This window comes from Rhipicephalus sanguineus, chromosome 8 (genome assembly GCF_013339695.2).
Source record: "Rhipicephalus sanguineus isolate Rsan-2018 chromosome 8, BIME_Rsan_1.4, whole genome shotgun sequence".
In the NCBI taxonomy this organism is placed as follows: domain Eukaryota; kingdom Metazoa; phylum Arthropoda; class Arachnida; order Ixodida; family Ixodidae; genus Rhipicephalus; species Rhipicephalus sanguineus.
In genome coordinates, this window is record NC_051183.1 from 29938420 (window position 1) to 30065740 (window position 127321).

The 127321-nt window shown below is 45.9% G+C and overlaps 2 protein-coding genes across 2 annotated transcripts; both read left to right on the forward strand.

The window, feature by feature from the left end:
• Nucleotides 1-26872: 26872 nt before the first annotated feature.
• On the forward strand, nt 26873-72003 carry LOC119403115 (chymotrypsin-2-like). The gene is made up of 6 exons (XM_049418180.1): nt 26873-26923; nt 30786-30886; nt 64869-65010; nt 67374-67488; nt 68882-69021; nt 71890-72003. Exons 1-6 carry the CDS (start codon nt 26873-26875, stop codon nt 72001-72003), a joined length of 663 nt encoding a protein of 220 aa, XP_049274137.1.
• Nucleotides 72004-80481: 8478 nt separating this feature from the next.
• Nucleotides 80482-112025, forward strand: LOC119403116 (venom protease-like). The gene is made up of 9 exons (XM_049418181.1): nt 80482-80552; nt 80629-80732; nt 82705-82846; nt 87483-87597; nt 91626-91765; nt 95768-96003; nt 110029-110170; nt 111793-111886; nt 111970-112025. The coding sequence occupies exons 1-9, from the start codon at nt 80550-80552 to the stop codon at nt 112023-112025; spliced, it is 1032 nt and encodes a 343-aa protein (XP_049274138.1). The 5' UTR covers nt 80482-80549.
• The last annotated feature ends 15296 nt before the right edge of the window (nt 112026-127321 follow it).

Below are 127321 nucleotides of genomic sequence, written 5' to 3' on the forward strand. Positions count from 1 at the left end.
TCTCGACGGACTCTTTGTTTTGTGCTTTTGGTGTTCCCATCGAAGACTCGTCCAAGAAACACAACTTTTCGTGGAAAGAATGCACTTTTCTTAAAATTAACCTTAAAATGTGCCAAGCTCAAGGCATTTAACACCTGAGACAGATGGTCCTGATGCTCAGCCTCTGTTTTGGAGACTACTATAATGTCATCTATGTATACACATTACAAAACGCACCAAGGAATGGCTTTAGGACGTCGTTCATGACCTTCTGGAACCACGCTGGCGAGTTTTTCCAACCGAAAGGAAGCCGGTTGTACTCGTAGAGATCGAATGGCGTGATAAAAGCGGTGTGCATTTTTGTTTCTTCGGTTAGTGGGATCTGCCAGAAACCTTTGCACAAATCAATGCGGGAAAAATGTCGGCAACCACTGGTCTCATCTATAATTGTGTCAATCTTCGGCATGGGAAACGGTATGAGTTCTGTCTGACGATTGAGAACCCTGTAGTCGGTGCACAATCTGAAGGTTCTGTCTTCTTTCGCTGCGATCGTTATGGGAGAAGCGAAGGGTGACACTGAAGATCATATGATATCAGCGTCTAGCATCTCCTGTAACTCTTTCTTGAGCCACATCTTTCGCTCCCTTGACATATTGTAAGGTGCTTTTCGGATGACGGTCTTGTCAGCGAGTTCGAAAGGAACCTTGTGTGACTTCATCGCCTGAGAATAGCTTCCTACACATACAAGTTCAGGGTAGGTCGTTGCGATATCCTCCGCGCACTTCACAACTCGTAGGTTATCTTGTCTACCTTGATTTGTCTCGTTCCTTGCTACTCCTTCGACTAGAACCACATCGTCCCAGTGCACGTTGATCTTTAGTTTCTTTATATCTGGTCTTGATAGCAAAAAGTCATACGTCACTCCCTCTATCACCAACACTTCGCTCTCTATTTTCTGACCCTGGAACTCGATGTTTACAAAGGCCCACTGATCATGCAGCGTTACTTTTCCATCATAGCCTTGTACGCGTAGGATTCTTCCACTATGCAAGCGACTTGCATCCACCAGCTTGGCATTTATTATAGAACAGAAGCACCGCTGTCTACCAGAGCCATCATATCTTTGTCTCCTACTTTGACGGGAATGTGAAGTAGGCTAGAGCAACTTAAATAAACAGTCTCATTTGTAGTCATCGGGTGGGACTGATCACCCTCGCTTATTAGTTTTTTGCTGTAGAATACTCCTGAGCCTCCGTGTCGATATTGTTCACTCGGCATCTTGGAACGCGCCAGGTCAAGTTATCCTTGCTGCTTGCGAGGTGGTTCGGTTCTCGCTGATCGCGGCTTGACCAGTCGCCTTTACTCCGACTGAAACAGCTGCTTGACTCGGCGGTTATGCTTGTTTCCGAAGCTGATGGTATGTTCTGAAGACACGCGAGGAGGTCATCTAGAGGTCTGGGTGACAGTATTTGCACTTGCTTCAACACTTCAGTGTGCAGTTCATGCAATATTAAGGCTACTACAGCCGTAGATGGCAGCAAAGTCTCAAACAGCTTTAAGAGACGGCGTTTCTCAACGAAGTACTCGACAAGGGAGCTTTGCTCAGACTTGAAATTAAGCGCCGTGTTCCATCTTTGTACTGGATTGCTTCGGAATGCAGTCAAAAATTTTTTCCTCCACTGGCTCCAAGAGTCGTCACTGTCTTCCAGAATGCATATGTCATACCACTTGCGCGCAAAACCTCTCAAGTAAACGCGCATGTTGGTGATATTAGCCTCATCAGAGATCCGCTTCTTTTTTCGAGCGGCCTATTCGTAGAAATTAAGCCACCTTTCTGGACTTGAAGACACGCTGTCGAAGGCATTAGGTTCTACGAATTTAGTCACCGCTTTCTCAGCATTTAGAGAGCTTATCAGAGATGTCACTATTTGGTTCTGTTGAACAATCTGTTCCCGTTGCAGCTGAAGAGCTTTCAAAACGAGGCTCACCTCTTCCGTCGAGGACCGTGATCCTGAGTCTTTTCGACGCATTGGTTCAAGAACTAGGTCGTTGAAGGTCGCCATACACAAGTTGACTCTCACAGCACCTTTCCGTCGTAGTTCAGTAGTGTCCACGGCTGCCTTTTCCACAACCATGTTCACGAGTTCTTCCGAGCTGAGCTCACGAGGTAGGTCTACCGCTGCTTCATCTTGAACTTGGTATTTCGAAAAGATGATCTTTTCCGCGGAGATCTCGTCAATGAAGAACGTCACCCACATGATGGCTTCGATGGCCGGCTGCGCCAAAATAATGTAATGTTCATACTTAAAAGAACGGAACAGCATTAAAGCTTCAGTATGGAATTGGCGTCCATCTTAATCTGCTTTATTTTTAACTTCCTCCCTCTCTTCTTTCGCGCCCCGGCTCTCGTGCTTCTTCATCTTCTGTCCAAAGGCTCATACCGCTTCAATAATTAACCGATATAACTGATAAATTCTAGAAAATTCTTGGTCGTGCTTGCTAGCCATCTTTAGAATAGATAGCAAAGGGTAGGGAAGAGAAGAGATGATGAGGAGGAGGAGAAGGAGGATGTGAGAGCGTAAAGCATAGCATGGTCTTCTATAGTATAACAAGGGGTAGGAAAAGAAAAGAAGTGAGGAAGGGGAAATGGAGGAGGGCGACGCCACCAGCTCCACTGCTTCCTCAGTCTTCATACTATGAATGCGTGGCTGCCCCAAATTATAAGTGCGGATCACTTTAGGGGCTTAGGCTGACGTATGCCTTTGTCTCCTAATATTTATTAATTGATGGGGTTTAACGTCCCAAAACCATGATATGATTTTGAGAGACGCCGTAGTGGAGGGCTCCGGAAATTTTGACCACCTGGAGTACTCGCGCCTCTAAATCTAAGCACACGGGGCTCAAGCATTTTCGCCTTCATTGAAAATGCGGCCGCCGCGGCCGGGATCCAATCCCGCGACCTGCGGGTCAGACCTGCAGGTCAACGCGGCTGATGTTCTACCACTGAGCTATGGCGGCGGTCATCCTCGCGTCAGCATTATGGGGTATATATGTGCATTTAAACCTAGGAGTGCTAGTCAGCGCCGATCGTAGCCATGGCGGCGATCGGCGTGCTACGTGACGCCACCAGACAGAGAATGGGTGTTCCACATTCGCCGTCATGGCTACGATAGGCGCTGACTAACACTCCTAGATTTAAATGCACATATATATCCCATAAAGGGGACGGGCGGATGACCATCACCGTAGCTCAGTGGTAGAATATCGGACGCGTTATTCAACAGTCGCAGGTTCGAACTCTGCTGGCGGCAAGTTGTCTTTTTGTCCACTTTACTTTCTTCACATTTATATCCTTATTACTACAAGTAACATCCCCTGTACATTCTTTGGCATCATAGTCTGTTAGTTGTCATCAATATTGTGTCTAAAAAAGAAAAACGAGCCCTTAAATGTCATCTCATTTTTTTCATATACAGTGCTAACATTCTGCCTTGTTGAACGTCAGCGCTTTGTGTTTTTTAACACGAACGTGTTTTATGCCGGGGTCCACCACGGCTTCACTGACGTATTTTCGTCCCGGATATGACGTTGTAAAACATACACGAACAGATGGCAAATAAAAAAACTTCCCGGGAGTCAAACCTATGACTCCTCGCTCTGCAGCGTGTGGCGCGAAGCCACTGGGCCACAGGGCGTACGTTTTTCAGCTTACTAACGGCGAGCTATTTATAACCACCATTTACGGTTGGCGGTAATCAGAGCTCGGTGGCTTCAGCGTGTCGTTGTTGTCACCAGAGAGATGGTGCGGAGTGCGTGCTTTATTAAAGGTCGTCGCCCCGCGCGTTGCGATGCGAGCGTGCATCTACATTGGGTGTCTCTAATGCGTGAGCGCTGATTTCGTGATGGGGGCGGTTTGTTCGTCTTGTGCTTTCACTGCAAGTTTCCGTTGAGGTTACAGAGAACACGAAGGTCACTTCCCTCGCTGCAGCGGCCCCGTTTCCGAAAGGAGCGCGCTGCTCCCACACAGAGAAGTAATAATTGTAACAGTTGTTAGTTCGCCTTTGTCCTGTGTGTGTGTTTTTTTTTTTCATGCGTCCTTTCTGCTTTGGAGCGCGCTGCATGTTTCGAGCTGCTTGCCGTTCTTCGCGTGACAGTACAATTTGTTGCTATAGCGTTCGTTCCGTCACCCTTGTGGCGAAAGAACGCACAATACACACTCAACTACCCCTGTGAAGGCACGTTTCACTTTCGTGTTATACCAATTTCAATGAAAGGGGGATCAGCCATGTGTTTCTCTAATAATTCCCGTTTTTCGCACTGATCTTACGTTTATTCTCGCAAAAGATAAATTTTGCACCTAAATGTAAGTGCATATTTATCGCGAACTTACTACAACAGCTTGTTTTTTTTTTAACTTCGGTGCAGTAAGAACGTGTACGTGCTGAAGGTCGTTGTCGTATACGGCAGCGTGGACCGTCACCGCGGAAAGAAGGTCGAGGCTTCGCAGATGCTCATTCACAAGGATTACAATGAGACCTTGAACGACATCGCCCTTCTTGAGGTACAGTAAACTCATCCTCATTGTTGTCTCCCGATTTTCTATTACGGATCGACTAATGGCACGTAAGCTTGTGTTTCAGGTGCACTGGACCATTTAGCACAAAAAGAAGCTATAGGGACATCTAAGCAGTCACTATGATTAGTGACTGCGAGAGCGCTAACTTCCAGTGAGTGCAGTGTAAGAAGCATGGTGCATCCCGTCAGGAAAAGGCGCCGGCGATTACAATACTTCCTAATGCGAATTCCAAGCGCAGCTGCTTAGTTGTTTTGATATTGCGATCAGTTGATGCAAATGCTTCTGTTGCGGCGGCGCGCACGTCCGCATTCTGGCATCGGTGGCGTTGAGACTCTGCTCTGGCACCTTGCTTAAGAGGAGCGGCAGACAACACACTTCCACCAGTTGCGTCGCTCATTGTCCAGAAAGAACTGGCTGAGTCTATTTTGTATACAGGTACATGGTTTGCACTGAGAAGGGAGCGCCGTGAGTAATGTGACTAGCGCGTACAATTTCGTGCAGCCCATTTCACAGAAACTGGCCCGGACGGAGCGTAGAGCGACTGCCTCACTGACCGAGAGACAGCGGAAGGTAGCCCGTGGGCATGTTCCACAGCAGCCGCCGCGGACAGGTCGCCGTTCATGCAACGCTTTATTTCCATGCATGATATCGGTGGACGCCTTCGCCGCATTCCTTCGTGATGACGCCATCAGCGACCGCCCGATGGCGCGCACTACCGTGGCGTCTACCCGTCGTCTACCCGTCGCACTACCCGCCGTCTCAACACTGTCGTTCCCTCCTCCTTGCGCTCTCCTCGCTGTTACCATCTTTCGCCCTCCACTGCACTCCGCGTTCACTCTGCCGGTTACGACGACGCCGGCACCGCTCAACGACGGACGGACGCCTAAGAGCTGCTCTGTAACACACGCCAGGCCTGCCCGGAATACACAGCACAGTCACAGAGAAGGCAGGAAGAGTGGCCTGTCTAGAGCATTTTCTAAACTCTCTTGGGGCAACTAATAGAAGTGCGCTTGCGAGGCACCCACTGCTCTATAAACAATTATAATATTAGTGAAATAGGGAAGCATCCACTATGCTAGCGTCCGTCATTATGCGGTGAAGCGTCGTAGCCGCTACAGACCCGTAAGGCAATATGTGCATTTTGGCGATGCTGTGGGTCATGACAATAAAGAGTTATGACTGAGCCTTTTGTAGTTGGTTGGAAGCATTCAGTGGCCGACTAGTTACACAGTTCGCATTGTGTGACGTCCAGTCGTTATTAGGGCGAAGCACTTTAGGGTCTCGGCTTGTCGGTGGGTCATGTCTCGTCACGGTCCATCATAAACGGGTATGCGTCACAAAAATGGGGTAATTCCCACGAATCGCCACCGGTCCATAATGCGCGCATATTATGTCTTAAAGATTCGTAGTTCCTGCCTGAAGCATTATGTTGGGCTTAGCAGTGGTGTCATATTCCCTGACGAAATTTGCCAAGGCGCTAAAGTTTCTCCTCTAAAATCAGAGATACAAACGTGGATTGCTGCGGTAAAGTAATATATTTGAAACACCACTCCTTGAAACATATCTGCAGAGTGATGGTGCTTTACTCGCCACCGGTCCTCTGAAATCGAAGAAGGCAACAGTTAGCCCAACTAATTGCCGACGACGATAGTGGAGCTGAAACAGCCTCCCTACATGCCGTGGGGATCTGCTGGCGCAGTTCGACGCATTGTTTACCAGGCGTTCCACATCGCGTGTGGGTAGAGAAATGGGCCACTTTTTAGTGCGCCTCTCAAGGTCAGTTTTCAACAGAAACACAATGTAGAATCTTTGCTTGAAAGCGAGCCCTGCGGGCAATCTCGCGGGTGATACCGCACACGCGGAAGTACCTCCGAGATCTGCATACCGCCAACGTTAAATTATGTATATAAATAGCTCGCCGTAAGCCTGCTACACATCCGGTGGTGCTGACCGAGTTGTTTGAAGCGGTGCGCTGAGGAGCGCGGGGTCGCAGGTTGGAATCCCGGTGGCGCGCTTCAAAAATTGCTTCTTCTGATTTATATTTTTGTTGGTTTTATTTATATATACGTACCTATACATATCTGGGACATGACGGTGACGGCAACGGCGACAGCAAAAACCAGCCGAGAGTGTCCATATCATTGATATTGCAATAAAAACTCAGCTGCATTCCGACGCAGTTGTCCGACGACGTTAGTAAAGCTGAAACACCACCTCTACATGCCCGGTTTCAGGCTTGTCACCACTAGTGCCTCATCAAAGAAATCTCCCTCAAGACAATGTGGCGAATTACCTCGGTCAGGCCCTTCTTCATCTGTCTGTCATTGCCCATTTTATGTTTCAGCTTCATGCTGAGCCTTTGGCTTCATTAGGACGCACTGTGTTATATTTTGGCTGTTGTAGAACTATGGAGACCATCAAAACCTATAATTTCGCAATGAGTCGACATGGGAGCATGAATGTAGCGACCGCACCTGCGTTTCCTATTTGCTTGATTTTTGTTTTGGCTCAACAAGCGTCTCCCCAATGCAAGTGTGGACATCCAACAAGCCCAGCTTTCCACACTTTTGTAACTGAATCTGCGTTCACCAGGTGGTGGCGCTTGCTTGCCAGGTCCGGTGTTTATTCAAACTTCACAGGCATGGAACTGGCTTTAGGACTGGCTGTCGTACGCTCTCATATGCTGTCGGATGCTGTAATAGTATGCTGTCCTCGTTGTCTCATGCCGCTTGGCGTCACGCAGGAAGAACCATCCATAGCAAAGCCACGTATAATGCAGCCAGGTAAATCAAGGGGCCGGGAAAAGGCACTGAGGGTGAACAGGAGTGATGTGAATGTGAGGAGGAGAGAAAGGAGGAAAGGAGGAGGGAGTAAGATGTCATTCTATGTTTAGATTTCAGGCTGGTCATATCGCTTGGCGTCACGCAGGCAAACCAAGTGTAGCATAGTGATGCATGACATGCGGGAGGGAACGGAAAGTTAGGAGTATGGGAAGTTATGTGAGGGTGAGGAGGGAGGAAAGGAGGAGGGCAAAGAGTTAAGCATAGCATAGCCATGTATGGCGTCCCGCAGGCAAAACAAACTACATCATAGCCATGTATAGTATGGTGTTGTCAGGGCGCGGAAAGACAGGTGATGGATAGAAGAAGGGAAATATATAGGCAAGAGAATAAAGCATAACATAGTCATTTATGGTGTCACACAGACAGAACAGCCATATACAGTTTCGTATAGTGAGGGTGCGGGAAAGGCGAGTGACGGCGAGGAGGTTGAAAAGGAGAAAGAGAGAGGGTAAGATAGCATAGCCATATGCGGCGTCACGCAGGCAAAACCATGCATAGCATAGCATAGCATAGCCATGTATATTATGCTAAGTAAGGGTGCCGGAAAGGGAAGTGAGGATGGCGAGTGATGTGAGGGGGAAGTAGCTGCCAATGAGGAGAGCAGGTAAAGCATTGCATAGCCAGCATATTATATCGTAGTAATGTGTTGTATAATATAGGAACAGGTGGGAAAGCGAAGTGATGGTGATGAGGAGTGATGTAAGGAAGCGGAGGAGGGAAAGGAAGACGGGGAAGGCAGAATATGGCATAGCTAAGTATGGCACAGCATAGCAATGGGTTGAGAAAGGGGTGTTTGAGGAGAGATGTGATTGTGAGGAGGAAAAAAAAGAGGAGGGAAGGGTAAGACATATAACAGCTGTCTACAGTATAGTATAGCAAGAGGGTGGAAATAGAAAGTGAGGGTGCGGACAGAAGGGAGAGTAGGGAAGGAGAGGAGGGAGGGTACGGCTAGCATAGCCATGCGTGCTGCATTACAACTAGGGGTGGAAAAATAAAATATGATCGAAGGGCAGTAATGGAAGAGGGAGGAGGGAAAGGAGGAGAGAGAGGGTAAAGCATAGCGTAGCCATGTGTAGCACAGTATAGCACGGCGAAAGGGAAGTGAGCGAGGAGGTGTGAAAGGAGGAGGGGCAGGACACCGAGAAGCATACCCGTGTGTAGTACCGTAGAACAAAGGGGTGGGAAAGATAAGTGAGAGAGAGGAGGACGGAAAAGAGGAGGGGGCGGTAAAGCATAGCGTAGCCACGTGTAGTATAGCATAGCAAGGGAGTGCAAGAAGTGAGCATGAGGAGGAGGGAAACGAGCTAGCGTTGTCGAAGGGAAGGCAAATCACTGCTCCGCACTTCCTACAGCGTTCAGGATTAGTACAACTTTATGCATTGTTTTCTCTCGTTCTCTGGCGCCCCGTTAAAAATTTCTTGTTCATCGCGTGCTCTATTGTATTCGAGTGTTTGTAGTGCATAAGATTTTCTCAGCGGAACAAAAATTCGCTTTTCTTCGCTGCCTGACTGCGTAGTGGCAAAAAAGAAAACAGTGCAGTGAGGTTAGCAAGATGTAACTACGGCTGATTGCCCACTGCAGAAAAAATGCGATAGGCAGTTCAAAGAAGGCAAAACAACTTCACACTTCACCAACGATTACAATATTGCCTAATGCAAACTCTGAGCGCGGCGTCGTGTTGGGCAAGGGCAACTCTAATTGAAGTTTTGGCTTTCGGCATGGTATCAACTACGCCATCATAATTTTTGTGTAGTCGGACAGCAACCACTACGCCATTATTCGTTTTCCTGCGGATAAGCGAGGTGCCCGCTACACGTCTGTAAGGTGTTGTGTGCACTTTGTTATTGCGGCGCGGGGCTGATGATGACGAAGAGTTATGGCTGAACACTTCGCAGTGGGTGTGAAGCTGTTAACCACACACTCGTTGCGAAATTAGCAATGTGTGATGACTCGTTATTATTTTACTCTTCTGGCACGCTATACTACATAGGTTGATGCAATTCCTTGCCCGACATGACGCCAGTATAGCGTTTTTTGCAAAGGAGTTTCAAAAACCAGCGCAGCTCTGTTGAGGAATACGCGATTGCCACGCAGAGAGCCAGGGTGCAAATCCCATTCGATCCTTGGTAATTTTTCTCATTTTATTTTTTGATGTCCATCGTTTACTTTTTCATGTCTATCGGTTACGCCACCGACGGCCGCTCAACGCAGGAATGGGCACCTAAGAGCTGCGCTCTAAAATGCAAAAGGAGAGAAAGAGAGAAGTTTTAAAAAATCAACAGATTCCACGCTTTGTGGGAATCGGTTTCATGCGAAGCAGTATGCGAGTACTTCTATGCTGTATTTTGATGCCTTTGAGCCAAGCGTTGCGAGGTGGATCGACGTGTTTTTGTAGGTGCAGTAGCTGTGTGCACATCGTGGGCTTACCAGGCACGTCGACAACACGGCGTTTAACGGGTAACTTATGGTGCGACGTAACATCAGGCCTCACGTTAGAGTACATAACGTCAGTGTCATCGAAACTAAGTGCACCTTTTGATGCAATCCTGTGAATATCATACGTAACTTTCGTTAATGTATTCCTCCGGGGTCGAGCAATGCTTTAATATAGCTTGCGCAATCAGAGAATAAAAATTACACCATCTCCCGCAAAGGGCACCATGAGGCGATGTGAAGCCGGAGCGCTTGCACAATCGCGTTCTGTTGGCGTTCGCTGGGCATGCTACCGACCTCGCGTCGTGGAACGCGAAGAGGAACGCTACGAGCGTCGTGTCTTCCCTCTAGTCTGGCCGTTAATTCTCACAGGGCGAGCGGGGAACGCGGTCGACAGGCGCGCGCGAGAGGGGGGCAGCGTAGGAGAGGAGAGAGAGGGGAGGGAACGCGTATGCGCTGACGCTCATCGCGGCGTTGCACAGGAGAGAACTTTGGCATGTCGAGCCCGCGTTTCAGAGGAGGAGTGGAGAAGGGGAGTGGAGAGGGGTAAATGGAAGAGGGGAAGAGAGGAGGGGGAGTGGAGAGGAAGTGTGTGGAGAGGGTTTGCGCATGCGCAGTAAGGGTGTGACGCCGTAAACCACCACCACCACCACCGGTTTGAACTCCGCTATAAGATGCTTCGCATCTAAATTGACATGTTTATTATACTGCTATAAAAGCGGAGCCAACACTAGAACTACATATGTTAATCTGACATGACGCCTGTATTGTAGGAGTACATATGTAGTGTTTATTGCTTTCTTGTAAATTTAGATAGCCAACACCACAACCACAATCGACGTTGCACCGACATTACGCGTGCATAGGTTGTTTTTCCAAACCATTTTATAGACCTGTTGTCGCTATGCGGTGGAATACCTGATTGCCACGCCGAATGTTTGGGTTCGATTCCTGCTGTGATAGTAACTTTTATTCTTTGCATTCGTGGGGCCAACGCTGCCGATGCCGGTTTTTCTTATCTCTCTCGCATTGAAATTATAAATGTCTGCTCTCGCCGTTTCTGCGTAGATATAAAGAACTGTCAATCACCTGTGGCGCATACCCATACACCGCGGCCCGTGGTAAACGGGTATGTGTTACACGTGTCTGGAGGAAAGGGTTTGAGGACGTACGCGACAGGATTTTCACGTTATTCATGTCAGGACACGACAGTCATATTACTCAAATACTCTTACTTCCCATGGCAATTTTGGTCTACACCAAGTTCAGGAGGCGATCATGAGAGCACCCAGCCGCAGCGAATAGGTGGGAAAGGAAAGAACAAGGGAAACTGGATGCGATTATTCGAAAGTGCATTAAGAAGGTTTTGGGTCTTCCAAACAACACTAATGAGGAAAGGCTCAAGGCTCTTGGTATGCATAATACATTTAATGAGATTGCAGAAGCGCAACAAACAGCACAAGCTGCACGACTGTCCTCTTCCAAAGCTGGGAGGCACATCCTGGAGTTTCTGGGCTGCGAACCAACTATGGTAGCAGACAAAAAGATACAACTTCCACCCAAATTGAGGGAACATATTACGGTCTCACCAATTCCTAGAAACGTTCACCCACTCTATAATGTCGGCCGCCGGGCCGCTAGGGCTAGGTCGCTCCTCAGTTCCGCCTCTGCCACCCCTGAACTTGTGGCGTTCGTTGACGCAGCACAGTATCCCGGCACAGCCAATTTCGTGGCTGTGGTCACTTACCTTCACGGTAAACTCCTCACAGCAGCATCTCTTCGAGATACCACGCCGGCCAGGGCAGAGCAAGCTGCTATAGCACTGGCCGTGGCGATTCCCATGCGCACGCGCATTTTCACTGATTCTCGGGCTGCTGCACGAGCGTTCATGACCGGGTCAATCTGTGAGCAGGCGGCCCATATTCTTACCAAAAGACCAAACTGCACAGAAATCGACGGCAACATCACCTGGTTTCCTGCCCACATGGGCAAGGATGTCCACCCTGTTATCCCCAATGCCAATGAGCTTGCCCATACCCGCGCACGCGAACTGTCCCACCGTGACGGGCAATCGGCATCTAATTTTGTGGATGGCATCCGGCAGCTTGATTCTCTCCTCACCTTTAATGAGATCTGCAAACATTATCAATTGGCCAGGCGTAGCTTTCCACTCCCGCACCCGCAACTCTCGAGGACCCAGTCAGTCACATTAAGAATGCTGAAAACGGGTACTTACCCGTCGCCTTTAGTGTACAGCAAATTTATTGACAGCATAAAGCCGCACTGCCCTCATTGCGATGAGAGACGATGCACGTTAGCCCACATGCTCTGGCAATGCACGGCGCTGCGCGATTGCGAGAATCTCAGCACAGAGGACGCCTGGAGGACGGCAATCACCAGCTCGGACCGGGAGGTCCAAATCCGGGCTGTCCAGAGGGCCCGCAATTTGGCGGAGGGGCTCGCTCTTCCTGTCCCCACGTGGGCGCGGCCCGCAGCCGACCCTCCCTCTTGAGGGGAATCGGCTCCTCAGGACAATTTATAAATAAAGTTCATTGACTGACTGACTGAGACATAGATAGATAGATAGATAGATAGATAGATAGATAGATAGATAGATAGATAGATAGATAGATAGATAGATAGATAGATAGATAGATAGATAGATAGATAGATAGATAGATAGATAGATAGATAGATAGATAGATAGATAGATAGATAGATAGATAGATAGATAGATAGATAGATAGATAGATAGATAGATAGAAACGCTCAAAGTGTCAAAGGTTCGCTAAGAAATGTTTCGCATTTGATAAGCAATTAATCGACGCTACGCGGCAAGTTCAACTGTCAGTACACCTCCCCGAAGCATGAGTATGCGCAAATCATTGCTGTACTGAATACGCACCACTATGTGTGCTGCAGGTGAAATACCCGTTCCCATTTGGCAAAGACGTCACGCCCATCTGCCTACCAACGGTTCCCGTGCCACTCGTCAACAAAGAAGCCATCGTAGCCGGATGGGGATCTCTTTACCTTGGTAAGATTTACTTGGCACCGAAAAGTGCTTAGAATAGGCTGTTAGACACAACCAAAGAATTCAACAGATATTTACGCCAAGGATAGCGTAAGGGACGTTTTTTGTTGTCTTTAAGTGTAATGTAATAATTATGACCCAAATTCAAAGTTATTAAAGAGATATCCTTGAGTTGGTGGGGTCCATTAGTGCATGCGTTTACTGAGTTCATAAGTACACGTAAGTATGAAAGCTTAGGTTACTGCTTGCAATTACTACATTATTATTTTTTGTTGCCTAGTATGAACTGTGACAGACCTCGTCGACTTCATATTATTCGATGTTGAGAAACTGAAGCGTTTCCTGCTACCTACAGCAGGTAAATTCATTCATTATTTCTTTTTTCGCAGGTGGACACGGTGTTGACTTCCTTCGTCAAACAACAGTGTCATTTTTGCCTGACCTGTTATGCAATGTAATATTTAGGGTATTCAGGTACTCGGACGCCCTTCAATGTTGTGCCCAAAGGCGAGGCAAGGGCGCGTGCAAAGTAAGCCATATTACTTATGAATTATCTCTCCTTCCGCCCCCACCCCCGCGGGTCATCTGCACAAAGCACCTTCGTCATCATCAGTTGTTCAGGCGTCAGAATGTAGCAGCCTCAGCCATATTCAACGTTAAGCCAACCAACATAAAAGGGTAGTAAGCGCTCATGCATTTCCTTAACCATTCAGTTTCATGATGGTGAAGCGCTAAAAGAAACGAAGACTTACGAAGAACACAGTACGCGTCCTGTGCGTCCGGAGGTTAAACGGCAGCGTGCATTCAATACATAAAAGAGCTGGCTAGTTTATAAGGGTTAACGTCCCATAATGACTGGCTATTTGAGACGTCGTAGTGAAGGTTCCGCCACCTGGGATTTTTAGCGTGTATTTAAATTACACAACACTGGTTTGAAGACATATACAGCCTTATTCTCGACGTTTACTAATAACTGCCACCCTGATACAAGTTATTGGTATCAAGGATGCTGCAGCCAACTATCAATGATTAGGATCTAGCCAGGTCTTTATCATATGCAGCGATGGCGTAGATGTAGAGCACCAGCCTCCTGTGCAAGAGGTCCATGGTTCGAATCCCGGTGACAGATAATTCCGTACCTGATTAAAAAAATCCGCGGGATGGTGGCATTGCATAAAAGGACGACTGGGGTACGACCTCACCGGTGACCATGGTCAGTAATGCATTCTCTCACTAGATAAGGACTGGCCACCCTGGTGCAGTACTTGGCCACTACCTCCCAAATGAATACACCAATTAACCCTCGGCCCTCAATCCCCAGCGGCTGCGAAGCAACTGACCACGGCGGTGGTCAGACCTGCGACGCAGCGGAGGGTGCTAAGAACCTCTGGGTCCGGACAAGCCGCCATTGGAATTTGAACTTGGCAACGTTTAACGTTAGAACGTTATCTAGTGAGGCGAGTCTAGCAGTACTATTCGAGGAACCAGATGGTGTTAAATGGGAAGTATAGGGCTCGGTCAAGTTAGGAGGACAGACGAGGCCTATACACTCCTAAAGAACGGGCAAGTCCAATGCTATCGTAGCTTACATGACAGAAGAGAACTGGGCGTGGGACTCCTTATTCATAAAAACATAGCTGGCAACATAGGTGAATACTATAGAATTAGTGAGAGGGTGGCAAGTACTGTAATTAAACTTCGTAAGAGGTACAAGATGAAGGTGGTAAAGGCCTACGCGCCTACGTTCAGCCATGATGACCATTTAGCTAAACGCCTATATGAAGACGTAGAATCAGCAATGAACAAGTTAAAGACACAGTATGCTGTACTGATGGGCGACTTTAAAGACAAGGTAGGCAAGAAGGAGTCTGGAGACCAGGCAGTGGAAGAATATGGCGTCAGTTCTAGAAATGAGAGAGGGGAGTATTGGTAGAGTTCGCTGAACACCATAAGTTACGAATCTTGAATACCTTCTACAAGAAACGGGTGAACCGTAAGTGGACGTGGAGGAGCCCTAATGGCGAAACTAAGAATGAAATAGACTTCACAGTGTGCGGACACCCTGCCGTCATGCAGGAGGTTCAAGTGATCGGGAAGATACGATGCAGTGACCATAGAATGGTAAGGTCTCGAATTTGCCTAGACTTGAGGAAGGAATGGCAGAAACTGGTACACAAGAAGCCAATTAATCAGCTTGCGCTGAAAGGGAAGTAACGGGATTTCAGGGTCTCGCTTCGGAACACATACTCGGCTCTAACCGACGAAACCGACCTTATCGTTGACTTAACGAATATTAATCTGACGAGAATTGTTACGGAGTGTGCAGTGGAAGTCTGAGGTACAGTCACAAGACAGGACACTGGCAATCTCTCCTAGGAGACGAAAAACCTCATTAAGTAACGTCGAAGCATGAAAACCTCAAAAACGACAGACAAAATAGAACTGGTAGAACTTTCGAAGTTAATCAACGGTGCAAAGTTGCCTACATAAGAAGATATAACATGGAGCGGAGAAAGAGGTCTTGAGGCAAAAGATTCCATAATTGATCCCTCCCTCGGTGGACGTTCATCTTTGCCATTGGTGATGCATCTGATATAGACACTGACCTAAAAGAAAAGACTTCCGCATCACTTTCCCCGTCACCTTGAGATACTCTATCATCAAGTTCGCCCCAACGCAGCATTGACCAATAGCTACATGTGCCGCCTTGCGTATTTTTCGCTTTATGTCATTTAATTTAATTTCATTTTATGATCGTGATGATTCTCCTGGCCACTGTACAGGTTTCTTTAAAACTCCTTAGGTATTTAACTATCGTGTACTTTCCGTTCCTTTTCTTTTGGAGCATACATCCGCTTTTTGCCTGTGCCCAGTTTTCTCAACATTGCTTTGAGGAGCAGGCCGTTCTTTAGAGCAAGTTGAATTTTCTTCCTACTATAAATTTTTCTGTCCGATACCTTAAGCCCTATTGATTAACTACGAAAGTTCTGCCAATTAATTTTGTCTGTTGTGTTGGAGGTTTTCATGCTTTGACGTTTCTCAATGAAGTTTATCGTCTCCTGGGAGAGCTTGCCATTGTCCTGTCGAATGATGTTTAGATACGTGAAACTATATTTTTTGAAGGCGCCTTGTCATCCTTGACCTGTTAGTTTTAAAACACGCACATCCGGAGAGGAAATGCAGTCGCACTGCCCTTTGTACATTCGCCTGAGACGGCACCAAGGCGGAAGCCATCTTCTACTTGTCCTACTTCTCAGTCGTTATATTGATCCTCTCAACCACCCTACCCCACCCCGAAAGCTTTCTGCTCTTAACGTGGTCTTGAATTGTCTCCAGATTCGGAGGCACCGCGTATTTCTGCACCTCATTTAGTTTTGCCTTCGATATCGGCCGACGCTTGACAAAGCGACTATGTTGTCGGATGACGTCATAGTGTGATGCCATGATATGTGTCGTAATAATGACGTCACAATTGCATGACAAATTTTGGCGGCATTTCATGTAAGATGTCATATGACGAAGTAATCACATGATGGTGATCTTTTGCATCACTGCCTGTTGACGCCACCGCCCTGCGTCACTTTTCGCGTTTGATGGGGGCTCGAAAGCTTTCGCCTTGATAAAGTTCGCTATCTTTCTCATCCAGGGCGACTCGGGAGGACCAGTGATGATTCGGAACAAAGCTGACCGCTTCCAGCAAGTTGGCGTTGTCTCGTACTTGATTGGCACTTGCGGGGGAGACTTCAACCCGCAGGTGTACACGCGAGTCAACGGTTACACCGACTGGCTGACTCGGGGAGTTTCTTCAAGCGCCGGCTACATGCCCCTCGGCAGGCCAAATGCGTACATGCTCAAAAGCAGTTCTTTTTTTATCCCGTGACTAAACTTCAAGGTAGTAACGCATCCCATATGCTGGGTGGAGTGGGTCTGGTCTAATAAACAATCATTTCGGTGACTCTGCATTCTCAAGTGGTCTTCACAGTGTGTGTGGACTTCACCGCAGATGTGTTCTCGAATGGAGGACGCCAACTCTGTTTTTATGCACACTGCATGTGCTCATTTGCGCAGACGGACGGTCAAACGTGGGCGTGCGCTTTAAACCTATGTTTGCTATTGGTAGATATTACGTTACGTGAGTCAGGAAAACACAGAGCAAATGAAATTTATTTACTGGCTAGTGTTATCGAATAATCGTAGTTGGGGCTCCCGGTAGAGAGCGCCTACAGCAACAGCTTTCACGTAGGCCCTGCCGGTAGGACAGAGCTGACATTCTGGCACCTGCTTTACAGACATACCACCCTGTTCACTGGTGCGGCATTGCCTCTGACTGGTGAGGCTTCTATTTGTTGAGAGTACCACGGGGTGTGACAAAGGGAGAGGTTGGCACCGTATTATAAGGCGCCAGACTGGATGTGTGTTATTATGAACTTGTCTCACGTTCACTGAACTCTGCTTCACTAAGGCGGTTAAAAATAAGGATATGTTCTAAAATATTCACGTAAGTGTTCCGGTATGTCCCCGCTAGACAATCACCGGTCTTCTTTTAGAGGTATGTGCGCCCAGTGACAGTCTTGTTTCTATTCCAAGTTCCTCTGGTCGAGCATTTACTTCCTGTTTTTCGAATATGGAGAAAAAAATTTACAGTTTAGCCACAAGGTCAAAACTGAATGCCATAGCAACAAATTGCGATGTTATACGAAAGATGGCTAGCATCTAACACTTATGGATCTGATCTCGGAACTACAATTTATGCCTGCCTTTAAGGGTCGTAACGCCTTAAGGCCAATGTACAGCGGAGCTGAGGGGAAGGGTCCCCTACACAGGTAGCCAAACTCACGAGTCGACTGACTTAGACTCACTCAGACTCAGTGACCGAGTGAGTAATACTTGGACGAGTTTGAGACCTAGTGAGTCCAGTTGAAAAAAAAAAGCTCAGTGAGTCTCAGTCCGAGTGAGTCCAGTTGAGGAAAGTGTGCATGAGTCTGAGCCCGAATAAGCCCTAAGTGCAAAGCATATTTCTTCAGTCAGCCTAAGTGAACTCGTATATTTTGCCGACCAATGCTTATACTCTGATTCATGAGTCCACTCACTCAGACTCACGCAGACTCAGATGGAGCGGCGAGTCTGAGTGATTCTTGCTAAGTAATATTTTGGTGAGTCTGGATCTGCGTGAACCAAACTGTAAAAAACCTTTGGTGATTGTGAGTTCGAGTGAGTCTGGTTGAAGAAACTTCTGGTGAGTCTGTGTCCGAATGAACCATAAGCGCAATATATGTTTCTTGGATGAGTCTTGGTGAGCTCCGTGTTTTTCGCCGACCTATGTACAGCGATGAAATGCAAAGTCATGCAAAGCTGCACGAGCATCCGCATGGCTTAGCACTGCATGTCTCAAACCTCCAACTCGCCTCCCTCCTCCACTCGCCTCCGCTAACCCATGCTATTCTCTCCTCCCTCCTCACCCCCGCTTCCCTGCCCCAGCCCTTGCTATACTCTACTGCTATACATGGCAATGTCATGTCTGGCATAGCGCGTGGATCGTTGACTGACTGTGAATGCTACATGAAGAAAAATGAACACATGCAACGCAGAAAAGACTTTTCGCGTCCTACACGCCACGCACATGTGCATTCTTGTAGATTACCTATCTCCATAGGGAGTAACACATGATCAACAGCGTCCTCCTTGAGTTTCTTAAATTTCTGGCATTTTACCTACGCCAATCTTGGACAATTTAATGTGTACCACTGGAAACACTACTGTTTTTTTAAGATCGCACTACAATAGCATGTATCAGTGCGACACAAATAATATAAACGATTTAAATGCACTGACACACATGTCCTTGCCTCTAAATACGCTAATGCATTGGGCGAAGAGAAAAAATATTCTCTTTGATCGCATATGATCATGCACCAATTTATTAGCATTTTGCGCAAGCCGCGGCCTATATAGATTTTGTGTCCTTTTCTCATGTCTGCACATGTCCTCTTATTTACACAGAAACAAGGAAAGAGCTCTGGACAAGTAAGAGTACAACTAAGAGATACCAAAGTGAAGCAATAAATCGGCTGAGATTCATAAATTGTACTCTGATAACATTAATGTTGTTAATTTCACCATCATAGGTTTATTGGTAGAGGAGGAAATCAAGGACACAGTTTCATTTTTAAGTTTCGCACCGAAAACTCGGCGAGTTAGGTCTCGGATTTCACAGTGTTTTTCGTAGGTTGGCGGAACCTGCTTAACAAAATTTCCTGAAGCTCAGTATGTTAAGTCATAGCATAGCCCCCTGAGAGGACAATCTACAGCGATGATGATGAAATACGTTGTTTAAAGGTGCAAGGGCCATTTCCTCGCCAAAGAGCGTTAAGATATGACGGGGGATGTGGCCAGTGATGATGTTAAGTTGCTGCTTAAGGGCCTCAAGTTCCGCGTAGCAAAGCGGAAAAATCATATGCGCACTAAAATCATGAGAGTGACGCAATGTGTGTGAGAATGAGAATGAAAGGCATTTGGTCGTGATAATAAAACAAGTGGGATAAGATGTGAGCACGAAGGCTTGGTCAACGGCCCTTGTGTCCAAGGGTCGCGAGGCAGGTGCTTTCTCAGTTGTATCTACCGCACCAGCAACCTTTGGTCAGAGGTCGTGCTAGGGACTTCCTGAATAAATGACTTCAGGACTAGGCACATCTTTTAAAAACGTAAACAGTGACTCATAGCTAAAATCCACTCCTTTATACCTATGAACGTCGATGGATGGAGAGGTACTGTTGTCGGTAGGGTAATGGAATATTTTTTTTCTAACAGTGTCTAATTCTTTACATTACATTAAATGCAAAGTACCGTAAGTGGTTGACCATATTTCTCGCGCCTGGTTGGATCACCATCGGTCAGAAGGTATGCATGTGTGTTGTGTGCATGTCCTATTCGTAGCCTAGTAAGTTTTACTTCTGTGCAACTTGACTTCGATACTGGCGACCAATTACCAAGATGTGGCTTGACAAGATGTATTTCATTTTGTGTGTTGCTATCCCATGAGCTCTTCCAATAATCCATGAACTTTCGTTTAAGAAAGGGTTTTATGTCTAATGCAGGGATGGATGTGCATTGTTTTCGTGGACGGATGCAGTTAGCTGGTACGCCAACACGTTGCCTTAGACATCCGGAGCACTGGCACCCAGCACACAATGACATGTTGTTTAGTGTGTAGATCGTGCATAAACATGAGTGTAGAGAGACAAGGACCAGATTTATGTGTTTTTTCAGAGTTTTTAAAGCTTTTATTACCCGTAGAAAATCGGTGTATATCGCTGCATTTTGTTGTTGATGTGTGTAACGGCCTAAAATTTCGCATAAGCCTCTGTTGTGAAGGTGCTTGCACTACGGTGCAGAACGCCGGCATCCGAAAAAGATGGACCGACCGCTGCGTATGAGACAGATGTGTTAGACATTGAGGCCTCTGTAAAGAATTCAGGGTATGAATACTTGTGCTGCAGTACGAGGGAATGCGTACAGATATGTGCAACTGGCGCATGCTTCGCAACTTCCACAAAAGATACATCGCAATCGGTAAGCTACCACTGACACGGCGGGGGATGTGCAGCGGCATACAGCGTTCATACAGTGACCGACTGAATTCCTCAACTAGCCCCTCACACGAAGTGCGTAGGGCTGTCTCATGGTAGGACGGCTGCCAAAGGGTGCAGAAGTGAACAAATCAATCATTCTAGTGTGAGGGGTATTCCTTCTCTGCGTTCACTTTGAGAAAATATACAAAAGACATGTAAGATCTCTGCAGATGGAGAGACTGCTCGTTCGGTTCCACGTAGAGGCTTTCTACGGGGCTGGTGCGAAAAGCGCTCGTAGATAGACGAATGCACTGTGGACAGGGTGAAGCATCTTCAAGGCGCTTGGTGCCGCAGACTGATAGATTATCGCCCCGTAATTTAGGCGCGTGCGTAGGAGGTTTTTATACAGATCCATCACACACTTCTTGTCACTGCCCCACGAAGTGCGTAACAACACTTTCAGGATATTGATTGGTTTAAGGCACTTGTTTTTTATATACTTCATGTGTGATGTAAAGGTTAGTTCTCGTGTCTTGCATTAAGCCTAAAAATTTATGGTCCGTTTTTAGAGAGATACAGTACCACGCAAATCAATACCCAGATCGCGATGAAGCCCTCTCTTTCTAGAGAATACCACGCAAGTGTTCTTGTGGATTCAGTGTGAACTCATTTTTGCCTGCCCATTTAGATACCTTCACATATTACAAGATTACGAGACTTAAATACGCTCACATATTACAAGATTACGAGACTTAAAGCCTATCTGCACGTCTTCCACATACGTGGAATAGAATATGTTACGTGGGACGCACAGACGCAAGGAATTCATTTTTATAATAAAAAAAATGCAGTGGCTTAGCTTGGCTATGCCAGGATATACGTAGCGTTAGCAAAGGTTCAGCTGATTATTCTGAGCTTTCCAGATTGTCTAGGATTGGCTTGATTGTCATGCTTACTGCTGCTCCAATGACACACACACGGTATACGTATTATGTGGCACATGCATATTTATTTTTGCTCAACGTCAGGTTGCTTCTTCATTCTTCGTACGATGAACCGCTAATTGCCAGGCAGCTACTTCGGGATCCGATGACATAAGCTTCTCGGCTCTTCTGCGCCGTTGAGCAGCATTTGCGTTCTCCTTCTCCATGACGTTACCCTCCTGCAAACGCCAGTCAGAGGCGCTATCAAGCAGCCCCAGCGCAGTGTCAGTCGGCGACTGCACAGCGAAGGCAAATAGCTGCGCGCGCGCTGGCGCCACTGTGTCTACGAAGTCACTCCTCTCGAATGCGGCGCAGACCAGCAGCGGCGAGCCTCGCGCGGCGGTGTCGGAGAGCGCGTGAGATGCCAGCTCCGGTGACCCAGCTGTGTGACATCACTAATCCTCGCGCATACGCAGCACGGCTTATGACGCTCCACGCGAAATCTGCTCCGGCTAGGCAAGTGTAGCTAACGCTACAAAAGGGTGCCACTCAGGACATTACCCTGTAGTACTCCAGTTTCCTGAACAAATTGTCGGGACAAAACCTTGCCCACTCGAGCACGAAATGTGCCTCTGAATAGACACCTTTTCAACTATGGTTTTCAAACAATAAGATTTATTTGGTTTCGGTAGCGACGTCCGCCACCCATCATAGAGCCCACAAGGGGACGCTACGAAACTCCTGGGAATCGCAGAGGCCAGCTGTACATAGCTACTACAACCTGATATAGCATACGCAAGGTTGCATACAATACATCAGGTTAGCCCTTGCCGCTAGGGAACAATGAACTAAATAGAAGACAGAAATAGACATGAAAGATTTAAAGTGTTAGAGAAAGATGAAGATGTAGGGAGAGAAAGGGAAAGGAAAAAGCGACTGCTGATTTCCTCTGGGTGGTTCAGCCCAGAGGACCGTCTGCATGAAGCCGGGGCGAAACAGGTGTCTTGCCTCTGCCGGGGTCCTTAAAGGTACTAGCACCCCGAAGATCACCTTTTCCACAGACATGGCAAAGCTACGCACGGCTAGACGTGGGAGGATGTCCAAATCTCACCTCCCCCTTCTCCCTTTGGCTTGGGACCATGGTGACGCCGCTCACCAAACGCCTGCTTATGCAGACGCACCTCAAGGGAACATTGTACGGTGTAATCTCGTTGATACGTTTCTCACGGGAAACGGAAAATAAAACGTATTATACAAAAAACGTATTAACCAAACAGGTTAAAAAAAGGAGTAAAATATGCATCCTCCGTCAGCAACTCACTTTAATTGACCAACATTGAAGTAGCTGGTCAATTTGCGCTGCGCGGTCTTCGTTTCAACGTCCTATGAGTACATTCTTCTGAAAAGTTAAAAAAACGAAACTGCAGTTTGCTCACTAAGCCCTGCATTCGTGAGGAAGCTACGAAGTGCGTTCAAATATTCGAGTGCGTCGCTTGCTTTTTGTTATTTTTGTTACGTCTGTGCAAGCCACGTCTGGCTTCCACAATTTATATCGCGCAAGGAAACGTGAACAAGTTAACAGGCGTAGTAGCTCAGGCGTTGGATTCACAACCTGCTACCGTTCGACGCAAGAGTCGCGCACGTTTGCTTGCTTGCTTGATCGTCTTCTACTGGTTCTGCCCAAGCGGCAGTGCATTCGCGCGCGCGCTTCGTTGCTGTCGTCTTCTAGAGCGTCAAGTCACGTTTGAACACCGGTCGCCATGGATATCTCCGGCTTCTAATGTGTCATCGTCGTCGCCGTGGCAGCCATTGTCCGCACCTGTCACCGCGCCGCAGTACTCGTCAGTGATATTCTGCATCAGCTGGCGCATCATCATCATTGTCTAGCGCGGCGGCCGCACCTGGGAGCAATCTTTTCACCGCGAAACCGACCCTGCTGCGGCCTCAGTGGCTCTGCAGCCGGGAGATTGTGGTTTGTTGGAACAAGGTTCGAGCTAGTACAAATAACTAAACAGCAAAGATCGGCCAAGATACACTTTCCGCGTCGTGTTAGCCAATTTTAAGCAAAAATTAGATTGAATGAACAAATGAAAATGCATTATTTAAAGGGACGTTGACCGGGACTAAAAAAAAATTGTATTATCATGAAAAAACGTATTATGCAGAATTGTATCAAAGAGGTTTCACTGCACTTCATTTTACCGATAGGAAACTACGTGTGACCTAGTATAGGCCGTTAAAATCTGTGACGTCATGGCGTTTAGTACGGAAATTTCACGGTGGCCTCACCGCCCACATTTCCATTTCGTGCGTCTTCTCGCTTACCAAGCGTCTTCTCGCTCTAACAATGGCGTTTTCGGTATTGTGGCACAGCAATTTACTAATACACGAAAAATCGCTTTTCTCTTTAGTGTCCCTTTAAACAAAAACTAGGCTCTCTGCCCTGCAAAAAATATTCCTTATGCAAGAAATAGTTGAGAGCCCTTCATGAATCATACGACACGAGTCATCTCTTTCAGGAGTGCATTGTCTTGGTTGACTACGTGTGACGTGTGCTACGGCAGCTTCAATTTATCTCTCAATATTTTTTTGTTCGCCTTGCAGTTTGGATGGACATAGCAACCCCCCAGAGATGCTGAGAAGACAGGCGTTCCATGCAGGACCTGTTTAACAATTCTTCCGGCTTGTTAAACCACCCAAGATCCGCCATACCAGAGCTTTGCTATATTTAAATCGGCATGCGCTGGAGACAGTATATCGCAATAGTTTTTCGCGAGTATCTGATTGACCTTCCTTCTTTGTCCCTTCTATTTTCTTCCTTCCTTCCTTCGCGTGCTTTTTTCAAACAAAAGAAGCAGCTGTCACACTGAAGATCCCGTCCCAACAGACTTTGCCTCACATTTCACCCTTGACAACATTCATAGACAATACAGGTCAGAAAGTGTCCTCCATTGTGGATATTCGCATGTCATCTTTTGTTCTATGTGGATATAAGGACTCAATAGGAAGCGAAAATCACCGAGGAAGGCTTTTTCGCTTGTTCTCCACCGTCCACTCTTCTTCTGTGCCAAAGAGAAAAGACTGAACTCGGCACTGACTTTTTTCCAAAACGTAAGTCATTCTTTTTATGTCCTAAGGACTTACGAGCCTCGAATACACTTTAGAGCGATGAATTGTTGACTACAGGTGATTGTAAATTCGTTCGCTTGCGCTGTCCCTTTGCCGTTACTCTGACAAACAGACATTTGTGCAAATGAATGCGGCCATTGCTTTTTGCAAGGATGAAATTAGCAACAAGAATTTGAGCCTTCAGTTTCAGTTTCGTCTTTTTTTCCAACAAACATGCGACAAACATCGCCTAGTACGAGCAGGGGATTTGTCTAAAGTACTCAATGCATTCACCGCGTAGAGTTCTCGGCGCTTTCGAAGAAAAAAACCATAGCGCAAAAGATAAAAGAACAACACAAGAGCGCACGTTCTACTCAACGCACACGAAAGCGTTGTTGCTGTTGTTAAGGGGTACGCAACTGAAGGAAACGACATGAATTACTAATATATATATATATATATATATATATATATATATATATATATATATACTGTATTAACTTGCAGGTAGCACACATTGAAAATGCAAAAATTGCCTTCATATTAAGAATTATCTGGTTTAACGTCCCAAAACCACGATATGAATATGAGATGCTTCGGAAATTTTGACCACCTGGGTTCTTTAACGCGCACCTAAATCTAAGTACACGGGCCTCAAACATTTTCGCCTCCATCGAAAATGCAGCCGCCGCGGTCGGGATTCGATCCTGCGACCTTCGGGTGAGCAGTCGAGCGCCGTAACCACTAGACCACCCTGGCGGAGGGCAAAAATTGCCTTCACTGATGTTTCGGCCGTGGCACGGTCTTTGTCACACTAAGTCACTTACTCTGTCGAAGGCAGTGTCGCCGCCGAACCGTTACTAAAAGCATTTTATCCTTGTGAATGTCTACTACCTGCAAGTTTATTCAATATAGAAAATACCTGGACTTAACAGATTTTCCCCTTAAGCCATGTATATATATATATATATATATATATATATATATATATATATATATATATATATATATATATATATATATATATATATATATATATGTGTGTGTGTGTGTGTGTGTGTGTGTGTGTGTGTGTGTGTGTGTGTGTGTGTGTGTGTGTGTGTGTGTGTGTTACTTTATGCTTTATGCAAGCAAACAACTTCCAATTGTTTATACTGTAGCCATCACCCGACATCTGGAGTTCGAAGCCACGCTACAAACCAGGCTAACATCTCCAGGGATACCACTAAGAATTGCTATCTATCTATCTATCTATCTATCTATATATCTATCTATCTATCTATCTATCTATCTATCTATCTATCTATCTATCTATCTATCTATCTATCTATCTATCTATCTATCTATCTATCTATCTATCTATCTATCTATCTATCTATCACCATGTATGTCTTGCGCTGCTTGGTACGGTTTCTGTGGCACGCATTACAATCTAGGCATATGAATGACGAGTGCGTGGGTTTCTTATTCTCAACGGCGTCGCAGCTTACTGCGTACCAAAGAAAACCTCCCTTAAACAGCCAGTACCACATTTCGATGGAGCCTAAGTCACCTAAGTGAAAGCACACCCATGAGCTTAGACTTGGGTGCACATTACAGAACCACAGGTGGTCGAAACTTCCGGAGCCCTTCATTAAGGCGTCTCTGATTAACATATCGTGGAACCCGAAGCAAGAGCCAGTGCTCATGATGGCAATAGCACGAACCGTACCTGGTGCACATGTTTCGAAAAGCGCATACTTCTCGAAGCGGCCTGTTGGTGCATCCATAAGTTCTCGGCGTAACAAAAGAGGGAAGCAGTTTGCTGCGTGCTAAGTCAGTACGCAGAAGAACGAAGACCTAGCGTGTATATGTGATTTATTCAGAGCGTTACTTCTGAACGATGGCCAGTACGCTGAGTGGCGGTAGGATATTATTTGAAGATAGAAATTTTTACTTCTTCAACGATTGCAAACGAAGCTCTAGTATTTCTTACGGGGCATCTCGGCGACTCGAGTTGATCGTCGCATCACACCACCATGTGAAATCTAATGTTCTCTTTCCGCGGCTGTCTCTAGCAGAGTAAGACGACGTCAAATGCTCGAAAGTAATTTTGGTTGTAGCACGGCAGTTAGGGCGTCCCACTGACGTATCTGTGCAAAAGGTCTGCCCAGAAAGCGGGCCTTTACGGTAATAAACTGTACGTAAAGCTTCGTGAAGTTAACCTACGTCGCATTTCAGGAAATATCAATAGGTGGCGCTTGTGGATCTTCTAAGATGCCAGGAATGTGCTTTGTTAAGATGTCAATCCTTCAGTATTCAGACATACCTCGCATTTTATTTCTCATCTTAAGGTAAATGCTTCTGTATTAGGAAGGTTTATCTCTATGCGCAGCTGCCAATATTTGGACAAAACAATGACTCCAATAATGGTGAAGCTCTTATTGGGGCTGAGCATGCTTCTGGCCACACTTAATAGGGTAAGTCACTCTTTTGTCAGTGATATCCTTGTAATTCGTGCTTAACGATACCATGTGCAGTTGAATTTCAAAGCAGAATTCGGCACTGACGCCAGGCCACCAACTACGCGCTATCTTTCTTAAATTTACTCTAATGTCTGGCATGAAGCACTGTCAAGTAGAGACTTTCAACTATGAACAACGAAAATAAATGAACCTCATAAGCATCGTCATCAGCCTGACTGCGCCCTCTGCAGGCCAAAGGCCTCTTCCATGTTGCACCAATCAACCAGGTCCAGTGCTTGCGCGTCTACGTGAAACCCGCAAACTTCTCAATCTCATCTGCCCGCCTAACTCTCTGTCTCTACCCTCGCGCATTTGCCTTTGTAATACAGTCTGTTACTCTGCCTAAATAAACATAAGCAAGTGCTAAAATTACCCTAAACAAAAAAGGTAAACTCGTAAGCCATGATACTAGATAAAAGGTCAAGTAACAAGTTAGCATCCGCTGCTATCCAACATTGAGCCGCTACTGTAAACGTAGTCGCCGAAATAAGATCACGCACGTCTTCGGCAGCCTATCAACTCGGAATTTTGAAGGGTACCCTAATCTTATTGCAAAAAAACGCCAGGCCTGCGCGAAAAGCGCAGCACAGTCACAGCGAAAGCTGGAAGAGCGGCATTTCTAGAGCTCGTTGTAAACTCTCTTAGGGCTACTAATTAAAGTACACTAGCAAGGTACCCACTACGCCACAAATCACAATATTTGTGAAGTTGGAAAGCACTTACAAGGCCATTATTCGTAATTGTGCGCAGAAGCGAGGTTCCAGCTAAGGCATTATGTGCACTTTGTTTACCTGACGACTGACGACGATGAAGAATTGCGGCTCAGCCATTTGTAATGGGTTCGAAGCTTTAAACGGCTCACCAGTTACGTAATTCGCTTTGTGTGACGCCCGGTCGCTATTTCACTCTCCCACCATGCAATATAACATACGTTGACGTGAGAAAGAGAGACAGAGAGAGGAGGGAAAAACTTTATGAAGAACCTGAGGAAATGGATGATGGGCTTATGGGCTTCCTTGGCAACCAATGAAAGTGCACTTGCGAGTAACCCACTACACTATAAATCATCATAATTTCTGTGAAATAGGGAAGTAGCCACTATGCCATTTTTCGTCATTCAACGGAGAGCCGTGGTACCCGCTAAAAACATGTAAGGCATTATGCGCACTTTGTTGGTGTTGCGCCTGATGACGATGAAGAATTATTTCAGAGCCCCTTGTAATGGGTTGGATGCATCCAACAGCCCACTCGTTGCGCAATTCGCATTGTGTGACGCCTGGTTACAGAATTCGCGTTGTGCGGTGCGTGGTTGTTATTTCACTCTTCTACCACACTAAATTACATATGTTAATGTGGTTCCTTCCGGACATGAAGCCTGTATAGCGTCTTTTTGCAAGGCAGTTGCAAGCACCGGCATGGCTCAGAGGTAGAACACTGGGCTCCCACGCAGAGGGCCCAGGTTCGAACCCCGTTCCATCCTGGAAATTTTTGCTTATCTCGTTTATTTTTTTCTTATTTCGAGTGATAGTTGTTACGGACACCGGCGGCGGCGGCTACAGCGGACTACTACGGCGCCAAAAACGGCCGTTGAAATGATCTCATAACAGCTTTCGCTGTAAAAAAGCAAATAATGCAGTTCGTGAAAACACGAGGGCCTTTGAACTCTCATTCCCTGAAGCGAAAATAAACATTGTCGACCAAGTGTAGTTAGAGCATCTTCATTATTCCTAGTTCACCGCGTTTCACCACTGAAACATTTGAAATAACAGGAATTTAGGTGAAACCTGTCTCTGAGTGTAACAGACACTTAGCCCGCAATTTTTTTTTACCGGAAATAACAAAGGCCGGAGTTCTAACGATGCAGGGAACATGTTTCTGTGAATGCCATTGTGACGGCATGCCCGGCATTTTGGGATCGATAAGCATATCCCTTTTCTCGAACGACACGAAACACTAATGCCTCTCGTCCCAGATTTATTAGTATCAGAACATGAACAAGTTTTCCTGGCGCGTGTTTTCAAATTCTAAGAGACTACAAGCCTTTTGAACAAACTGTGAAACAAAAGTTGATTTCATTTAGGTCGCCATTTGACATTTTTACTGAGCGTTAACTTGTGGTTGGCGCATTACGGCCACTGGTGCTTATGAATTATGAAATACAGCTAATGAGATCTCTATTCGCTCCTATGGATATCCACAAACATCTTTATCATTTTACAGCTGTCAGCGCAGAGGGAAACTCTAAATCCACAAGGTAAATTATTGCAGTATTTTATTTCTGTATTCGAAGACAAATTCAGCATTACTTGAAACGTAAATAAGCACTTTCCAAGACCAAAATATAGTTGTTTCATTTGCTGATACATAGTCAATCGAATACGCGTTGTGAAAATGCTATTGTCACAGGCCATACTTTTCCCATGTCATTTGTCAATCTAATTATTTATTTTCCATCTTAACATATTCTGTCTTGTTTTTCTTGTTTTTGGATGCATCTTCAATAATATCAAGACGACTGCACAGCCGGCACTAACGTAGCCTATACTCTCCCGTTTTTGATGAATAAGTAAAAAGTAGAAAATAATAACTTGCTATCTTGATAATGCAAGAGAAATATTATTTAGCTTACAATTGTGTTCATATCTTTACTAAGAAATCTGCAACTATCAAAGGTCAACACTCGAGACAAAACTTCATTGCTGGTCTGTAAAAAACAATGAAAAAAAGAAGGGACAGGAGGTGATAGTTTGAGACGGCACCACAGCAGTCATGAACATGTGCGAAGAATTGAGCATTGGATGACTTGTAGAATCTCAGGCATTGCTAGGGACAAGTTATTCATCCTCAAAACTTGAAAATGCTTGTTTCCCTGGCATTATCACTCAATACCGCCCCCCGGTAACTGATTTTTTTTACAGGCTGTGGCGTGTCGTACTACAAGACCATGATAGTGAATGGCACAGAAGTCGAAGAAGCTCAGTATCCATGGCTGGTACGGTAACCTTTTCAAAATGCTTTTAAGAAATGTGTGTGGTAGATTCGCGCGTACCTACAGTTGACTGCACAAGTGCTAACTTGCATGAAAAATAGCAGCACATCCATCGTGGGACTATAGAGGTTTAAATAGAACCCAGCGCCTTCACCGCTCCGTCTTTTGCGTGATATATAAGAGCAGCCCCGTTCGTGCTCCTATTGCTGGTGCATTCCCCCTTGCCCCCTTATTGCTTGTCCCGTTCCTATCCGTCAGTGGCAAACCGCCAGTGCTTCCTGCTGACCTGCGTGTCTTTCCTCTCATTCATCGCCTTAAACATTCTGCTTCTCCAAAAAAAAAGTCGCTGGAATATATTCCACAGTCAACTGTTATTTCTTCCTTCATTTGTAAATAAGGCGCAAGGACAAGTTATGGCTAAGTTGAAAAAAAAACCACACTGGGCGCACAGTGCGCTTGCTCAAAATGAACGTTTATTCTCTCTCTCCCAGGCGACTGCAGAGCTCCTACATTGCGAATACCTCTAGAACGTAAGGTGCTCATGTAAGACCTGAAAAAGCTCACGAATGCATATTTCGCACTTTACTTCTAGGCGGTGGACGAAAGTTGACGGCCTGTGAACTAATACGGAAGACAGTTCAAGTGAAAGCCCATGATATCACAAAACACACACAAAAAATCGTTTGAAATTCTCAATCAAAAACATGCCTCCTTACTTGAAAGAGTGTTGCAGGGCCTTTCTAATTATACCAGTCTTCGCGACCTCCACCGAGGAGTGGTTCGTGAGGCTGCGATTCAACGGCTATTTTGTGTTTTCTCTACTCGTAGGTGCATCTGACGTCGTATTATCCTGGACTTTTAGCAGGCGGTTGCGGTGGTACTATCATCACGAAGCGTCACGTCCTCACCGCAGCCCACTGCCTACTGCGGTAAGTGAACGTAATATACAATATGGCTTTGAATGAGCGGCACTGACACCGCGGTCCCTGCACGCTTTTTGTTTAGAATTGGTTTGTGACTTCCTGTGTATCACTGTATTGTTTTTTGGCACTCCATAACGTAGATGTAAGTTTTGTTGGGTACACCTATGGGGACCTCTGTATGAAGCGAAGATGACGATGAGCCTTTCAACTGGAGAGCTCTTGAAGGTTATCGTTCTGCGTACGGTGTTCGCAAAAATTGGCTGGCATGCGCCATTGAAACCGGATATGTGCCAAGCAGCTCCTAGCATAGCCATCGATGCCTAGCAATAGCCAGTTGGTATCCAATGAACAGCTCATCGATAATCGATCAATAATCAATATATTCTACAAATGACTAGCCTGACACAAATGCATGAGCGATACCTTATGATAAGCAATCTATACGCGAACAATACCAACTCGATAATCGATCAATAACCAATACATTATAGTAACGCCTTGGGCGAGCTTAGCCTGATCCAAAAATTCATGACTGAGAGGCTGTGATAGCCAACTGGCAGCCAATGATCAATTGATCAATAACTCATAAAATCAGGTCGCATTTAGTTACGTCCCTAAAATCACGCAACATCGCGTAGTAGCTAGTCACGTGACATGTCCTCGCCAAAAATCATGTACCAGCTCCGGTGATGGTTCCAGCCTTGCACCACTATTGCAAGCTGCGCACTTCTTTTCTACTATTTCTTGTTTCCTGCGCTGTTCGTACATTTATTTTCACCAAACGAATATAAATTTTGCACTTAAACGTATGATGAAAGCAAATAGCGCGAAAAAACGTAAGACAAGACAAAGAAGGCTACAGCACAAGGGCATACTAACAACTGAACTTTTATTAGAAAGACGAAAATATATAGGAAGCCCAAACCACATGTTCACCACGAACACAACCGAAAACCTTAGATGTGCGCATCCAGGTACGTTACCTCTGCCTTATTTAACGCAAGGAAGGCTTTACCACACAGTCATCTCCAGCTTTCAAAATGAAAAAAGCTTTCCCTTTCCCTGTGGCAAAGCCTTCCCTGTGGCAAAGCCTTCCCTTGCGTTAAATAAGGCAGAGATAACGTACCTGGATGCACACATCTAAGGTTTTCGGTTGTGTTCGTGGTGAACATGTGGTTTGGGCTTCCTATATATTTTCGTCTTTCTAATAAAAGTTCAGTTGTTAGTGTGCGCTTGTGATGTAGGCTTCTTCGTCTTGTCTTACGTTTTTTCGCGCTATTTGCTTTCATCCTGAGTTACCAACTCGCCCAACAATCAATCCTTCTAACTTAAATGTATGTGCACTTTCATCGCCAACTTTTTTTCAACAACTTCTTTTTTTTAATTTTCGTGCAGTGAGGGCGTGTACACGCACAAGGTCGTTGTCTCATACGGCAGTGTGGACCACCGCCGTGGAATGAAGGTCGAGGCTTCCCAGATGCTCATTCACAAGGATTACGAGGCTCCAACGTCCTTGAACGACATCGCCCTCCTTGAGGTACAGTACATCCTTCCGCATTGTAGTCCCCCGCTGTTTTATTACTAATCCATCCGGGGGACGTAAGGGTGTTTCAGGTGCACTTGACTGTTACGCACGAGAAGTAACTATGGCCTGCGCGGAACACGCAGCACAGTCACAGCAAAACCTGGAAAAATGGCCTTTCTAGAGCCCTCTTGGTGTAACTACTACAAGTAGACTTCCATGGCACCAACTATGCAATAAATCAACATACGTTTTGTTGAGCAGGGAAGCACCCACGATGTCATTATTCGTTAGTCTGTAAAGAAGCGTGGTACCCTCTACACACTTGTACGGCCTTATGTGGACATTGTTGATGCTGTGGCTGATGACGATGAAGAACTATGGCTGAGCTTTTTCTAATGGGTTGGAAGCATCCAACGGCCGACTCGTTACGCAACTGGCATTGCGTGACGCCTGGTTGTTATTTTACTCTTCTACCACGTTATATTACACGAGTTAACGCGATTCTTTCCCCGACATGAAGCCTGTATAAGGACTTCTTGTGAAGGAGTCTGAGGCTCTGTGGCAGAATATTCGGCTGCCACCCAGAGCGCACGGGTTCGAATCCCATTCTATCCGGGATTTTTTAGGAACTTGCTCGCCAAGCTTCTTATGCTCGCGCCTTGTCCTCACCTGCGTGACCGTCGGCGGCACACACCACGGTCGGCGCAGCTGCGCTCTTTCCAGTGATTTCAAAAATGCTCACTAGATTGCGCCGCCGCTCAAGGCGGCACACCACGGTCGGCGCAAGCGCTAGTTAGGTGACTGCTCGCTGGCCGCACCGCTCGTTTCGCTAGCGTCCTTTCTCTTCGCCAGGAGCTCACTAAGTGAACACTCTTCGCTGCCGCTCCGCAGCATGAACGGCAGCAGCGCGACGGGCTCGCAACGCAGCAGCAGCTCGGGAAGATCTCGCCTTGCCAATAACCAGCCAATACATGATGTCACGTTACGCTCTCCGATGCGTATCGTACGACTGCAAACTTCCCACCACCATCAGGGGCACCTGTATCGATGTTGCCTTGTCGAACTTTCCATTGCGTCCCATCATCGATGATCCCTTGGTAACATACTTTACTGATCATAAAGCAATCATCTTTAAAGGGAAACGAGTCCCCAAGCTCATCGAGGGACGCCCTTCTTGTACTTTGTAAAAGAACATCTCTTGTGTATATATAATGTTTATAGTTCATCCAAATGTATATATACTTCATCAAAATGTATATAGTGCATCCAACCGTAAATTAATAAACATTGTGGATGTAATGTATGTATAACAACGTTGTCACGTCTATATATGATGGTAGAAGAATGTGCACGGAGCATTTGCGGGTTACCCAATCATCTCCGAGCAAGCTTCTCTAACATCATTCACTTCGTGGATATGGCGGTGAATATTTCTGATAATTTCGTGTTTTGCTTCTTTAGCGCAGTAGCGGTAATGCAGACCTGCGGCGGCGTACAACTACGGCACCAAAAAATTCACCGACAATTACGATACTGCCTAATGCCAATCCTGAGAGCAGCTTCGTGTTGGGGCAAGGCCAACTGTGTCTGAAGTTTTGGCTTTTCGCAAGGTATCGACTGAGCCATAAAGCATAATGTTTCTGAGGTAGGACAGCACCCACTACGCCATTATCCGTCTTTCTGCTGATAAGCGAGGTACCCGCTACAAATCTGTAAGATATTATGTGCTATTCGTTGATGCTGCGTGGGGCTGATGACAATGAAGAAGTATGGCTGAGCATTTTGCAGTGACTGGGAAGCATTAAACCAGACACACGTTAAACCACACGCAAGATAGCGGTGCCTGTTGAAGCGAGAGCCGTCCACTTCCAATCTTTGTAGTCGTCGTCCTGTATTATGAAACTCATTCATTCCCAAATAATGTTCGCATTTGATTTAGATTTGAGTAACGATGCTTCACCAGCCGTATGCTCCCGGTAAGATAGCTTCGTTTTTAGGATACACTGCCGATTAGCAGTGCAGAAGGCTTAGTAAGGTTTGTTTACAAGATCCGCTCACGTTTTCTGTAGCCGCGCAGAGATGGCGACGCTGTCTTCAGTAACCTCTTTCCAAGATATCGCCACAGTCAAGCCGAGAGATGTCAAGATTCGCTTCCCTTCATGTTTTTCGTGGCAGTGCATGAAGCTGATGCGTGATGCGTGTGCGTTTTATGAACGAATTTGAAGCACCGGCGTGGCTCTGTGGCAGGATACTCTGCTGCAACGCAGAGGGCACGGGTTCAAATCCTATTCTATCCGGAATATTCTATTCGGGATAGTCTCCCTCTCTCTCTACACCCCCTCTCTTGCCCCTATTTCCCCCCACCCCAGTGATGGGTATCAAACCAGATGCTGATATCTGGTTAACCTCCCGACCTTCATTTTAGGGGCGGAGCTCCTTAAAGCGGCACACGTTCGTCCCTCGTAGTTGTCGTAGTCGTAGTGCGTAACCAGTCGTAACGCTAGTACCAGATCTTGACCTCCAAGGTGGTGCCGGTGGGAAATTTTTCCTGTGCGTTGTTGAACAATAAAAAATTCGCAGCGGGCGCGTTAACTAAAAGCCGAATTCTTCTGTCTCTCATTCCCAATTAGACGCCATTGGCATGTTCCAGTAGGAAACGTTAGTACAAGTAGAAGTGTAAGTGTTAGCTAAAAGCCGACTTCTTCTGTCTCTCATTCCCATTAGCAGCCATTGTTTACCTCCAAGGTAGTGCTTGGTGAGATTTCTCCTGTGCGTGATTAAACAATAATAATTTTGTTCAAAACGACGTTGATTGATGAAATAAACCAACGAAAGACGCCAGATGTTTTCTAAAAGCAATACAAAAGAACGCCAGATGTTTCTAAAGCAAAACGAAAAGACGCCAGCTGCTTAACGAAAGACACCAGGTGTTTTCTAAAGCAATGGTTTTCTAAACAATGAAAATTCACAGCGTACATGTAAAATTAAAGTGAGCTGCAAGTTGTCATAACTCATCGAACCTTTAGTATAAACGCGCCCGATCTCACGTCGGTGATAATGTACTGGGCAGAATTCACAGAAGATTCACGGTTTACCGTTTGAACCTCCGCAGCTTCGCCCACTCATCATCATTCACTCCGTGGATATGCTGTGATTTTTTTTTTCATCTCTCTTTCTCTCTTCTCGTGAGAATCAACAAAAAAAGCTTCCCCGGTGATTTCATTATTGAGGGGTTCGACTGTACATGGTTCTGCCTGCCTAACTTCATACATGACTGTGCTATCATTTACCCTCTCCATTCCTGTTTTCCATCCTCCTCACCCTCAGTTCCCTTTCCTACTCCCCTGCTATACGCAGCTGTGCTACAGATGGCTTTGAATGCGGGACGCCATAGATCACTATTCTATGCTTTACCCTCTCCCTTACTCCCCTCCATCCTCCTCACACTCCCATCATTCCCCGCGCACTCTGATCCGTTTCTCACCCCCTTGCTATACAACGATATAATTAACAGGGTTTCGTCCGCCTAACACCATACAAGGCTATGCGATGCTTTACACGGTCCTTTCCTCCTTTCCATTCTTCTCACCCTCACATTACTGCTCCTCACCATCACTCTCCTATCCCGCACCATTGCTGTAGATGGCTATGTTATACACGGTGTTAGCTGCGTCGCGCCAAGTGGCATATTCCCTTCGTGCTCCTCTTTTCTTCTTCATTTACCTCCTCACACTCCCATAGCTCCTCATCACCGTCACTCCCCTTTACCGCCCTCTTGCTATACATGGCTATGTTATTGTTTTGCGCCTGTGACTCCAAGCGGCACATTCCGTTCATCCTCCCGCTGTCTTCGCTCCTCCTGACACTCACATCGCTACTATTCATCCTCGCTACTCTTTCCCACCGCCACATTATACATGCCTATGCTATATATGGCCATACTATACAAGGTTTTGCCTGCGTTACGCCAAGCGACATGAGACGACGACGACAGTATACGATGACAGCATAGGAGATGAATGCTGAGTCCTGAGTCCCTGAGTGCTCCGTACTTAAAAATACGCAATCAATAGACACTACGCGACAAGTTCGATCGTCGGTACACGATCCCCGAAGCATGAGTATGCACAAGTCATTCCTGTACTGAATGGTGGCAACGTTCTCTGCTTCAGGTGAAATACCCGTTCCCGTTTGGAAAAGACGTCGCGCCTATCTGCCTCCAGATGGCTCCCGTGCCACTCGTCAACAAAGATGCCGTTGCAGCCGGATGGGGATCTTCTGTTTATAGTAAGATTTACTTGCCATCAAAAAGTTCTTAGCATAAGCTGCTCGACACAACTAATGAAACCAACAGATCCGTTTCATATTTGTAAAGCTAGGTTTCCTGCGATGCAGTTAGCCCAAGTAATGGCAACCAGTAACTTACCGAAAACAGTGCGTTCAAGCATAGTTTTCTTGAACTATGGCGCGGAAAATGTAGACTCGGCTCTCCTAAACTGAACACGCAGTGCGTGCAACTAGGACCTCCTCACCACTTGAAGTACAACTGGTGCCGCCGTTAGTAGGGCGAGTCTACAGCGCAGGGAATCGCAGCTGCGCATGAGAAGAAGGGTCTATTAGTTCAAGGAAAGGATAGGGTACAATATTTGTGTTTTTAAACTATAGTGGAATAATTATTACCTAAATTGAAATCAATTGAAGGAATATGCTCAAGTTGGCGTGTGTGCGTTAGTGAATGTGTTTGTTACAGCGAAAGCTCTTATGAAATCATTTCAACGGCCGTTTTTGGCACCGTAGTTGTCCGCCGCCGCCGCCGGTGTCCGTAACCAATATCGCTCGAAATAAGAAAAAAAACGAAATAAGAAAAAATTCCAGGATGGAGCGAGGTTCGAACCTGGGCCCTCTGCGTGGGGAGCCCAGTATTCAACCTCTGATCCATGCCGGTGCTTGAAACTGCTTTGCAAAAAGGTCCTATACAGGCTTCATGTCGGGAAGGAACGACATTAGCATATGCAATATAGCGTGGTAGAAGAGTTAAATAAGCACCAAGCGTCGAACAACGCGAATTCTGTAACCAGGCGTCACACAATGCGAATTCCGCAACGAGTAGGTTGTTGAATGCTTCCAACCCATTAGAAAGGGCTCTGCCAAAATTATTCATCGTCATCAGGCACAGCATCAACAAAGTGTGCATAATGCCTTACATGCGTTTAGCAGGTACCACGGCTCTCCGTAGGATGACGAAAAATGGCACAGTGCCTGCTGCCCTACTTCTCAAAAATTACAATGATTTATAGCGTAGTGGGTTCCTCGCAAGTGCACTTGTATTGGTTGCCAAGGAAGCCCATAAGCGCATGATCCATTTCCTCGGGGTGTCAGTAAAGTTCTTCGCCCCCCCCCCCCGCGTCTCTCTCCCATGTCAACGTATGTTATACAGCATGACGGGAGAGAGAAATAGCGACCGGGCGTCACCCAGTGCAAATTACATAACCGGTGGGCCGTTTAAAGCTTCCAAACCATTACAAAGGGCTGAGCCATAATTCTTCATCGTCATCAGTCTTCGCGTCAACAAAGTGCACATAATGCCTTACATACATGTAGCTGGTGCCTCGCTTCTCCGCAGAATGACGAATAATGGCTTAGTAGGTGCTTCTCAACTTCACAAAATTGTGATTTATGGCGTAGTGGGTACCTTTCTAGTGTACTTGTATTGTAGCCCCAAGAGAGCTTACAACGGGGTCTAGAAACGCCGCTCTTCCAGCTTTCGCTGTGACTGTGCTGCGGTTTTAGCGCAGGCCTGGCGTTTTTTTTTTCATTTATTCAGTACAATACCCACAGTGGAGGGAAACAACGTTATTGAGGAAACAACTATATTGATACCCACAGTGCCTTAAGGCATTACAGTGTTTGCTGAGTTCATAAATATAAGTAAATAAAATAAATATACTGCTTGCAATTAGTACATTATTATTCTTTTTGTTCGCTTGTATGAATTGTAAAAGACCTCATTGAATTCGTGTATATAGTTTGATGTCGAGACAACTGAAGTGTTTCCAACTACTTGAAGCCGGTAAATTGATTCTTTCTTCCTTTTGTCGCAGATCGAACTGGTGTATACTTCCTTCGTCACACAAGAGTCACTATTTACCCTGACCAGATATGTGCTTTGAGATATTGGATGTTGCGCTACTCGGCGGCCCTTCAATGCTGTTCCCTCAAGCGAGGCACGGGCGTGTGCAGTGTAAGCCACATTGCTTGTGAATCATGTTCTTTCCTCTCCCCCCCCCCCCCGAACGCGCATGCGCAAGAACCGCCTTCACCAACATGAGGCGTTCCGCCTGAATCTGTGAAGGGCGTCAAAATGTAGCCGCCTTTCGCAACTTCAACATTAATCCAACGTCAAAGGGTACTGAGTGCTGATGCATTTCTTTAGCTATTCATTTTCAGCCTGAAGTGAACGCCTGGGTGCCCTAAATTATTATGACAGCTTTTCTACAGCCCATTATGGGTTCATGTACACGAGTTTATACGGCATCGTGACTTTACGATATAATACAGCTGGTTGGTTTATGAGATTTAACATCCCGTAAGCGCCGTTGGCTATTTGAGACGTCATAGTAGAGGTCTCCGCCACCTGCGATTCTTTAGCGTGCACTAAAATCGGACAGTGCACTGGCCTCAAGACATACAAAGCGTTGTTCTCGTAGATTAATATTAAGTGCTACCCTGATCAAAAATATTAGTGTCAGTGATGTTGCAGCACGCCATCCGTGATTAGGATACAGTAAGGCATTATGGCCTTAATGCATATGTTCTTTTTTAGATTGCATAGGAATAACCCATGCACGTCAAGGACTTGTGCTAGTGGCTGTATGTAGGAATTACCTAGGCTGGCAGACGTTTAGATCATCGTCGCTATCATCTGCCTGACTGCGGCCGCTGCAAGGCCAATGTCTCGCCCATGATCCGCCAATCAACGAAGTCCTGTGCCTTCTACGGCCATGTTATGCCCGCAAATTTCTTAATCTCATCTGCACACCTAACTTTCTCTCTCCCTCTAGCGCATTTGCCCTCTCTTGCAATCCTGTCTGTTACTCTTAATGACCAGCGGTTATCTTGCCTACGCTACACATGACCTGCCCTTGCCCTTCGTCTTGGTTTCTGCTAAGATGCCCTTAACACATGTTTGTTTCCTGACCCGCTCTGCTCTCTTCTTGTCCCTTCAGGTTACCACCATTTTCCATTCCATTCCTCGCTGCACCACCCTCAATAGGACGGCACCCCTGCGCACCCCTGCGTGGACAGCACACGTAGACAGCACCCCTGCGCTGACACACTCAGGGAAAATCGGCAGTCACCTTGGCCTCTTCATATCCCTATGTTCGTCTTTATCTCCCAATATTAAAGGGGTCATGAACCACTCCTCGGGCTTGGCGTGAAAAAACACCCTGGAATGAGTCGGACCCTTCCCAGGAATATATAGCCGAAATCACTTTTCGAAAAGCTAAAGTAGGACCGGAGATATAGCGATCGCTATATTTACACTCTCAACTCCCTCTCAACTCGCTTCATTCCGGAGGAGAGAGGGAGCGCCGTTCGAGGTGCCCCGCCCAGTGCATTACGTCACCTCGCTTCACTGTTGTGTGGTTCCCTTTCCGCGTAACTTCGCGGTGTTGACGGCTGCCGCTGGCAACTAATAGTTCCGGTCGGCTGCTTCTCGCTGCGCGGCGCGGTCTATCGCGTCTGGTTTGTAAGCGCTGACGTGATCTATTTGCATTGATACTGTCGTCACTTCGCTTATGTCGCATTGATACTGATACTTCGCATTGGTACTGTCGTTACTTCGCTTCGCGACTTTGCTTATGTCTTTTTTCATGAAATCAAAATTAAACTAAAAGGAAAAGCCGGCAAGCCCTCGATGTAGCCGATTGGCACGGCATGTATACACTCAATATACGCTTTTAGATAACAAACGGGCCAAGGCGGCCTGCCTGCCTCAACACACAGAATAAAATCCCGTGCGGAGAAAACGCGACGCAAAAAAGAAGAAAAAACCGATTCTTTTTAAGCGGCCGCTGTGAACGGGAAAAACGAGATAAAATGCCCTTCTACCTTCGGACGACTGCAGCCCGCCTGCTTGTCGGCGAGAGCGAGGAAATTACACAATCAGACGCGTCAGGATACAAACGAGATTTGAGAACGCGTCGTGACGTTTGCGCGTGCGGAAGAAAAAAAAACATGGCTGATCCCTCTGTCATAGGAATCGGTATAACACGAAAGTGACACGTGTCTTCACAGAAGTACTGCTTATTGTGTAGTGACATATGAGAGCTTGTACAATGTCTATTCGTGTTTGGCAGCTATAACACCGTTTGACGGGGATGCACCCATGTTGACGGCATGTCCATATCGCGAGGACTAACGCCCATGATCATGATTAAACCGTTGCGCACGGTAGCTGAAGGTGTGAACATATATTTGGACACAGCGAATCGTGAATCCCGCGTAAGGATGATATCAACAAGCTCATAATCAACATTGGTACCCGGTATGCACTACGGTGTGCGCTTTCTAGTAAAGGGTAGCCGACGCCTGTGCTCATGCATACATAACACACACTGCGCTTCAGCAACACGGGAGGTAGAGGTTCGTAGCCTGAGCCGCAAACGCGTGCGTCCCGCTGGCCTCTGTCTCGCAGGCGCTGCTCTCGCTCCACCAAGGCACGACATTCGCCTGTCGAACTCGCGTCCTTTCTGCAACGCATATTGCGGCAGTTTTGTTAGTCGGTGCTGTCGCAATTGAAGCAGTCGGCGGCGGAGAAATCCCGTTGGTGCACGTGGGAGCTGCACTACTCCGATGAGCCGACGCACGCTAACACGAAGCCAAAGGCAAAGAACGTAACTGCGTCAAGGGTGCCTCGGCGACGCCAGCGCGGCCAGTCTACCGCTCTGGTATCGAGACGCTTTAACCATGACCTCCGATATCGCATGCAATCTCGGAGTAAGCGCTAGTAAGTGTCGAGCGTGAAGCATTACTTCTTTTTCTCATCTCACAGACGGCGGCACCGCCCCGATCCGCCCGCCGCGAAAGAGAATGTGTGAAAGATATAAGGAGCGTTCGCGCCGCGTCTAGCATTTCCCGAGTTAGCTTAGTCGGTAGTGCGTCGGGCGCTTGCCGTCGCGGCCGCAACGTCGTGGGTTCGATTCCCAGCGGGGTATCTATTTCTTGGTTTTTTTCTTTCTCACCCGTTGGCGTCCATTTTATCAACGTCATATCCGTGACGGATGTACTTGGTGGACCCCGGCATAAAACACTTTCGTGTTAAAAAACAAAAAAAGAAAACACAAGAAGAGAGTCGTTTTAGGCTGGCCTCAGCAGCGTGCGAGATGCCCAAGCAAAGCCGTCATGGGATGACCTTGGCCTTGTGAACGCCACTTCTGAATTGCCCACTGTGCCCAGCTGTGTCGGCCGAGTGCACGCGTTTTGTGCCTGCTGTCGCCGCTGGACGTGAAGTGCGTGGTTTGACGACAGTGCAATATGCCTTACTGCGGATCTTACTGCGGGTGGGATATGGTGTGACAGTGTCCCGGCGACTCAAGCGAGCCTGCCGCTGTGTATATTACCAAGCAGATGATGGGCACGCTGCGTTCGCGGTACCGTCGGGAACACAATAGTAAGTAATACCTATGTTTCCTCTGTTTGTGTGTCCTTATCGTCGCTCGGGCAGCTGTAGGTGTCGTTCTGCACATTGCGATGCATGAAAGGTGCAATGAAAAATCGAAAAAAGTAAAGAAAAGTCATTAAGGTCACATAGCGATGATGTGTAATGCGTGTTCAGAAACTCCTTTGAATATAGCACATGCTTCGTACGGCCAGCCAATCGATGCGCGAGTGCAGCTTGAAAAAAGATGTTTGCACAACATGATTTCCTTCCTTGCGATAAAGCAGAGTGCTTTCAAGAAATATACACTAAAGAAAAAAAGCCGCTATTCTCACGCTGTCATGTGATGAAATGTGCATTGAGGCCAAGTTTGTTTTTTGTTTATGCTGTCTTTATGCTTGATTTGCTTGCAATTTTCTGGTCTTCCGTCTCGATGTCAATTTGTCCACGTTCACATGTGGCATAATCGTCAGATAATTATGACCGTATGATGACACACAATTATGCCCATATGATGTGACAGACATCTGCTAAGTGACAGTGTGTGTTGTGCAGAACAGGAATTTTACGGTATTGTCACTTCATTATTCACATATCAACACTGGAACTTTCCAGGGCTACGTATGCATATTTATAACCTTCAGGAGATGTAGTAGTTGTGCAAGGCTATTTTATTCACATTGATCTATGTCAGTTGAACCTGTTGACCCACCTTGTTGAATCACCCTGTTTCTTCCCTCTTGTTATTTGTTTTGAATTATGTTGCCATATTGTTTATAATCTGTCCACAGTATTCTCACTGTTGACACAGTTTCTTACAAGGTGAAAACGCTGGTATTGTGTCCAGGTCTTCTTTTGTCCTTATTACAAGTACGCTGGTAATTTTTGCCATGAATCAATACCAAGTTGCCCAATATTCAGTCCTAAACAAAGCAGCTGTGGTTGATCAAGAATCTAGTGTCCAACGTGTTTGAATACAAAGTGAACCTCACTAACATTCACACCCCTTTATACTATATAATGCTAACTTGTCTGACATCGAAATCTACCCGAATGGTGGTACACAGGACAAGAGTAACACTTCTGGTGTTGTTGCGCATTTCTTAACCTTCGTGCATATTTCGCCCTGTGTACTTTAAGTGAAAAGTTCACAAGAAACTACTTAACAGCCTCGCAGTTTTGCATTTGATTCATGTCTTTTTTAAAAGGTCTGCAATAAGTATAGTGAAGTGCGAGTCCTTGGTGAGAAATTGATTTTTATGGACACAGAAAGCTTAATGAACTTCCATTTTGTATCATTTTCAGGAACACATTTCTGGCAAAGCAGCAAGAGTTTGCTCGCGCACTGCCTGTGTACGAGACAGTGTATTGTGGAAACACTCCACTGTGCCTCACTGTACACTATCTCGAACATTTCTTATATCTTACAGCATTTGGGCAAATACTGGGATTGATGCAGAGTGTTATGCATGATACTGCGTGCAACCTTTCCAGTAGCATGTGCATTTGAAAATGTCGCATTGTTCAAAATGACACTTAGTAGAACCGGCTTTATTCAGCAAACTTTATTATAAAATGGACAGTTTGGCGAGTTGATGTGTATTCATAGTTAAAGAAAGTGCGGGAAAAAACCCACAGCACAGGGAAATGAGAATGAAAGGCACAGGACGATGTGCTACCAGTCACTGAAGTTTAATGCAAACCATAGAAAAAGATACACACACAGTATGAAAGAACTACAAAATTAAAGAATCACGCAGTCGCAGAAAGAGTAAAAACATGTCTAAAAATGCCAAGCACGTGTTAAACTTCGGTTGCTAGTCCTACGTCATCCTGTCCCTTTCATTTGTTTTCCCACTTTCTTTAACTATGAACTTAAGTCCTGACTGCTTTACAGTCTCTAAAGTGTGAGGTCAAATTTTATTCAACCTTATGGCATATCAAGTCCTAGGATCCAATGTGCCAAGCCATCAGCCACTATTTATCGTAAATTTTTATTGCGGGCACGTGATTGCCTAATTTCAAGTTGACCTTGCAGCAGTAATGCTGGGCTTAAATTTCAATGTGGTAATTATGCATAAGCCATCAAGTGAGGAATTAAAGAACAAGAAGTTTAAGTTGCAGATGGCACTAGCTAGCATGGATATATGGTAAACATAGATGTACTAATTATGCGCAATAGAAGTATTGGTACATTGTAGTCATGTGAGAACGCCGACAAGTTCCCGAGCATAATTCCAGAAATTTACGTTAGTTTTCAGATATCTGTTAGCAAATATGTGCAGCAATATATGAAGGCAGCGTTGTCATTTTGTGGGCGATGCTGAATGCTTTTATAAATTGTAGAAGTGGATCTACAATCAATTTTAGACTTTTTTGCAGGAAACTCAACTGTATGATCATGTGCGACATGTTTTGATGCGATAGTGCAAACTAAGGCAACAAAAACTAGAACATGATTCTCTGCATGGTTGCATATTTCGCAAAAGTAAAGCTCGCCTTATTGTACTAATTTAGTTGCCTTCATGTGTAGGCTGACACCAAGTTCCTTGTGCATCCCATTTCTTTGGATTTAGCTTAGATACTGACACTGTGAAGTGCACATGTCAATAGGCATTATGAGGAGGTTTGACACACTACTTTCATGTTCCTTTACTGTGTGAATTCTATATAGGGCTTGGGCTCTCTTGTATATGTTGTTCCATGTGTTCAGTATTGAGTGCAGGTTCTGTGCACAAAAATGGAAATATACATATGCTTACACTTACATGAGAACTGCTACTGTTTTGATTCCAATAAAAAAGTGCAAACACTCTTTCTTGTATAAGTTGAGGTATGACTATTTGTCGTGCATGCAAATGGAAGAAATGAGCTTCTGCGTGCAATACAAATTGTTGAAACACTGCTCGCTCAATGTAACGGCCTGTGTTTTATTACCAAACAAGTAGAACAGATGATTTACACATTAGAACACATTGTGGAAGAAAAATAGGTGACAGGCAGTTAGGCAACAAGTCATCACTGCGCTCTAACGTAGGTTGGGTGATATTTTATCAATCGTAGCATAATTGAAGGTGCCTGTTGTATTATTGAACTTCAACATATTGTGCAGGTGGATGAGAGAGTGTACATATGACCTAGTTTTTCTAGTTTTGTACCTATTTGCTATAGTTTCTGTGTTATGTATGTAAAATTCTGAATTGTGAACAAGCCAACCTGTCTACTGCTGTGAATATAGTATACTAGCAATTCAACGAACCATTATTTTCTGGAGAACAGCTGTTTCATTGAGGAGGACTGTAATACATATTTTTTTAATTCGTTCTGCGTCATCTGTGCACGGGGAATGCCAAGTACACATGGACGTTCACAAGGGAAGTGAAAGTGCATTAACTTTTTTATTTTGTGGGAGACATTTCACTGGCAAATTTGTGGATATTGTGCTTTACCAACGTTACTAGATTAGCTTGACATCGGGGCACGCTTTTGGCATTCTCTTTAATGCGGTGGTGTGATTCCCAATATTAACGGTTAATTAGTAAGATAGTAAGTATTCTACGAGTATGAAAGCAACTAAATACAAAATATTAGTTATAGAGAACCACTGTATGCCACGCTAAAGCGCGAATTGCAAATAAGTACTAATTGCAGAAATAGGCTATCGTTCAGCTGCTCAGAAGGCGCTGTTGCCCCTGCTTGCAGCTCGAGGCAGTAGGCGCGCTTTAAAAGGGTCATGAACCACTTTTCCAAGTAATGATCTAATGACCTCATTATCGGAGTTTACTGCCTCCCGAATCGATTGCCGCAAAAATTTCTCGAATCCGTCAAGAATGAGCGGAGTTACGGGGTTTGGGCGCACGCTCTCAGCACTTTCTCTCTTTTCTCGTGCCGATGAGCGCACTGGGAGCTATACAGGGAGGGATGGCACGGGGGAGAGAAGTTACGTCAGCGCGCGTCATGAAACGCGATCACTCTCCCGCTGTGATTCGCGTGCGCGAGCGTGGCTACCGTGTATTGAGGAGTGCGGCGCCGGCAAGTGGCGGCACCCCGTGGCAAGAAGCGCATCTCATCCGAACGCCGCTCTCGATTTACGTGGGCTATTGGCCAATGAGGATGCTATGTCTCTTGCGACGCGGCGATGCAGATCGCGACGTCAATCGGCAGACGCCCCGTCCACCGGCGAGAGTGAGAACCGGCCTCTGTTTGAAAAGAGGGCGCCCGAGGAAACAGCAACATCGCGTTCCGCTTGTGGCCTTTACGCGGCGCGCACGACTGCAATATTTGGCTGAGCAGTTCATAGCCGTGTCAGCTTTCCGCAGGATGTGCTTTTTCAACAAGCCCAAGGGGTGCTTCATGACCCCTTCAAATGCACCAAAAGTTGGCGCGTTACAATACCATTGTAACTGTGGCGTCTGCGTGTGTAACTTTTATATGCTATGGGAGCGGCAGCCGCGAGCGCACCGATGGTAGAAGAGAACGATGGACACGGACACGCTCGCGGCTCGCGCTCAGTGGCCGCTGATAGTGAGTCGCGGCCGAGTCTTGGAATGATAAAGACGTGTTGCTCAGTGTCTTGTCCTCGTCTCTGAGGGGTTCTGGCGGCGGCTTGCCCAGACTCCTACAATGCAAACACAGTCGGTCTTAGAACAGCTCAGAACACGCTGCTGCCACTGGACGCGTGCCGCTCGCTGCAGAAATTACTAGAATTGCACCATAGCATACGCCCATGGAATGCACATACGTTCGGCCAAATGAAGATACCTTTGCCACGCTGGTATCCACGAATTTCAGGCGAGCGACGTATTGTGGATATACGGAGAAGCACTCAAAAGAGGGCACACGTTTACCACTTTTATAACGGCACACCACGACGAACCGAAGAATTCGGAGCCGAAGGTGTTCACTTCGGCCTGCATGACGCCCACAAATTATGTAGTGGCCTTACGTAAGCTCAAACACAGGCCGATGGTTATTTGAAGGCGACTGGAAGCAAAAGTACTCTCAGGGAGTTGACAGTGGAATTCAGGTTGTGTTATTTCGTCCTTACCGCTGAATCCATCTTAGGGGTATCTTCGACGTGAAGTGTATTATCCAAAGGTCAGAGGATCGTGTGCATTCTCAGTCGACAAAATAATAGTGTTAAAACCCTCAGCTATAATACAACCCTCATAATTCACGAGGAGCCGCTCTCCGGCTTGTTAATTAAGAACCTGCTTGCAACTCGATCTTTGCACGCACTGATCAAGTCAGCACCAGATCCGTGTCCTTAGAACTCAACGCCACACACAAGTTTTGTAATGTTTGAGGCCAGTTATGACATACAAAACTAGTCGAAACAAGCGAGGCACAAGAAGCTGCGATACCGAAAAGGTCGCGCGGCCGAATTTAAGTTACACTCGAACGTGCGTGGGCGCACTGATTTCAGCACACGACAGTTGGCTTCTACCGGAAGTGAGTCATCTTTTCGAAAACTCGCAACGAAGTTTTTCCATATTTCAACCTGTTTATTTAACTACAACTATTATACACAGTGTCAACTCGAACAAGCGCATCTCATCCAAACACAGCTTTTGATTTATGTCGGCTATTGGCCAATAAGCATGCTATGTCTCTTGCGACGCGCAGATACAGATCTGTGACGTCAGCCGACTGACGCCCCATCCACCGACGAGAGTAAGAACCATCCTCTGTTTGAAAAGAGGGCGCCTGAGAAAACGGCAACTCCGCGCTCCGCTTGTAGCCTTTACGCAGCGCGCACGACTGCAATATTTGGCTGAGCTGTCCATAGCCGTGTCAGCTTTCCGCTGGATGTGTTTTTTCAACAAGCCCAAGGGGTGCTTCATGATCCCATTAAATCTTTCCTGTCTTCACCAAACTTACATGCAATTTCATTTTTCTTATACCAGAGAGCCTGCGATGCGGCGGTTAGGCTAGGTCTAACTGTCCCCACGTGGGAGCGGCCCGCGGTGTCACCCTAAGGGGTGGCACTTCTCCGGATCTTTAAATAAAGTTCTTCGTACCGTACCGTATAGCAAGGTGGTTGGGGGGGCGGGTGCGGTTCACATAGGTCCCCTTGTGCGCGATAAGGAACCTGGATTACTCATATCAGTTTATAGGAATGATGTGCTGCTGACGTGTACGCATCTACGCTTTGTCATGTCATCGCATTCCCTTGTTTGGCTCGGTGGTGTGTGGCAGGCGTCATTGCCGAACATACTATATCTGTGATATGGGATCAGCCTACCCTCCAGTTCCTGATTGTCAACCTCCGAAGAGGTGTTGCACCGATACACTGGGCGAAGGTCGCGGGATCGAATCCCGGCTGCGGCTGCTGCATTTTCGATGGAGGCAAAAATGTTTGAGACCGCTGTATTTAGATTTAGATGCATGTTAAAGAACCCCACGTAGTCGAAATTGCCAGAGCCGTCCACCAACGTAGCCTGGGGGAAGGGGGGGGGCTTCGCCTTCGCGCCGTAGTTTATCTGGATCATAATAAAGTTCTTGCCATGCCATGCCTCCACTACGGCGTCTCTCATACTCATATTCTAGTTTTGGGACGTTAAACCCCAGATATTATTATTGTTACCTCGCGTGGGTTTGCCTCCGAGATCGGGCCACGTTTGACCAATCTACTATGTCGTGTAATGACATCATGGTGTGACGCCACGTTACGAGACGTAATAATGACATCACAATGATATCACACATTTTAGTGGCATGTGATATATGATGACGTCATATGACGAAGCAATCATATGATGCTGATTATTTGCATCGTTCCGTTTTGACGCCGCTGCGCACAACCACTTGTCGTGGTTCATAAGGCCTCGAAATATTTCCTCCTGATACATTTCGTTATCTTGGTCATCCAGGGTGACTCGGGTGGACCATTGATGATTCGGACCGCAGCTGACCGCTTCCAGCAAGTTGGCATCGCTTCGTACGTGGGTGATATTTGCGGCGGAGACGACCCGGATGTGTACGCTCGAGTTAGCGCTTACGCCGACTGGCTGACTCGGGGAGTTTCTTCGAGCGCTGGCTACAAGCCCCTCGATGAGCCAATGGCGTACATGCTCGAAAGCGGTCCGTTCCTCATTGCGTGACGAAACTTCGAGGCGGTGACGCATCCCGTAAGCCGGGCGGTGTGGGTCTGCTCTAATAAACACTCGTTTCAATGACTGCATTATGAAGTGGTCTTCGTTGTGCGGGCGCTCCTCCCGCGTATGTGTTCCTCAAAGGAAGACGCCAACACAGTTACAAACTGCGTGCGCTGTGGCTCCCAGACTGACCGTCACACGTGTGCATTCGCACTAAAGCGATGCTTGATATTGTTGCATATTACGTCACGTGAGTCAGGAAGAGACAGAACAAATGAAATTTATTTACTCGCTAGTATTATCGAAGAATCCTAGTTAGGCCAATAGTCGAAGGCGCCTGTAGCGTCAGCTGCCACGTAATCCCGCCGATCTGATAGAGCTGACTTTCTGGTCTCTTCTTTACAGACTGTACCAGCCTGTGCACTGGTGTGGCATTGTCTCTGACTGGTGCGGCTTCTATTTCTTATGGAGGGAGGCGGTGGTGCCGTATTATAACGAGAGAGGCTGCATACGTGCTACTCAGCGCTTTTCTCCCGTTGAATGTACTCTGCTTTATGGAGGTGGTTGGAACACCTACCTGAATATTTCTAAACTATTCAGGTAGGTGTTCCGCGATGTCATCGTACGTTTGTTGGGCAATCACCGGGTTTCTTCGAGTGGCAGGATCGCCAAATGGCGCTCTTGCTTCTCTCCCAAGCACCGCTGGTCGAGCACTTATTTCCGGTTTTTCGAATATGCGGAAAAAAAAAAACAGTTTAGCCGCAAGTTCGAAACAACGAATTCGATAGCAACAAATTGCAATGGTATACGAAGGAAGGCCAGCAGCTAACTCCTTTGGATGCGATGTTGCGTAACTCTACAATATTCGTCTCTTTTTGTGACGTAACGCCTTAAAAGTTGATGTAGAGCGGAGCTTAGGGGAAGCCTCGGAGGTGAAACCTGTGGAGGGACGAAGCATGCAGTGTTCGCCGGTGTTTCCCACAGCAAAATCACCGGCTAATGGGCAATTGGAGACAAAAGAGAAATTAGACACAGAGACCTGCAGTCAGCTTTTAGTTAACGTGCACGCTGCGAATCTTTATTGTTCAACTACACACAAGAGAAATCTCCCAGCGGTACTAAATTGAAGTTCAAGATCCAGTGCCTATACATACGGGGTGGCCGGTGAACGGTTGTGCAGCGCGAGCAGTCGGTTTTTTTCAATCAAGAAACTCGCTAGCAGACACTGCCTGCGTCGGCGTTGGCTCTCGCGGGTGAGGGCGCGTGTTCTCGTTCCTTGCGAGCTGGTAGTTCAGCGTTCATCGGAGAAAGAGCGTTTCAATAGTGAACGCGCGTTACAGGAAATGAATACATGTAACACAAAAAGACTTTTCGCCTTCTACTGGCCACGCACATGTGCATTGCTGAAGATTACCCGTCTCCTAAGGGAGTACCACATGATCGACAACGTCCTTCTTGAGTTTCTTAAAGGGACCGACAATTGATTTTTCTCGACCCATTTTTTTTACGGCGCGACAGAAAGCTCACCATTCGCAGTGCTTCTAGCTGCGGTAGTTAACCCTAAAAGCACGCAGTTAGTTTTTAAGCAGTATTTTTCGAACTGAAAGGCTCTAAACACGGACGTACCTTTCCTCCAGCAACGTTGAGAACAGATGGCAATGCCGCCAGCCCTTCTCGCGATTTGTGAAAGCTATCGTTGTTCTGATTTCGCAGGAGTTCCTGTAACTATGCTTAACCACCTTTATTTATAGCTTTTCAACTATTTTTGAAAATAACAAGCTGTTCCAGCGAGATGACGTGGCATTATACACCTTCCCTGTATCTGTACCGCGTTGTGTGCGCATGCGTCCAAGGTTGCCTGCGCCTGTGTCATGGGTGGCTTGTCCTGGCGTCGTTATTCTCTCGATGCACGAGCCAAGCCAAGTCATCGAAAACGTCACTACGCATATGCGCGGCCGCGCCGAGTAGCAGCGCATGTCATTTCTGAGGCGAAGTGTAGGTAGGAAAACTATGTCGCTCCAAAATCTTAGCGACCTGGAAACTGCGTGCTCGGTTACATGAGCACGCTGAAAAGTTGCTCAAGACGCGCTGACGAGTATGGGATCATTACGTCACGCGAAGGCAGCCCCACTTTAATGAATACTACTAATGCAGGCCTATGTGTACATTTTTATGGAGTAATACTATTTAATATAAAGAAACAAACAATATTTCAACACGAACAAACAAATCATCGACCCTGTACAGCAATCCACGTTCACGCAGCCGGGTTCATCGGATCGTTCATGTTTCTGCCACCAGAGGCGCCACAGGTCATTTTTCGCGACTTCCAATTAATAAATGAAAATATAAATCTATCTTTCACGAAAAAAAACAGGTTTGGTTTGAATCAATGCGACGGACAATCTTTCCATCAGTGGAGTCATCTCATTTCATGTTCTGGGCAGTTGTCGGTTCCAGTTGTCGGTCTACATAGATTATGCGTTAATTTCCTCATATCGACACATGTCCTCTTATTCACATAGATCCGGGTGAAGAGCTATGGCCAAGTAATATAATTATATTAATTGTTGGAATCCAACGTCCCAAAACTCCGTTACGATTATGAGAGACGCCGTAGTGGAGGGATCCGGAAATTTCGACCACCTGGGTTTTTTTTTAACATACACCTAAACCTAAGCACATGGGCCTCAAGCATTTTGGCCTCCACCACAAATTCAGCCGCCGCGGCCGGGATTCGATCCTGCGACCTAGGAGTCAGCAGGCGAGCGCCATAACCACTAGGCCACCGTGGCGGGTCTATGGCCAAGTAAAGAGCACCACTTAATGGGACACTAAATTGAAATATTTCATCGGCTTAGATTGGTAAAGTGTACTCTGAGAACCGCAGAGTATATACCTTACAACGTGCTGAGAACTCTAATGTCGTTAATTTCACCACCACAGGTTTATTGATAGAGGAGAAAATCAACGCCAAAATTACATCGTTATAGGCGATGCGCAAAGCGCCGACGACGCCATCTGCCGCCATGGCTCGGAAGCGCTCGCGGGGCCCGGCGAGCAGTGTTCCTGCGAGCGTCGCGAGTGGACGGATGGATGTGGTTTTCATCGTGATTTAACGATTCTGGCGGGCCTCAGCGATGTCGAAAAATACCTGCTGCGTTGTCGGCTGCTCAAACACACACAAAAAATCGCCAGGAACGCACATCTACAGGTTTCCGGCGCTATTTCATGAGCGAAAGCGATGGCGGCGGTGGATTGCGGCTGTACGACGTAGAAGCTAAGCAATCGCGCTTTGTTTACGGCAGTGTTAGAACGATTACCGTGTTTTTATTTCTTCTTTTTTGTCGCTACGTTTTCAGCGAACGCTACTACGTTTACACTTGGTCGCCTCGCCTGCATTGTAGACACTACAATTCACATGAGGTTGTTATTACTGATAAGACGCGATACCTTGGCTCACTTGAAAAAATCACAGCATATCCACGGAGTGAATGATGATGAGTGGGCGAAGCTGCGGAGGTTCATCGGTAAATCGTGAATCTTCCGTGAATTCTGCCCAGTACACCATCACCGACGTGAGATCGGGCGCGTTTATACTAAAGGTTCGATGAGTTATGACGACTTGCAGCTCACTAATTTTACATGTACGCTGTGAATTTTCATTGTTTAGAAAACCATTGTTTAGAAAACATCTGGCGTCTTTCGTTAAGCAGCTGGCGTCTTTTCGTTTTGCTTTAGAAACATCTGGCGTTCTTTCGTTTTGCTTTTACAAAACATCTGGTGTCTTTCGTTGGTTTATTTCATCAATCAACGGCGTTTTGAACAAAATTTTTATTGTTTAATCACGCACAGGAGAAATCTCACCAGGCACTACCTTGGAGGTAAAACAATGGCTGCTAATGGGAATGAGAGACAGAAGAAGTCGGCTTTTAGCCAACACTTACACTTCTACTTCTACTAACGTTTCCTACTGGAACATGCCAATGGCTGCTAATGGGGAATGAGAGACAGAAGAATTCGGCTTTTAGTTAACGCGCACGCTGCGGATTTTTTATTGTTCAACAACGCACAGGAAAAATCTCCCACCGGCACCACCTTGGAGGTCAAGATCTGGTACTAGCGTTACGACTGGTTACGCACTACGACTACGACAACTACGAGGGACGAACGGGTGCCGCCTTAATTAAGGAGCTTCGCCCCTAAAACGAATGGCGCGAAGCGCAATGCGAGAGAATGTAGGGCAGGTGACGGCTTCTTTAAGAAAGCGCCGTGGAATCACACGTGTGCTGTACGAAATCGGCTGCATTCTACCTATTGATGGCACTGGAATGCGATCATTGGTGCAGAATGTTCGCTGTGCGCTTCTGCACCGATGATGACAAGCTTATCGTTTATTTTTTCACAAGTTTATCGTGCTGGTTTCAAAGTTTTACCAACGCTGACCCTTCACGTGGCCGACCCTGTGAAATCTATACGCCGGTGCGACAGCGCTCCCTCAAAATCTACTATATCAGCACATGGCACGTAAACGAAGCTACTGTGTCGAGAAAAAATATTGGTTCACGCGTCACCGCATGCAGGTGTTAGTGATCGGGACGTTATAAAGAAAGCGGTGTACTTACGATGAGCTCCACTTCGTAGGAGAAGCTTGTTGTCGATTGTCTGTGACAAACACTTGTCGTGTATGGGGACATTGTCGTCCCACACAGCTGTGACATCGGACACATGTCCACTATTATAAAGTGCGGCTCCTTTGCGCACACTGTTGCCGCAAAAGTAATTATCTGGGACGCGCACAGCCGGCGAATCGCACGCGCGCAAATGAGGCGTCTGCTACGCGACCCGCGAGCGGTTCCAACGGCCGCCGCTACGCGGCTTTCAGTGGCGTCCCTATAGGCGCTGCGCATCGCGGATATTTCACGCACTAAATCTCTGCGAGTTATGTAACGGATTTCAAAGAGTATTTTTCCTATTTTGGCGACATCGGCTCAACAAAATTTTCCGAAACTTGGTATGTTAAGTCTAGGTGCTCTCTCAGACGACAATGTACTTCATTTTTACCGATTATAAACTACGTGTGACCTAGTACACGCCCTGAAAATGTATGACGTCACCGCGTTTGGTGCGGGAAATTCAAGGGGGCGTCACAACACGCATTTTCTTTTCGAGCGCTATGTCGCTTACCAAGCGTCTTCTCGCGGTACGAGTGGTGTTTTCTGGATTTTGACATAGAAATTTCCTAATATGCGAAAAATTGCTTTGCAACGAACCTGCATACATCTCTTTTGTAGGAAATTTTAGTGGCATAAACACAGAACGCCAGTTAACTCGTTATGGAGCATAATGTTTTGAACAACGCACGCCACCTATTGACGGTGACATTGTCGTTTCTATCAGCTTCTTATATTAGGTAAAAAATTTTAGCCCTGTACTGTTAAGGGTGTTCGACAAAATATGGGACATATGTGTTTCACTGCCCTATGAGTGTATCTGCAAAAGTGGGATATATGTGTCCCACTGACCACTGAAAGACAGACTTTTCAGAAAAAGAAAAGTACTTTTATTTTTTATGCGATCTTGCTGCTGCCTTAAAGACCACATAGGACAGAACCTACAAATGCCCCCTCTCTATCACCAAAAAAAAAAAACTCAACTAAATATTCATTGTGCATCCACTTGCTAACGGTACTCGAGCAGCAGATGTGGGTACTGGGCATACCTGCAGCTAATTTTTATCCGTGAAGGAAGCTCAACTGCTTCCTTCACTGGACGAGACTTCCCTGCGTGAACCAGAATGAAAATTAGATACTGCAGTCAGTTGCACACAATGTTAGACTGGCTACACTTTAAGAAATATATCACTGAAAGATTGTCAACCTTGCATCGCACAAATTCTTGAGTAAACTGTATAGTTAGGAACGAATAAAACCACTATAATAGCACTTTTAAGATCTCGTGAGTATAAAAAGAACTTTTCAAGGTTACCGCTCATGCTGAATCGGGTGGAGAGCGCGCCAAAATCTGATAAAAAAAGGATACAGCGCGTGAAAGCGGAATGGTTCGTTTGGAACACGGATATTTGCTGGCATCTTGCGAATACCATACAAACAACCACCAAAACCACTTTTTAGAACATCCACGCGGTCGCACTAAAAGTCTGAAAGCAATCGATTCAGTGCTTTTGTTCTAATAAATTAGAACATGGCGAAGAAAAAAGCGGAAGATATCAGTCCCACTGCCCCACAAGGGGTTAAATGGCCCCTAAACTACCAAAAGACGCCCGCATGATTCTCTGCTAGCAGATGCGCGCGCTCCTTGAGTTTCCACCTCGGACGCTGAGCAAGGGCATTTGGAGAGGTGGACAGACAAGCCAAAGAAAGCGTTCGCTGTAGACTCGTGCACAACTGCAACACCACAACTGCATTTCGACCTCTGGGTGGCGTAGGGGCCCTTTAACAAATAAAGGCAAAATGCATATCCTTCTTTGCAATCGGATATGTAGCGTAGAGCTCAGTATTCGTTTCAATCAAGAAAACCACAACACAGCATCAAAACCACTTGATGGATGATAAGGAACCTGTGGACAATGGGACACCCTCCCACACGTTCCCGGTAAAGATTAGGTTGCAGCTGCTTTGCACTTCACACTTCGCGTGCGTTTGCCGCTTCCAAAGAGTGAGGGAGACTCGTCTAGCAACTTGTTGAGTTCGTTTTAAGGCTGACATGGGTAGACCATAGAAATAAGGCACCGGAAGAACAGACTTAGTACAAACCTCGACGAAAGGAACAACTTCGTGTCGCTGAGAATAGTTGTGGTACAGCGAATTGGTGGCGGAACGCTAGGGCGTCAGCTTCAAAATAGGGGAGGTGGCGGGTTCGATCCCCAGTTCCGGCCGCCCAACCAGCGGTTGCAAATGGGTACAGTCCGGCTTCGTAGTGGTGTTACAGTGCCGCTGTGATGCGGAGCTTGAGAGGCTTGGAGGATTCCCAACCTGCTGCACGGGACCCAAGGATAGTCGCGGTACCGATCACGGTCTACCACAGCGACCACAAAGCGATTATCACTACCATTACTCTAATGTAAGAATAAAACATACCCCCCGCCCCCCATCAGCATGTGTGGAGTTTCATACAGCTTCACTGGGCATTCACGTTCGCAGGGCGGGATGGTGTTCTTTGTTTTCTTTTTATTGTCCATTTAAAAAACGCGAGGCTTCCTTCCGTTCAGAAAACCTATTCTTAAACAAGAAATATGTGAGACCCCTTGAATCCCATGACAAAATGCACCGCTATCACGAGCTCGTCCTTTTGATTGACTAACCGGGACGTGTCTTACGGCAACTTGAATTCATCTCTGTGTTTTTTTTTTCTGTTTTCCTTGCAGTTTGGATGAACATAGAACCAACCCCAACCTCCTCCCAACCTACCCGCGATGCTGAAGAGAAAGACGCTCTAGGTAGGACCTGCGTAACAATTCTCCAGCTTGTTAAACGACACAAGATCTGCAATACAGGAGCCTTACTATATTTAAATCGGCATGCGTTGGAGCCCGTATACCATATTATTTTTTCGCGTGTTTTTGGTAAACCTCACTGCCTTCTTCCCTTTCTTTTCTTCCTTCTTCTTTCGCGTGTTTCTTTCAAGCGAACGGAGCAGCTGTCACACTGAAGACCCCGTCCCTTGATGGGGTTTGCTTTACATTTTCTACGTGACAGCACTCATAGACAATGCATGTCGAACAGTGAGACCGTTGTGCATATTCGTATGTCATCTTTAGATCTAAATGCATATAAGGGTTTAATAGCAAGCGGAAATCTTTGAGGAAAGCTTTTTCGCTTGTTCTCCACCGTCCAGTCTTCTTCTGCATGAAAGAGCAAAGACTGAACTCGGCACTGGCTCTTTACAAAACGTAAGTATTTTTTTTTTATTTCGTGAGGGTTTATGGGCCGTTAATACTCTTTAGAGTAATGAATTCTCGACTACAGGTCGTTAGAAACGCGCTCGTTTGAACTGCCCGTCTGCTCATCTTACTCTGACCAACAGACGTTCGGGCAAGTGAATGAAGCCATTGATTCTTGGAACGATGAAATGAAGAAAAAAAATGAAAGCCTTTGCTCTTGATTTCCTATCATTCATTCTAACAAATATGCTGAAACATTACCCAGTATCAGCACAGGTTTTGCCTAAAGTACCAAGCGCATTTATCATGTAAAGTACTCAGCGCTTTTTGAAGAAAAAAACGTGGTGCACAATGAACAAGACGGACAAAAGAACGCACAACTGACGTTATTGCGTCGTGTTTGTTCCTTTTTGCGCTTTCCTTTTTTTTTCAATAGTCATGAACCAACGCGGACAGCAAAATATTTTACCGAGCGCATGCAAAAGCGTTCTGAGGATACCACTAAAAATTGCTATCTATCTATCTATCTATCTATCTATCTATCTATCTATCTATCTATCTATCTATCTATCTATCTATCTATCTATCTATCTATCTATCTATCTATCTATCTATCTATCTATCTATCTATCTATCTATCTATCTATCTATCTATCTATCTATCTATCTATCTATCTATCTATCTATCTATCTATCTATCTATCTATCTATCTATCTATCTACAAAGGCTCCTCTGCCTGGTACGGTTTCTGCGGTCCCCATCACATTCAGACATTTCGATGACGAGTACGGGGTTTCTTCGCATTCTCGACAGAGTGGTAGCTGCGTACCAAAGAAAAATTTCCTTCAAAAGACAGTACAGGTAGCGGAATGAAATCTCGGCCGCGGCGACCGCATTTCGATGCAGGCAACATGCTAAAGACCCGTGTGCTTAGATTTAGGCGCACGTTAAAGAACACCAGGTACTGAAAATTTCCGGAGCGCAACACTACGGGGTCTCTCGTAATTATATCGTGGCTTTGGGACGTAAAACTACGACAAACAGCCAGCGCTCATAATGGCAGTCGCATCAGGCGAGCCTTGTATATAAGTTTCTCAGGGAGCTTACGTTTTGAAGCGGCGGGTTACTGCATCCATATGTTCTCGTGTTACAAACGAGGTAAGCAGTAGTACGTTCTGGCGGGCTAGTTGGTGCATTGCTGTTAGACGTTCTCAAACAGCACAAAATGACCAGGACGCAAGCAAGAAAACACAGAGAACGACACGAAGCAGCTTGCTACGTTCTAAATCATTACGCGGAACTATGAAGACCTAGTGTGATTAATTGATTGATTGAAAGCTTTACCTCTGAATGCTGTCATGTTGCCTAAATGACGATAGAATATTAGGCGAAGAAAACATTCGCCTCCTTGACGAGCGCAAACAAAGCTGTCATATATCTTACGGGGTGTCTCTGCGGTGCGAGTTGATCGTCGTATGGCGCCATCCAGTGAAATATGCTGTTCTGGTTCTGAGGCTGGTTGTAATTGTGTAACAAGACCTCACGTGGTCGACATTGGCTTTGGTCCATGTTGCTTGGTTATTTTGGTGTAATTTGTTGGTCTATACTGGTTGACTTCCGTCTATGTTGCATTGCAGTTAGCGCATTTTAATGACGTATCACTCTATCTGCTGAAACAAAACGTCGCCCCCCCCCCCACTTATGTAAACCCCCAGAAAGGGGGCCTTGAAGGTAATCAGCTGAAACACCATGAATGTAACCTGCGTGTCATTTCGCAAAAGCTTACTAGGTGGCGCTTGTGGAACTTCTCATGTGCAAGGATTCGCAATGTTCAGATGCCAATCTTTCCGCATCAGGAGATCTGTCGCATGTTAAAATAAACGGCACTACCTCAGGCAGTTTTATTTTTATGCGCAGCTGCCGAGGGTTCGACAAAACCATGGCTTCGATAATGGCGAAATTCTTAATAGGGCTAAGCCTGCTCTTCGTCACTCTTGAAGGGGTAACGTACACTTTTTTTTCTGTGATTTTCTTATTGTACGCTCTTCGAAATATCACGCGCACCTGAATTCCAAAGCATGATTCGACACTGACACCTGGCCACGAACCCTGCGTTACCTTTGTTAATATCGCTCCGCTGTCTGGCAATAAGCATTATCAGTGGTCTTCTATCCACGTGCAAAGGTAATAAAGAACCTAAATGAACACAAAGATTACCCTAAGCCAAGAAAGACAAACATGTAGGCCATGATACTAGATGAAAGATGAAGTAATCAGTTGGGATACACTTCTATCAAAGTATATTTGAGGCGCTAGGCTAAACCTAGTCGCTGAAATATGATCACGTTTAAGACAACTAATCAACTCTGTATTTCGAAGAGTATCTTAAGCTTTTTGCAAAAAAAAAAACGGAGTCGATAAAAGCACGAGAACCTTTGAAGTCTAATTCCCGGGACTGAAAATAAACGTTCTTTATCAGATGCAGTTAGAATATCTCCATTATTTGAAACAGGAATAAAGAGGGCTTCAGGGAAATTCTTTTCTAGGTGATGCGCCGCAAGTGGCCAACAATTTTTTTCCTGGAGCTATCAGAAATCCTCGTATAAAAACAGCGCAGAGAGCACCTTTCAATGAATCACATTCTCAAAGCATCTGCGGCATTTGGGGAGAGACAGACAGGCCTGCTCTCGTGAACGATACAAAACACTATTGCCTCTCCATTCAGATTTATTATTATCAGAACATAAATGCCTCCCTGCATGACGTATTCTAGTTCTGAGAGTCTACGAGTATTTTGAGCAAACTGTGAAATAAGGGAGATTTTATTTCATGTATTCATTTAACCTTTTTACTTAACATTACCTTTTCGTTGGCGCATCACAGCCACAGTTGCTTTTGCATAATAAAACACAACATAAGTCTCTGTCTTCCCTCCTATGAATGTCTTCAAACACTATAGGACTTGCCATCATTATACTTTTACAGCTCTCTGCACAGAAGGAGACGCTAAATCCACAAGGTAAGCTTTTACGGCCTTTCATTCTGTACTCAAAGACAAATTCAGCATTACTTGAAACATGCAACTAAAAACTTCCCAAGACTAAAGTAAATTGGTTGCATTCTCCCTCATATAACTGAATCGGGTATCCCTTACGTAAATACTGCTATAACAGGCCACTCTTTGCCGAACTTATTGGTCCATCTGGTTATTGTATTTTCATATTCTTTTTTTTCTTAATTTAGCGTGTGTGCTCAATAATTATATCATGCTCCAACGTAGCCTACCTTCACATATTTATTGCATATAAACAAAAAATAGAAAAACAATTATTCCCTTCTTCATAATACAATGCGAATGTGAATTCACTTACTATTATCTTCATAACTTGAATAAGAACTCGGTCACCCTCTTTTAAAGCCAGGAGCTCGAGAGAAATCTTCACTGCTCATCTGTAAAAAGGAATTATTAAAAAGTAAGAACAACAGCTGGTAGAAAAGACAGCACAGCACTGATGAAGTTGAGCAAAAAAAGTGATGAGTGGACGATTACTCAAATCCCAAGCAAGAATAAAAGCCAAACTTCAAAATGATTATTATTCCGCCGTTATAACCGAATAACGTGCCATTAACCGATTTATTTACAGGCTGTGGCGTGTCCTACTCCAAGACAATGATAGTGAACGGCACTGAAGTCAAAGAAACTCAGTATCCATGGGCGGTACGGTAATCTTTTCAAAATCCTTTTAAAAATGTATGTGATGGATTAGCGCATACTTACGGATGCCTGTGCAAGTCCTAGCATTCAGAAAAAAAATGCAGCAGATTGAATAAGGGCGTATCGCAGCATAAATGTCTGCAATGTCTGCAAGCATCTGCAAAGCATGATTTTTTTTTTACTGTCAGCTTTAGAGGCAAGAACCATGTGATGCTGCTAGGCAACAGCTTTTTGTTCTTTTCCTCGCGTTTGTTATGATGCTGACCCTGTGGCTGACGCTGTAATGAACGCCAGATTGATTGATTGATTGATTGATTGATTGATTGATTGATTGATTGATTGATTGATTGATTGATTGATTGATTGATTGATTGATTGATTGATTGATTGAAATAGAACGAGGCGTTCTCGCGTCTCCATCTTTCGCACAATGCACAATGAGCAGCGTTCATGTGTATTTTCTGGTGCTTCTTCTTTTCCGTTTTATTGCTTAGTCTTTTTCCTACCCACATGAAGGTAGAGTTTCTAGTTGACTTATGTGCCTCTCCTCTCATTCCTCGCCTCTTCCTTTCTGCTCCTGTACGACAAAAAGTGAAAAGTAACCGGAGAACATTCGACAGTCCACTCTTAATTCTTTCTGCCTTTCTTTGTAAATAAGGCGCAGGAACAAGCCAATGGAAAGTTGGAAAAAATCAAACAGCGCGATCATACTACACTCACAGAAGAGGTCGAGTACAACGAGCGTCTTTCTGTCCCACAACGATAATCATCATTTATTTTGCCTTCCTTTAATTGCATTATCGCCGCGCGCCCGGCATTTTCTGGTCGCGAACGGCATTTGCGCTATCAGCGTGACATAGCATTCTTGGTAGGAAAGTGGCCAGCGCCGAGTTTTCAAGGAAGGAAACGCAAGCAAGCCCGATGACGATTATTGTTGTGGCACAAAAAGACGCCCTTTTTACTCGATCTCTTCTGTGAATGTACTGCTAAATTCCGAATACCCCTGGAACGCAAGTTCCACATTAAAACCTGAAATAGCCCACGAATGAATATTTCGCCCTTTATTTTAAGGAGACTTGACGGCCCTTTTCACTAACACAGAAGGCAGTTCAGGCAAAAGCCCGTGATCTCACAAGAAACACACAAAATGTCTTTGACATTCTCAATAGGTTGCACGGCTCTTTACTTGGAAAGGTATTGCAGGACACCCTAAATTATACCGGTCATAAAGGCTTCCACAGATGAAACTATTTTGTGTTTTCTCTACTCGCCAGGTGTTTCTGGAATTGCATTACCCCTCAAACGTATATGCTTGTGGAGGTACCATAATCACGAAGCGTCACGTCCTCACCGCAGCTCACTGCTTAGTGCTGTAAGTAAACAAGGCATATAATATGGCTTTAACGGAGCGGCATTCGCACTGTCGATAAAACACTGCTATTTTAAGGAGACTTGACGGCCCTTTTCACTAACACGCTCTTTAGGTTCGGGATTGCTTTGTGACCTCACGTGTACCACTTTGTATATATATTGCTTTTTGATACTCGATGACGTAGGTGTATATATAGTTGGGTCCATCTGTAGGGGCATCTCGGTGAAGTGAATATGACGATGTACCTTTTAAGAGCGGAGCTGCTTAATCTTTTCGTTCTACGGACGGGGTTCGAAAAACTCGGCGGGTATGCGCAATTGAAAGAGGATATGTGCAAAGCAGCTCCTAGCATAACCATCCATGCTTGGTGATAACCAGTCTGTAACGAATGAATACCTAATCCATAAACGATTGATAACCAATACACTATTTAAAATTCTTGCGTGATCTTCGGAATGACGCCGCGGAATGCGATGTTTGCGGCACCGAAGAAAACATCGAACACTTGCTGTGCCACTCTCCTCGTTTTGCCTCGGTGATAAAAAGTACCTTTCGACGCACTGCGGCGGCTGGATGATCGGCCACTTTCCGTAGAGGTGCTACTACAGCACCGTCCACATCTCTCCATGGCCCACAAAGCAGTGAAAGCACTCTTGTGCTTTTTGAGGAAGATGGGCTTGTGCGAACGCCTCTCACTCGTGATGCAATCCCGCACGCTGCATTTAATTCTATGCTTCTCTTTTGTAGCGTTAGCTACACTTGTCTAGCCGGAGCCGATTTTGCGTGGAGGGTCATGAGCCGTGCTGCGCATGCGCGAGGATCAGTGATGTCACACAACTGGGTCACCGGAGCTGGCATCTCACGCGCTCTCCGACACCGCCGCGCGCGGCTCGCCGCTGCTGGTCTGCGCTTTCGGGAGGAGTGGCGTCAGAGCGCGGCAGACACGCTGGCGCCGGCGCAAGCGCAGACTCGACTCCGCCACCGCCACGCGCGGTCGCCGCTGCTGGTCTGCGCCGCATTAGAGAGGAGTGACGTCGTAACCATAGACACAGTGGCGCCGGCACGCGCGCAGCTATTCGCCTTCGCTGTGCAGTCGCCGTCTGACACTGCGTCGGGGCCGCTTTATAGCGCCGCTGACTGGCATTTGCAGGTGGGTAACACCACGGAGAAGGAGAGCGCAAATGCTGCTCGACGGCGCAGAAGAGCCGAGAAGCTTCTCTCATCGGATCCCGAAGTAGTGCCTGGCAATTAGCTGTTCAGCGTGCGAAGAATGAACATAGGAAGGCTAATAATCCTAGACAATCGGGAAAGCTAAGAATAATCAGCTGAACCTTTGCTAACGCTACGTATATCCTGGCATAGCCGAGCTAAGCTACTGCAAATTTTTTTCTTCTTCCTCCCTTCCCTCCTCTTTCTCATATTTCTATCCCACTTCCCTAGTCCCTCAGTGTAGGGTAGCCAAACGGAAGTTTTTATGATTGACCTCCCTACCTTCTCCTTTTCTGTTTCCTTCCTTCCTTCCTTCCTTCCTTGGATTAGCTTAGCCTGACCCAAAAATGCATGACAGAGACGTTGTGATAACCAATCGATAGCCAATCAATAATTGGTCAGTAACTCACAAATTCTAGAAAAAACTTGGTCGTGCTTACCCTCACCATCTTTAGTGTAGAATAGCAAGAGCTGGGAAAAGGAAGTTATTGTGAGGAGGAGGAAAAAGAGGAGATGAGAGAGTAAAGGATATCATAGTTTTCTATAGTATAGTAAGCAATGGTTGGGAAAGGAAAGTGAGGGTTAAGAATGAGGGACAGACGGAAGCAACACCACCAGCTCCGCTGCTTTCTGAGTCCTTCGCAGCACTAGTGCTTAGCCCCCCCACCCCTCATTTTTTGTTATTGATATAACGTAAAGGAGATGTTGACGCTCAAATAAGGTGCGGCTGCTCCTTGGCTCTTGAACAACAAATCAACATGCGAACAGAGTTACGTGCAACAATAAATACACGAGCACACATATGTAATAAGCTCAAACGCATACAAAACAAAGCCAAGACAAAAAAACAAGAGAGTAAAACAAAAAGTCCGTATATGCACTTCATAATGTCCCTAATAATGTTTCTGCTCGTCATGGGGATGAATCCGAACATATGGGTAACATGACAGTGAACACATCATAGACATCAGGCCAGGACATATGTAGGACATAGACATGATAAGTTACTTGTATTAGGAACATAAATGCCCTTAAACTGCCAACATATCCATTGCGCTCCAGAAGTTAACTGTATCGCAAAAAGTGTGCGCGAAAACTTCAGGAATACTTCAAGGAGTCTTCTTATTTCTCATATGGAAGGGAACGGCGCTGCGAAAGATGTGTAGTCTATCGCCGAGCAGTAAAGCTCACGGCATAACACTTGAAACACACACTACACCTAAACTCTCACCAAGAGCTGCGCACGGCGGAAAGTTGAGCATGTTGTTAGGTCATAACTGTACGAACAGCGCAAGAAACGGGCACTAGTGATGAAGAACACACAGGCGGCAGTGACTTTCAAAGTCGTTAAACGACAGCGCAGTGAGCGTGCTCCCCCTGAATAGCATTTCTTTCTTGCGCCGTTCGTGCATTTATTCTCACAAAAAAAAAATTTTGCAATTTAGTTATGTGGACTTTCATCTGTAACTTTCTTCATCAACTTCTTTTTTTCGACTTCGGGACAGTAACAACGTCTACGTGCAGAAGGTCGTTGTTACATACGGCAGTGTGGATCGTCGCCGCGGAAAGAAGGTGGATGCTTCGAAGATGCTCATTCACAAGGACTACCACATGACAAAGCACGTGAACGACATCGCCCTCCTTGAGGTACAGTAAATCTTTCCTCATACCAGCTCCACCCACTGTTTTAATGCGGATCGATCCATGGGACGTAAGATGGTGTTTCAGGTGACTTTAACCGTTTTGTACGAAAAAGAAACTATGGAGACGCCTAAGCAGTTCTTATGACTCGTGAGTGCCAGAACATTAACTTCCGCTGAGTGCAGTACCTGAAGCGCGCTAAATGTCAGACAATGCGGGAGGCAGATGCAGAGACTGCGGAGCGAGTACAAAACGCTATTGCTTGGCGATCCTGGTGCTTGTTGATTTCGCCAGCGCATGTTGCTTCATCAAAACCGCAAATCGTCTTAACCTGGAATTTATTTTCTCGCCACAACTTTACAGACTGTATTCAAAGTGGCGTTAGGAATTTATATGTCTCTTTTTTTTGTTCGTAATTTGCCAACATTAGGCTCTATATTTCCTGAAACGTACTATATAGAGTGTTTGGCTCCATTAGAACGCAATTCATTACATTTTCGCCGATAAAGACCTATGCAGGCGCACAATATCTATGGCTTAACAATGACTCGGTGCAAGATGGATGGATGGATGGGTTGGTGGATGGATGGATGGATGGATGGATGGATGGATGGATGGATGGATGGATGGATGGATGGATGGATGGATGGATGGATGGATGGATGGATGGATGGACGGACGGAGGGACGGACGGACGGATGGACGGATGGATGGATGGATGGATGGATGGATGGATGGATGGATGGATGGATGGATGGATGGATGGATGGATGGATGGAGGATGGATGGATGGATGGGGCTGTACCCTTTTGATAGAAGGCCGGCTCACGCCACCTAGCTGTAACTCATAATAAAGTACTAACTCTATGTAGTGAAAGACAAAAGTTCACTCCTCCATTTATTTTAGTCACGAATCAGATGACCTCATGATGGCTGTTTCTGCCTGCTTGAAGTCTACTTTGCCTTCACAGTCCCTAAACCCCCGTGCTTTGAAAACCTCAGAGTGGAGACGCCACCTACATTTCCTATTAGCGTGTTTATTATTATTTTTTTTTTGCTCTCCAAGCGCCTCTTGCTGCAAGAGTGATGCCTTAGGTACTGCAAAAGAGTGATTTACCAAACGAATACAGCATTTTAGATCGGAGCTGTGTATGGCTAGGAGGTGGGAAAATGTGGCCGTCCGTGGTGCGCAGAAACTACTCTGGCGCAACTCACCTTTTCGCAGGAGGCAGTAGTGAGGGAAGAGAGACGACTGGATTTAAAGGTGACGTAGCTCTCGCATACATCAACACGGGTAACTTGGGACTGCGCATTGGAGGAAGAGGGCGAACGTGCGAAGGCTGTGCGAGTTCAACAGCGATATCAAATCAGAAAAGAGGGGCGCGCGAACGGCTGCGCCAGTACTGAACGTCATTGTTCTCTTTCGCATCCGAGTGCGCGCTGCAGTGTCTCTTCGACTTATAAATGGGTAAGCCACGCGTACTCCCGAAGATGAGGCAGCTCAGAAAGACATTAAGATCAACTGTTGGAATTAGGATCAAGAGCAAGACGAAAGGACAGGGAGGTTAACCAGTTCTGAGACCGGCTGGCTACCCTGTACTGGGGAAGAGGGTATAGGGAATAAAAGATGATAGAAAAGAGATATCACAAAAAAGAAGCAGACGAAAAGGAAAAAAAGCACAAGAGTATGACGAACGACAATGCTTAAAGTCTGTTTCAATGTCCAGTTGTTCGCAAAAAAACTCAACAACGCTGTCAAGGCATTCTGTGCTGTGGACGGTCTCGACCAGTGTCCTAAGACCATTTCCTCTGACAATGGGTGATTGTGAAGTCTGTCAAAGACTTTTTGGAAGTTCTCATCTTGGCGCACTGAAGTGAGGACACTCACAGAGAAGATTCATTATTGTTGCCTCGCATCTAAACCAGTGATAAACACAGGGGCTGCACGTTTCAGCTTTCCTTGTAAACCATCTGCTCGGAGTGCTTGAGCTGTGATTTTTCCCTTCAGTGGCGCCCCCTTAAAAATCACTTTTCACCGCGCGTTGTATTGTATTTGAGTGGTTGGAGGACCAGGTTTTCTTAACGGAAAGAAAATGCGCTTTGTATCGTTACCTTACTGTGTAGTTGCGAGAAAGAAAACAAGGCAGCGAGAGTAGCCAGATGTATTTGCAGTTGAGTGGCCAATGCGGAGGAAATGAAACAAGCGATTGAAAAAAAAGGAAAATGAAAAAAAGAGAGAAACAGGCGGCTAAAATACACAAATAACAGATAGAACGCGGCAAGTTCGAAGATCAGTACACTCCCCGAAGCATGAGCATGCGCATGTTATTGATTGCAGTCCTGAATAATTGTTACTTTGTCTTTTGCAGGTAAAATACCCATTCCAGTTTAGCAAAGAAGTCACGCCTATCTGCCTCCCAATGGTTCCCGCGCCGCTTGTCAACAAAGATGCCGTCGTAGCTGGATGGGGATCTCTTTACTACGGTAAGATTCACTTGGCACAAAAAAGTGCTTAGCATAGGCAGTGTCGTAACGAAACCTGAGGGTACCGAAACTGTTTCGAAGAGGCGCTCCCGTAAAAGTTTTACGCTACAGGTGAAGGCAAACATTTAACTAATGTATACAGGTTACAGTGCTCGCTTTATGCTGAGATGTTAGTGCCATGAATAGAACGAATGTAGAGGTGTGGGCGAATACTACACATCCGTTGCCACAGAGGGAAGCTATTGCGCCTGCGATCGCAGAGGCCGGGCTTTTGCGAAGGATCATGACTTGTTTGGGGTATACGTCCGCCAGCAGATGACGTCGCAGCTCCGTGGATCGGTGTCGCGTTTATTTACACAAGAGCATCATGTACATTCGCCAGCAATATCAGAGCGATCAATGAATTCGCGTTTAATCAATAGTTACTTGTGATGTACCGTAGCACTATTCCTTTAGTTGTTAAAGGTACAAAACGCCAAAGTTAACAGTCCATCACGAAGTAACAGGAATGTTAACGGCCCATTCACTTTTGCAGTTAACAGTCCAATGTGGCGGCAGCGAAACCCATCCTTAAAATAGTGTACAGTTGATAATTCGAAACATTGCATATATGGCCTGTCTCGAGCTCTTGAAAAGCTTCCAGCGCCTGCAGGCACCAAAAACAAAGTCTTTGAGATACAATAATTGTTAGTTTGCCTCAGACGCTTGAATTTGAGCGCCAAATGTTCCTGCAGTTATCTGCAAAAAAGGAGGACTTCATTAACGAATGTTACCTCGCCAAAGCTTAAACTCCGTAACCGTAGCGTTCGTTCTCGACAAACGTTACATGAGAGCCTTGCCAATGCGACCTGCTGTAAAGGTAGTTCACATATACAAATTACGCAAAATGATTACGTTACTCACAAGGTTTATGAACTAACACGCTAATTTACGTTACTCACACGACCCTACTCGTAAATTATAGGTATACACTTATATAAGCAGATGCCACGCATATACTAACAGTTTTATTTGGTTTAGACAACCCGTTTGGAATAGTTCAAAGAGACAGTACATATATGCTGGTCTTTGTTAGTGCCAACTACTGACGCTCAAGAAAGAGTATGTGTTTTTTTTCGGGGGGGGGGGGGGCGAGTGTGAGTGTGCAGGGGTTTGCCTGAGTCGGCGGGCGTGTGTGGCTGCGTTGCTGCTTGGGTTGGCTCTGTTTATAAATCTTCGTAAATAATATGTTCACTGAGTGCAATCCATGTGTTCTAATTATTTCTGTTTGCTTGCACGAACTGTAACAGACCTCAATGACCTCATGTAATTTGATGTCGAGGAAGTGAAGCGTTCCCAGCTACCTACAGCAAGTAAATTCTTTAATATAGCCACCCACTTTTTTTTGTCACAGGTGGACAAGGCGTAGACTTCCTCCGTCACACAACGGTCTCCATTTACCCTGACGTGATATGCTCTTTCATATTTTGGAGGCTCGACTACGCGGGAGCCCGCCAATGCTGTGCCAACAATATCGGCAAGGGCGCATGCAAAGTGAGCAACTTTACTTATGAATTCTCTACACACAGCCCAAGCCTCCACCATGGGCATGCGCACAAACCACCATCATGATCACTGGGCGTTCAACCAAATTGTGTGAAGGCCGTTGGAATGTAGCCTGCCTCTCCCATCATCAAAATTACGCCAACTGATTTGAATGGTTACTGAGTACCGACGTCTTTCTCTCACTAATTATTTCTAGCGTGAATTTACGGGGCCATCAGCTCGAGATATTATGAGTACTCTCCTACAGCCGGCTACGGCTTCGCATCCCTCAGGTTATAATGCAAAATTACCTCCGGGAATGAAACGGCTGGGTAGCTTCTGGAGTTTAACGACTTAAAGAGGCTCAGCCGATGAGAGACGCCTTAGTGAAGATCTGCGGATGATTTCGGCCACCTAGAATTCTCTAACGTGCACTCAAGTCACACAGTACACGCGCATCTAAATATACAAAACTTTCTTCTCGAACATAACTCATCCTTTATAACCTTGTAGAAGCTTCTACTGATCTAGCAACCAGTTCTCCGGCATCACGATCTAGTCAGCTCGATTTTGACCACCATATTGCTAGTACCATTTTGTAGAATGCCTAAAAACAACTCAGCCACGCTGTGTATTGCGCTAGTGGCTATATGTTGGAAAATCTATCGTTACACACCTGACAAATTTAGAAGCTCCACGTGCGGATTCATTGACCAAGTCATGCGTTCATTCGTGAGGCTGTAGATCCACAAATCCCTTTAGTCATACGCACGTGCACCCAATCATACAGCCACCTGTGTATAAACAATACCCGTGATGTACAATATCCCGTCCATGCGTAAGCTGTCCCGAATACCTCTTTACAGGCTAGTTAATGTGCTAGTTGACGCGCTCACAGGCTATTGAGCCTTGCGTCTTCATTCCAACGCAGCCAATGATTGGCGGAGTAGTGTTGTCGTACTCTGGGCCAGGCACATACCCAACGCAGGGGATTGGCCGAGTAGAGGGTGAATTTTCATAATACTTTCTCGAAGTAATGGTCTCGGAGTAGTAGACAAGGTCGCTCTGAACTGCGGTTTCTTCTTCTCCATTTCAATAACTACCTTTAACTATAGCAAGAGATAGATATGAAGGTTATAGGACAGGGAGAAGGTGCCTCGGGCAGGTTGGTAGACGGTGTGATAGGTGTAACTCTCTTTTAAAAGCGGAGCTGCTTAAGGTTGAGGTTAATGCCTGCGAAGCGTAACGTTGCTCCTAGCGGATATGTGCCACATAATTGGGCAAGCCCTAGCACACTAAAGATGAAGAAGCTGTCTAAACCAAGCCTAGCGGGTATGTCCCAAGCAGCTCCTGGGAGTATGTGCCGCAGGAATCGAGAAATCTCCACTACTCACCTCCGGTCCACCAAAAAAAATGAAGAAGCTGCCTATAACTAGCCTAGCGGCTATGTGCCACGGAAATTCAGCAAGCCACAGTGCTCACCTCCGGTTCACTAAATGTTACGACTTTGAAACTTGAAGCAGCTTCACCGAATCAACGCCGCGAAGATCTGGTTAAACAGTGCAGACAGTGGCAAAACTACTATGGCACGATGTCAAGCAATGAAACAGCAATATGATGCCACCAGCTTCAGTGTTTCAACCAGTCTTGGCGAAGTCAAGTCGGTGAAGCTGCTTCAAATTTTTCAAAGGCACCCTGCCATCCGCGGCCATTAAACTTTCAAAACACACATGGCCGCACCGAAATAAAATTTGTTATCCTTATTATCCAGGGTGACTCTGGCGGCCCACTGATGATTCGCAAGTGGCACAGGCCGCTTCCAGCAAGTTGGCATCGTCTCGTACGGGCGTGGTACTTGCGGCGGAGTCTTCAACCCGCAGGTGTACACACGAGTGGACGGTTACAGAGACTGGTTGACTCGGGGAGTTTCTTCAAGCGCCGGCTACATGCCCCTCGACAGGCCAAAGGCGTACATGCCCGAAAGCCGTCCTCTCTATATCGCATGACGATACTTCGAGGCGGTAACACTGGCCATACGCCGGACGGTGGGTCTGCTCAAATAAACAATCACTTCAGTGACTTTGCATTTTCGAGAGGTCTTCACTGCGCTTGCGGTCCTCACCGTGTATGGTGTTTCTGAAAGGAGGATGTCAACGCTGTTTTGTTACACGCTGCATGCGTGTAACAAAACAGCGTTGACATCCTCCTTTCAGGAGGATGTAATATCACAGGTAGGAGTACCGTGGGATGTCATGGAGCGAGAGGTTGGCACCATGTTATTTTACGAGACTAACTACGAGTTAGCCTACACTTTTCTTCGGTTGACCGACTGCTACATAACTTGCTTGATAAGGGGATTGAAGGAGAGTATTTCCTCAATTTTTATGTAGGTGTTCCAGGACGTCCCCTTCGGTTTGTTGGACAATCAGCAGGTGTCCTGCATAGAGACGGACGGTCAGACGTGCGCGTCCGCCTTAGACCGATCCTTGGTATTATTACATATTACTTTACGGGAGTCAGGATGATAGAGAGATAGCAAACGAAATTTATTTACTCGCAAGTATTATCGAAGAATCGTAGTTTGGCCACTAGTCCCAGGCGCCTGCCTGCCACGTCGACCCTGCCGATCGAACAGAGTTGACTTCCTGGCCCCTGCTTTACAGACATACCACCCAGTGCACTGGCGTGGCATGGGCTCTGTCTGGTGCGTCTTCTATTTGTTGATAGTACCGTGGGATGTCATGGAGCGAGAGGTTGGCACCATGTTATTTTACGAGACTAACTACGAGTTAGCCTACACTTTTCTTCGGTTGACCGACTGCTACATAACTTTTTATAAGGGGATTGAAGGAGAGTATTTCCTCAATTTTTATGTAGGTGTTCCAGGACGTCCCCTTGGGTTTGTTGGACAATCAGCAGGTGTCCTGCATAGAGAGCAGCTCGCGCAGTATACGGTCGAGCCATGGCGTCGGCTGCTTCGTTCCCAGCTAAGCATTCGTGTATTGGTACCCAAAAGATATCGTGTGTTGTCTGGCTTTGCCCCTCGATTGGTCATGAGCTGCAGCGTTCTTATCGTGACCTTGCCACTGTTGCCTCTATACGGACATGTTGCGAATACGAAAAAAATCACGCCATATCCACGAAGTGAATGATGATTGAGGAGCTGGTTCGGAGATAATCGGGTAAACCGTGAATGCTCCATACAATTCCTCTACTTTCATATAAAGACGTTACACGTTTTTATAGTAGCGATTGTGGTCAGGTTGTTGTCGAACCACAAGCGGTCGCAGACCTTGCAGCTGTGGCCGAACGTGTGCTCGAGGAAATCGAGGAAATGTGGTTTTCCCTGCGTTAATGTCATCATCAAGGCACTCGAAGAACAAGAGGAAGAAGAATTTTCTTTCCCGCGAGCGTGCGCATGCTACAGTTGGCTATGCTATTATGTGTTTTGCCTGCGTTAATATCATCATCAAGGCGCTCGAAGAAGAAGAGGAAGAAGACTTCTCTTTCGCGCGAGCTGCGCCTGTAGCGGTCGCCTATGGAACTAAGGTTACACTTACGACGCGGGACATTGCTCCAGCTTAAGAACCTGGAGAGCCAGCTCCTAAAAACTGCTTGACCTGGCCAAGCCCATACCTTCACAGACAGTTTCAGCAATGGCGGCCTCTTCGGCTTCAAGCACGACGCACAGTCATGGGCCCGCTTATCGTGAACGCGGGAGTGCGTGCCGCACGGTTCTATGAGCGCCGCCTACCAGCACCAACGTGAGACACTGCACATGCACAGTGCAGGCGGGACTATCTGGCCATCGTGCACACCATGTCTTCTGAGCTCGCCTTTGTGGACGGCGCTATCCCATGAAACGATGAGCGGGATAGTAAAATTACACCGCGTCTAACACACTGCGCATGTGCAGAGCATTGCGTTGGTATAGATAGGCGTATTGGTAGGTGTCGCACCGTACCGCACGCGCTCCCATATTCTTGCTCAGAGTGCTCACGACTGTACAGATTATAGGCAACGTTGGTTACATTGATTCTTGAGTACATCACAGGTGCCGCCTTTGCCTTGTGGTTCTGGTAGCCTGCCAAATAAAAACGCTCGTGTACATGGATGTGTCAGGACAATTGGCGATGGCATCATCGACTGTCTACCGCAGAGAAATAAAGATGCGAATAAACCTACACAGGCAGAAAGTAAGCAGGATGAGGTGGAGGTTGCAGTAGGGGGCCTGCGGATCTAGCCTTGCGAGACGCAAGCAGGACGAAAATGCTATGTAAAGAACAGACCGGGACTGGCAATGCTGTGTGCACAGACCAAGGACGCAAGATACCTGCCCAGTGCGAACGTTTTTTTTTTTTTTTTTTGGTCTATAGCATGTACGCATTACCACCACGCCTCTACTGCCACGCACACGTCAGTGCACGCACACGTCAGTGCACGACAGCTACCCTTCACAGCGAAACTTTATACCTCTACCCCTCAACGGTTTCGTCTCCGTGAGCAGAAAAACGCGTAAGCAAAAGTGACGTGGCCTACGTGGTGTAAATAATAAACACCAGGCCCCCAAACTACCAACAGTTGCTAGTGCTCGCGTGCTGCTCTGCTAGCCAACGCGCGCACTCCTTGGGTTTTCACCTCGGACGCTGAGGGAGGACATTGGGAGAAGTGGACAGACGAGCCGACAAACGCGTTCTCTGTAGACGCGTGCACGACGGCAACACCACAACTAAACTTCGACCTCTGGGTGATTTAGGGGCCCTTTAACAATAGAAGGTAAACGACATATCTTTCATCGCAATCAGGCATACAGCATAGAGCTCAGTATTCGTTTCATTAAAGAAACCCGCACAAGAAGCATCAAAACCGCACGATGGATGATAAGGGGCCTGTTAACAATAGGAACACACTCCAATGCATTCCAGGTAAAGATTAGGTTGCAGCTGCTTTGCAATGCATACAAGGGCTTCGAATGACGCAAAACTGCCCTTCCTTCTCGCCCTCTGTTTTACAAGTGCAGCTGCTTTTGTAGTTCCTACTACAAATGCAGTTGCGAAGTGCCCACTATGCCATAATTCTTCCTTTTCCTAATCATAGAAGGGCCCACTACGCGTCCGTAAAGTAACATGCGAACCTACGCTGCTCACTTTGTTGGTGCTTTTGCGGACAATGATGATGAAATATGTCTGAGCGCTTTGTAATGGGTGGGCCTTTAAAACATCCACTCGTTGCGCAATTCACATGTTTTGACACCTAACGCTGTTCTCCTCTTCTGCCACGCAATATTACATGCGTTAAGGAGACTCCTTCTACGACGTGACATTCATATAGCGTTCTTTTTTTTTTCGCAGCAGTTTCAAGAAATGGCGTCGCTCTGTGTTGTCAACAAGCGTAAAGTTGGTGTCGTCATATTAAAGTTCACGCAATATCACCAGCGGCTCTATTCTTGAGAGCCACTCGTGTGGCTGTCAAGAATAGAGGTGCTGCCTTATGAATTTCTACAAACCAATGAACACTCAGTCCCCGTGTGTACTTTGTACATTGTGTGGTTTTAAGACAAGTGTTGATTGTATAATATGCTTACCAAAGCCAGGTAATACAAAAAATGGCGTCACTCTGTGGTAGGACACCTGTTTGCCACGCAGAAGGTCTGAGTTCGATTCTCACTCAAACCGGGGACCTATATTATTTATTTTATTTGCATCGTTCTCAATTTTTCGCTTACGGATAACGCTGATTTTTCGTTGACAACCGACGACGCCGACACCGATACCGACTCTGGAATTGCTGCGAAGCGAGCTCTTCAACGCTATCGCGTTATTGCATGGGTACTCCTGGACAGCGATAAGGATGATCTTTTGCTGTCATTTTTTTTAGAAATGGGGCGGCTGCCCGCATACGTTATATTCCATGCCACCTGGTATACTCTGATGATCGTGTGTGTAAAACAAAATGAGGCCGTCGCCATATTCGAGAAGCGAGCTTTTTTTTTTCTCCTTTAGCAAACAAGAAAACCTAGTCACATTGCCCACAGGAGAATACGAAGATGACACCACTATACCGACGGTTGTGACTATTGCGACGATAAGTGTACGCGACAGGGTGTCACCATGGTAACGTATTGATGCCATTGTTGTGGTGGTCGCTAGGGCCATGGAGTCGCTGTCGTCGTTATGACGTCATCATCGGCATATTGGGCTATCGCTGTGCAACTCTATAAGTGGCACTCGTTATCCTGGCAACATTTTCATCACTGATACGCCATCTATACTGGAGTCAGCAGTAAATGATATGCTCGAGCCATCTATTCACGTCTATGAAAGCGTGAATTAAGCGCCTAAAATGGACGAGCATAATGCTAATACCTGGGCTTTAACGTCCCAGAACCACGATATGATCATGAGGGACGCCGTACCGGATGGCTCCAGAACTTTCGACCATCTGTTGTATGTATGTATGTATGTATGTATGTATGTATGTATGTATGTATGTATGTATGTATGTATGTATGTATGTATGTATGTATGTATGTATGTATGTATGTATGTATGTATGTATGTATGTATGTATTTCAGTAGCTGCCTTAACCAAGTGTGCCACAAACTCGCCCCGGTGGTTACGGTGCTCGACTGCTGACTCGAAAGTCGCGGGATCGAATCCCGGCCATTGCGGCCGCATTTCGAGGGAGAGAAAATTCTTGAGGCCCGTATACTTAGATTTAGGTGCACGTTAAGGAACACCAGATGGTCAAAATTTCCGTAGCTCTCCAGTACTGCGTCCCTCATTATCATATCGTGTTTTTGGGACGTAAAACTCCAAAAATTATTAAATATTACAAGTGTGTAGCACTATCTGAAATTAAGTTTTAAGTATAGATGAATAATTACGCATAACCGAGGCAAAACCTTCTCGTAATTTTACAGTTTCGGAAACGCTGAGCTTTTCTAGCAGAAACCGTGTTCTATCTTAATGTACTTCGTTAACTGGGATCATTCAATGTGACATGCGAGTGGTATTGTTCTCAATGCCGCAGGTGCGAAGAGCGTCTCCGCAGGTGTGGATTGACAATCCTGTGACATAAATAACCCCGGCCAGCGTCCCATCAAATGGACGCCTGAGTTTCCCTATATTCATCGAAGATAACGCAACACACTGATCAGGCAAGTTTCCGTAAGTACATATGCCAATTTCTTATATCACAAGAAAACTCGGAACCTTTTAACTCGTGCTTACATTGAATGCAGCTTTTCTAAATCAAGAAACTGAGAACTATTTGAACGAAATCTTAGAACAATTGGTGTCAGAATACATGCATTTCAGCGCAGATAAGTTCTGGCTCTTTTTTTTTTGGGGGGGGGGGCGGGGGGGTTGGAGCGGGGCTCATTTGGAAAAAGTGTGCTCCGACACGTATACCTTCAGTAAATAAGCTGTATGATAAGGCTAGATTTATTTCGAATCGCTGTAATCGTCCCAATGACATATACTTCCTTGCAAAGCATTAGTTTTTTCATTAAATCGTTGGCTCTTGTTCCTCTAAACTGATAATGAACTATCATCCAAACTCTAATGTGAAGCTTTAAGAAGTGATTTAAGAGCAGTCGCTTTCAATGGCGTTGTCCGGGGGTGATTTGGGGGTTCCAATGCCCCCTGCGCGTCTGAAATGTGTACACTGTATTTGAATATATACACACACGCAGACATAAAATCACAGTTTAGCAAAACGGATTGTGGGGCTAGTGGGCGTGTCATGATCACTAAAAAGAGGCTTTAAGGCTTCGAGGCTTCTGCAATGCTTGAACTTGCTGCCTTGAAGAAGACAAGACCACTGGTCGAAACGTTGACTCCAGCGAGACCCCATGTGCCAAGGATTTTCCACGGATTCACGCTTCCATCTTCCAAATGCTACCTTAATTCAAGCGCACACACACAGCTGTACATAAAGAGGTTCGGACCCCTCCCCCTCCCTCCACCTTCACCTCCGAAGAAAGAATTTTGGCTACGTCCCAGCTTGCTTTGTGCGCCATAGCAACTTCATCATTACTGCGATTTTCGACACCATGCATAAGCTCCGCATTAAAATAGTGCTATTTGTAGACCTTACGTGGCATTTATTTGTCATGATTAGGCAACTTTGGGTGTTTCTAATTAAATGACATCAAGCAAAATCCCAAGCACCGGGTGTTTCTAACTGAAATAGCTGGGTGTTTCTAATTAAATGAAATAAAATTTATTGGTATCCCATAAATCACTAGACCTGTTTTGCACGTTCGCGTATTTTATTTGACGTTTGTAAAATAGACATGCCGTTTAAATTCCGATTGCCTACTTCGAAAACACAAGTGTTTTACGGATCAATGAGATCCAGGATCGCCAGTGTTTTGCGATTAGTCATTTCTCTTGTATGAGCCTTTTCATGTGAGGATGTCGTTGAGAAAATTTATTTCTATAAAAAAATCTAGGTAGCGTTACTTAATGTTAAAATTTACAAACGCAGGGGACTCAAGACTACGGGCAAAAAGTACTAATTCAGCATGACCTGTTGGGGGAAGCTTCTGCAATTGATTTCTACATGTTTTCTTCTTGTAAGTAGCAGCAACAGCTTATGTTTGTTAAACGCGTTCCATATTTGTTACTGAAAATATAGCACCTTGAAATATTTGCATATACCTACTCAGGTACCGGTACATATTTCTCTGTCGATATTAAGATTATACCTGCGCTAACATTTATTAATGAAATGGCATCGCTATTCTTGCACGTTTTGATAAAATGCAGAAATACGTATCGGAAGAAGTGGCGTGAACAGCAGTATGTGCAGGTGTCTGTGCCGTAAATTCGGACTAACACATCACAGCTTAAGTGTAACGCCTAAAAATTCAATTTTAAGCATGATGTCTTTCAATGTTTCGTTTTCCGATGTAAATACGACATCTTGAGTGTTGTTTATGCTCCAAATTGAGAATTCGGCACAAGAAGCAAACGCTAGACAGAACAAGACGCACTGCGGCGCTTCTCGAGAACCGTGCCGAATTCTCGATTTGCGTGCGCATAGCAAGGGCGAAGCTAGCTTCACCGTAAAGCAAGCGTGATTCAGCGGAGCCGCCGGGCTTTAGCAGCGGATGTGGCGAAGGCCCCGCCTACAGCTGTCACTGCGCTTGCGCGCGAGTTCCCCAAGCGCCCGCGAGAGGCGCTCTGCGGAACGCTGGCCGCATGGTGCGGTGTTCAAGGTGGAAGTGGAAGACGGTACGTGTCTAAGAGCTATTGACAAGGACAAGCACTAAAAATGGACTCCGAACGAAGCTGCACAAGTACACTAACCGTGGCGAGAGAGCAAGAAAAGTTCCGACAGAAGCTCTACGCGCGCATTAAACTTATTGTCATCGAGTGATATTAGGACATATAGTAGTTCAGAAGAACGTTAAATGTTTGTTAGTGCTTATAACTTTGTTGCCCAATTCACAAGTCATTGTGAGATCCACCTGTTTGGTAGACGTTTCAAAACCTTTCTGAATTTTTTTATCTCCAAATGAAGTTAAATATGTTTCCTTAAGCATCCATGCTTTAAAACCACGTCAACATCGCCGTAATTAGTTTCATGTGCACATGAACACGTGATATACAGCTATAACTCGCAGGCAGGTGCTGCTAGAAGCAAAACAACCTCACTCAATATTTTCTGGTAATTACAGATGATGGAAAGTTTGATGTGCGGGCAGAATGATTACAACGCAAAAGAGAACATGACTTTGAGATTGTGACTTAGGTAGCCAGGCTGTTCTCTGTACTTTGAACGCTGCCTAAAAATTGGGCTGTTCAGTTTTTAGAGATTTTCAACACTCATGAAGTGAACCCCTGCATTTTTCAAATCCCACAAACGAGGAATTCGGACACGAGGGTTTATGTGTCCACCGATTTAAACCGAACATCCAAACAAATTTTCGTGTCTTATTTTTTTTTTGTCTTGAAGTTGTAACGAAATTGTATTTTCTAGAGACGACAAATTTCTTGCCATGTGTATGCTGTGCGATACTACGCCCTTACGAAATTGTCACGAGCCAAGTCAACTAAACCAATTTTTTCAGGTTGCTGCCGACGAAGTTCAACTAAATCCTCCCAGTGAGTACTTATTTATTTGTAATCAGGAAAAAAAGCGCAAGAATGATTAAGAAGATATACGCGTTGACATTGATACGACCTTAAATTAATGCTGGGGATTTCGTACTTTGCGAAGAAAATAGCGACTCGCCACAACTCAGCTTAAGATGTGGCATCTATATCATAAGTCAACAAGTTTTTCAAGGAAAAAAAAATAATTAACCTTATTTAGCCTGTATTTTTTCCCAAAGACATACGTTCCTATTAAAGTTCTGAATACATTGCACCGAAAGCAAGAGTATCCAGAGTTACTCAAGCGCCATTTTACTACCCCAGGTGGAATCTGCCGGCTAGGTTCAAAACCGTGACGGTGCCTCTAGCAAAAGACAGTGTGTTACGTATGCCTGTTTTTGCACTTACCTCACTCGGATTTGTCAGATGAGTCAATTTCTCGTTTATGGTTGCCTGCGAAACGGTTTAACACTGCAGAGATGGCCGTTTCGATTGATGTCCCTGCATAGATGCAGTCGCACGACTGTTCCTCCTTGCAAACAACATTAAACAATGTGTTATTTCCTAAGTGAAGTCAGAAACGGTGACACGATGGCAAGTTTTGTCAGATTGCCACATTTGGCGTACTGAACGATGTCACTGTCAAAGTCTGCTCACTGTCAAATTCTGCGATTTTGTCGACTCTGATTGGCCCACAGGGCTGCTACGGCTTCTGTGATTGGCCTGAAATGCCGCCATTAAGGAATTTGACAATACGGCAGAATTTGACGGGGATAGCACACCAGCTCAAGACTTCTCTCTACTTAGTGTCCTGTTTGGATTCATAAGCTCAGACTCACTGCGTCGCACACCCACAGCCACTTGCAGGCTATGAGAGTTCAGATACGCGGCATTATCGTCATTTCAATAATTACAACAGCGAAATGCATACGTAACCGCACAGGCGTGCACTACTAGGTGGGGGAAGGGGGGGGGGCGAGCCTCACCGACCCCCCCCCCCGTGTTGGTGGGGCTTAGAAGGAAAAGAAGCTTCGCAATTAATGCAAACATGAAAATGACGAGATGACATGCTTCCTACCCCAGCCTGTCTTTGGTCCCCGGCTTCCCGGGGGCAAAAATGAGACGCAAACAGCTCCCTGAATGCAACAGTAGTGGTCCTGGGCCACCGTTATCGTCAAAAACTTGCATGGCCATAACCTTTGTCTTAAAACACCGGCGGAACAGGTCAGTCTGAGTAAACGTATGCATGAGCCGACTTGGCGCCACCTTCGGGTGATTGGCTGGGAGGCCCATTCCCTGCCTCCTCATGGGAAGGCGTGTGCATTACCGCCTATCAGGTCACTGCTCCGTTCATTTCAGATTGCGGGAAGCCTGACGTCCTAAACTATATTGTTAATGGGAAACCAGCCGAAGAATACCAGTTTCCGTGGATGGTGAGAAAAAAAAACTACATTTTTGTTCCTTCATTCGTTATACACGTAAGCCTGGTGACATTTCACTTTTGTTTAGGTTCACCTGCATATGCATCTTCCTGGCGATCCAAGTATTTACGTATGTGGCGGAACCATCATAACGAAGCTTCACGTGCTGACAGCGGCGCACTGTTTCGAAGCGTGAGTGAACGCAGTACTCGTAGTACGAAATATAAACTTCGTGGTGAGTGTGTCATATGGTGCTTTGCTGATCGCAATTGAGCCCTATCTAGATTAAAGTTCTCAACAGTGATTGGCTCTAACTTCTACAGCTCGCGTAAAGAGGCCAGTAACGATCGGGTCGGACCCAATGATGAACAGAAGTGCCCGTGTGACACCGGTATTGCTTATGTGTCTCAGAATCTTTCGCACCCGTTTCCTTGCTTCGCGTTGTTTGCGAGTGCAACTTCTTTTTTTTGCTAATGGTGTCCCCCTGACAGCCATGCCAACGAATAGGCACTATGTGGTTAGCACAACGCAAACTGAAGGAAAGCAGGGTTTTATTTTACACGCTAAAGTCACTATATATTCTATAATTACAAAATCTCTATATGAGGAACGATGCATTGAGGGACTCCATTTCAATTTTGACTAGATCACTTTGATCATTGTGCATCTAAATTTAAGTACACGGGTGTTCTCGCATTCCGCAAATCGAAATGTGGCCTTTTCGGCCAGGAGCCGAAGCAGCGTCTTTAAACTTATCAGTAAAAACCCGAACTGTGTGGTACAATGTATATATGTATGTATGTATGTATGTATGTATGTATGTATGTATGTATGTATGTATGTATGTATGTATGTATGTATGTATGTATGTATGTATGTATGTATGTATGTATGTATGTATGTATGTATGTATGTATGTATGTATGAAGAAACTCAACCAATGTTTCCTGCTTTGACTGGGGGAAAATTCACTGTTCAAGCAAGTTTCTATTGTTCATCCATCTCTTTACCAACAGACTCTGCAAATTTATACTCATTAATCTGGTTAACCGAACTATACTGGACATAGGTACCTTCTTTTCTTCCGAAATGGACTGCGAAGAATTATCCTGATCACTGAGGTCGTGCGAAATGACATGTGCAACTTGAAGAACGACCAACTTTTAAGCAATAAAGCGCTTCATTCGGCTAACATGAAAGCTGTGTGTCAAACAACTTCAACGTCTCCGCCGGTCCACACACCTCAATATCGAGGTACCTTAACTACTGAGACATGGTCAAAGCTGCATCAACAAATAAGTGGACTGATTGCTTAGATGGGCTATCGCATCTGTAGTGGGTCGTTGCGAAAACGTACTGATTCCGACAATCGACTTAACCTCACGGCAAGTCTAATGGAAAAAAAAACGTACGCGGTTGCGCTGAAAGTGAAAGCCGTAGGAAGTGGAGAGCAGTGATTCACCTCTCCTTCAGGAACGCTCGCGTTCACAGGCAAGCAAGCGCTGGCGTTCCAAACTTGCAGCCTGCTCGGCATTCATAACGGGAAGGAACGCCTTTATTTCTGATGCAGTAGCGCCCACTTCACTCCTCCATACCCTCCTCCTCACCAGGACATCTCTCCTCCTCACGCTTACTTCTCTTTTTCGCTCCATTTCTAAATTATACTACACACGGCTACGCTATGCTTTACGGTCCCCCTCCTCCGTTTCATCCTCCTCACCCTCACTTCCTTTCCCGCCCTCCTTTTTATGCTGTACTACACACGGCTATGCTTTTCTGTACTCTCCGCTCCTCCTTTGACTCTTCCTCACAGTCGCTTCCCTTCCCTCCTTGCTGCCTTCCTCTTCACCCTCACACCTCTCCTCCTCATCCTCAATACATGGCTATGCTATACATGGTTTTGCATGCGTTGCACCAAGAGGAAATGAGACGACGACGACAGCATATGACAGCCACAGCCCCTAAAGTGTTCCGCACCTAATAGACAGTATATATGCTTTCGCTGGCACTTGACACTTGGGACACAGAGCCCACGGGCCTAAGGTTAAGCAAAAACAGTATTTGTCTGCCCTTGAGTTGATAGTTGCGAACTTTTTTTGCCTAAAAAACCGATGTTTCAGTGCTGGATGATTGGATGTGCTATTTGTTGCATTTCTCACTGCAGGGATGGTCAGGAAATAATCAGCATAGACGTACTCTACGGAAATATTGACTGGCGTAGAGCCAAAACGGTAAGAGGCGTGAAGAAGCTGGGACACGCAGACTACAGCTCCTTCACAAACCGTAACGACATTGGGGTCGTAAAGGTACGTCACTGTCTACTACGCAAGGCTTGCCACATATTAAGGCTTGCCGTGGATGAAATTAATACCAAAGACTCCTCTATTGATTGCTGCAAATTTTTGGCGTAAACCACGCTAGCCTTTATTAATGTACGGAAGTGTTTGGCCATGGGGCTTAATATCCCAAAGCGATTCAGGCTGTGAGTCGCCGTAGTGTGAGGCTCCGGATAATTTCGACCATGTGGGGTTCTTTAACCTGCGCCGACATCGCACAGTAAAGCCTCAACGGAAAAAAATTAGCACAAGTGAACCGTGGCCGGAGCCGCAAAATTGCGACAGGCGGCGCTGTTGTCCATGATCACGCCGATAGCGAGATTGCCAAGCACATTCCACTTCCCAAAGCACGGGTGCCCGGCGGACCATCAGAAAACAGCCCATATTGCTGTAGGCCCATCCGAAAGCCCGTATCTTAAAGAAACGCTTGCTCAATACTTATCGCCAGATGTGGCTATGCACACGATATCTTTTTTGTTTTGCTTTTTTCGCTCAAGTTGCGAGCAACCGTATCTTTATCGCAGTTGCCCAGAAAAAGCTGCTTGTTGGAGTGCTTTCCGCCGGCCACCCCTGCTTTGGAAAATGGAATGTGCCTGGGACTCTCGATATCGGCGCCCTCGGAAAAAACGCTGCGCCGCGTGTCTCAATCTTGCCGCTCCGGCAACCGGTCACTTCTGCCGATCTTTTTCCGTTGATACTGTACATGGAACTATAGCGTTTCGCCTCCATCGAAATGCGACCGCCGCGGTAATGGCTCGTTCACACTGAGCATTCCGGCGACCGGAGAGCCGCAGAATCCGGTTCGGCGGCGGCGAGTTTCGCCGAATCGCCCCTCTCCGCGCCGATCGCTCCCGGACCGATTTTTGCGGCAACCGCCGCCGGATCCGCTCGCCGTGGAACTTGAAAAAATGGCGGCCAAGTCCGACACGCTCGTCACGTCGCAGTCGAAAAACATCCACATAGCGGAATTGCTAATCGAAATGGTGCGGAACTACCTCGCCCTTTGCGACAAACGCCACCCGAAGCACAAGGACAGTTTACTGAAGGACGACTTGTGGAATAAAATTGGCAACGAGCTTGGATTGACTGGTATGTACGAGTACTGCTGACTATGTTGCTTTGTTTCTTATGTAGCGATCACCAGTTTGAGCATTGCGATGTAGCTGCCTTGCACGCCCTAGTCGCAAAGAGCGTTGAAACGAGCATGGTCGTTTATAGCAGCGCTGAAGACCCGCAAAAGTGCATGGCGTAGTTGCGAGCCGCGACCAAGGAGGCCGCGACATCATGACAACATCCGGGCCACTGCGAATCCATCCCGCGCTCCCCCGTGGTTGATGGTTCACTCGACAGATGGCGCAATGTTGCTATCCGGCGGCGCGGTGCGCGTGCAGTGCGAACGACACTGTGTTTCGGCGACAGGAGCATTCCGGTCGCTGTGTACGGCGGATTTCCCAGTGTGAACGAGCCATAAGGATCGAGCCCGCGTCTTTCGAGTCATCATTTGAGCACCGGAAGGAATGGGTTACCACGGAGGCCTGGAGAAGGGTTTGAATGCGTTGCATCCCCTTCAACGAACCTGAGTACTTTTAGTGAAGTCATCGAGAAACACCTCGTCTTTCAGCTGTCGTGTTGAGTCCAGCGAACAAGTTGGGAAGACCAAGGGCAGTCCTACATGTATAGAGGCGTAATCATAACGCGTGGTTCATTCATTTGTAGTCAACCCCTGTTAAAGACAAGGGCCTGGAATTCTGTGGTGTATATATAGCACAAGCTGATCAATTCACGGTTGACTGCCCATGGCCTAAATTCTTTCAAAGTAACCTCAATCTCCATTTTATCTCAGCAATTATTAGATTGTAGCTCCTCTGCATATTTGAACAGAAGGCCGGCGCACTATGATCAACAAGCCTTTTATTGACAAATGGATTGACTAATGAGTTTGTCATTGATGACAACAGGAACATGTGTGCAAGCCAGGATTGTCTGACCTTGCGGTACAGTGAAATAGTTATTTGTCCGTGGGCTGTGCATTTCCGGAAATTTATATCACGAATAAAGGTTTCACTCAAGCACAGTTAGCTTACCGAATGCTATGTCTTATGTTTCAGCGCAAGGAAACACGAAGACGAAAAGAAGACACGAGGACAAAAAGGAAAACACGAGGACACAGCGCTACTAACAACTGAGGTTGATCGCACACGGTAACACAATAAATACCAATGTACAAAGAAAGACGGAAAGGGTGTCAGAATCAGCTTCGCACCACGTATCGCTTTATGGCAACAGCACCATCACTACCAAGACAAAAACACCATCTCAGTTGTAAATCTGAGTTGTTAGTAGCGCTGTGTCCTCGTGTCTTTTTTTATTTTCGTGTTTTCTTGCGCTGAAACATTGGATATGCATTCCCAATTGACCCAGCAGCCGGCTTCATTGAATGCTATGTGCCATCGGCGCATATCGGCAAGGATATATATTCATCTGCTCTAGGTCCATAGTTTGCTAAGTCTATAGAGAAAGGTGTAGTGCTTATAGCTTAAGCACCAATTAGGGAGCCTACATGGCCTTAATTAGGCTGGCTTCCGATTAATGACTCTCAAATCGTTTTAGTGTTTACTCCCACCCCACGCTCTCCCCCCCCCCCACGCTCTCCCCCCCCCCCCAAAGACTCCTTTGGGTAACTTCTATCTATTGCTAAGACGACTTTGACGGCGAAAACCTTCACGCGTTGACTTCATTTCGATTTCTATTTCTCCTCACCCTTGACGTGTGCCATACCGTTATTAGCTATATGAATATTATTAGTGTTTATCAGTTCTTATTACTCTTCTCCATCGATGTACTCTTGTCTTTATACTTATTTATATATATCCACGCCAATCGATATGCTGATGATGATGGTGATGTTTATTGCGCGTTTCCATTTCTTGCCTCACATGAAGTGAAGTGAAGTTTTTATTTTCCTTTCAAACAAAGGAGGAAGCTAGGGCTAAAGGCTGAATGCCTTTCAAAGGTCTTGGGTTCCTTGTACAGGTTGACTTCGGTTAACACAAAAACATAACTGAAAATATAACACAATAAATGCATAAAAAAGCTGCATTTGCAAGCTGAGCGACAGCACATGGCTTCGACATGTGCTGTCGAAGCCAACGGACGGTAACATTCCGCTTCTCATGAGGCATTAAAGTCTTTTACGTTATTTACTTGTGACTCATTGTGCCAAACGGTGCTCTTGAATCCATCCGATATAGTAGATACACAACGGAAACCAGTGAGAATTAAGTCCTTTTTCTAGGAATTATTTCTAACCGTGCTTATCACCATGAAATTCCCCGCCAGGGTGGTCTAGTGGTTATGGCACTCGACTGCTCACCCGAAGGTCGCGGGATCGAATCCCGGCCTAGGCGGCTGCATTTTCAATGGAGGCGAATATGTTTAGGGCCCGTGTACTTAGACTTAGGTGCACTTTAAAAAACCCCAGGTGGTCGAAATTGCCGGCGCCCTCCACTACGGCGTCCCTCGTAATCATATCGTGATTTTGGCACGTTAATCCCCAAATATTATTATATCACCATGAAATTATCTTTGTCAAGTGGAGTGCAATTTTGACAACCATAATTCAGCGAAATACGCAAATCCCCCTCCCACCCTTTTGACGCGAATCCTCCACCCCTCACCCGATGCTTTCTTGTTTACTGATTGTTTCCTCTCTCTTTTTGACTCACCCAGTTCGTCACACCGGCCCTTCACTCTCCCCTACTCCCACCCTCGCCTTCGTAGTTGCCCTTTGCTCCTCTTTTATTTTGGCTGAAGGTGAGGGCACGCGCTAAGGTAGGCAGTTGCAGCCTTGAAGAAAAAAAGTGCTCTTGATGAAACGTCATTCCAGCAACATACCCTGATTGCGAATTTCATTTCGATAGCAATTATATATGGACACTCTCGGCGGGTTCTTGCCGTCGCTGTCGCCGTAGCCGTCACCGTCATGTCCGGAATATAGTCGAAATTGATCGCATCCCCCATCCATCGTATTTTCTACTGTGGGTAAAGGCGCTCGAGCGGGGGCGACGAACGCAGCTGAGAGCACAGATCAAACGAGCCAGTCAATCACCGTCGCTCGGAGGGCGTGTGCGATAACATCACCCGCTCGGGAGGCCTGCCGTCGAAGCAGAGAGGAAACGCCCCGCCTGTCTTGAACGAGCATGAAAAGACGCGAGAAAGGCGGGGGGGGGGGGTGTCGTTTGAGCAGCAACTTTGGACTTTTGATTCTAAGCGTGCGGTCGCGATGGCTGGCGTGTGCGCTATCTCGGCAGCCATCAATGGGCTGCTCGTATACCCTTCTACGTGCAGCGCTCTCAACGCGAAGAGGCTGTGCGGAAAGAGCATCTCTCCCTGGAGCGGCCGTATTCTCTTACACCAGCGTTTTGTAGAGTTACGCGAGATCGGATCGAAAATAGTTAGCTGCCAGCCACATTTCGTATAACATTACAATTTGTTGCTATCGCATTCATAGCTTCGCCCTTGCGGCGAAACTGAATTTTTTCATCGCTTTCCTTAATAAATTCTTTCTGGGATTTTTTTGTAAATTTTCTAACGCCGGTTTCTGCAGGTGGAGCAACCGTTCACAATGGATAAGAGTGTCAGGCCAATATGTCTTCTCCTGAATCCCGCGAACATCATCAGCATCGAGGCCTTGGTCGCAGGATGGGGACGCCAGTACGAAGGTACTTGCCGAAAACCTAGCGCGACTTGTCCTAATCGCAAGAATTTTCGTGGGTCATCTTGCGTCAGCATGAAATACAAAGAAAGGCTGTTGCAGCAGAAGCCTAAGTCTTCTTTACTTCAGCTTTTACCGTTTAGGTCCCTTCTGAAGAACGGGCAGGTGTTGTGTAGGGCGTTTTGTATTGTTCCTCGCTTGTTCTGCGCTTCAGCGCTGTTTTGTGCTGATATGGGACCTAGCCACGCATCTCAGATATTCACTTCGGTGCTCCGTATTGTTATGGGTAATCTCACAAGTTTCCGGCCTTACATCTAAAACTCGCATAAATTAGATGCGAAGTATCTTAAGGCGGAGCTCAATCCTGTGGTGGTGGTGTGCGACGTGACCACCCTTACTGCGCATGCGCATACCCCCTCCACACACCTCCTCTCCACTCACCCTCTCCCCTCCCCATCTCCCCTTCCCCTCTCCACTTTCCCTCTCCCGTACCCCTCTCCCCTCCCCCTTTCCACTCTTCCTCTGAAACGCGGGCTAGACATGCCGAAATTCTCTCCTACGCAACGCCGCGATGAGCTCGAGCGCATGCGCGTCCCCTCCCCTTCTCCCTCCTCTCCTACGCTGCCCCCGTCTCGCCCGCCTGTCGACCGCGTTCCCCGCTCGCCCTGTGAGAATTAACGGCCAGGCTAGATGGAAGATACGACGCGCGTAGGGTCCCTCTTCGCGTTCCACGACGCGAGGTCGGTAGCATGCCCAACGAACGCCAACGGAACGCGATCGCGCAAGTGCTCCGGCTTCGCATCGCCTCATGGTCCCCTTTAGCGGGAGATGGTGTAATTTTTTGAAACGGCCGCCTCAGACGCGTAGCACCATCTTTTAGGAGGGCTGCGTGTGTGTTTTACCTCGGTGCGTGTTTGCATGAATTCCATGATGCAGTAAACGAGAATAGAATAGGAGTTTTTGCACCATGGCATCTGCCTGCTTCTCGACAACGCTACAGTTCACAGGGCGACCGCTGCGAAGGCTGCAACGAAGGGCTGTGGCATTTAAGGGTGTCGACCACCCTCCACATAGCCTACACCTGGCGTCCAGTGACTGCTACTTCTTATCAAAGCTGACGAAACACCTTGGAGGCAAATTTTAACAGCAGAGCTGTTCTAGGGCTGATCCTGATGGCAGATGAGTATTTGCATGTCACGTTCCATTTCCCAGATGCACCCATCGATGGCATAACTGCGTCGGTCGCGGACGAAGTGGTATCCACACAGTGTAACCGGGAAGTGCGTCCCGCAAAAACCCGTTCCCACATGCACCCATAGATGGCGTAACTGCGTCTGCCGCAGACGACGCAGTAGACAGTGATAACAGAAGATCACAAGGGGAAGCACAAGAGAACCGTGAGCTTCGCTGCTTCTGTAGACATCACACCAGGTGGAACTAGGGTAAGTTTTTTTTTTAACACGAAGCTGTTTTATGCCGGGATCCACCATGACTTTACTTACGTATTTTCGTCACGGACATGACGCTGATAAAATGGACCCTAATGGATGAGAGAGAAAGAAAGCTGTACGGAGAAGTTCCCCCGCCGGGAATCGAGCCTACGACTCCTAGGCCGCGACTATTAGCGACCGGCGCTCTACCGACAAGGCTACCGAGGCAGACGCACGGCATTCCACAAACACGCCGTATATCTCTCACATATTCTCTCTTGCACGGTGCCTTCTGTTGGCGGGGCTTCGCGGGGTGGAGCGGTGCCGCCGTCTGTGAGCGGCGAAGCGAAGTAATGCGGCATGTCACTTACTAGCGCCGATAGAGAACGATGCGGCAACGACGCAGTTAAAGCGTGGCCTCCGAGATTGCGCGCCGGCCAGTTTTCTGCCGACGCGCACTCTCGGAGGCCACGATTAAAGCGTCTCAATACCTGCGAAAAATACTGGCCGCGCTAGCATCGAGGAGTCGCCCTAGACGCAGTTACGTTCTTTGCCTTTCGCGTCGTGTTAGCGCGTGACGGCTCATCGTAGGAACAGTGCAGCTTCCACGTGCACCGCCGCCGACTGCTTCCAGTGCGATAGCACCTACTGATAAAACTGCTGCAATAAGCGCTGCAGAAAGGCAAAGGTGACGACGGGAGAATGACGTGCCTTAGTCGAGCGAGACAGAGTCCAGCGCGACTTGTAACGCCTGCCCGCGTTCGCGGCTCAATCTATGAATCTCTGCCTCCCGTGTTGCTGAAGCGCAGTGTTGTAGTGTATGCATGAGCACAGGCGTAGCTTACCCTATTACTTGGGAGCGCGCACCGCGCCGTTTCTCTTCTTAATTGACGACGCTTTGATGAAGCGCATATCGAGTACCAGTGTTTATTATGTGCTTGTTGATGTCATCTTTGCGGGGGATTCACAATACGCTGTGTCAAGGTGTATGTTAAAAACGTGAGCTACCGCAATGGTTAAATCATGATCATGGGCGTTAGTCGTCGTGATGGAGATATGCCACTAGGCGTCAACATGGGTGCATCTTCGTCAAACGGTGCTATAGCTGCCAAGTACCAATAGGCATTTTACAAGCTCTAATACATACAAGCTCTCTACACAGTGAGCACTACTTTAGTGAAGACACGTTTCACTTTTGTGTTTTACCGATTCCTATGACGGAGGGATCAGCCATGTTTTTTGCTCTTGATGATCAAGTGAAAAACGCCGTCAAGGACATTTTGAAGGCGAAAGACTAGACGATTTTTTGAAGGGCATACAAATGTCAAGTTGGAGTTGTGAAAATGCGTTGATGTGAAGGAAGAGTATGTTTAAGTGACGTTGTTTCATTGCTTTCACCCTTAAAAACTGGTCAGGCTGGCAACTTCCGGAATTACCTGTAGCTGCAGCTAGTACGCTTAGAGAATGCCAATATATCATCTTTTAATTAAATATATTTTCTCTCTAAAGCTCTCTAAAGTGATGCTGGGCCTCGACTATCTTAACATTTGAGTATGTTCTTTCTACAACTTTACAATCAGCTAAGGCGATTTAACTACAAGTTGCTAAGATATAAAAACAAAAAAGCATTATGTATTTTATGACCGCCATGCATGGCAGATAGCAGCTAAAGTGTTCCGCTGCTAAGCTTGGGATGCATTTTCAATTCCCAGCCACGCAGGAGGCATATCAATGTGAGTGAAGTGCATATGCATCCGTGCACTTAGATTTGAGAAATCGAAATTGTCAAAAGTAATACAGCCTTTCCCGCTACGACGTGCCTCATATTCATAACGGGGTTTCGGCACGTCTAACCCAAGGAGGTTTAAAAAAAAATTGGTCTAACCCCAGAACACTTTTTAGGAGCGAAGATCCTTAGGCCCTCACCCCGCCGTCGCTGTTGAAGCTCCCTTCTCTTAAGCATCGCTTTAAGTTGCAGTGGCCGGTGATTTAAGAGGAAATGTTTAGGCCTTGAGCGGTTTGGTTCAAGCGCACCAGGCATTAGAGGTTAAAAGAAATAAGCTCTGTGTACAACTGGTTATTATGGTCGTCTTCATTTCACGACCTTTATCATGACAAACACCATTCTAGCGCACTTAAGGCGCTTTGTCGAAGGTAGTAGCAGACGGGCTCCCCACCCGGCGCCGGCGCAAAAAGACAATGAAAAGCTGCGCGCGCCAAACGCGCACGGCATTCCCACGCCGGCGCATGACCGCTCGCACCACTCTCCAACCTGTCTCCCTCTCCCTGCGCTGTGTGCCGCATGATCACTCGCTCAGTAGTTCCCGCCACTAAGCGCAGCAGACCCCATCCACTGCCCACCCTACCGCCTTCATGAAAGCCAGCAGCGAGATCTGGCTCATAGTCGTTTGCATCCCATTTCGCAGGAGCTTCGCTCATCGGTTGTCTTCGTACACGGAACAGCTGCTAGTTTTTTTAATAGAACAGCCTTTTCAACTTGAGCGTGTACTTTGTTTGCGAGCAGCCAAACTGTTTATATGCTTAGCTATCGTCGTTAGAGAGCACAAACGAATTGTATCAAATTAGAACGATTTCCGCTTCGCAGGGGACAAGACGCAAACGCACTACCTCCGTTACACGTCAGTAAGAGTTCTGCCACACGAATACTGTGAAAGGGTGTACCCTCTCGAGTACCACGAGGCTTTGAACTACTGTGCGTATCAAAAGGGCACGGACACCTGTCAGGTATGCAGCACCATCTATCTATCTATCTATCTATCTATCTATCTATCTATCTATCTATCTATCTATCTATCTATCTATCTATCTATCTATCTATCTATCTATCTATCTATCTATCTATCTATCTATCTATCTATCTATCTATCTATCTATCTATCTATCTATACATACATACCACAGCTACAATGGGGCTACTTGCAGGAGTGACAATATCGTAAATCAACTGCCGACGAAAACAATCGCATAATGAATGGCTATTAGCGAACCTCTCCAGGTTTAGAAGTTCCAGTATTTGATCGCTGACGCAAACGTTTGTGCGTATTCACATATGTTCTAAGTAGAAAAGTCAAGAGGTTTACTTTGTGAAAGCTACGAGGGCCGAAATGGATCGGCAAGCCTGATACGTTTGTACTAAGCCTAGGCAGTATCACGATAATCCTTTATCGCGATAGTATCTTAGAGACCCATTTCAGTATCTATACTTCTATATCGAGATATATTTGCAAAATGTATTTGTATCTCAGAAGTGAAATACTTTTACGATGTATTGATTATATCGCGATAGAATACAGGGCATGAGTACCTCGTTACATTTTGTCGGAAATGAGCTGACGTGTTTCCAAGGGGGAAGGAAGACTTTTTGCCCTAATCCAAGCGAAGCCGCTTTGCCGGTCTGTGACACAGTGAGGGCTGTGAAGGGTTCCCCACGCGTACACAATGGCCCATTTGTCAAAGTGCCCGGAGACGATGACGGCAGATTTGCGGAAGCAATATTGCCATCTACTGCCGATGAAAGTCGCTGTCTCTCAAGGTAGGTGCCGCACTCCATATTTTTTGGGAGCGACAAGCCGTTTCGGAAGTTCGCGAGTATTCAATGCGCTGAAACACCAATCACAACATTATCCTGACCTAATAACTGCTTCAGCGGAGCATCAGCATCCCCGAAGAAAAAAAAAATTCCACTATTTGTATTCGTGTAACTTTATTCCGGGATACTTTTTCCTTATGCTTGCAAAAGTATCTCCGCAATATCCCGTTACCTCAAGGACAAATGCATGTCAGGATCCGTATGTTAGGCTTCCAGCGCATCTATTTCAATATCTGTATTCAGAATACTTTTTCGAGTATCTCTGCCCAGCCCCGGTTTGTACGAAGATGTACGGCGTGACGGGTAAATTAGAGAGCGCAGAAACTTTCAACATGTGGATGAAAGGGTAAGACAAGGACTGCATTCACGTTAAGAAGTTGGGCGTTGTATATTAGCCTTTGACACATATCCAATTCAATATCAGCGTAATAGTCATTAAGTTAGATGCGTACTAAAGAACCCAGGTGTTCTGTGAAACACTGGACTATAAGGAACTCCAGGTGGTCAGAATTAATCCGGAATCCCCCTCCTTCCCAACGACTTGTGCCTTCACCCATATTGTGATTGTGACATGTAAAATATCACAATTTACTGCAAAAAATTGTGAGTCATATGTCCATTTGTGAAGGTGGACGACCAATGCAGCTGTTTAGCACACGACACACAGGTGACGCATAATTTAGTACCGTTACCGATTACGCACCCTGCAACTAAATTCGAAATGCCTGCCCACAATGTCCCTTTTTGGTTTTAGCCTATGCTGCTTTAAACTTTTCCACTTGGGGAACACTGTACTTGCGTCCTTTTGCCGCTTTCTCAGTTTCGTGGCATGTGCAGTCTTGTCTGGCTTGCCGCATGCGTTTGGCGTTTCGCGCGCCGATTTTTATTGGTGTCTGCCGCTCGTGTGTGTGTTATGTTCTTCTTTTTAAGTGGACTGGTGGTGAGTGGTGGCGTTTACGCAATGTATGTGGCGCATACGCTTTAACAGTGGAGCTTCTTAAGCCGGGCGTAATGTGTCTGCTGAAACCGAAAACTATCATCATCATGAACCGGCACGCTTTCTCTTCCGGAGCGCGGTAGGCGCACCAGAGTAAGCTAGCCAGAGATCGAGCGCTAGGACGCTACCCAACGCTTCCATAGACGTTCCAGGTAAGCTAGACAGAGACGGAGCCCTAGGGCGCTCAACAACGGTTCCATAGAAGTTCCAGAACGCGGTGCGCGTTCCAGAGATAAGCTAGCCAGCCACGGAGTGCTAGGACACTCGCCAATGCAAGCCAGAGTTGAAGCTTAGATTTGCTTGTGGGCAAATACTGGGATGAAGCTTGTATAAGGAGGGTTAACGAGGGATAAATAATGTCTATCTTTATATAGCATAACCATTCAAATATGAACTTTAAAGCTTCATATGACTTGCTCAACTTAGCAAAACTTGATATAGCATAACCTAGAGAAACTATAACAAAACTATAGCAACACCTTAACCAAACCATCGAATAACAGAAAATACATCTCCGCTGCGCCATAGCGTTGCCTAAGTCCAGTCCAGCCTAAGTCCAATCCTAAGTCCAGTATTGCGCTCTTAAGCAAATCCGTAGCTGCCCTTGTACGGTTTGTTGACACTATGTAATCTAACATTGCTGACAAAAAGCACTTGCACCTGTTACTGCAAATATGTTCTGCGGAAAGCCGCAAATGGTGCAATGGTTAAGAAAGAGAAATTGGCAACCACCCGTTGATTTGCAATATTATGTGTCCTAATGAGAACTGATGTGCAATAGTATGTGTCCATGTGCTTTGAGTTCTCGATAAGTTCGCCCTCGCACTACTATAGCTAGCTAGCTGATGAGCTTAATTGGTACAGCGACCGCCCAGGAAAGGTGTGGCCACCGGGTTCCATCCCCGGACCAGGAGGAATGTTGCGGCAAATAAGCTTTCTTTCTGATAAATCCGCATGGATTTCCTTGTGGCTTCGTGCTACAAATGGGCGGTTGTCAATTTTCCTTTCTTAACTAATTTCGCTTAATGTTGCCACACCGATTCCTGCCAGCATTGAAGCCAGCATTTTTCGTTGCGACACGTAAAGTGGGCAATCACAAAATATATGTGCTGTTGTTTCACACATTTGGCAGCGTTCACAGTTCGAGCTGTCCGCACGGCCAACGAGCTACGCAGCTAGTGAAAGCAACGCCCAGGTGAATCCGGTGTAACACTAGCATAGTTCGGCAAACTCATGAGCCGACTCACTCTGACTCAGATCGAGCCGTGAGTCGGAGTCAGAGTGAGTCTGGGTTAGTAATATCTTGGTGAGTTGGAGTACGAGTGAGTCCAGTTGAGAAACATTTTAGTGAGTCTGAGTCCGAGAGAGCCCTAAGAGCAAAATATATTTCTTGAGTCAGTTTGAGGAGTGACCTCCACATTTTTTGCCTACTTATGATCTAATCTACTCAACTTCAGCATAACTATCAGCCTTATGCCGGCTCACGTTTATACTCATTTCTACTAACACATACTACAAACCGCTAGCGTCCATACGCCAGCTCAAGATCTATTGCTCAGATGCAAGAGTTACGAAGGGAGAGGGGAGGAGTTGTCTTGACCTCCGCTTGCAAACTCTTTCACGGATAGTTATTCATAAAAAATATCTCGTGTAAGTGCTCTCTTTCGACAAAAATTTCCTCACTGGGTTGCAACCACTGATAATTCGTATTTAAGAGCACGAAATCAAAAGATTCCAAGTACAGCACCAATTATACGAGATACTGGGGTTAAAAAGCATTGACACCATGATCGGAAAGACTGATTATACGCTAACGGACTCATGACTCGATACACTAAGACTACCTCAGACTGAGATCTAGCCGTGAGTGTGAGTCTGGGTGAGTCCGGGGAAATAATATCTTGGTGAGTTGGAGTCCCAGTGAGTCCGGTCGAGAAAATCTTCAGTGAGTCTGACTCCGAGTGAACCCGGTTCAGGAAAATTTTGGTGAGTCCGACTGAGCCCTAAGCGCAAAATATATTTCTTGAGTGAGTCTGAATGAGCTCCACATTTTTGGCCCGTCTATCAACCCTAGTCGTGTACAGGTTCGATGTAATTAAGGTCAACAGGATAAGTTTTGACATCTTGAAAACACGCGCAGGGTGATTCTGGAGGGCCGCTATTCGCCAAGAGCACGAGCGGTACGTACGTCCAAGTTGGAGTAGTTTCTCACGGAATCGGCTGCGCCCAAGAAGGTGCGCCTGGAGTCTACGCACGGGTGGACGCATACGCTCCGTGGCTGACAAAGGCTGTGGCCTCCGACGAAGGCTACAGTGACCTTTCCGTGGCGCCTCTGCAGGAGAGCATACCGAATCCAGAGGGCAACACGTCGCCTCTGTTCGTCCCACTTTCTTGGCCGTAACTTTCGAAATAAATTTGGTTCACAAATCAGGCTGTCTGGCGGATTTGATGCCCTTAGGGTGAACTTAAATATTTAAAGCGAAAGCCTTAGATGCCTCATCAAACGCGAAAATTTACCATCGGCGACGTCAACGTCCCATCGCATCGGCGTCAACACGTGTGATGCAAAAAATCACCACCATGTCATGACGTCACCTAATGACGTCATCGTGATGTCACAGATGTCCGACATTTCTGTAGTCATTATGACGTCATCTGGATGTCAATTCACGTGGCGTCACATCAAGAAATCACATGTTATCGTCGCTCGCTCAAAGGTGGGCCAATCGCGGAGCCAGTGCAAAACCAGGTGAGTTGAAAAAAAGCTTCCACTGCACCCTATCCTGGAGGCGGTGCTAAACTACGTTGGGTGCCGTAAGCTTTCGGAAGGGGGTGGTGGAGGATCAGTATATCGACTGAGAAAAAAAAGATGGCTTTCGCCTTTGAGTTGTCTTAGGCGAATTCTTAAGGGACCCTGTGAGTTTTGCAGTTAAATGGGGTCGTTAGTCCATGCTATGTCTGTCGTATTCATGTTCTACGTTCTTAACCCTTTCAGACGTCACCTATGAAGAACTGTCTGTACATGCGTGAAATTGATACAACGTTATTTCAAGGCGCTCGATATTCTATTGCAACAAGGTAATGTCATAATGCGTTAATTCGTGTGCATTAGAGTAATTCATTCTAATTCGATTGTAATTAAATTTTTATGTGTTGTGAAGTCATTCATGCTCCGTTTTTACGTTTTTTGAATCAAATCTTACTCCAGAAATACAGCGCAACTTCCTTTTCGGGTATGTTTGTTTGGAGCAACGAAAAATTATACTTTTGACATGGCCCGCGGGAAGGGGTACGTCGAACGACTCGTCGTACAGTGTAGTGCCTTCAACAATTGGATCATATACAACAGTGGTTTAATGAAGTTAAATGAGGAAAATTTATTATGCAGGAGGTTTATTTCATCCAAAGATCAATGTATCTGTTCTCTCTTAGCCCCTTGTCGTTACAAATGGCAAAAACAAGTGGTGAAGACAATTGTGCACATAGCGTGTCACAGGGTTAAACACTGTTTCAAGGCGGAAGCCTCAGGTGCCTCATCAAACGCGATAAGTGATTGTTCGGAGGCGTCGGCGTCAACGCGAGAGATGCAAAAAAAACGTCGTAATGTGGTGACATCACCATATGACATCATCGTGACTTCACAGGTCACTAGAAGTGTGACACTATCATGACGTTCCTGTGACATCACAGAACATGACGTCGCATGATGACGCCGTGGCATGACACCATCACTTGGCCAAACGTGAGGCGCTCCCGGAGGCACTGCGAAACCACGGGATGTGCAGAAAGCTTCCAATGCCTCCGATCCCTGAGGCAGTGCAAGGCCACGTTGGGTGCTGAAAGCTTTCGGGGTGGGGGGATCAATACAATCGGCTAAGGAAATCAAGAGCTCGACGAAACCTTGTCTGGTCGGGAACAATCATGGTCAAAAGTCAGAGGACGCCGACCAAAAACACTCAAAAATAACAAAGACGTTTCGGCTACCGTACGGGGGCCTTGTTCACAAATGAAGCAATTGCTTCATATCACAAATGCCCGATTTCACAAATGCCTTCATTCCACATTGCGCCGATACATTCTTGCTGGGTGGGCTGCTTCCTCCATTCTGTCTGGCTGGCATTCCCGGAAGACCAACCCTGCAATTGCCACTGAAAACACCAGCAGCTAGAAAAAGAGAGTCACTCACGAAGATGAGAAAATAAACGCATTCTTGTCTTACGGTGCCATAGCCTTATACTAGCAAATCTTTCTAACTGCAGACCGCGAATATACGTAATAGCCTTACTAGAGTTTGAGATTTACCATGTCTCAGGTTCTCTCTTTACGTGTGCCTCGATGTGTGTAATCACGCAAAATAAGCCTTCCCATAGGAAGCCTCCTGTTTCTCATGTGTGCCTGGGACAGGTGCGGTGAAAGAACGTCGGAAAAGTAAAGAGCTTTACTGCAGGGGCCCCAAAGTGGCTTACGTACATACATCAGCCTTTGCGATTCTTTGCATTCCCGTTCGGTGCGGGTGGAAGTAGAAGATTACGTACATAAGACACCTGAGGTCCCCGGCACTAAACCTCTCTAGTAATTCTGATGGAGCCGATGTTTCAACAAGAGGACTAGTCTTCGTCAGGGAAGCATCTGCTTTTCTTAGCAGCGTTTTTTTGTGCGCCTAGCTCCCTCTTCCCCAGCCTCAACGACTGCTCAAGAGGAGAAAGGTTACTCGACGAGGAGAATAAGCTTGTGAGAAGAAATGGCTAACGAAATATTGTCTCTTGTTCACGGCCTGACGGGGGCGTCCGGAACATATACTAACAGCACCTTCACCACATGTCACATAATTGTGAAGGTGAAGCAACTCCGGTAGGTAACGATGAGACACTTTATTGGGCGAACTTGTGTCCAGAAAGCAAAAAGCGGCACTCAGTGCAACGATAGCCCGGTGCACAATCCACGGTCGTCGGTAATCTGATGGTCGTCGAGACACTTCGTCTTGATCGATAGTGCCGTTATCGCAGGTGCTCACGTAAGCTCCCGAACAAAATTGAACAGTCGCCACCGGCGTGCAATTTTACAGAACAGCCTGAAACACTCGCGAAGCTTCCCAAACATTGCAGCGCGGCTTGCGCCTAGCGGTGCTAACAGTTTTTGTGGGTGAAACCCGCTCACATCAAAATAAAGAAAGGTGCGTGGCAACATGCAGTCATAAAATATAGGCTTTTCTACAGCAAATTCTACCTTGTCCTTTCACAGGTTTTCGAATGACTACCGTGGGAGGCCTATTCTTTGTCGCGTATGCACTTTCAACACATATATTTGTGCAAAATGCTTGGCTTTGAATTTTGCGTGGCGTCAATGTCGGGTATACTAATGTACTTTATGCTCTCGTCCACAAGCAGGCAATTGCAATTTCAGGTTGGTAAAGGATAATTATCGCGCTAACTTAAATCGTAAAGCGCCGCACCACGAACGGGAAAGATGTAAACTTCATTCCAACCTACAACAAGCTAATTTCTTGTACCGTCTTTTTTTTCATTTGAACAAAATTTAATTAGGCAGCGCAGTCGGCTTCAACAACACCCTTTCTGCCTTCATTGCCAACCCGTTCGTGTGGTTCCAACTAAAAAAAAGTTAAGTCCCTCGGATCCACTTATTAATAAGTCAACTTACACAGTAAGTCATAATAGTGAACTACAAAAGGGTATCATGCTGCGCTAGTTTGGTCAGCGCAGAAAGTGTGAAAAAAAAAAACGCTGAGTACAGAGACAAGGTATGAAAAGCCAAACATAAGCGATGTGTCCACTCGATGCTTGCGTGTTGGTGTCTTACATATATCTCACTTTTTTGTGCAGCTAGCTCGCCTGCCATACGAATAGAATGCTCGTGGAACATATTATAATGGCTGAGCTTCAGGAGTCCGTATTGAGATGTTAGGATGCACGGCACATATTGTTATTCAGGTGCACTCAGTTGTTCCTAATGTGCTCATAATACAATGTTCTGGACATGCGTAGTGCCCATTGTGGTACTCCTAAGCATTTTGAGCAATGCGTCGCGAATAGTTCCTATAAAAACTTGGTATTTAATACTTATTTATTACTGTAGTGACGATGTCAATTAATGCTACCTGAAGGAAGTGGTAGTCGTCTTACCTTCGGGCTTCGAAATGTAACCCTTCCCAGTAAAACTTAATTAGAGCACGCTTCCTAAAAATTACTGCTAGCAGCCTGTATATATTGCTCTCAGACTTATCGTAGCCAGAAACTTAACAATGGCGTCGACATCCTGCGGCGTCGGCGTGAACACGCGTGATGCAAAAATCATCCTGATCTGATGACGTCATCTTATGACGCCATTGATCGCCAAGTTTTTAACGTCATCATGATGTCACTATGACGTCATTCACCGTGATGTCAAATTATGACGTCATCCTAAGACACCGCCGCTTGGTCAAAAGTGGCCCGGTCACGGAGCCACTGCAAAACCATGTGAATTGCAGAAAGCTTGCAGTGCCTCCGATTCTGGAGGCAGTGCAAAACCACGTTAGGTCCAGAATGCTTTCGGTGGGGGACGGAGGAGGATCAATTGATCGAGTGAGGAAAAAAAGAAGATGGCTTTGGCCTTGGAGTTTTGTTAGGCGAATGTATAAGGGACCCTGTGATTTTTTTTCCACACAATACATACCTGGTTTCTATCAACTACAGCGGCCGATAAATCCATTCTCTGCTTTCGATTTCCTATCGGTAGCCACCGAATGTTTATTTTGTCGGCAAAAACATTAGTTAACATTAGTCGGCAAAAATATAGGGCAACAATCCGGTAGCATGTCTGTTGATGAGCTATACAATCTACATACACGTGCAATATGATTCCTTCACAGTACTTCAGCATAATCTTTCTCAGTAAGTTCCATTAACACAGATAGCCAAATACGCATGCAGGACTTGAAATTATAGAACTGAATTTTTGTTCATGGCGTGTCACCCACAAGCCACGACATGTTGGTCATGTGATAGGGATGCCCGTACTTGAAACGCCCATACCCAAAGTACCGTTTTCGAATGATACCACTGTCTGCAAATTGTCCTAGCACAGAATTATCGTGAACCTTTCCTATATGACATCTCTTTACTTCAATTTCGATTCCAATGAACAGCATTTAGCGAATGAACTTCGCTAGATTACGGACTGAATAGAAATTTAAGGAATGTTTGAAATGAAAACGCAAACCAAGAGAACTCAATATGCAGGAAAAGCATTTAAAAAACAAAAGTGAATGACACCTACAACTTTCTCGAATACTTTAAAAATCTGGAGATATTCAAGCACATAATACAATGCCCAATAAACTGTCGTTAGTACCGCACTGAATTTGGCCGTGCACATATATTTCTCTTTTCTCTTACGATATGAAAGCAGCTTTAAGTTTTCAGTGCTTCGCCCCCTTCTTTAATATTTATTTCTTTATTTCATTTATTTGAAATTGTTTCAGACAGCGAGAGTCTTAGATAGTAAGGCTAAACGCAGAACATTGTCTGGTTGACTAAGGCTTTGTCATCCGTACATTCCTCTGCAGTGATGCAGTACAGAATAAAGGTCCAAACATAAAAATTTTTACAAAACAATGACACACAACCTATACTATCGGTACGGGTGAATCAAAAATGAATAACGTTACAATGACGTCATGTAAGCTCTGCAGTGCCATTTTGGGGGCGTAGACTATGTGACCGCCATAAGTTCCTCTATCTACACAGTCCTGCAGTGCAGTTGTTTCCAAATATAGGCCCTCCTTGGACTGCTTGTTTTCTTTTTCTTTTTTATCTGTCAGTTCAGTATTCACCTAGGTTTGCATTTCACTGAGAAGTAGCTGTCGTTTGTTCGATGAATAGAGAACAGCGGTTGTACGATGGCACCACCACTGCTTCGTTTTCTTCGATTCCCCTTCGAAAGCGTCTATTTGTGCCTAGAATTGTGCATTGCTGGCATCCTCCTGACTTATTTTTCTTCTTCTCCGTCTCCCGCAAAAAAAGAGCAAGGTTGAGACAGCAGTATAAGAAATCTCGTAATCCAACTTTTTCTCCCCTTTGTCATCATCTTTATTTGGACCTGCCCTAATAACCGACTACGTTCAAGGTAGCTGTACTGTTCTTTATGTAGGTGACATTTCGCTTTGAATTGGTAAGACTGCGTAAATAGTTTGAATTTTGAATTGCTACTCGCGACTTCGATTTGTAAGGTCACTTCATCAGGCTTTTCACATCAATGTTTCCTTTGTAAAAGCTTCTGAATGATTACCAATAGTTAAGGGGTGGTGTAACACCAGCAAGACATCGCTAAACATTTCTAAGGAATGTTACTATTGCTCATTTGAAACATACAGAGGAAACTGCATAATAGTAGCGATTTGTTCAAATTTTACGGGAAAATTACACGGTTCGTGTCCCATTCGATAGTACCAGCTGTTTCGCTTACGCTGGAATTGGTGTCATTACCCATTGTTCAGAGATTCAATTCTGCTCAAGAGATGGTAATTACAAGCTTCTCTTGTACTATAAAACAGTCCGTCTGTGAAGATGTCAACTGATCATTAGTGATATTGGGCACGTAACCACAAAAACCGACAGGCCAACAGCAACCGTGTCCAAGACAAAAATTCTCATGTGATTTCGGTCTCACAATTGATTTCGCGCGCTCTTATCACATAACTGCAGGACGTATTGGTCGTGGTGATGACTCTCGATCAGGCATTGTGCTTGTTCAAATTACTCTATGCTGTATACAGCTAGCCTCGTCCGCCACAGTGGATCAGTCGTTACGGTGCTCGGCTGCTGACTCGAAGGTCGCGCGCTCGATCCCGGCCGCGGCAATCGCATTTCAGTGGAGACGAAATGGTAGAGGCCCATGTCGTGTGCGATGTCAGTACACGTTAAAGAATACCAGATGGTCGAAATTTCCGGAGCCCTCTACTACGGCGTCCCTCATAAACATATTGCGGTTTTGGGACGTGAGATCCCAGCAATTTTTATATACATCTAGCCTCGACAGACACTGCAAGCTGAAAACATCTCGTAGTGATGTATTCACCAGCTAATCATGTGACTGCTATGCTTAGAGTTCCTTGCATATTGCAAGAATCTGAAGAGCTATGAAAAAGCAATTTTCATGGAGCAGGTTTAAAGCAAGTATCAGGAAGGACGGGCAAAAGTAAGCTGCAATTATCTTCGGGATGGAGCCGTTGGCTTCATCCCAATATGATGTGCTGTTCATCCCAATATAATATGCGCAACGCAGAAGATGCGACAATGGCGCGAAACTACCCCAAAGTACGCTATTCATAGATTAGCGGGCAGTACAGTCGCGCTGTCCTCTACGAGAGAAAAGCGACCAGTACGAATGAACTCGGCAAAGACAAGGACATCGGCAGCTCTTGCACGTGGGACGTAACGTTTCCATTGGTGTGTTTTGATTAGCTTCCATTATCGGAGCTGGTAGCGCCGTTTCCTGTTATTAAAAAATATAAAATAACAGGATTGCCCCATGCGTTCTTCGCATGAGTGTCATATTGATACATAAACGAAGTATGTAGAACTTGTGCTGTATGCAATGATACATAGTGAAAGGTCCTCGTACCTAAATCCATATGTGAGAAATACGTGCTAGTGATATATGTTTTTTTTTTGTTGTTGTTTCTTCAACAGAGTGCCGACGTTGGCAGCAATTCGAGAGAATAATGGTTTACGTATTCGTACAAATCAGCCTACTGCTTGTGGCAATTCAGTCGGTAGGTATGACTATTAGTTTTGAGTTTGCATGATAAATCTAAAGACACTTAAAACAATGCTTTAGCTAGGCAAGTGTTCAACCCACCGAGCGAGAAAGATGACATGTACGTAAGCAGTGGAAAAGTATCGAGAAGTTGTTGAACAAGGTACAAATAGCCATAAACAGATAAAATATAACAACAGAGGGTAACTCCTGCACCTCTTATCAACAAAATATTTACGGCATATCGATCACCCCAGTATTTCTTCAGTGGAAAATTGCCAGGGCGTAAGAAAACTTCATGCTAATGTTATCTCAGTTGAGATTTTCCGATTGGAAAACATATTTCTCGGAACGCTCTTCCCCATGCCTTATTCAGTGGCATTCAGTTACATACTAAAAGAACTTTTATAGAAGTTATTTCTTAGTGATGCAAGTGAAATGCAAACGTGCTCAAAAGATAGCAGTAGAATTCAAACCCTCAACTTTTTTTTTTCAGAAGAGATTTTGTCATATTACATGCAATGATTAACTCTTCTCTTACGATAAACAAGAATTTCGGTACTCATTGTGGAAGCATATCCGGTACAGCTGTGGAAACGACTCATCTTTATGAAACGTAATATTTCCTAGTATGCGTACATTTACTGCCACGGTCTATTACTTGCGTTTAGGCAAAATAGTACACTCAATTTGTTCGCGCTCATTCTTAATTATTTATTTGTGCCTTAGCATGTGGACTTTCACGCAACTAAATCACAGTCGACATTAACATCTGTTTTTTTTTTTTTTTTTGCAGTTCGCTTCGCAAGAAATACAGCTTAATGAGGAAGGCAAGTATATTACACCACATCAATTCCTTCCCACTCAATCTTGCAGTCACTTTATTAACTCACGAAAAGACAGCTTGCCCTAGAGTAGCCGTACATTGCAGTTTCCCAATTTCGTGCGAGTATGTGAGATATTTGCATTCGTAAATTTCAAAGGCGTTTCAGACAGGTCATTTTAGTCACGAAAAACAATTTAAACACAATAACTTGAAGTTCAAGTCCCATAAATACATATTAAATGGTGCGTTTCTTTTTTCAGGTTGTGGGACTGCTCCAGAGGCCGTCGTGAATGGAATGTCAGCGAGGCCGCACCAATTCCCATGGGTGGTAAGACAGCCGCCTTCAAAGTGTATTTCATGTCAAAATTAATTTTCTAGAATCAGGATATATGTGCCTTTTCTTAATTTACTTTTTTCACTTGCCCTTTACTGGCTCTTAAGCAACGCCTGTATTCCGTTTTACACTTGGCACAGTAGGCTACAAAAGTTACACTTCGTTCGCTACCCGCGTAGGCGATCAAGAAGTAGGGCTCCATTTATGAGAGGAAAATTCAGGTATGTCTCACGTAATTCAACACAACTTTCACTTTTCGTCTTTTATGTTGAGCATTAAGGCGTAATCGTTACATGAAAGGCGTCGAATGTATGAGCCTATTTACTGCAGAGCAAGTGAAGTAGCTCCTTTCAGCGAAAAGCAAAAGCCGTAGTGCATCGCTCCCCTCTCGCGAATAACGCATATTTCGTGACACCCTGAAAAAATGAGTGTGCTAAAACAATGCGCAACTAGACGCAACCTTTGCATCTACTTGCAATATGCGATAAACGATGTAGTTCTTCCATAGAACGCGTTCAATACCGCGACCAAATGCATTGCCTGCTATTATGCAGTGCAGTGCAGATACCTAAAAAATGATGGCAATGAGTATTCAAAGTGACAAAGCGTCTTGACTATACGACGTAAGAACAACTTGACTGCATTTGTTATAATATTGATAACAATAATATCTGGGGTTTAACGTCCCAAAACTACGATATGATTATGAGAGACGCCGTAGTGGAGGGCTCCGGAAATTTCGACCACCTGGGGTTTTTAGATGCGAAGTATCTTATGGCGGAGTTCAATCCGGTGGTGGGGGTGGTGGTGGTGTGCGGCGTGACCACCCTTACTGCGCATGCGCATACCCTGTCCACTCACCCTCTCCCCCCCTCTACCACTCTCCCCTCCCCATCCCCCCTTTCCCCCTCTCCCCGCCTCCTCTCCACTCTTCCTCTGAAACGCGGGCTCTGAAACCAGCGCATGCCCGTCCCCTCTCTCTCCTACGCTGCGCCCCTCTCACACGCCTGCCGAGTGCGTTCCCCACTCGCCCTGTAAGAATTAACGGCCAGGCTAGAGGGAAGACAAGACGCGCGTAGCGTTCATCTTCGCGTTCCACGATGCGAGGTCGGTAGCATGCCCAAAGAACGCCAATGAAACGCGATCGTTCAAGTGCTCCGGCTTCGCATCGCCTCATGGTCCCCTTTAGCGGGAAATGGTGTAATTTTTAACGTGCACCTAAATCTAAGCACACGGGCCCCAAACAATTTGGCCTCCATCGAAAATGCAGCCGCCGTGGCCGGAATTCGATCCCGCGACCTTCGGGTCAGTAGCCGAGCGCCATAACCACTAGACCACCGTGGTGAGGCTCACTACGTTTGTTCCTTTGGTTTGTTCAAGAACTAAGGGGGTTTATTGGGATAGTATCGTGTTGCTGTTTTTTTTTACGAATGTAAAGATTGCATGGGAAATGCAACTGCAATAGACGTGCTTTCAAAACTAGTTGATGATATCAATGTTAGAAATGTCGTAATGCGATTTCAAGTAATCAGTACAGTACGGTGATCAGTCACGCTGCTGTCGGGAAAGATGCAATGAATGGAACTTGAAGTTTATTAATTGAAATTTAAATGCAGCACAAGAAAAGCAAGCATACATTTTCAGCAGTATTTTAAGAGGTCTCGAAAAAGAACTGCGTCCGAGGACCTCCTATGTTACATTTTCCAACTAAAATAACGATATATTTAGAAGAACGATGCATCGAACAAGGATTTACACAATCAAGGTAATACACAATGTTATAGACACAGATTATCACACGATATCATCATAGTGTAAAGCGATATGCTCTTAGAGAAGCATGCCTCATCATCATGAGCTGAAAATGCATAGACGCGTTATAATTAGGTCGCATAATTCATGAATGTAATGATAAATTCTTTCCGGAACATCGACCTTCTTAACATTACCAGGTTTTCTTGGAGCTTCATTTTCCGTCGCTCAAAACCAGATGCGGAGGCAGCATCATCACTAGGCGTCACGTGCTCACCGCGGCCCACTGCACAATTCAGTAAGTTTTCCCACTGCCACTACACGATGCCCAGTTTACTGCATTAGACCCGACTACACCTATATCGAGCGATGTAAAATGAATCTGCAAACCCCGTTGAGGTTTTAAGGCAGTAGACGCAACTACGTGTACCCTCCTTCAGTCTTAATCGTGGATATTGAAACGCGACATCAAGAGCCAGAGCACTGGTCGCTTGTACTTATGTATGATACCTGTGTCACACGGTCACTTTTGATCACGATAGGGGCTGACCCGGATCGAATTTCTCGATCTTGATTGCCTCCCTTACGCAAGCTTCGCAAGGGAGCCAATCAATGTTGAGAAATGTGAGCCCGATCTAGCATAATTCTCTGCAATATTGGGATTGTGGGTTGCATTTGTCCTCGCTTTTGCCTGTGAGTACAACCTTACAAAAGGTTTGTAACTGGTATTGGGCATAGTTTTTGTATGGTATATGCACCTGCACGGCCATTATTATGTTATTTAAATTGTGGCTGCTATTGGTGTCGTGCTTATGTCGTGGTAATTTATATTGCTGTGATGTTATACATCTTCATTTCGGTCTGTTTATCACTCCGGCTTCCTTTCCAAAATATTAGGTTTCTTTTTGCAGTTTGGTCACCCGTACAGTTGATTTTTTTTTTCCTTCACGCTTCTGTATTTCCGGCATTGTGTCATTTCCGATGTATCACTCACTTCTGCCCAACGTCTGGCGTTCAGACTGGCAGCGTTCTCTTGAATAAATAAAAAAATATATAAAATCATCTTTCAGACGTGCCGCCAACATTTTGAAATACGTATGAGTGGATCGTTGTTCCAAGTTTCAATTGAATGCTTACACTCATTTTCAATATGATTCTCTTTGGTATGTTTAAGTGATCAAGTGTAGAATTGACTTCTTTATCTTTCAGACTGTTTTGCCTGTTCATAACCATTTAACGTGAATGAATAAGTGCTTCCGAAGTATGCTGGGCATACGGTTAACTGATATTTCCGCGTCTCATGCTCCCCTAGTGTTATAGTTCCCGCATAAAGTGTCGTTATTCTGAAAATCTTCTCAAAATGCCTGCCCGGAATTCAAAATTATCCATCTGTTCTGCAAACTGATGTTCCTCGCAATTTTAAATATCAAGGAAATGAGTTGAAACTCTAACTTAAGTAACCGTAATTAACCGATTATAGTGAACAATACTGAAGCGTCGAGTTGTGGCCAGAGTACGATATTAAGATGATATGCAAAAGAAGTTTTTGGATTGTGTCGCAACCCTTCCTTTTTTTACACTGCCAGCAGCGTAATTTTGGCTACCAATGTTCGGCTGGCTTCAACATTGACGATTTCGGAAATCTACACATGTAAACAATGAAAAGGGGTTAAATTTCGTTTCATAATTTGTAAGTGATTCCTGAGAAAGTACCAAATTGTGCGGAAATGGACCTCCACAACCTAAGCCGGAAATCGCACACTTCGTGTTCTCAAATTAGAACCATGGGTTGAGAATAGAAACGAAACTTGCGAAAGGTCTCTGAGTATATCTTTATGTTCTGTTCGTACTATACGAAGATTGTGTTCGTACAAGAAGTCGCAAATAGCCAGAGTCGGAGTAAACAGATCTATGAGAGAGTTTACCGACTGTGGCCAGGGTTTGGGGACAAGTGCACGCGGAGCTATCTCTCGTCAGCGGCGCCTGCGGTAACGGAAGGGGAAATAGCCTATAAAATAATATCTGACGCAAAAAACTATTTATCAAGATCGAATAACAGATCTATAAAGCAGACAGACACTGGAGAGTTGTGGTAAATTTCCAGTTGCAGGGAAAAGGGACTCGGTTTCCTGGAATATTGTGTAGACACCAAAATAGACGGTAATGTGACACGAAACTGACTATAGCATGAGCTTTGCGTGCTTGTGAGGATTGGTGTGACGAATTTGCACAGAGAACAGGCGATTTAAAGCTAGTATATTTGAATTTCTAATTCAAGAAACGAAGCGTGGCTCATTTTTCAGACTTATACTAGCGAAACGGCAAAATAGAGACGCAAAAGGTGTGCCGTTCGAGATGTGTGCTCCAAGAATGATGGCTGCAACCGCACATGGTATCGGAAAGATTGAGCATCCGATGCGAAGGGATCAAAAACGAATGGTTTTCCACCTCCAACTGCTTGCGTCCAGGTGGACGCTCATGGTCGGATACCCCCACGCCGATAGCGACGACGAAATTGTCTCGCTGCCGGGAGACGCAGCTCGGCGTTTCGATCGAATTGCTGACGCAAAGCAGAGAAGCGCGTGTGAAATGTAACAGATGGCTCGTGAGTTTGCTGACGTCACAGCTTTGGTAGTCTTCGTCACGTTGCTCTCGTGTGACCACTCAGTTATGCCGTCACACACATATAACTCCTTCAGGGAGTTTTTGAACTTTTGATCGGAAGCTTTTGGTGTCGACACTCCTTTAATATCTCACAATGTGGCCCCACATCTTTCGTATACGCAGTGTTCAAATGTCCTGGGAAACCACGCACTCCGTAGGTTGATACTGCAATTTTACCAGAATGTTTCAGTGGGTATTTTCTGAATACAACCGGGAGTCCATGTCGATATCTATTGTTTTTTCTTGGGACATAATTTTTGTTCGCCTATGTACGATTCAGCTAGGGTAGCACGCCGTTGCCGCCGCGAGAGATGGCGCCATGTACATATGTCCCCTGGGATGCCTCGACGCCAGCGCCGCCTCTCATCGTAAGGGTCACGACGACCATTGACCGCGCCGCCTTGTTGTGCCAGTCGCACGTTGCGCTGACGCGTTGAATAGTGTTGCCACTTTAACGCGCCCCTTCGCTCTCCGACCCAATATGGCGACTCCGTCACCACCCTGTAAGAATGAACGCTGGCATCGAGTGATCCTAATGTCTCCAAATCCTGGCAAACTTATTTTTTTAGCGAGCGGCCGTTTTTGGGGACCGGCTTTATGGGAAATAATATCAGTCCCCAAGACAGCCTCGCGAAGCCGAAGGGCGCGGAATGTCATCACGATTGCGCTTTCTGTTGCCGAATTCTTTCCTTTTCCAGCAAAGCTTGGTTTGACTGACCTGTTAAGCTGGTGGTGTTGGCGTTAGCGGTGGATTTTAAGAAAAACCGAGCTACCGGAGTGGGCTCGTGAATGCGCTCGCGCGCGCCGGGCCAATCCTGAGCTGTGAAAATTCAAACGGAAAGTGAAACGCCAACATCGGGCTCATCCTGCTGTTCGTGAGGCAGAGTGTGAAGCCCAACGCCAGTGGAAAGAACCGCTGCTCAATACCCACAAAGAGGGTTCGCTTTTCATTTAATCAAACGAAAAAAATAAGAATGCACATACCAACCTTCGCTTGCCCCCCCCCCCCCCCACCCCTCTTTTCCCGGCAGGGGAAGTGCTCCTAACTGTTTTTTTTTATGTGGCGCAGGGGCAACACAGAAATTGCCGCAATTTACGTTATCCACGGCCACGCCGACATACGCTGGGGCGCCAGGGTCAGAGTTGAAAAGGTTCTGCGACATGCGGAGTACGACGACAAGTTGATATTCAACGACATCGCTGTTCTGCTGGTAACAATGTTCAGACTCCACTCTTACATTATAAGGGTTTCGTGAAATATAATTACCTGTAAGACCCTTCGTGCGTGGTTGCGAACGTTTCACCACTCACGGAAATGTGGGAAGTCCAAATCGTGTTTCCGCGAAAGCCCTAAAGGTCTATGTTTTAAAGTCGCGTGAGGTCCTAAACCTCACAGGGTCCATTATGCATTTGATGATGATGATGTTCTCACTGTGATGGCTCTCACCCACAAGCGGGGATGGGCAAAGAATCGGGCGGCAGGATCTTTGAGTTAAATACCTATGACGCTAAACACAAACTCCGGAACTTTATACTAATAAATCATAGCTAATAGATGAAAATGCTATTGCCAAAATCGACTGGAACGCAAAAGCCATCTTTTTTTTCTCAATCGATTGTATTGACCCCTCCCCGCCCTAAAGCTTTCTACACCTCACGTGGTTTAGTGCATCCGTGATTTGTCCACCTTTGATCAAGCGATGATGACATGAGGTGGCGTCACAGCGACTTTATGCGACGTCATGATGAGGGCGCACATTCTGATGACCTATGAAGTCATCCCGTGATGATTTTTTTGCATCCCTCCTGTTGACGCCCACGCTGACTGTCACGTTTCGAGTATGATGGAGCATATATAAGGTTACTGCCCTTAAAATATATGGGCCGAAAATATAAAACAGCGTGAGCGGCGAGCTGGGCGTACTGTGTTTCAGCCACAGGAACGTTTGCGATGCCGTATGTGATATCCTACGTGAGACAAAACTAATTGGTTCCTAAGGTTATCTAATTTCAGCTTATTTTTCAACCATATTGGTTTGTTATTATTTTTTCTTGATTATATCAGTGCGTTTATTTGTGAACTATCTATTTCTAGACATATTTAGAACATCAAACATTTTTATTTCTAAAACAAGGTACCGCCCGTTTCATAGCCAATCCCCCGCGGCAGGTTGCGCCAGGTTACTAAGGAACAACCAACCAACCAACTTCGTCTTTGCGCTGTTCGCGTGAGCAGCAGTGCATTAAGGGCATAAAGAAAGGTGAGACCTGTGCTCCGCACCTGTCCTGCGGCATTGTTCCAGCCCGGCATACACAGATCTAGACGGGGGCATACGCGCTTGTCACGTTCACTTCTAGTTGGGGCCTAGCCCAATTCGGCTGCATTTCTGGCATTGCGACGCGCACAGGAAACGGATGCATGGGCGCTTGTATTCTAGCGCTCTTACTGGAGTTGGAGATCCTTGAAACCACAAGGACACCTGTTCATACTGCCTTTTACATAACCAGGTGGCGAGAAGCAGGGCTCGCTCGGGTTACGCGCGCCCAGTTGTTTATTGGTTCCCCAGGAGCGCATTTCAAAAGAACCAATCGGAGCGTTGAGCACTCTTTCGAAGGCGGTGAGCAGTGAACCAGACTGGTACGTGGTAAATGGGAGTGGTGGGTGGCCTCCCCACCGTGGCCTACCATGGGGGGAACCCTGATTCGCATTTAAAAATCTACTTCGGGTGGACCAGTTGCACAAGTTCTGGAAAATTTATGTATAAAGAAAATTTAAATGTGATATATTTTAAGTTATCCGCTTAGATAACAACCGTAATCTTCTTGTCCGCAGGTGGAAAAGCCATTCCGATACGGAACGGAGGTCAAGCCCATATGCTTCCCTACGAAACCACTGAACGCCTACAACAAGAATGCAGTCATCGCTGGTTGGGGAAAACTCTCTGAGTGTATGTGCTTATAAGAAAACGGTGAACGGTTTATTGTATTATGCGTACCCTCACTATGACAGAACTGCAAGACGTCCTGGTTAAGGAACCAACAAAAAATCCCGCCATCTCCCCGTAAAGAGAACCCTAGTAGTATGCGAAGCAGCCATGAGTCGACTTAGATTTTTGTAAATGTTTTATTTTCTTCATCACTGTTCATGGCCCTTCTATTCGAGGTTCCCCTGATGTTTTTACTCGTCATATATAACTTTAAGCTCAGGGGAACGTTTTCCCTTGAGTATAATGGCCCTGTGGCCCGTAAAGTATAAAGTTAATGGCTCTTGCTGCAAAGGTTGCATCTTGAAGTTTGAGAATGCGATGTCAACGCGCCCGTTTCGCTTGGGCTTCGCGAGCCCGCCGCTCCGGATCGGCGGGGCACTGGCTACGTCGACGCGACGCCGGGGAGACAGGCCTCGTTCATAAGCTGCTTCGCAACTAAGGGTACCTGGCATGATTTATGGCGTAGTGGGTACCTTGCATGAATGACGATGATTTATGGCGAAGTGGGTACCTTGCATGATTTATGGCGTAGTGGGTACCTACCATGCTTTATACTAGAGCAGGCGCCGCAGTGGAGCGAGCGCTCTATCGCACGTCCATATGTCAGGCAAACGTTCCTTTCTGCACACCATGCGCGAGCTCTCCTCTCGTGCCAGCACTTCGTTCTCTTCTTTCTTCCATACATTCAGTGGCATGCGGGGCACTGGTCATGCCTGGGGGACAGGCCTCGTTCATAAGCTGCTTCGAATCTATAAATATCTTGTGAGACGTTGTGTACTATGCACCCTATTAGCGAAGGGCGCTAAGCAATCCCAAAAATTGCCAGATCTATTATGCTGTCGATCAGGTTATAGCTGATGAAGCGCTTCTTTGTCACCGTTACTGCAGTCGGCAACACGGCGGACCACCTGCAGTTTACGATTGTGAAGATACAACCAAACGAGGTTTGCGAAAAGATCTACAGCGACTCCTACAGGAAGGATAAAACGTACTGCGCGTTCCGCAACGACACCGGCGCCTGCTTCGTAAGGACTGCTTTTTTTTTTCTTCGTTACTCCAAGAAAATTTTCTTCAATGCGAGCTGTTTTTCGTTATTTTTTTTTGTCGAGAAGTCGCCTTTTTCAAGGCTGCTGCAGCGACCCTCTGGTCCGTGGTGTAGCCAGAAGTTTGTTTTCTCGGAGGGGAGGGGGGGTGAATCAACCTTTATGCAAGTTCGCGCATGTGTTTTTATGTGCGCGTGTGTATATACAAATGCAAATGTGAAGCATTTCGGTGCTGATTTGAATATCCTCCTCCCCCTCCCTGGCTACGCCAGTGCTCTGGTCCTTGAAACGGTCCATCGAAGCTTTACCCTCTGCGCGATCAAAGATAGGTTTAGACTAATCTGACACGTTGGGCTTGTTTATGATTCACCGTAACACCCAAAGATATAGTGCATCCACAACGGCACAAAACGAGTGACACAGCCACACACACACAGAGCTATGTTCTGTGTGTCTTCCTGTGGGTGCGTTCCTGTGGCGCTGTGTGCGTTCTGTGTCGCTCCTTTTGTTTCGTCCTGAGTGCGCTATACCATTGGCTGTTATGAATAATTTTGCTGATTGTTTTCCTGAACCTAACGCTCAAGTTCCCGTATTCTGCGATGGCTTAATTCTCAGCTGTGCTCGTGAAGTTAACGTAATGGCTTGCAAAATCGCGCGACGTCTTCTGAAACGCAGTGAACTGTCAGAACATCACGTAATCATCGCGCACGTCGAGACGTGTGTGAAACGAACCTTTCGTGCAACGCTTTAGGCAATGGCTATATTACAACTGTGCATAGGGATCCGCAGGTTTCTACATCAGGGTGGGGTGCGCGTGGGGGCAAAATTGACTACATCCGGCATAGCTTTACCGGAGCGCCCTCGCCCCTCGCCTCGCTAATTGGTCGAGTCGGAAAGGAAGCAAGCTTTTTTCTCCCGACCGGCTCGCTACAAAAAATTACAATGAATCGGTGACGGGCTTCTCATAACGGCCTGCCTTTGGACCTTGTATTTCTTAGGGTAAAGGCGGAAAGAGTGCACTTCTTAGAATGTATCATATGTGGTCCTCGGCCGCCACTGTAGTAAGAAAACTTCCTGGCAACGACCCTGTATATTGAACCATGACGGACAAGGCCGACTTCTTGAAGGTGCGGGGCAAACATGACACCCTCCTTGCTTTATTCAAGTCCAGAAGCGTTCGCACAATGACATTACATTTAATGCTAGTGCTACAACAAATTTTACCGGAGGTCCGCGCCACCCGGTAAAAGCCGGGTGGCGTGGGGTCTCCCCTGCGTCTTCTCTGGACCCCAATAAAGTTTGCATCATCATCATCATCATCAACATCATCACCCCCTTCACCGTTTCTCAGTGAGCTTGAAGCATTGGCTCCACCTTTTCAGGGTGACTCCGGCAGCCCCCTGTTCATGCAAGCTGGCAACGTGCCCTACGTGCAAGTGGGCATCGTGTCTCATGGATTTAGTTGTGAATCAGCGATCGTCTACGCCAAAGTGGAAGGCTACATTGACTGGGTGGTCAACGCTACTCGCTCGCTCAAAGGCTACAGGGACCTATCTGCACAGTAGCATCGAGCTTCTGCTGAGAATGGCAGCTACATTTGCAATTCGTTACTCCCAATAAACTTTGTAGGAGGTTCATGTATTTTTCAAAAGTTTCTTAACGGCCTTGTATTGTGTACTTTTTGTCCTTACCTTTCATTTTCTCATTTCCAATCCTTCAGCGCAGCGTAACAAACCAGACATTGCGATCTCCGTCTCCGTTCCGTTTCATCATGTCTCTCTTCAAAGCTTCGTCTTTTATAACAATCAAAAAACATGTCGCAGATATTTTCGTACCACAATATTTGAGCATACATTCGCATTCAATGTACTGCCTCCCGCGGAAATTTTCTCCTCTATGGCAACACGACGAAAAACGATAAACTGTGCGTGCGCGTATCTCTTTCTGTCTCTCTCCTCTGTGTGTGTGAGAAAGAGAGAGTCGTTGGTCGGGTGAGTCGCATTGCACAGGGTAAAACAAATGTGAAGAAATGAAGGCGATCAAAGCTAACGATGAAAATGGACGAAGCACCAAAGAACATTCACACGGGTACAGCCGTACGAAATTGACTGCGGCTGCGCTTCGGCAATCAAGGAAAAGCATGCGCGCTGAAATCTATTCCGAAATGATAGAGATAGTAGATATTTGCAAAATTATTGTGTCAAAGCCGTCTTAATTTCGTCAAGCTCAGTTTCAGCGAAAAACATATACATTCACAGGACATCCGGTAATATAGTGGCGCTGATGCTGACAAAACAATAAGGTCTGTATTAATACAAAAAAGTACTCATCATAAGCTGTTCCCAAGAGCGGATTGAACCAAGTCACGATGTTGGAGATATTCACGGCTAGCAACCGTTACCAGAATATAACGGTTTTTCAAAACGACCTGCTCTCCTGTAATCTAGAGTAGGTGTAGACATGAAATGTCTGCCGACAAATCAGATTGGTTGGAGATTCTACTAAGCACAGCCTTGCGCATGTTCCCAAGGGCACTCCCAAACTACACCGCACTAGACTGCGCGCTCGTCCATATGAATGTCACTGTTTAATGCCTCTGTGCGAGATAAATCGTGGGCTTTGCCTGGCGTATGCGGCCGATCCGGCCACGACGGGACAGCAAGCTGGTGTGCTGCAAGCTGGTGTGCCTATCGAACAATGCGGCAACTCGTGCTGCGAAACCGCTGCCTGCACGCCGTTTACTCGCCCACCGCTAGCGTTTAAACGAGCGCAGCCTTGAGCGATCGTATGGCGCCCTATCTGCCTTTGGAACGTCACCATTGTAAAAGGAAAATAAGAGGTCAGCGTACAAGAAGTTGCAGCTTCAGCGATAGTGTGACCAAATACTAAGAAGAACTCTTAAGCAATATATTTTGCTATTTGTTTGGACTGCTGCCGAGGTTTACAATGCGGTCCTATAAGAAGGGGTGACTGCCAAAGACCGCACTTTTTTAAACTTTTGGGCCGATTGTCCTGATGTCTCGTATGAGTGTTCGTATGTTCTGGCTGAGAACTACGAATGTCTCTTTTGAACACCGGAATAACAGCGCTGGAATTAGGCTCACGGCCACTTGAAGGCCGCCAACAACGAGAGCTAAAAGCATTTAACGCTTAATAAATGCTGCCCGTTAAAACATATGTGGCTGAAACAGTAAGGATAGCAAAGAAAGTCGAGAAAAATTAAGGACCACGAAGTTCGCCATGCTACGAAATATGGTAAGCGGAATATGGTGGACATTGAGAAATTGCAAGACAGCAGAATGAGTCGGTCTAAAAAATTGGCAGATCCCACGCATTGTGGGAATTTATTTCAGGCGAAGCAGTCAGCTAGTAGCAGCCTATGTGGAAGTTTCACAGCAGAGCTGCTTCGCCCGCAGTTTGTCCCTTTTCGCGATATAGACAAGAAAGCAACCGTCTTCATGCCGGTACGCGCTCGCTTCATTTGCTGCTTCGCTCCTCGAACACGTGCGCCCCTTTTCAACAAATTAATATCTTGAAGGTATTTAAGGCAAAAGCGTTCGGGCTGAATTTCACCTGTCAATTACAGAAAAATAATTCGTTGCAGTTTTTGGACCTGCGTTTGTTTCTGCAACGTGACCGCGTTTGCTGGTGCCCCCCCCTCCCCTTTGTTCCAAAAAATCGCTGCTTAGCTACTAATCTGGTCATTCTAAGATTACTAAGAATGCCATTGCTAAGAACTCTTTACAGTCCGCCCTCAAGAAGTCTCGCTTACATAAATGCCATGATAGCTTTCAGCACCAGGTTGTTTTGCTAAAAACGCTGGGTACCCTGCGCATGCGCTTGTGTCAGCGTCTGAGAGACTTATCAAGAAGTGTAAATCTTGCCCGGTTGAAACGGTGGAGCCAGGTGATAAGTCCAAATAATATGCTGTCATGACTTACGTACACGGACTGTCACATCGGTTTCAGATAATAGCTAAAAGGTTTAATGACGACGTTCTTTTTTCTTCAAACCAAAAAGTACGAAAAGCTTGTGCTGCGATTGAGAAGAAGGCTCGAGAAACAGCGGATGTAGGTTGCTTGGTGAAGCATCGCAATCCCGCCGTTACCTGCGCCGTTGGGGTTGTTTTAGGATTCCCCTATCCAGCGGAAAAGCGTACATAGGCCAATTCGGTAAATGCATGAATGAAGTACTTCGCCAGCACAAAAATACCTTTAGGGGAACGCCAACGTCACATCTTTCAGCTCACTGCAGATCATGTGGGCCCCACCACGGTGGTCTAGTGTTTATAGCGCTCGGCTGCTGACCCGAAGGTCGCGGGATCGAACCCCGACCGCGGCGGCTGCATTTTCGATGGAGGCGAAAATGTTTGAGGCCCGTGTACTTAGATTTAGGTGCACGTTAAAGAACCCCAGGTGGTCGAAATTTCCGGAGCCCTCCGCTACGGTGTCACTCATAATCATATGTTGGTTCTGGGACGCTAAACCCCAGATATAATCATCAGCAGGTCATGTGGATGTAAAAGCATTTAAGAACGAAGCTCTTTAAGCCAGCCGTAAAACGTGCGCGTTTCACGAAAAGTCATGCGCAGTAGCGACAACCGTGTAACTGCTATGGCTAAGCCACGCCAAGCGACGGACACAGACACACCTCTCGCAACCGAGTTCCGCCGCGCTTCCGCCGCGCTTGCACCGCTCGATCAGATACAGCCATGATACACGCAAAGAAATACCGCCGCTCGATCAGATACATCCGTGGGACCCGCAAAGAAAGTACGTACTCCCGACCAAGAAGCAGCGCATCGTGAAGCGAGGCTTGCCGCTGTACGAGAAAGGCAACGGCAGCGACGAACAGATCCAGAATACGCGGCCAGGGAAAGGGACAACATGAGACTACGAGAAGATGCTACCGATCACCGTGAGTGGAATGTTGCGTGTATGCGAGCCACGAAACGCCATCAAATCGTCCAGCTTCGCTCTGTCTCAAGCCATGCGCGGCCGAGTGCAAGTTTTCGCCATATTTTTTTTTTCAATAACACAGTTATTATGTTGAAGCACAAAGACAAAAACGCTTGTGAACCCACGGAAGCGTTCATCATCAATCTGAAGGGTGATGACTGCATATATGAACAGTCTGTTTGTTTGCTAAATTGCGAGATACGATGCTTAACAATTGCTATCACGTGACATAAAATCCCTGCGCACGCATGGTGTTGGTTTTTGTTGCCTTCGTTTTTCGTTTCAATAAACTCCGGTTGTTAGGCAGCGCTCGTACAGTGTCCTTCTCGCACCTGCCACAGTGGTCTAGTGGTTATGGTTATCGACTGCTGACCCAAATGTCGCGGGATCGGATCCCGGCCACGGCGGCTGCATTTATATGGAGGCGAGAATGCTCGAGGCCGATGTGCTTACATTTATGTGCACGTTAAAGAATCCCAGGTGGTTCGAAACTTCCGGAGCCCTCCGCTACGATGTCCCTCATAATTATATCGTGGTTTTGGGACGTTAAACCCCACCAATTACTATATGTGTCCTCGTCTTGTGCTCCCTCCTGCTCACGCTGATATTAACAAACATTCATACTTTCCAACTCGCCCACCTCTCTAACTTAATACATGGATGTCATGTAGCGCGAATAGTATTGTTAACGCATGTAATATTGCGGGTTCCTTAAAAGTGTCGAGTTAAAAGTTTCCTAAGTATACTCTTGGTGTCTCTGCTGTACACTGTGAATCACCCGTGGCTCACACCCGCACATACTCGTGATATTCGGCGATGTGCCCCACGTTACTTGTGGAAAGGATTTCCTGGCGTACGCGACAGGCTACTCAAGCTGTTCTTGTCATCACCTGTGAATCGTGTTCGTCATATACCCGTGCAATGCTATCCTACTTTTGGTGTACATCAAGTTAAGGAGACTACCACGAGAGAATACGACAGAACCCCCTACCCGTCATCCAAATGTCTGGATTGTAATGAGCGCCGCAGAAATCGTACCGAGCAGTGGAGCCCATGTACGGTGATAGATAGATAGATAGATAGATAGATAGATAGATAGATAGATAGATAGATAGATAGATAGATAGATAGATAGATAGATAGATAGATAGATAGATAGATAGATAGATAGATAGATAGATAGATAGATAGATAGATAGATAGATAGATAGATAGATAGATAGATAGATAGATAGATAGATAGATAGATAGATAGATAGATAGATAGATAGATAGATAGATAGATAGATAGATAGATAGATAGATAGATAGATAGATAGATAGATAGAAACGGTCCAACTGTATTTAGTTCACTAAGGAATACTTTAGTTCACTAAGGAAAATGAGATTCTGCAATATTCAAGCTGATATTCAGCAAGAAAAATGTACCTCGAATGGCCACGCAATGCGCGGGACAGACAACCGGTGGTCAACTAGACCAACCGAACGCGATACCAGGGAAGTGAACGAGAACGGCAGCGAGTTAGATAGGGCTACAATGTTATCAGATATAACAGATATTCAGCTTGCGCAAGACAGTGTAAATTGTAGACTATTCGGAAAGGCCATCGTCATATTGTGGACTGAAAAATAGGCTGATATGATAAATTCTTGCTGAGCTACAACTCAGGATCCAAAATTTCAAACGCATCAATTCGTAGCAGCCTTGTGTCATCGGTCGACTGACTCATTTATGTGACAACATGATTTTCTCGAACACTGGGTTTCACTAGCCACCACGGTGGTCTAGTGTTTACGATGCTCGATTGCTGTCGTGAAGGTCGCGGGATCGAATCTCGGCCGCAATACGATGAAGGTGAAAATCTAGATTGCTGTGGGCTTATTTGGGTGCATGTTCAGGAACCCCAGGTGGTCGAAATTTCGGGAGCCTTGCACTACAGTATCATTCATAATCATATCGTGTTTTTTTTACATAACCCCCAACATTAAATGGGTGTCGCTGGAGCCAAAGGTTTCGAGAAGTCGTTTCAACAAGACAAGAACACTTGTCGAAACGGTAGTTCCATTGACAACCCCTCCCCCTCTGTCAATTTTTTTCATCCTTTCAAGCCTCCAACTTCTCCTAAACGCCTGCATTCTTCTTTGGATTACCACGATATTCTGGCACGTGTTCTTAGGAGTATTCCTGGCGTAGTGACGCCATTGTGAAACAGGGCTCCCGTTCACTACGATCATTAACGCCGGGCTTGACACTTGTAGGTATCCAATCTGAACAATGCTGAATCAAAAGTGTTGGCGAACGTTTCTGTCAAACGCCAGGCTAGTTCCAGCCACGCCCCCTGTAACGCCTGTGCAATCTGTTGAAGGAACGGGCCTTCTAGAAACAGAGTCCTCAGCTTTTTTTTATATATTTCGACATGCAAGTTTCTCGTTCGACCAAAATACACCTGTCCATATGAGTCAGTCGCCATTGTTCATTTTTATGTCTCGATCGAATCTTCCAAATTAAAATTTCAAAAAAAAAATCTGAATAGCATAATAAAGATATTGTTTCCTATAATTACCTTCCTTATTCGTGTTGAACTCTACAAGGCTGGCTTCTAAGCGCGGTGCTGTCTCTTCTACGTTAGTACGGTGAGTTGATAGCCAGAGTATTAAGATTTATTTTCAAACTTCGTGCCGTGTTCTATGACACGCATGTAAGACAGGCGGCTCGCTTCAGCCGGACACCTTGTATAGCGGAATCGTATTGCAATATGAGCTGCCGCTGGTTGAACATCTTGATGGGTCAGTACAAACAAATGGGTGTACTACGTATTTTACCTGCGGGCGCTTTCTAAAGAAGTGTGTTTCTAATAAAGTCGCGTGCTTTTATTTCCTACCTCCGAAGCAGCTGTAGCTTCATGTGAGGAAGTTGGCGTAACGTACTTAATGAAAAGGCAGCACAAAGACACGATGGCAAAAAGAAGACGAGTACGACGGCCAGGTTCACCTGCGTGCGTCTTGCTTTTCTTCTCATCGTGCTTTTGCGCTGAGTTTTCTCGAAGTTTCTATCCTTTCTTTGTCACTTTCGCTGTCCTATGGTGGTTTTCAACTTGTATACAGCAGCTTAACAAGAACTTGTTGCTGGGCTTGTTGGTGAATACTTAAAGACATTGATTTTAACTGCTAAAAAAAGACGAACACATGAGAGACGACAAGAAAAGCAGTTGTCCTGTCCTCACCCATCTTTTCGTATTTTTTTAACTCTAAAACGAAGAAACCGATGCATACAGCCGGTTTGCCTAGGCCAGTATGACTTCCTGCGAGTCCTCGATTACCAGTAACAGCTCCAACACGGTCCCTTTGAAACAGCGGAGCCTGGAGAAATGGATGTCTTTCCGAACCGTAAGCAAAAGGCATGCAATAGAGCAAGCCACGTAGGTCTATTTATTCCGTGATTCAATATTCCGAGACATGGAATTATCGAAGCGAATGCTACTGTAAAAACAAGAAATAATCCATTCGTACTTGGATTTGCAATTATTTGCGCTGCCGAAAGCATCATTAGCTGAAGCTAAGGCAGTGTACGGTTAGGCCAGTGTTTGTGACATTCGAAGCTATGTGGCTATGATGAACCAGGTGAGCAACTCCGCGGTAATCATTAAAAAAATTGTTGTATATTTGTTTCTAAAATGTCACATTTATCCCTATGCGACCCCCATGATGACCAACCGTCTATAAATGCGTGGAATTTTGAAAATTTGATACCAAGGCTCTGGAGAATCAATTTAAAGTAAGTGGAAGTGTTAGAATTATTTACAGTTCCTGTTAAAGCAATTAATTGTAACAACACCATAAATATTTATCTAAATATTGTACCGTAAGATATTCTGTATTTCTTCCCCAACCGATTGCAACAACCCGTTCATATTACATGCGGTACTAATCTGCTGGCAGGCAGCATTCCTAAAAAGGTATAAAAAACATTTTGAAATTCCTGCCAGAGTGCCTCACGTCTAACGTCTCGTTAAACACGGCACTGCGTTCACCAAAACGGTCGTGTATAGCAAAATATTTCACACGGAAATTTTTCAAATTCATATCAGGCAACAATAACGCCTAATTTACCATTAGATCAGTGTTTGCACAATCTCCATTGCAAATAGTGCACATAAATGGCCAGATTAAGTCGCATCTCCCAAGGAGGAGGCCTGTCCCAACGAGTCATGTCCTGCACCGACCAGCCCCTATAACCTCAGCTTCCTGAGTCGTTATTTATGCTTGCACACAGAGGAATTCTGCACCAAAGTCTCAAGTCTGTAGAGTTCATCCTGCACTTATGTAGTGTCAGGGCTGCAGCCAAACTTTCATCGAATATTCCTCCCCGACATCATATGTACGCTGTTTCACTTTAGTATTGCCAAACTTCTCGCTAATAAATTGATAATTTATAAGCAGTTCTTGCTGTCCTCTGTGTATCAAGGAAAATAATAGTCTTTCTTTTATTTTTTTAACAGCTTCTATATATTGCCATAATCAGACAGCGTATAGCAGTCATGTACTATGCGACCTACGCCATAACGAAGGCTACATTTTAGGTTTTACAGTTTCCACTTATTAATAATTAAATTGATTGATTGATTGATTGATTGATTGATTGATTGATTGATTGATTGATTGATTGATTGATTGATTGATTGATTGATTGATTGATTGATTGATTGATTGATTGATTGATTGATTGATTGATTGATTGATTGATTGAACGACTGACCGACGGACTGACTGACTGACTGACTGACTCATTTATTTATGTCGAACAGAAAGCCATGGAGTAGCCAAATTGCCTTACAGCTGCTTTTCCAGATCCATCAATTTTTTTGCGAAACAAAAGGACAGATTGTACAGATTTTTTTCTTGCTCTCTCAAGGGCATGTGACCAATACATTAAAGTGCGCACAGCTAATGTCTGCTATTATCTGTCATTGTGAACCTGGTATCTTCTGAACTGAAAGGCACGTTGTCAACGACAATGTGTCGTCATCTAGGCGTCTTTCGCCTCAGAACACGTTAAATCAACACTCCCAGTTTTCCATCCTAACACCCGCTATGCATACTGCGCAGGTAACGAGACTAAAGCAATCTCGACCGCAATGATTTATTTCGTCGTTGGCGTAAGCCTCCTCCTAGGATCACCTTCGGTAAGATTCGTGCTGCTTTTATCGTGATCTTTTTACCGTAAGCATGTTCCCGTGGCACTTGAGGAAATCCTCGCAGCGCTCTCAGACTTGTATAATGATCTCTTGTTTGTTTTGCGTACTTTGCAATAAGTGCAAGCAAACATGTTTGGTCCGGCTAGTCTTGGCCTTGCTGCCATCCGGCATTGATCTCGCTAACTGGAAGCCTGGCCTCTATTCAATGACCACATGAAAAAAAAAAGAATTAGAAGTCCTGGACGCTATGAAAATCAGAACCTGACCCAGAGTGTGTTAGCTGAGTGACGTTCTACGGACGGAGACGTGGCAAGAGTTAGGGAGGGGTGCTTGATACAAGCAACGATAATAATAATAATTATTGCTGGGGTTTAACGTCCCAAATCCACGATATGTTTACGAGAGACGCCTTAGTGGAGGGTTCCGGAAATATCGAATGCCTGGGGTTCCTGAACGTGCCCCTAAATCTAAGTACACGGGCCTCAAGCATTTTCTCCTCCATCGAAAATGCGGCCGCCAGCAGTCGAGAACCTTGACCACTAGACCACCGTGGCGGATGTAAAAAACAGTGTATCTCATTCATAGTTTGGTCAAGAAATCGCAGCTGGCTGCACTCTAAGACCAATTAATAAAGTACATCAGCAAAGGGTACTTCTCTTAAAGAGCTCATCACAGCAGCATGCGTTCGGATGTTTTTTGACATCGCATGCACCAGGGACGTTGTAAACTGTATTACGTGTACTGATGACTCATACAATACCACAACACGAGTTACCCATAATCGAACGATTTTATGCTTCATGAACAGTACTTGCCCATAAACAATTCTCAAGTTGTTATCTGTAAAGGAAAAACAGAGGGAACCCAATGAAAAGCAGCAGAAAAACAGAGGAACACTGAGGATCAAAAATATCCCGGGTGTTTGCAAGTTCGTGCAGATCTGTAGATAAAAACAGGTATTAGAATTAAATGACCCACTGAGGCTCGCGAAACACTTAAAACATTTTAAAAGCGCCAAAAATACCCTGAACAGTTCGACATAAGTTGATACGTATGAATACTAGACTGTTAATTCAATTGCACACCTGCACAACAAAACACAAAGCACCTGCCATTAAATAAAAACCAAACGGGCACTGCTATATACCACCTGCAGTGCTTAAATAAAGTGAGATCGTTGTGCCACCTGGCGGAGCAGGTCTGAACCACGCTCTTTATTCTACACGGCCTCCGAGGTTCGCTTGGAAGCGCTCGAAACACAAAGTTAAACGAAGTAACACACCAGGGCACACAAACGCCGACGTGCGGCTGCCACTACCAGAAACCTAAGTCAACGATTAAGGTCGCCTCCAGAATTTTGTATTTCATGCGATAGGGCAGGGGGCCTGCATGACATTTACTCTTGTAATTTGCTCTACACAATCGTTTCAGCTATGGGCGGATGGCCTGCAAATAAATGGAGCCCGTAAGTACTTCTACAATTTCTCATTCAGTGTGAGATACAGGTTACACATCGAACAGTCGCAGGTGTAATTTTGCCAATGAAAAAAATGCCATTGTAGTTTTTCCTGAAAAGCAAGGCTGTTGGTGAAGTAACCCATAACTAACGAATCAAGTTTAGTTCTTGTATCAGCCGTTAAAAGCGCAGTAAGCATTGACACATAATAAAATGTCCGCTTGATCGCTTTCAATGTAACTGCGATTTATGAGTTCATGGTTAACACCACAAAAGGACACGGACGAAAGAGGATACCATACGGCACAACCGCTGTCTTCCCTTATTGAAATTGGTTTGAACTTTCAGTCACCTATGGTCGAGTCAACCATCCCAAGCAACCCAAGCAACCTCCCTGTAGACATAGTTTGCATATTGTGTAAAAGATTGTGCGCCAAGTAGATGTGTCTGCACTACTTCCCGACAAGATATATATGTTACTCTTATTAACCATGACATATTTTATGATGAGAGTTAACAGGCTTAACCTTCCAGTCACCCACGAGTATTGCACCAGTCACCGCAGTTTGTAGGTAGTCTGGAGGCATGCTGCATATTCAGGCTGTGCAGAATTTCTGCAGAAAGAGGGTACCATTAGCCTACTGGCAGGTAACAGGGGTGAAAGACGATCTGTAAGTTGACTCATAATCTGTACAAGTTCTGCAGCAAGCTTGAAACTTTTTCATCAGAAAGTTTTGTCCGTGTCCTTTTGCGCTGTTAACAAAGAACGTAATCCAGCTTGGCCAATCTTCTATGCTTACTCATGTGAGCGCTGTTCTAACTTACGCTTGCCTCGGCACTCCAGACTCTGGTGCTGGACAGTCAGCATTTTTAAAGTCAGCCCGCTTCACATAAGCGACACGGGTGCCACTCATACGAATTTCCACAACTGATGACGCGCAGCTCGACGAGTAGATAATGATGAGGCGAGTCGTTGGTGGCGAAGAATAAGAGCTCGTGTATCTTCCGCAGTAGAGCAAAGGGCATCGACACAAAACACAGGTAGGTGTCGAGCCAGCGCCGAGTAGGAAATTGAGCGAACTACGTAAATCCTCCCAAATCGAGAAACTTCCACGGCGTGATGGCCAGATACATACTAACTATATACAATGCAAAGAAACAAAAACAAAGGGAAGACACATAAATGGCAGACTGGAACTGTTCGATGGCTGGCTCGCTTCTTACACTAGAGCCCTTATGCCGCAATGTCTAGCAGGGGCGTACTTTGACCGCTACTCAGAGTTGCCAGTTCCGCTTGTAATAAGCGGATTTGGGCTTCTTTTTTCGTCGAGTCACTTGTAGAATTTTCCAGTCGCTTGTCGCGTTTTTTGGGCCTATTCGCACTTTTTCAGCAAATATAGTTATTTTACTGATCATCACGTTCACCAATAGCACGTTCGTCGATGACTTTGAGTAGTGGAGTGCTGTAGTCAAACATACGTTGGCGGAATCAACAAGTAACGTTAATCATGCACTGGAAAATGAGCATTCAACCGAATGAAGACCATCCTGGAGACAATGTTAAAAAGTAAATATGTGCTTTCGTGCATAGTTGCGCATTTTTCCAAAATAATTAAAGTGATTTTTTCAACTCTGCTTTATGTTTCAGTGACATTTTTTATTATAATTAAAAATATTTTCAAGAATTGGCGGCTTCATTAAATTTCCGCTCCTTTCGGGCTCCTTCGCGAAAGTCTCGACGCTTTTTCTGGGCCTCTTTTGTGGTCATTTTTTGCTTGTTAGTTCGGTAGCATCTGGCAACTCTGCCGCTACGTCTACTGCCAACGGGAAAGGGAATGGTTAAAAATCATGCACTGCCGCCATGTGTCGTTATGTTTCGTGCTCCTCAGCGAGCATTCCCACTTTCTTTCTAAATCTGCCTCCAGCATGCCAGAAGCGATAAGGTTTGGTCGTGGTTGTTGGTCATCGCTTAGCATCCGTTAAGGGCGAAGCATTGCTGGTCATCCAGCATGCTGTGGAGGCGCGCATGGAGAAACAGAGCCAAAGAGAGATGTCAGACCTGGCGCCGTCACTGTCTAGACGTAGTGGCAAGATAGTAAGTAGGGCGAATAGGTTAAAGTTCATTTTGATTAAACAGCGCGTTACTAAACGAAGAAACGAGAAAAGGAGTGCAGAGTACATGCGCTGATTAGCGCATGTCCTGGACGCTTTTTTTTTCTCATTTCTTCGTTTCGTTACGCGCGGTTCCTTCAAAACAGACATAGCGGCGTCAGCTTACGCTGCTCTGGCGGCTGTTATCAGGCACATAAGGCCGCCAGAACGCGTCAGAACTGGCACCTCTGACCCGAGTGAAGTGAAGGTGAAGGCTATGGGTGGTGGCCACAGAGACGGACGGCAGCGCCACTACAATCGTCGGTCTTCCTATTCTCACTACGAGTGGCTAGGGCCACAGTATATTATACTCATATACTATGGCTTTGTTCATCTAGCCATACTGTAACCTATTTATACGTGTATGGATCCCACTGAACACAGACCATCGCCGTATCGTGAAAATTTATAGATCGTCACTACCATCATAACTTCGACATATGCCACTTTCTTTTTCAGAGTGCGGAATACCCACGCGTGGGATGATCGTGAATGGGAGTACTGCTGCAACGAACGAATTTCCATGGGCGGTATGAGGCAGATTGCCAACAAATATTTTGTTTGTATTCTTC

Coding starts and splice junctions, on each gene's coding strand:
- LOC119403116 (XM_049418181.1), top strand. Junction 96,004..110,028: donor GAGGGCAACACGTCGCCTCT/GTTCGTCCCACT, acceptor TATGTGGCGCAG/GGGCAACACAGAAATTGCCG. Junction 111,887..111,969: donor CAAGAATGCAGTCATCGCTG/GTTGGGGAAAAC, acceptor TCACTATGACAG/AACTGCAAGACGTCCTGGTT.
- LOC119403115 (XM_049418180.1), top strand. CDS start 26,873: ATGGTGAAGCTCTTATTGGGGCTGAGCATGCTTCTGGCCACACTTAAT. Junction 26,924..30,785: donor TTCTGGCCACACTTAATAGG/GTAAGTCACTCT, acceptor CTCTACTCGTAG/GTGCATCTGACGTCGTATTA. Junction 67,489..68,881: donor ATGGGGATCTCTTTACTACG/GTAAGATTCACT, acceptor TTTTTGTCACAG/GTGGACAAGGCGTAGACTTC.